Source organism: Barbus barbus, assembly GCF_936440315.1.
Source record: "Barbus barbus genome assembly, chromosome: 3".
In the NCBI taxonomy this organism is placed as follows: Eukaryota; Metazoa; Chordata; class Actinopteri; order Cypriniformes; family Cyprinidae; genus Barbus; species Barbus barbus.
Window position 1 is genome coordinate 13331358 of NC_136731.1, and position 122184 is coordinate 13453541.

Genomic DNA, 122184 nt, shown 5'->3' on the forward strand with positions numbered 1-122184 from the left:
GCTTCATTTGCATCGATGAAGAAGGAGGTTACATCCAGCACGAGGAAGAAAAATATTGGTAGCATGAAATTGATGAGATAAAGTAGAGGTCTCCTCTTGATGGTAATCTGTCATGTAAAAACAGAAACTGTCAGATTTTTTCCCCCCTAATGTCAGCACAATAATATTGCAAGTTTACAATTTAATTGGCAAGTGTCAATTCTATGTTAATCAGTGGGTGGTACTCAAGAGGAGATACTTAATTAATTCCTACACCAGGAGGATACAGAGGTTGAAAGGGAGACCATCCATATTCTGAAAATTCATTCCAAACAGATTTTGTCAAACGCTCTAAAAGTATTTAAGGTTTATTATTAAATAATTGCATACTGATAGACACAAATCTCACGTCATGTTCAATTCTTACTTTCAACCTATGTGTGCTCCCTAGTGTTGTGTCTAAGCACTACCCACTGATTGACAAAATGTACATGTTGAGTTTGAAAAATGTAATTGTAAAAAAAAAGACAGAAGGAAAAAATAAATTTTCATTGTGATGTGCATGTTATACAAACCAGAATATTTAAATTAAAGCAATGTTTTGAATAAAAAACTGTAAGTGTATTATTTGAGTCATGTGTTGAATAATGGCAATAATAATAATAATAAATCTTAAATATTTTATACTCGACCTTTAAGGTTTCCAAATTCTTTTTTTTTCTTCCTCTTCTTTTTTCTGTTAATCATTTAATCATTTGCTAATTGGTTTGATAATTTTTACCTATTTTTACTGAATATTTATTGTTTCACACTGCATAACCTGTGCTCTGTACCTGATATATCAGCTGATTCTTGACGCCCCATAGGAAAGTGGCATTATAGTTAATCATATTTATACTGAGGAGTTCCCACTCTCCCTGGGCCTGAAAGGTCTGCTTCGACTCGAGAGTTAACCATGTGGAACCATACAATGTGTTTATTGTAAGCTCCTGAACTGTGGGAACAGACATTACATTTAAAGTAAGCATGCTATTGATTATTATGTGTTTGTCTACACTGGATTATGGATTTCATATGTACCTGAATGTGCTGAAGACTGAAGCGTAAGATTGCATCTTTGGATGTCGAAGGGAAACATGTACAGATCCATCTTACAGGCTGTGGTCAGCGTTAAAACATCAGATGAGACTGTAAAGCCATAACTGATCAACTGCACATATGGAGACTCCTTTGTTCCAAACTCTGTCTTGATGCTAAATGGACAAAACATAAAGTACTGATGACTGGGGACAATCGGTATTCAAATCAGAGATGCAAGATTAAAAATTAAGATTTTTGTGTATGTAAAAATTATGATTTATTTTGTTGTAGTCATGCCCTATATAGCGCATATAGTGCTCAGGTAAGGGTATAAAAGACAGTGGTGTGAATAAACCTGGTAGTATCTCACAAATGCATGGGGAGAAGCCAAACTTCCAGGAGCACAGTCCTGCAATGAGACTCCTCTAAACAGAACCTTGAGTAGAGTCAAATCAAGTCGCTTTATTTCTATAGCAATATTATACAATACAGATTCACAGTGATAAACTGGAAAAATAGTAGGATCAATTATGGAAACTCTGCTCCTCCCAGGGTTATGTTGCACCCACCCTTGCTGATCCACCAGCCCCCCTGGCATTTCCTCCTCTCCAGCTTGTGGGTCTCTTTGGTGGATGATGTTGATGCTGATGAACGGTGATGATGTGGTATCTTGCTAGGGTTGATGACAGGACACTCCTTGGTTTTCAGCCCACATGACTTGCAGTCCTCGACGAACCTCGAGACGTCGCAGGAGATCGTGGGCCATCAGGCAACTTCCAGGATCTGCAGGAGGGTCTTTAGCCACACATGATATAATAATTTGTTACATTTATATAGCGCTTTTCTAGGCACTCAAAGCGCTTTACATAGTAAGGGGGGTATCTCCTCGTCCACCACCAGTGTGCAGCATCCACCTGGATGATGCGACGGCAGCCATAGTGCGCCAGAACGCCCACCACACACCAGCTTATTGGTGGAGAGGAGACAGTGATGAAGCCAATCAGTAGATATGGGGATGGTTAGGAGGCCATGATGGTCAGAGGCCAATGGGCAAATTTGGCCAGGATGCCGGGGTTACACCCCTACTCTTTTTCGAAGGACATCCTGGGATTTTGTTATGACCACAGAGAGTCAGGACCTCGGTTTAACGTCTCATCCGAAGGACGGTGCTTTTTACAGTATAGTGTCCCCATCACTATACTGGGGCACTAGGACCCACCCAGACCGCAGGGTGAGCACCCCCTGCTGGCCTCACTAACACCTCTTCCAGCAGCAATCTAGTTTTCCCAGGAGGTCTCCCATCCAGGTACTGACCAGGCTCAACCCTGCTTAGCTTCAGTGGGCAACCAGTCTTGGACTGCAGGGTGATATGGCTGCTGACATGATGATGTTTCTCTGCTGTCCTCTGGTGGAAGTGCTATACCGTCTGCTGGACCAGGGTCTTAGGAACGATGACCTGGACCTTGTTGTTGTTGCCCTTCTTCTGGATCCACCGATACAGCACGCACTGGTGTTCCTGCGCTTTGATCTGGTTGATCGGTGTAGGGAGAGATGGAAAGTCCCTGGAGAGTGTAGTCATCTGTCAACTGTTGCTGAGTCGCTCTCTGGAGAAGACGAGGTCAAAGTCTGTCCCAGTTGGAGTGGTGGAGCAGAATTCTCCATCGGTCCCGCTCTGCTGGTGGTCCGGGAAATGGTTGAGGCACTCTTTGATTGTTGGCTGGAGGAAAGCCAGGGGTCAACGTGAGAGGCACTGGGCTGGTCGTAGCAGTGGGAGGGGAGATGGCAGATTCTGGATGGGTCTGGATGACTTGCTTCTTATAAGGCCAAATGTTGGTAGCCCATATAGGGGGAATGTGAAAAGATTTTAAATGCTGCCTTGAGGGGAGTGTTTTAAGATGCCGACAAATCAAGTTAATGCTGCTTTTTTTAATGCATCTGCTGGTTTTAATGATAAACGGGTTATACCTCACTGTGAGTGTGTACAGCTACATGCTGAGTTGGTTGCTCTTAAAAATCCTGTTTTAAAATTGGAGAAGCATTTTAAAGGCTCTGTTGAAAGTAATCCTAACCGTGAAGTGTATTTTAGAGAGGCTGTGGATTTTAAATTTGGTAAAATGGAGGAATCTATTAAGGATATTGTGGCGACACGAGAGAGGTCGTCAAGTGTTTTAAGAGGAGAGACAAGAAGCAAACAAAACAGCTGGAGCAGTCAAAGTGTGACACTGTCACACAAGAGATGTTTTACCGCTTTATTTATTACAATTATTTTATGTATAATAGAGTTTTAATTGGTTTACATGTTTTCTTAGTCCATTTTTATTCCTCTTAACATTTTTAGTGTATGTCTTTAAGAAATGCATGGCCTGCCCCAGGAAACAGGAAAAAGTCAGTGTAAAGGAGGCAGCATGTCAAACAAGCATGGCCGTTGCTCACACTATGACCAGGTGGTCATCAGCAAACTGGATTAGTGGAGTTACCTTTGTGGCCTTACCTTTCCAGCACTTTGGATTATCACTTCTGTGGACTTTTGTATGTACACCGCTGGACACTTCTGGGACTGGCAACACACTAGGTTTCTTATGGACTGTTTAATTGTGTTGCTCGTTTTTTTCTGTTCTTGTTCATCTTTCATTCAGTGATTCTGTTTATTAACAGCAGGCGTTCATCACTAATGCTCAATCAGCACTCAATTAATCACTTAATTACTGTATCTCATTAACTTAAACATTGCTTCAGTGTTACTTCAACACTTAGCAGTGTTAACCTAATACTGTGGTATTTAGTCATGTATAAATGGCCCTAGCATTCTTCATAGTGGCAATAAAGCCCTAATATTGGATTAGATACATGGATCTAATAAACTTAGCTACAACGTGTGTAGACTGTACGATGATGACACCTATTGACTCGAAGGCTATGGTGTACATTACTATAGAAGAATAAAATGTCATCAGCTTATGCTAGTGGTAAACAAAAAGAGCACGATGAATCACAATTTAGCAGTTGTAGTTTTTTTTTTTTTTTTATGTGAGCTGAAAAAAGGGGAAGCGGTGAAAGAGAAAAGGATAAGCGCTTGAGGTAAGCAGTTTCATGTTTTCGTGCCATGTGGCATTGATTTCATGTCACATTTTTTTTATTGGCTGGTCAGTAAACATGGATCGTACCAGCAAACACACTATGCTATGATCATGCTGTATCGTAGGCTATCTTTGGTTGCAAGACCGTGACAATAGCCATCTTTGAACCTCTCTCACTGTACAACACAGGACCACCATTTAAGAGCCACAATCACAGAAATCGCCACAACTGTTTCAAAATGCCAATCCTTCATCTGGGACAGCTGAAAATCATGCAGTGTGTTTAGAGTTTAACACATAGGGGGAGACCCACTAGGTTTAAAATTCTGGGTTTAAGTATCTGTGAAAGGTTGATTGATTTTCTTTTTCATGTATCAAGACATCATGCCTATTAAAAAAGGAAGATACAAAAATAATGATATAATGTAAAATATATAAAAGTTCTGACAAATATTTTTTATACCTTTCTACTATACCAATGTCTGGAGTCCAAAACATATCTTTCGGGGCTGCTAATGTCTTCATTCCACAAAACTCCTCTACATCCCACACCTCATTCATATTTGCCCATGTCTGGAAAGTGATGAATATAAAGTTTAAAGTAATTCTGAGATGCTTGTTATTTTGTCAACTGAGTAAAAGCGAAAAAAAAAAAAAAAGGTTTTAAAACCACTTACAGTCATTATTTTGACCTGTGTCGAGAAGCTCTGTGCTTTTTCATTCTATAGATAAAAAGAAGCATTGATTGAGAAAACATCTGCTTGAAATCCCAAAATGATCCAAATGAGAATGTAAATCATGCAGGACTCATACCACTTCTATGATGGAGGTCACATACAGGTCCACATAAACATGGGTCACAGGGTCCCAGGACAAAGGCCGCATGTGGGTCATCTGAACGTCATTCTTGTCCAAGCCAAGATGTTGAAAAAGTCCCTCATAAGCCTCAGAATAATCTGTATGACTACAGTTTGCAGCAGCAGAGACCCTTACTGTGCAGATGAGACTTTTTGTTATATACCAGAATATATTCCCCAATAAGGTATAGGGTGACCGTACGTGCCATTTTTCCCTGATGCATACTTGCCAGGATTTCTATATTGCCTAAAATATCTCGGATTTGGCTTTGTTTGTGTGTGCAGACCGATCGGTGTATGACATCAGTTCCTTATGTTTTCGAAACGCTCTCGAGGTACTTTGAATCAAAGCAATATAGAAATCCTGGCCAGGACGCGTCTGGGAAAAATGGCACGTATGGTCACTCTACAATAAGGATATACTCTAAATATAATGTGCAGAACATGCAAGACAGATGTATTGACATGTATGAAGTGACTGAACAAATGAAGACATTAAACATATTTTAGGGAGGTGTTTACGTGAAACTGTTTACAACTAAAAACAGAAAACATTCTGACCATTCATTTACACAACAATCTTGGGGGCCTGAAAATGCTAACTTTTGAACACAAGTTTCAAAGTGCAAGTTTATGAAAGCGATTATCATGTCTGTGTAAACTACAAAAATGCAAATTTGAAAATGGTGACGTCATGTGCATGCGTATTACTTATTTAGTCTACAGGTGCGCAGATCTGTGTGTAGTGATTCTTTAAAAGTGGCATTGACATACTGGCTGACATCCATAATACAGCATTTTTAGTCATTTTCGTGGATCAGTGTGATCAAGGGATCGTTTCTGACAACGCTGTCGTTTGTATGCAAAACTTTTTTTTAAAAACGTGAACGAAAAAATTTACATCGTCATGTTAATGTACCCTATATCTATACACACAACCCAAATACTATGGATAATGCCTGTCATTCATGTCATTCATTAGAATGATTTAACTGGATTGCTCTGGACTGGATTTAACCCATTCAAGTGCACACACACACACAGTAGTGAACACACACCCGGAGCAGTTGGCAGCCATTTTTGCTGTGGCGCCCGGGGAGCAGTCAGGGGTTTGGTGCCTTGCTCAAGGGTCTCACCTCAGTTGTGGTATTGAGGGTGGAATGTGGTATTGGCGCTGGTTATTCACTCCCCCCACCTATAATCCCTGCCAGTACTGAGACACAAACCTGCAACCTTCGGGTTACAAGTCTGGCTTTCTATCCATTAGGCCATGACTGCAATATTTACAACACTAATTACTTGATTTTGTGATTATTAATTTCTTAATTAACTAAGGCATTTCTTAATTATTAAATTATTAGATTTTTCAAGCCTTGAAATATATTTATTTTTGAATCATGAGGAATTCCATGTTATTTTCAGGTTGTCTTTGACCGTGGGAAATTTAAACTCACAACTAATTGTCTACCCCCCTTGAAACGGGTAGGTTTAGGGGCGGGGTTAGGTGTAGGTCATTCGTACAAATTCATAAGAATTGTGCAACTCGTAAAATAAGTACAATTTAGCAAAAATGGTGTGAATTTGTATGAGTGAAGATATATAAATCCATACAAATTAGCCACCTCGTAAAATATGTACGAATTGCTGATGAGATTGGCTTTATCTTGGCAATATGCAATATATGTGCACCATCAAAACAGAGTTCATATTAATCAATTATTTTACAACTTTTATTATATAGCTTAACTTCGAAAGCAAAAATACAGAGGTCCGGACCTCGGTGACGTCAAGGGTTTTATTAAGGGAATTAAAGGAATCATGCTAATTTAGTTGTTAAGGCTTTTGATGTCATATATATATATATATATATATATATATATATTCAGTCGTGGTCAGAATTATTGACACCCTTGGTAAATATGATCAAAGAAGGCTCTTAAAATAAACCTGCATTATTAATCCTTTTGATCTTTTATTAAAGAATAAATTACAAAAATCTAACCTTTCATTGAACTAAAACAATTGGAAATGGGGGAAAATCTCATTATGAAATAAATATTTTTCTCAAATACACATTGGACACAATTATTGGTACCCCTAGGAATTCTTATGAGTAAAATATCTCTGAAGTATGTTCCCATTCATATTCACAATTTTGAGCAATCCAGGGTGATTATGAACATGAAATTATCCAGCCATGGCTTCCTGTTTCACAGAAATATAAATAGGAGGGAAAACAAAGCCCAAATTCCCTTAATCATCCATCACAATGAGAAAAACCAAAGAATATATTTCTGATGTGCAGCAAAAGATAATTGAGCTTCACAAATTAGTGAAGTGACTTTTACAAAAGAGCTAGAGCAGTGAAAATTCCCATTTCCACCATCAGGGCAATAATTAGGAATTTCTAATCAACAGAAAATATTACGAAACTGCCTGGAAGAGGACGTGTGTCTATATCGTCCTAATGCACGGTGAGGAGGAGAGTTTGAGTGGCTAAAGACTCTCCAAGGACCACCGCTGGAGAATTGCAGAGAATAGTTGATTCTCGGGGTCAGAAAACCTTTAAAAAAAGTCAAACAGTACCTACATCACCACATTTTGTTTGGGAGGGTTTCAAGAAAAAATGTCCTTGCTCATCTAAAAACAAACTCCAGCATATTCAGTTATCAGACCTGACTGGAACTTCAAATGGGACTGGCTTCTATGCTCAGATGAAACTAAAAAATTAGCTTTTTATCAGCAAACACTCAAGATGGGTTTGGTGAACACAGGGATAAAAAGTACCCCATGTGTACAATGAAATATACTGCTGTTTTTTGATGTTGTGGGCTTATTTTTCTGCTGGAGGTCCTGGACATCTTGTTTAGACACATGGCATCATGGATTCTATCAAATATCAACAGATAAAAAATCAACAAGTGACTGACTCTGTTAGAAATCTTATAATGGGCCATGTTTGGATCTTCCAACCGTACAATAATCCAAACACAAACCTCAAAAACAACACAAAAATGGGTCACTGGGCACAAAACCAAGCTGCTGCTATGGCCATTCCAGTCCTCTGACCTGAACCCTGTAGAAAATGAGTGAGGTGAACTGAAGAGAAGAATCACAGTCATGGAGCTGTGAATCTGAAGGATCTGGAGAGATTCTGGATGAAGGAATGGTCTCTGATCTCTTGTCAGGTGTTCTCTAACCTCATCAGGCATTATAGGAGAATATTTAGAGCTGTTAAACTGGCAAATGGTGGTTTCAAAAAGTATTGAATAAAAGGGTGCCGTTAATTGTGGCCAATGTGTATTAGAGAAAAACATTTATTTCATATATAGATATATATATATATATATAATTTCCCATATTTTAAGATATGTAATAGTCTAAAAGCAACATCATGAGAACTGTCCTCACAATTTTCAGAAATGTGGCCCTCAAAAGAAATTTTTTTTTTAAATAAAATGATAAATCATAAAAAATATAATAAAAACAAAACAAAATAGGAAAGCTATAATATGTTACAAATAGAACTTTACAATAACGCTTTATATGTTAACATTACTAATGCAATTGCTAATAATTTTACAGCATTTATTAATGCAGGTTCATGCTAATTTCTTCAGATACTAGTAAGACATGCTTAAGAATTCAAATTGTATTAATTAACATGATTGTATCATACAATGGAAGTCGTGGCCTAATGGTTAGAGAGTCGGACTCGTAATCGAAAGGTTGCGGGTTCGAGTCTCGGGCCGGCAGGGATTGTAGGTGGGGGGAGTAAATGTCCAGCGCTCTCTCCACCCTCAATACCACGACTGAGGTGCCCTTGAGCAAGGCACCGAACCCCCAACTGCTCCCCGGGCGCTGCAGCATGGCTGCCCACTGCTCCGGGTGTGTGTTCACGGTGTGTGTGTGTGTGTGTGTGTGCATTTGTTCACTACTCACTGCTGTGTGTGTGCACTTGGATGGGTTAAACGCAGAGCACCAATTTCGAGTATGGGTCCCATACTTGACAATACGTCACGACAAGTCGACTTCAATCAGTCAATCAATAAATAATTAATCAACATAGACCTAAATTAATTAATGTACGAAAAAGTCCTGTCATTGTTCATTTATTATTCCTAATACATTAAGATTAATACATTAAACCTCATTGTAAAGTGTTTCAAATAGCATTTTGTTTTTTAATGTACTTACAGACTAAAGGAACAGCAAACATCAGCCAGTGTCGGTACATGTTCTGTAGATTCCAAGTGCCTCAAATATTTTAGCTAAAGCATGAGGATTCAATCTTGAATAGATATCGGTCATTTAGTCATATTTAAGCACTGTAAGAAACATGCCCCACCTCCAAAATATGGCCGAAATATTTATTTATGGTAGAGAATCAATAAGGTTGACAACACCTGTTAACACACATCACAGAAAGTAATTAAAATGCCTTAAAAATAAAGTCAAATATTTGTGTAAACATAACTAAAACAATTCTCTTTGGAGCATTTCTACTTGTAATACGAGATGACACTCCTGCAGGAAGAGAAAGACCGGTGCTTACAGATGACCAGATGACCAAAGTAATTATGTGTTGTTTATTCATATTGCTACAGGGCAACAGACCTGTCAGTGTAATATAATACATGAGCTTTCAAAAGTCTGAATGTTCAAATATTGGCAAAAGATTGGCAGGTGTGCATTGTCTAATGTCCAGCAGTTCATCTCTAGTAAAGGCGAAGCTCCAAATCGATGCAGCCATCTGTGGAGCCTTTTTGAGCTTAAATTTTTTTTACTTATTTTTTTTGAACATTTTATTAGTTAACAGTTAATTATTATCACTTTTACAAAAAAACATTATGGAGCACCCGAACTGGTACACAGAGGATTGTGTGGATGAGCTGTTGAGTTTGGCATCCACACTTGACCCTTGGTTAAAACACCACTACAAAGATGCCACTGGGACAGCAGTGACAGCAGAACTCATGGCTATGGTGACAGAAGACGACAGCCCTACCCCAGGCCCCTCAACTGCTTCTGCTCAGGCTACGATACCATTGAGCCAAAAAACACAAAAAAGTATTTTGGCAGTTATTTCAAGAAACCACAGCGAGTCCCTGCACATTGCTATTGAAAAGGAGATCCAGCGCTGCTTAATGATACCTGTGGTGGACAATGACGTAAATCCACTTGACTGGTGGAGAAAAACAAGAAGTAAATTTCCACAGACTTGGAAAACTAGCAAAAGTGCATCCCTGCCTCAAGCAACCCTTCTGAGAGGGCTTTCAGCACAGGAGGAAATATTGTAACGTCACCATGCTGCTCTTAAACCAGATGCTACGGACAGGCTGGTGTTTTTATTGTACAGCTTGAAATGCATGTGAATCCAGGTGTCCTGGCCTCCGCCAATGATCAGGGAGACATCATCTCCTGGCGCCGATCCACCATTTGATCCGGACACGGACTGAGAAACAGAATAAGAAAGAAACAGACAAATATTAGCATAGATGCCATTCTTCTTATGATGTAACGAGTACATTGTGTGTTATGAGGAGTGTTCCCGGTTCCAGTTGATCTAATTAATGCAGCCTAACAATCCTTTAACGGATTTGAATAATAGAAGTGTAGTAGTGTGTTATGTTTAAGCCAGGTTAAAGAGATGGGTCTTTAATCTAGATTTAAACTGACAGAGTGTGTCTGCCTCCCAAACCGTGTTAGGTAGATTGTTCCAGAGTTTGGGCGCTAAATAAGAAAAGGATCTGCCGCCCGCAGTTGATTTTGATATTCATTATCAAATTGAAGTTTTGAGCGGATGTGGATGTTTAAAAACAATCATTTTTACGCTATTTTCAGTCGATTCCACTAAAAGTTAAGCACAGCTTACAGTAGCTTTCCATGTGAGATAACTTGTCCTCTTGTGGCCACAGCCATGTCCATAAGTGGCAGGAAAAACGCCCTTTCGAACTGCTCCTCTGGAGCTGACACAGTGATCTCTTCCTCTGTGCTGACATTTGCTGCTCTGTTCTGGCACACTTATGGCCAGCTCATGTCCACTTCAAGCTCATCTCCCTGGCATCTATTTTAGCAAACGTTAGAAGTAATTCTGATAAATCTGTAGAAATTCTCTCTTTCTCTTCTTAGTGTCTCAACTGACATCAGAGGCCCTGCAGAATCTTATTCACCATTGATATGGTCCAACACATGGTACCACACAGTGGTTCCTGAAATGAAAGGCCATGTCTGCATCTCTTAGCAGATGCGTCCAGCTGGTGAAACACCATATGCATCTTGTTTGACTGTAGTATACTCTGTTACAGCAGACAAAACTGTCACCTTCTTAAGAAGCTGCTAACACAATGCGTAACACTGTCAACCCTACACTCGCATCTAGTTGTAGACAGTGCTTTTATTCTAAAAATACACTTCCAGGCTTTTTAATAATTATTCAACTCTGAATTTGGAAAAAAAACAATAATTACTGCAAACAAACAATATCATGATGCTATAATACTCTTGATGTCACCTCTATTATATGCAATTGCAGTGAATTATATTGAATTTGTTATAATAAAACTTGTGCCTATAAACAATAAAACAATAATGCCTATTGGATACTGCATCTATAAGCAGTGTTCTCCAGTATGATACAACATTGAGCTATATTGAACAACCGGCTAAACCACCCAGGACAAGTTAGATGTTTTATGTGAAGTGTCTGAGAACCAGTGTGTGAACTGTGCAGAGGTGTGCAGTCTACTTGCTTTCACACACATTATTTGTCCTTTGAAAAACATTTAATTTTCTTTAACAAAAAGGCTGGAACTCATTGCTGATGCTTAGTGTTCCCAGTATATCTTTAGAATCAGACTATGTCTCATATGTCGCAAAAATAAAATAATGATGAATCTCAATAAAACAGTAATAAATAACATCTCAAAACAGCTGTCACTTATCCTCTCTTTGATGGATCTGTACACAGTCTGTATATGTGATCTGTGGTTCATGTGATGTGGTGGTTCAGGTTAGATTAAAAGGATCTGGCCCTGAAGCAAGACACTTAAGCCTGCTTTGCTTCAGGGAGACCACCACTGTGAAATGGCATTACGATGGCATTATATGAAACGTGCAAACAAATTCCACTTGCCCATGCATGTGGAGATAAATACATATTCTAAATAATCAAGATCATTTCTAACCAAGGACAAAAGGTCAAAAGTTCAGCAGAAATAGTATAATCAATGGGAGGAATTACAATGCATAAATTTAACTGATGGACTCTCAAATTTCAAGGTATTGTGCTGCTCTTTTTTGAACATGAACTGAAGAAACACTTGATTATGACGAGATCATCTCTGTGTTTAACCAGAAGCCCCGTCATCTCCGATTAATATTGTAGGAGGACATGTAAACGTAAGTTAATTTTCTCAATGTTTATAGTTATTATAATCAGTGGCGTAACTTTGCTTTGAAAAGTGGTGGGGACACCGCACAAAACGTTTTGCTATTTGTTTATTTAATAACCGAATTTACTTGGTGACTGATTTCAGAGTTGGAAATGCACTTAATTTCCACACATGCATCACATTCACAAATATGTCTATAAACATCCAAATAAGCAAAACGTAACATTCACAATGTGGAACAACTTGCTAAAAGGACAACTTGCTAAAAGTAGGTGTGATCAATGCACGCGCTGAACGAAGAATCAACATTACGTCAAGAGTCAAGACAAGCCCACAAAATGTTTCCTCATCCAATCAAATAATTTAACCAATACTGAACTACGCAAAACCTTGTGTAAAACATGAATGAGAGTTCATTTGTGTTTGAAATAGTTAAACTACCTTTATTAATTAAATAAATTAAATTGTTTTGACGAATCTTTTTTTTATGACGTTTTTATAAAAGCTCTATTTTTTCCTCCCCCACCCCACATGTAAAGGCTAGTTAACGGTAAATGTTGCTACCTATAGCATAAATGTTAAAACATCAACAAAATGTCCAAAAGAAAGTGTGGAAGTGATATAAGAAGCTTTTTAGTGAAGCAGCCACGCACAGTAAAGGCCATTGCACACTGAGTCCGAATTTTTCGTCCGAAATTTTCGCACGTTGAAAAATAAATACGACCTCACGTTGTCAATCACGTTTGCACACTGCCTCCGAAATTGTCGTCCGTCAAAAAAAATCGGATCGGGTTCGATTTTTTGCGTTTTTCGCATCCGTATAAAGCATTTTGAGATGCTTTGAGAAGGTGTTTTGACCATTCAGAGCCACCGTACAAGCGAAAGCCAAAATCCAAAATGGTGTCAGACAAATTAATACACTTCGTCTTGCAGCACAGAGCACTTTATGACAAACAAATTGCGGAATACAAAGATACAGAATATAAAGAACTGCTGTTGCCTATTTTTTTATGCCTGGCGCGCACCTTTCCGATGCCGCAGTTCGGGGGGTGTGTGCGTGCGTGTGTGTGTGTGTTGGTGTATCCATACCTCAGACAGTCTCTGTTCAGGATAAATTGGTTCACGGAAATTGGTGGTCTTCTTTTTAATATGTGGATTCAGTATCGCTAGCAAAGTATCAAACTGAGGCACTGACATCCTGAAATAAACTTTGAATCTCTCGGGATAATCCCGCAGCTCTTTGATATGAAGGTGGAACTCTCCTTCCTCTCTGCGCAATCTAAGGATTGGATGGACCCAATATTTCCTTTTTATTTTTATTTTTTTAAAAAGAGAGAGGCCAACAAAATCATCCTCACTGCTTGAAGACATTTTGTATAGTTTTGCGAATTCTTTCGCAACGGATTAATTAAAACGCATTGGACTCAGTGTGCAAGGTCTCTGTGCGTGACGAATTTTTAAGAATGCGAAAAAACGCATGCGAAAATTTCGGACTCAGTGTGCAGAGACCTTAAGACTAAAATACAGTATTAACATTGTAGACTACAAATAAATTTTAAAAGAGGTACAGGATCTGTAGACTAATTAATTATAGGGAAAGGAAACTACATATCCCATGACGCATATCGCGTATCTCGCGATAGTTTCACAAGGAGACTTCACGAGTTCACACTTACATATAATTTGAAGGGGTAAGTTTAATGCGTATTTGGCGTGCTGTCCGGGGGGAGGGCTCCGAGCTCGGAGTTCGGCCCGAACCCAGAGTACTCCCCCCCTATGTAAGTGCTTAGGACTAGAAGCGTGGAGAAGGGGTGGTGGAGGGGTGCTGCAAACTGTCAATGGAATGAGGTGAGACTGCTGAGTGTATATATACCTCTTACCATTGATTGCTGAGTGCTCTCCACTTGTGTTAATTATCTGAACGAGCTCCTCCCGAACTTTGTTAATAAAACATCATTTAATATTCATCTTTGAGGATGTTGAAAAGCTTCTGACCGGCGGAAAAAATTGTTAAATGAATGAATTAGATTATGAAGAGTGACGATTTGTAGATGGTGCTTTTCCTTTAATACATACCTTACGCAATCTATTTTTCAGTTACTTTTTAAAAGTGGTGGGGACAATATCGAGCCTGGTAAAAAGTGGTGGGGACATGTCCCACCCGTCCCACCCGTAAATTACGCCTATGATTATAATGCAATATATAATGCATGTTATTAATATGCAAAAGAGCGTGCTGGTACCGAGCCAGAACATCTCATTTTTTAGGAGTGGAGCTGAATTCAATCAATATGCGAGCGCGTCTGTCGGAGGAGCATTCACTAAAACTGATCAGCTCTCTCGCAGTCTTAGGTTAGGGCGCTCTCCTCCGCTGAAATGCTTTAAGAGGATGCTCGGCCAGATGGCTGCCGCCTCGACAGTGTGCAAACTAGGGCTCCTACATATGCAACTGCTTCAGCTCTGGCTAAAGGGCTGGGTGCCACAGAGCGCATGGCGCACGGACACCTTGCGCATCAAAGGGATGCACGACTGCTTGCATGCACTGACCCCATGGTGCAATATGACTCTGTATCGCCGGGGTGTTCGATCAGGAGAAAGACTGTTACGACAGATGCATCGAGCACGGGCTGGGGAGCCGTATGCGATGGCAGACAGCCTTCGGGACGCTGTCTGAAACGGAGAAGTTGTGGCATATAAACTGTCTGGAGCTCAGTGTAGCCTACACCTAGACATTATCCACCGTCACGTTCAATTTCTTGAATGCTCCTGCTAAATACACCTATTGTAGTCTACCTGAAAATAAAACACTGTTTATTTTATTTGTATATTATATGTATATTTGTAATCTTTGTTCTCACTTTTTAATGACAAAGATATAATAATGACAAAGATTTTTATCTTCACACACTTTGGCCTAAATATCCACAATACTTTTTTATATTTTGTTACCTTGAACGGCTTTGTCTTTATAATAGGGAAATGTGTTTGCCTGTAATGCTCAAACAACTTGAAAAATAGAAAAGCCAACATGAGAAAGAATCGTGACCAAATTGAGAATCATATTTAAAAAAAAACAAAATTGTGATATTTTGCCATATCGCCCACCCGTAGCCTAGGGGGATGAAAACTGTCACCCACACCCCTACCCCCACCCCCAATTTAAAGGGGTGACATAATTAATGACATTTTTTATTTTTGGGAGAACTATCCCTTTAACTGTTTAAAACCGTCTTCCTCCAGACCGATGGGTGGCGCTGATGGTCATTTCTGCGCCTCAGTCTGTTTTTAAAGAAGAAGACATGGCGTCACGACTCTTCATAAACAGCTGCAGGTGAAGATATGAAGGATTTGGGCTGCGATATCAACACAGACATGTTTTGGGTAAGATTACACTGCTGTCGCTCTCGGATGTGTGTCGTTACCGCTTCTGTTGACTCCGGCTCTATTGTCATTCACTATTCGTGTGGATTATTACTAACTGCATTAAACAGTCAACTCCTCCCTTAACCTTACGTGTTTTATTTTATTATAGCCTACAGCGTTTGAATATCTTCTAATCTTTATATTTACACTACACCGACATAATTGTATCCCTTTATGGTGTCGTAAGAATAAACCTAAATAACAGGGAAGATTTAAACTGAACTGGATTCACATTTGAATGCATTTGACAGGTTTTTTTTTTATGCATGTTTATTTATTTGATCTTTTTTAAGTTTTTTCTCTCGACATTAATGTCTAATATTATACTTGTTCTCGTTGTTATAGAGTATATTGGAAAAGTTACACGTATTTTCTATTATTTATATTAGAATGTTTAATTATTATTAAAATATGTAGAATTTGTTACAATTTATTGTCATATGTTTTCTTTTAAACGTACTATTTGTATTCGTGTTTTCCTTGAATAGTTAAAAAAAAATGGTCTAAGAGTTTTTCTATTTAACATTATGATAATGCTATTTAACATGATGAGTTAACATTAGGATAAAAAAAGAAAATAAAAACAATTTATGTATTTACAAACATTCCATTCAGTCTTTCAAATGATAGGCTATGATGTGAAAAAAAACTACATGCATGTTTTTATTACACAAATTAGACACTGCTGTTTAAAAGAGTTTTATATGACACTTTATATGAAGCTTTATGAGCTCCTCTATTGTTTTTTTCAGCCTAATTGAGTATTGAGATGGAAATTATGGCTGTGAATCTGCTGGCCACCTCTCCGTCCACCTCCACGCTCCCTCCGTCTCCCTGTGTGGAGGACCCCGGTTTCCCCTTGTCCTCTCTGGACAGTGAAGACTATGTGTTTGTAGAAGCGCGGCACCCCAACAAAGTGCTGGAAGGATTGAACAGCTTACGGCTCAATAATGCTTTCTGTGATGTGACTCTGTGCTGCGGAGGGCAGGAGTTTCCCTGTCACCGTATTGTACTGGCCTCCTTCAGCTCTTATTTTCAGGTAATAGTCATTGTTTCTGTGAAAAGGCTGCCTAGTAGGATTAGTTCTTGACCTAAATAATAGCCAGGTGCAAAACTTTATCAGATATTTACATATAATTTTGTTTTCCCAAGTAAAAGTTTAGGTCCATTCCAGAGAATTCGGGTCAGAAAAAAAGGAGCTGTGTCTGTTAAATGAAAATTAAAAGTTAAATTAAGCGAGTCTTTGTTTTAGAACTATTTGTTTAAACCCTGAAAAAAGTGCCCGAAATACCCTTTTATATCAGTGGATGTAATTGAAAATATTACCAAAAATAAATAAACAAATAAAATACATACACTACCAGTCAAAAGTTTTTGAACAGTAAGATTTGTAATATTATTTAAAGACTTTTATTTATTTATTTTATTTAATAGATTTCTATTATTATTATATTCATCAAAGAAAGCAATCAGCAAACCAGAATATTAAAATTAGTAATGATGCTAAAAATTCAGCTTTGAAATCACAGGACTAAAATACAAATTATATTTGTATAATAAATTAATATATTATTAATTTATGAATAATTATAAGTTATTAAAAAATATTATTGTATATTAATCTACAATGCAACAAAACCTAAAAAGCAAATCTGAATTTGAGGTTTCTGCTAATATAGAAGAGTAAAGTTTATATATCTTCCATTATTGTATCTCTTAAATGATTAATATACATTTAAACTGTTCTTCATGGATAAATAACTCCTTAATCAGTGCTTAACATTGTGGTGTTTTGTTGGCGCAGGCCATGTTCTCCACCGACCTGATGGAGTCTCGTCAGGAGAGGGTGGCTATCAATGGAGTGGAGCCCCAGATGATTGGCATGCTGGTGAGCTACGCCTACACGGCCGAGGTGGTGATCTCCAAGGCTAACGTGCAGGCGCTCCTGGCGGCCGCCAATCTTCTGGACGTAATGGCGGTGCGGGAGGCCTGCTGCAGGTTCATGGAGCGACAGATGGATGAGATTAACTGTGTGGGCATTCACTGCTTCGCCGAGGCGCACTCGTGCCGAGAGCTGGAGCGACGCAGCATGGAATACATCCAGCAGCACTTCAGCACCGTTTGCCAACAGGTAAACTCGACCAAAGGAGTGCCACACGTTAGATGAGCTCTTAAAGTGATGCTCAATTAACACAGCATCACTGTGTTATGCTGTGTTAACCCCCCAGCATAACCCCCCCCCCCCCCCAAAAAAGTGTCTAAAATGTTAAATGAAAAAATTAAATGTTAAATTAAATGAGCCTTTGTTCACAAACTATTTATTCAAACCCTGAGACATAAAATTGCCCAAAACACCCTTTTATATTAGTGGATGTAATTAATTTTTTTTTTTTTATAAAATGTATTTTTTGTATACCAAAAAAGTGTAATGCCACAATCGGCTCATTTTCACATATCACAACAGTCTTATACAGTTTAGTTTAATTGTGCAGGGGCATTTTTTACACCTGTATCTTGAATTTGGGGGGCTTTTTGTATATTTTGGTGCCATTATTGCCCTGAGCTGCTGTTATTGTTCTGTTTTCGGTTCCACACATTTCAGAATTTTTTTTTGTTTCTACTGCATAGACAGATACGTCTTTCCATCTTACCAGTTGTTAATTACACCTTTAATGACTAAAAGTGGTGAAAATTTTATATATATATATAAACATCAATTAAAGCACCCTTACCACTGCGTCCTACTGTAATTGTTTGTATTATCAGTGTAAGTATACAAGAACCCTCGCCTAACATTACTAGTGAACTTGAGATAAAAAAGAAATGTAGAAAACAGCATTATTTGTGGAAATTGTCTTTTCAGTTTTAAAAAGATGTGACTATATCGAACCTTGAACAAGGCTGAACCTTGACTTGTTTAATTGTAAGTGGTTGACATCATGAGGATTCTAATTGTCCTTGTTTTTTTTGTTTTTTTTTAGAGTTCATTATGCTATGAATTTATGCCTTCTTTCTCTTCTGTTTCACCTCATCAGGAGGAGTTTCTGTCTCTTTGTGCCGATAAACTGACTGAGATCGTTTCAAGTGACCATCTGAATGTGCCAAAAGAGGAGACGGTGTTTGAGGCGGCCGTTGTCTGGTTGGAGAAGAACCCCTCACGCAGACAGAGCTTTGAGAAGGTCAGTCATAAACCATATTAACATCTTTGTTCACGTCTTCACAGGGTTCCCGCGGGTCCTTAAAAAGTCTTAAATTTACTTGTATCAAATTTAAAGGTGCCATAGAATGAAAAACTGTCTTTACCCTGGCATATTTAAATAATAACAGTTCTGTACATGGAAATGACATACAGTGAGCCTCAAACACCATAGTTTCCTCCTTCATATGTAAATCTCGTGATTAAAAAAGACCACTGAAAAACAGGCGAATCAGAACATAACACCGACTGTGACGCAACAGTCAGGATCACTACGCCCCCAACATTTGCATAAACCCGGCCTTGTTCTAAGCCGGCCGAACCATCAGAAGCTCTGCAGGTATTGTAAATAAACAAGCGCGGACAACAGCGAAAATAACACAATGAATGTTATGTTCCAGGCCGTGCAGGGGGTGTGAAGTGCAGGGATGGGTTGGTGTCTGTATTCAGAAAGGCACAGAAAGCAAATAACGCGAGCCACTAAAGGGACATGGTTAGCTCCTTGCTAGCGGTAGCCTGTTACAGTACATAAGATTTCACTCTCAGTAAGGAGAGATGAGGATGATGGCGAATGACTTACAGATCCTGAGCACCACTGACAAGCATCTGATCTTGTGAAATGTGTGGTAAGTACTGTTGCTCCATAATGTAAACATAGTTTGTGTGATCGCGTCTCTTGAAAGTGAAACTATAACGCGATCGATGGATCGTTCAAAAGCAGTTTCAATGCCTCGCATATTAATAACGGCTCCCTGATGCCCGCGTTTTATATATAGTATAATTACCCGACGATATAACTGCGAGAGAAAGTATTTAAATATATATTTTCCTCCCTGTGCTTCCTTCTTGCTGATGAGCCGTACTGTGAAACAGCCAATCAGAGCAGAGCTCATTATTATTCATGACCCTGCCAAATAAGCCAATAACAGACCGTTTCATTCTAGGGAGAAATCCTAGGGTTGTAAATGGACATGTAAAATCGTTTCTGGAGATTTTGTGCCCTTACCTAAGCCACATACCTTCTGTGTAGATATCAGAGAACAATTTAAAATACTGTATCAAATGCATTCTATGGCACCTTTAAGGTCATAAAAAGTCTTAAATTGGAGGAAAGTCTTAAACCCTAAACATACCCGATTGTAACCCTCTTGAAATATTTAACCTATTTATTTCTATATATATATATATATATATATTTTTTTTTTTTCTCTATTTCTAGTTTTAAATTCAGTTTTCTTGGAAAGAAAGACTTGTGTCTGTGCGAGACTTCTCGTCTGATGTGTGACCCACTTAAAGTGCAGTACACGGTAAAACAATTGCGGTACAAAATAGTGTGATGAGTAGTACTTTTAATAAATGTATTACACAAATACTAATTTACAACATCCAGCAGCACAATGAACTGTTTTGCACAGCTAAATGGAGACTGCCGACTCCCCCTCGAACACTTAAGTTCACGCTAGCTCTTACATTAAAAATAAGATGGAAAGATAAAAAATGAATCGTTTCCATGGATCTAGTTTTTGCATATGTTTATTAGATGTTTGAATCAGGTCTCCTCTGTTGGAATAGAATTGGCTAGATGGCACTGTCCCACAAAAATAGGGTCCTAGAAATGCGGTCCTAGAACTGCAGGACTCTGTATTCTGTACTCTGTAAACCCAGTATTGCAGGAACAACATTGGGTTGTTTTTGTTCAGACCAATGCAGAAATCGATCCATGTTTTTAACCTGCAAACATGCAGAGCTGTGAATGTGAACTGATGGATCGATGAGAAGATAATTAATTATAAAAATCTAAACAGTAAAATGTTTGTTATTTAATTAATATAATTTATTGATGGTAATTGTTTAAATTAAGATAATAATCAATACTTTTACTCATTTTATAAAACTTTGTTTTTGTAAAAGCTTGGATCTGAACTGTAAATCATGCTTTTTACAGTCATTTTACAGTTTAATAGTTTACAATAGACATTGCCCTACCCCGCTCATATTGTGATCCTGCAGCAACCCTGCTTCAAGAAGAAACCCAACCAGTGCTAGTTCTAAGGATCAACTAGACTTCTACTTTTAAGTAATACTTTAACAATTATGTTGCAATCACACTAGACTTTGAGCTCACAAAATTTCTTCAGACAAAATGTTACGTCACACTTCACGGCATCTTTTTTTTAAAACAAATTTAACAGCAAATAATGAGAAATCAAAAATGTGGTAATAAGCTAAACAGGCAGTGATGTAGAAGCAGGTGTTGATCATCTTCTGCAGTACTTTGGGTTTAAGGGTTTGTTCTTGGGACACCAAGTTAGATACTGTAAAGCATGTTAAAAATGGGGCAAGTTGCTGATAAAACAAGTATTTGCATTGCAGTGGTCAGAGACATAATTTGCGTATATACATGGACCAACAAAAAATATTACCACAAGAAATGTACAAATAACAGAATGCATTGTGTAATACAGTTCTCGCATCATATTTAAAGCTTCCAGTGGCAAGTACAATTTAGCTGTTATGTAACGTAGTTGATGTGCTTTATGTATGTATTGATCAATGGTGATATGTGAATAAAGACCTAAATTAAATCTGTTCAGTGTTCATTATATAAACTGTCTCTTCCAAAAAACTTGGATTAAACTGCTCGATACATATGTAATGTAATTAAACATTTTCATTCAGTTTAATGTCTGTCATGGTTGCAGCTAGGATAAAAAGATTTGAATGGTCAAAATAACATTTCCCTTATTTTATTGTGTTACTCCTGGTTAGACACTGTGTTAGCAAGCTCCACGTATTGGTGGTTTTTTGAGTCGTGTTTCTAAGGGAGATTTGCATTATGATCTCAGTTGAGCGGGTGGGCTCCTCTCACGTGTCAGTGATAGAGCTCCAGCAGATGTCTGGGATTAGCCGACTTTATGCGTTTTGATGAACTAAGCCTGTGAAAGGTCACATGCTCTGTACAGGCTATGATTATGAAGAGAACAGTCACTTCACAGGGATGTGCGAGAAACGTAAATCTAGCCCTGATTGGATGGGGTAGGATTGCTGTGTTTACATATTGTTGCTATGCAGTTATTTAAAGACCAGATGTTAATTACATCTCTTGAGAAAAGCTCATTGCATATCTCATTGGAATGTAAATCAATTCTGAATGTACAGGACTGATTTTAAGTTGTATTTAGTAGCGTTTGCCAAGACAAGTGTCATTTTCGCTATTACACAAAATTTGGTTTGAAGGGACAGTTCACTCAAAAATGAAAATTGTTATACTCACCCTCATGTCGCTTCAAAACCATAATACTTTGAAACACTTCATAACACACATAATGTAAGCTGAGAGATTTCTGTCTCTCCATTGAAAGTTCATTCAACCAAAACTTTGATGCTTCAAAAAGTTCATGCACACCGCATGAAAGTAATCCATATGTATTAATGGGATAGGATAAGGATATAAATAGGATAAGTGCATAGTTACTTATTGGCCTGATTATCCAGGCTCTCCATAAAACAAACAAAACTACGATTTACTAAAATAACACGCATTATACTTTTATTTTATTTAATGGAAGTAGATTATTTGTTAATTGAATTTAATAGATCACACTTTTCAGATTGAAACGGTGGAAACAATTGTTTCGGCTGATTTAAGGTTTCTCTCATCACTAGGTTCTGGAGCACATCAGGCTGCCCCTCATCAGTCCGTACTACATTCACGACATCATCGAGACTCTGGATGTTGTGAAGGAATCGCTCAAGTGCCAGAAGCTCATTTCTGAAGCCAAGGACTACTTACTGCTGCAGGACCGCAGAGGAGAGCTGTACAGCCCCCGAGCACGACCTCGACGCGCAACAGGTGACCGCAGTCTCTCGCTAAACCATTCCTGCTTCAACGACTTATACATGCCTTATGGTCACTTTTACACTGTCAACTACATCTGAGCCAATTCCCTTTTAATTGTGTTTTTTTGTCATTTTTATAAGACCGATAGGATGAGCTAAATGAAGTTTGTTACCATGTTACACAAATATTTAATGTGTATATTTACTCATTATTACCTCCCACATTCAGAATAGTCAAAGAAACTTTAACGATAATACCCCTGCTCTGAAATGTAATGTCCAAAGAGATTCATAGCTCTTATATTTGCTCTTGACATTCTCTCAACCAACATGAAGTGAGGTGCATCATCTGGAGAAGGCACCGTGTCTTGATGACTGTAATCATCCAGTGGCTGCTGTGTGTTTGTCTCTGCTAGGCACAGCTGAGGTGATTGTGACCGTAGGAGGAGAGGATGATAAGGTTGTGCTGCGCAGCGTGGAGAGTTTCGATCCCCTCAACAGCCAGTGGAAGAGTCTGGCCTGCCTGCCCTTCGCTGTCAGCAAACACGGCTTAGTCGTGTCTGGTGAGTGTGTTGACATCGTGTGACACTCAACTTCCTGAGTCAGTCGCTCAGTGATGTTTTTAGTTGATAAATAGGGCAAGGCGGTGTATTGTATATTCATTATATATTCATGCATAGATGAACACAAAACAAAAGACTTGGTGATTTAAACTAGTTCAAAGCCAGATGAAACACTGAAGGCTTTTCAGTCTACTTATCGCCATCATTTAACGTGGATTTACTGCAATAATAACACTAACTGCATCATGGTATTATGGCAGGAATGTGGGATATTCATATAGAATTTTTATATTATATTATATTATGAAAGGGGTCATATGATGCGATTTCAAGTTTTCCTTTCTCTTTTGAGTGTTCATGCATAGATGAGATCCCTGAAGTTGCAAAGACTGAAGTCTCAAATCCAAAGAGATATTCTTTATGAAAGTTAAGACTCGATCATGCCCTCCTAAAACGGCTCATTTAAACACGCCCCCACATGTCTACGTCACGGTGTGGGGAGATTTGCAAAACACCGTACAAACGTATAAGGGAAACGTACCTATTAAGCTCACCAAAATCTACATTGAGACATTTTTAGTGCACAATATATTGGTTTCAGTACAAAAAGTTGTTACAAAAAATATTAATCTCACATATAAAAATATTTTATTTTAAATGACCAAAGAATTTCAATTGAGATCGTTACATCATTAAATGCAAAAAGTCCGGCTGTGCTTAGTGTTCCCATTAAGCTCACATCATGTTTTATAAAAATTTCTTTATTATTTTAAATAATGTTTTTTAAAGAATAATTGAAAAATGTTTCATTTGTAGGTACAAAGTCAATACCCCCCCCCCCCCCACACACACACACACACACTAAAATCAAGCAACAGGGCATTCAATTTGATCCGTTATATATGAACAACTATTATTAACAATATCTATGAAATTATACTTTTTCTTATTGATGTCACACTAAAGCTGTGATTTTCATAGTAGTGTACCCTTTAAGCTCACCTTAAAATAATGTGAAACCTTTAAAAATTACAGCACTGTAAAACGACAGACCAGCAATAAACTGTCAATTTATAATGTTATGGATGAAAATGTACAAGCCAGAAGTAATATGTTAGCGTAGCACACAATCTTATACAGCTAGTCAGCTAACTGTGTTCTGTAGCATCTGCGCTATGTTGCTAAAACTATCTTTTGGATCTAATGTAATTATTTCCCACATTCATGTTCCAGGTTATAATACGCAAAAGTCTAAACCTTAATCTCTTAATTTTACAATAAGTAGTGAAACTTACCCAAAATAAAGGCTTAAATATCTAAAAAGTGCATATTTAAGGGGCTCCTCTTTTGATGAAAGTTTTTAGACGCTTTCAAAATGGCCGCCAGACAGTGTGAACATATGCAATGATCTGATTGACTTGAAATTACAGGAGGTATGTTGCAACAAACACATCAATTGGTTAAGATATCAAGTAGGATAATAAATTATTTATTTTTATAATCTGAGCTCAAAAATTAAAGTGTTCTTAATGGGTACCTGAGCTTAATGGGTACGTTTACCCTACGCAATGAAAGAAGGTGGAACTATTATTCTCGCTGTAGTATTGTTGCCGCCGGAGACGCTGTTTCGTTGTGAAAGAGAAAGTACTTTGTTTGGGCTTCCAAAAGAGGACACAACTAGAAATCAGTGGTTAAAGGAACACTCCACTTTTTTTGGAACTAGGCTCATTTTACAACTCCCTAAGAGATAAACAGTTGAGTTTTACCGTTTTTGAATCCATTCAGCCGATCTCCGGGTCTGGCGGTAGCACTTTTAGCGTAGCTTAGCATAGATCATTGAATCGGATTAGACCATTAGCATCTTGCTCAAAAATGACCAAAGAGTTTTGATATTTTACCTATTTAAAGCTTGACTCTCTTGTAATTACATCATGCACTAAGACCGACGGGAAATGAAAAGCTGTGATTTTCTAGGCTGATATGGCTAGCAACTATACTCTCGTTCCAGCGTAATAATCATGGAAATTTGCTGCCGTACCATGAGTGCAGCAGGCGCAGTGATGTTACGCAGCGCCTGAAAGTAGTCCCCAGCTATATCATAACTAGTTACCTAGCTGGGGACTACTTTCAGGCGCTGTGTAATATCACTGCGCCTGCTCCATTTGCTTGATCAGAAATACAGTAAAACTCTGAAATATTACTATAATTTAAAATATCTTTTTTTTTTTATTTAAATATATTTTAAACTGTAATTTATTCCTGTAATCAAATCCAAATTTTCAGCATCATTACAGTCTTCAGTGTCACACGACCCTTCAGAAATCATTCTAATATGATGATTTGCTGCCCAAAAAACAGTTCTTATTATTACCAATGTTGAAATCAGACGTGCTGCTTAATATTTTTGTAACAGTGGTACATTTTTTTTCAGGATACTTTGAATAAAAAGTTCAAAAGAACAGCATTTATTAGAAAAACACATTTTTAGTGTTATTAAAACAAACAAAAAAATCTTATTGACCCCAAACTTTTGACCAGTTGAGTAAATGAGTTGTTTATCAAGCCTTTAAATGCCAGTGGTCAGAAATGACATGTTTTTCTTGGTCTGAATTGCATTTGTGTTTATTCAGGCTCCATGCTGTATTTGGCTGGTGGTGAGTTTCCAGATGGCTCGGCCAGTAGAGAGATGTGGCGCTATGACCCGTGTTTTGACTCCTGGTCCGAGATGGCACCCATGAACGTGGCTAGATCAGAATTAGGTAATGGCCACCAAATTTGTACAAACGTTTACAAAAGAGCACGTGTTTTATGCTGCGTTCCATTCAGCTCTAAAAGATGGGTTTCCAAAAAGTGTCAGTTATATAATGAGAACTTTTTAGTAAACGTTTCCAGCTACCTGGTAACTGATCTCCTCTGTTCAAACACCTTTTGAACAATTCTCTTCAAATTAGTTGCAAGGAAATGTTTTTTGTTTCCTGTAAAACACCTGCAGAGCTAATGGTAGCATTGCCAATTTTTTTTATTTTCACATTTTCCAAATATCAGAAAATTGAATGCTTTCATGGTCAGAAATTGGCGGAATTAAGTTGGACTATCCCACATCCAACTTGTGATGGAATGCAGCATTTCAGCGCACCCTATTGTTTCAAAAATGAAAATAAACAAGAATCTACAAGAGCGTTGTTTTTCAGGGTTGGTGATGCTGGATGGATATGTGTTTGCTGTGGGCGGCTGGGAAGGCCGCTCTCGTCTGGACTCTGTTGAGTGTTATAATCCACAGACAAACACGTGGCAGTTTATGGAATCGGTCAAGATGGCAGTCACCAGTCCGGCTGTGGTGGCGCTGGATGGATTACTCTATGTGACAGGTAGCAGGTTTACTCCAGACTCTGTTGTAGAACGTTTAATTCCAGAATATTCCAGGTTAGATACACCTGTATGGACAGCATGTGACCTGATGTTGTTTACCACAGAAAATAATGTCAATATAGACTATAAATGTCTGGAATGCGCTCTGGTTACACTGCCAGTCAATGCTAGTAGAGCAAAAATAACATGTTCTTAAATAGAATACATATCTGAATGATTGACAAGAACAACCTATATATTTTTCTTACTCATTTTGGGATGCCGATTAGAAAAATGGTGCCCGTTTTATGTCACACTTTCTTACAAAATATTAACATTTCGCAGATTTTTTTTATTTTCTATCAGCAGTCATTTGTACGGTGAAAAAGTCTTGTATTTTCCCTTTATCACCAGAAAAACTACACAAAGACAAGATTCCTATCTTCCTCTGAGCCTGGTGACAAATATTTGTTCAATTATCAGCTGATTTTCACATGTATGAATGATTGTCAAGACATTTTTATGCCTAATTCTGATTTCAAGATTAGAATAATGGCCTGTGACCGAAGAAAATATATAGCCTGCGTTTTACTGCTGCATACGTGGGTGTTTGCTTTCAATACACCACAGAAAATTACAGATTTTGAGAGTTTATTTATAGACTTGTTTGTCAAGTTCTTTGACATTAAATTATTTGAACATATCTTTCCACTCCTCTGCCAATTAAAAGTTATACACTCTAAATACTTATTTTTGTTATTCAAACGAAAACTTTTGGCATTAGATTAGTCTGTTTTTTGATAAGTGCATTAAAGCTGATACATAGTATATATAAGTTGAAAAATGTCATTCTTATTTTGTGAAAATACATGATAGAACGTTTTTACTGATATTTTTGAACTCGCCATCTCATTAGGAAATATTTGTTAATATTTTGCAGAAATAGTTTTTTTTTTTTTTTTTTAAGTGCTGTGTAATATTCCCTTTTGAAACCACAGGAGGTGCTGTTTTAGAAGATGGTGACGGCACAAACTTGGCGCAAGCGTACAACCCTAAAACATGTGTGTGGACCGAGGTGGCTCCCATGCAGATCGCCCGCTCTGGATCTGCTGCCTGCATCCTGAAGGGCAAGATATACGTCATCGGTGAATATGGAGGCTTTTATTTAATTATCAGTTTGAGCTTTATCCTGTAGAGCAGTGGATCACAGTTGTTCCTCTCTAGGCGGCTGGCATGCTTCCACAGAGAACACGGATAAGGTGGAGTGCTACGACCCCAAGACCAACAAGTGGACCATGTGTGCTCCCATGAAGGAGAGACGCTATCGACCTGGCGTGGCGGTGGTGGACGGAAAGATTTATGTTTTAGGAGGAGAGGAGGGATGGGACAGGTGAGAGACACTAGGGCCTTATTAAATCCGTTTTTTTTTCCCCCAAAATCATTTTTAATTTTAATTTTTCACTAATTCTGTTACATATTTGCATAATGCCCATCTACTGGCTGCTTTGGCCCGTCCTCAAAGAACTTTTCTAGGTTGAGCTCTTATTTTCAGACTCGGGCTCACACTGGTACAACAATACCAATGTCATAGTTTAGGGATGCACGATATTATCGGACTGATTTCGGAATCGGCCGATAATGGCTTTGAATGTAAATATCGGCATCGGTCTGATATGCAAAATTATGCCGATATGTCTTGCCGATAAGAGGAATACATTAACTCACATGTGCTCAGGGTGTGCTAGTGATTAGATCACGTCAGCAGTGTGGCTCAGACTGTGTTTCTGATTAAGTAAAGCAGTAATTGATGTCATAAAATGAGAGTATGTTTTGATTTAATGGTCAGAAGCTATAACTCAAAATGAAAAAAAAAAAATCACAAACATGACACTTGTAAATGAAATAATTTTATATATACTGATTTATTCAAGAAGTCGTGGCATAATGGGAAGTCGTGGCCTAATGGTTAGAGAGTCAGACTCGTAATCCAAAGGTTGCGGGTTCGAGTCTCGGGCCGGCAGGGATTGTAGGTGGGGGGAGTGAATGTACAGCGCTCTCTCCACCCTCAATACCACGACTGAGGTGCCCTTGAGCAAGGTACCGAACCCCCAACTGCTCCCCGGGCGCCGCAGCATAAATGGCTGCCCACTGCTCCGGGTGTGTGTTCACTGCTGTGTGTGTGTGTGTGCACGTTGGATGGGTTAAATGCAGAGCACGAATTCCGAGTATTCCTGTGTGTGTGTGTTCACTGCTGTGTGTGTGTGTTCACTGCTGTGTGTGTGTGTTCACTGCTGTGTGTGTGTGTTCACTGCTGTGTGTGTGTGTGTGTTCACTGCTGTGTGTGTGTGTGTGTTCACTGCTGTGTGTGTGTGTGTGTTCACTGCTGTGTGTGTGTGTGTGTTCACTGCTGTGTGTGTGTGTGTGTTCACTGCTGTGTGTGTGTTAACTGCTGTGTGTGTGTGTGTGTGTGTGTGTGTTCACTGCTGTGTGTGTGTGTGTGTGTGTGTTCACTGCTGTGTGTGTGTGTTCACTGCTGTGTGTGTGTGTTCACTGCTGTGTGTGTGTGTTCACTGCTGTGTGTGTGTGTTCACTGCTGTGTGTGTGTGTGTGTGTGTGTTCACTGCTGTGTGTGTGTGTGTGTGTGTGTGTTCACTGCTGTGTGTGTGTGTTCACTGCTGTGTGTGTGTGTGTGTGTGTGTGTGTGTTCACTGCTGTGTGTGTGTGTGTGTGTGTGTGTGTGTTCACTGCTGTGTGTGTGTGTGTGTGTGTTCACTGCTGTGTGTGTGTGTGTGTGTGTGTGTGTGTGTGTTCACTGCTGTGTGTGTGTGTGTTCACTGCTGTGTGTGTGTGTGTGTGTGTGTTCACTGCTGTGTGTGTGTGTGTGTGTGTTCACTGCTGTGTGTGTGTGTGTGTGTGTTCACTGCTGTGTGTGTGTGTGTGTGTGTTCACTGCTGTGTGTGTGTGTGTGTGTGTTCACTGCTGTGTGTGTGTGTGTGTTCACTGCTGTGTGTGTGTGTGTGTTCACTGCTGTGTGTGTGTGTGTGTTCACTGCTGTGTGTGTGTGTGTGTTCACTGCTGTGTGTGTGTGTGTGTTCACTGCTGTGTGTGTGTGTGTGTGTGTTCACTGCTGTGTGTGTGTGTGTGTGTGTTCACTGCTGTGTGTGTGTGTGTTCACTGCTGTGTGTGTGTGTGTGTGTGTTCACTGCTGTGTGTGTGTGTGTGTGTGTGTGTTCACTGCTGTGTGTGTGTGTTCACTGCTGTGTGTGTGTGTGTGTGTGTGTTCACTGCTGTGTGTGTGTGTGTGTGTGTTCACTGCTGTGTGTGTGTGTGTTCACTGCTGTGTGTGTGTGTTCACTGCTGTGTGTGTGTGTGTGTGTGTGTTCACTGCTGTGTGTGTGTGTGTGTGTGTTCACTGCTGTGTGTGTGTGTGTTCACTGCTGTGTGTGTGTGTGTTCACTGCTGTGTGTGTGTGTGTGTGTGTTCACTGCTGTGTGTGTGTGTGTGTGTGTGTTCACTGCTGTGTGTGTGTGTGTGTGTGTGTTCACTGCTGTGTGTGTGTGTGTGTTCACTGCTGTGTGTGTGTGTGTGTGTGTGTGTTCACTGCTGTGTGTGTGTGTGTGTTCACTGCTGTGTGTGTGTGTGTGTTCACTGCTGTGTGTGTGTGTGTGTGTGTGTGTGTTCACTGCTGTGTGTGTGTGTGTGTGTGTTCACTGCTGTGTGTGTGTGTGTGTGTGTTCACTGCTGTGTGTGTGTGTGTGTGTGTGTTCACTGCTGTGTGTGTGTGTGTGTGTTCACTGCTGTGTGTGTGTGTGTGTGTTCACTGCTGTGTGTGTGTGTGTGTGTTCACTGCTGTGTGTGTGTGTGTTCACTGCTGTGTGTGTGTGTGTTCACTGCTGTGTGTGTGTGTGTTCACTGCTGTGTGTGTGTGTGTTCACTGCTGTGTGTGTGTGTGTGTGTGTTCACTGCTGTGTGTGTGTGTGTTCACTGCTGTGTGTGTGTGTGTGTGTGTTCACTGCTGTGTGTGTGTGTGTGTGTGTGTGTGTTCACTGCTGTGTGTGTGTGTGTGTTCACTGCTGTGTGTGTGTGTGTGTGTGTGTGTGTTCACTGCTGTGTGTGTGTGTGTTCACTGCTGTGTGTGTGTGTGTGTGTGTGTGTGTTCACTGCTGTGTGTGTGTGTGTGTGTTCACTGCTGTGTGTGTGTGTGTGTGTGTGTGTGTTCACTGCTGTGTGTGTGTGTGTGTGTTCACTGCTGTGTGTGTGTGTGTGTGTGTGTGTGTGTTCACTGCTGTGTGTGTGTGTGTGTGTTCACTGCTGTGTGTGTGTGTGTTCACTGCTGTGTGTGTGTGTGTTCACTGCTGTGTGTGTGTGTGTGTGTGTGTGTGTTCACTGCTGTGTGTGTGTGTGTGTGTGTGTGTTCACTGCTGTGTGTGTGTGTGTGTGTTCACTGCTGTGTGTGTGTGTGTGTGTTCACTGCTGTGTGTGTGTGTGTTCACTGCTGTGTGTGTGTGTGTTCACTGCTGTGTGTGTGTGTGTTCACTGCTGTGTGTGTGTGTTCACTGCTGTGTGTGTGTGTGTGTGTGTTCACTGCTGTGTGTGTGTGTGTGTGTTCACTGCTGTGTGTGTGTGTGTGTTCACTGCTGTGTGTGTGTGTGTGTGTGTTCACTGCTGTGTGTGTGTGTGTTCACTGCTGTGTGTGTGTGTGTTCACTGCTGTGTGTGTGTGTGTGTGTGTGTTCACTGCTGTGTGTGTGTGTGTGTGTGTGTGTTCACTGCTGTGTGTGTGTGTGTGTGTGTGTGTGTTCACTGCTGTGTGTGTGTGTGCGTGTTCACTGCTGTGTGTGTGTGCGTGTTCACTGCTGTGTGTGTGTGTGTTCGCTGGTGTGTGTGTGTTCACTGCTGTGTGTGTGTGTGTGTGTGTGTGTTCACTGCTGTGTGTGTGTGTTCACTGCTGTGTGTGTGTGTGTGTGTGTGTGTTCACTGCTGTGTGTGTTCACTGCTGTGTGTGTGTGTGTGTGTGTGTGTTCACTGCTGTGTGTGTGTGTGTGTTCACTGCTGTGTGTGTGTGTGTGTGTGTTCACTGCTGTGTGTGTGTGTGTGTGTGTGTGTGTTCACTGCTGTGTGTGTGTGTGTGTTCACTGCTGTGTGTGTGTGTGTGTTCACTGCTGTGTGTGTGTGTGTGTTCACTGCTGTGTGTGTGTGTGTGTTCACTGCTGTGTGTGTGTGTGTGTTCACTGCTGTGTGTGTGTGTGTGTTCACTGCTCTGTGTGTGTGTTCACTGCTGTGTGTGTGCACGTTGGATGGGTTAAATGCAGAGCACGAATTCCGAGTATGGGTCACCATACTTGGCCGTATGCCACTTCACTTTCATTAATGTGTAATGTTTTATTTTTTAAACAAATCATGAGCTCTAAAAGATTTTCAGAATTTTTACAGCTGTTTTGTTTTAGACCATCTACAAATGTTAAATCCTAAAATAGAATGTTAGGGTAACACTATGTCTTTATGGGGAAAAAATGCAGCAATTGATCAAATTGATCAAAGCTTCAATGTACTGTCAAAAAAACGTTATTATTTTTTATTTAATTCTAATAAATAACTTCTCGTTAAAAACTAACCAAAATTAAAAATAATTTTCTTTTAATTTCTGCACAGGAGAGATTTGGTGTTTCCAAACAAAAGGAAATATATCGGCATCGGTATCGGCCAAAATGAGCTGAAAAATATCGGATATCGGCAAAAATCCAATATTGTGCATCCCTACCATAGTTATCATAGCTGTAATACTCTAATACTATGCTGCTCATGAAGTCTTTGCAAACATGATTATGGGAATGGCCGTTACATTTTCAATACATTTTTACATCGAAAACATTGTTTTAGAAGTAAAAGGCTATTTTCTCTTCTGTTTTTAATCCCCCTCATCAGAATGCTCTGTTTGAATAGACATGATGGATTGTAGCATAGACTGTAAAAAAGATGGACGACGCATCTCCACTTCCTTCCACTATAGAAAAGTGAAGCGAATGCATCTCAGTATGGCAGCTGCCATCTTGAGTGAATTACATCTTTTGGAGCCCAAGTCTCCGCATTAGAGATTCGTTTGGAACCAGAGTCCGCGCAGTAGTGTCGTGAGGTGGAGCCGCGGTATCAAATTCCCACCCAAACTTCCACAGACCCAATCAACCATAACGACACACCCCGTTTTTATAGCATCAAATTACAAGCTAAAATCAATCTGATCACAAAAACAAACAATGGAACATATATCAGTGTGATGATAACTACCTTAAATGACCAAAACCATATTTTGGAAAATTGTCTTGAAAGTGTAATTTATTTATTTTTTATTTTGACTGAAGTCCCATTCGTTTACATGGAGAGGGCGGGGTTTATGACCTGTATTACAGCCAGCCACCAGGGGGCGATCAAAGAGCCCGCAGCTTCACTTTTCAGGAGGAGTGAGATACACCCGAATTGTAGACTCAGAAGTAAACGCCCACTGCTGTGATTGGCTAATAGTTGCTTATGTTTGACAGTCTACATCCTTCATAGATGGACGCTGCTGTGATTTAGGTCAAAAACATATTAAAATGCCTAAATACTCAGTACATATCAAATTATCTGTTTAATAGACAATGCAATAGTGATCACATAATAAAAACTTGTTGCGACATGACCAATAGTCTTTTAGTTTCAATCTTTCTGAAAATCCCGTGTCGAATCGTGCCTTGTTTGTAAAGGAATTCACGGTAAAATGAAGTGAACAAAGAATCGAAGTTCTTACTGACGAGGTCTGGTTCGTCATTAAAAATAAAGTTCATCCACTCTTTCCTAATGTTGGGATCAGAAGGAAGGCAATACAAATAATGTTTTTTCCACAACTTGGCACTGAACAGCGTATTATTGTCTTCAGAGCATCTTTATCGTTTGGTTTCTTTGTAGACCTGCATGTTCGCCTCTCTCATAAACACTACATGTGCAAATTGGTGGGGCGGGGCTAAACGGGCAGTGATGTAGAATCGGTGGGTGGGGCTAAACAGGCAGTGATGTAGAAGCAGGTGTTGATCCTCTTCTGTGGAGGCAGTGTTTATCCACACTATAACATCATAAAGTGGCATATTCCACAAGCTGTTGTTTTGGCAGACTGCCTTCAGTATAAGCTGTTAATAGATTAAGAAGAATGTTTTAAGTTCTAAAGACCATGACCCCTTTAATAATATATTGAAAAAGTATGCCTAATTGAATTGATAAAATTGAATTGTTTTCATTTTTTAAAATATTTATATATAATATGTAATATTTAATATTTTTAATATAATTTAAGTAGTTTTAAGTAATACTGCCCTATGAAATGTTTTATTTTCTCAGAAATTCTGTTTTGGGTGCTGCACAACAGTTTAAAACATGGACACCACTCATTCACACAGAGACACGTAGAACATGCTGACTTTATAATCTTTTTGTGGTTTTATATTCCATATCGCAATTAACGATATGGAATATAAATTATATGGAATTTTTTTTTTTTTTTTTAATTCACATTTGCCAAATTTGTGACGTTCCACGTTATACTGTATTTTATATTATGACTGGATTCTGTGTTTTCCACATTGTGGAAGTCATAGGCTCTTACTATACTCAACCTGAGGCCTGCTAGCTATGTCCGCTGTCTATTAAGTGTTTCTGACCGAACTGAATTCCCCTGCAGGTATCACGACACTATAGAGCGGTACTGTGAGGAGTCGGACAGCTGGGAGATCGTCGGAGAAATGCCCACCAGCCGCAGCTGGCTGAGCTGCGTCTCTCTGCAGCTTCGGAAGGACACTCACGCGGCTAGCCACCCCGGCACTGCCTTGGAGACGGAGTTTCCCGTGGACTGAGCGCTCTGGGACTCCACCTGCATCACTGCCGGCCGGGACGGAAGGCCAGGGGCCAGCTTTCAGAGAGCCCCGCTCCACGAGAGCTTTTTAAGGAACGGAAAAGGTCCGACCCAAACACTGGAGGGTCTTCAGAAAATACTTGTCATAAGCTATGCTTTCTCCAGTCTGACCCTCTGCCACGGTGTGAGGCTGGATGGATTGATGATATCTGTGTTGATTGTGAGTCTGTGTGTGTGTGAGCCACCATCCCAGAGTCTCCACAGTATCAGTTCAATGTGATGTTCAAGTGACGTACAGGGTTCCTTCCATGCGCTGAGCACCTCATGATTGTGACTTGTACAAGTACTTTGTTTTCTAACAGTGTTGTAGTGAATTTTGTAATTTTTGTATGGTGATTTTTGTTGTTTTGTATTTATTGTAAGTTTTCTGTAGTATTGAGAGGTTTATGAAGTAACTAGTACAGATACACTGTAACATGACTTTCTTTAAAGGGACAGTTCACCCAAAAATGACAATTCTTTCATCATTTACTTACACTCATACACGACTTGAGGGTTTCTTTTGTTGAACACACAATGATGGTAACCAGTTTGTGGTCCCCATTGGCTTCCATAGTATGGAGAAAAATAAAAATATTATGGAAGACAATGAGGACCAGAAACAGTTTGGTTACCAACGTTCTTCAAATTATCTTCTTTTGTCTTTAACGTATAAATGAAATTGATACAGGTTTGGAATAACTTGAGGGGGAGTAAATGACAGAATTTTCATTCAGGGTGAACTATCCCTTTAAATCCATAATTAGTCTTTTTATATTGTGCACAGTATGTATGTATACCCAAATAACCTACATTTGCCAAAATGTTTAGCATACAACTGAGCACGGTGCGCTGGGTGCTATATCCCACAATGCAATGTGTTCAGCTTGATCGTCCACATTATGAAGAATGTACCTGAATTACAGCTGCAATTTTACCATCTTTCCATGACTCATTATTTGTTTGCTTTTCTAAAAGACTTCTTTAGCGAAGACTGAGTTAAAAAATAAAATAAATGATGAGCAGTTCATGCATATGTATACAATGTGAATCAGATAATGCTAAGTTTATGCTGCTTATAACAATCTGAAATCAGACTGTATAATATTGGTGATGTGATATCAATACTGACACATTCTTTCTACATACATCACTGTTAAGCTCAGTACAATGTTTTTTTAAAGAAAATACTTTTATTCAGCAAGGATGCATTAAATTAATTAAAAGAGACAGTAATGGTGTCACAAAAGATTTGAATTTTAAATAAATGCTGCGGTTTTGAACTTACTATTCATCAAAGAATCCTGAAAAAAATAAAAACAATTCCACAAACATGAAGCAGCGCAACTGTTTTCAACATTGCTGATATTCAGAAATGTTTCTTGAGCAGCAAATCATATTATGATTTCTGAAGGATCATGTGACACTAAAGACTGGGGTAATGATGCTGAAAATTCAGCTTTAACATGAAACCTTCAATTTATAAAATCAAAATTTTAATATTTTACAATTTTATTGTTACTGTATTTTTAATCAAATAAAATAGCCTTGGAGAGCCTAAGAGACTTCTTTCAAAAATGACTGAACAACATTAACAATAGCGTACAATCACTGGTGAAGTTCATAATTATAGTATAATTACTGTATACAAATAGTGATGCAGCACATGCGTATCCTGGAGTTTGCATTTTATTACAAATCTGTACAATGATCGCCATATATATATATATATATATATAAAACTTTATTATTTTAAATGTTCTACCATGTCAAACAAACTTAATTCCCATAATTAAAAAAAATAAATAGAAAAACAGCTATTATATTTTTCTTTCCTTAATATAAATGTACATGTGCTCATCTAATGGCAAAATGAGAAAGCATACACAAAGCTAAATATTAATAAAAAACTAAAATTTATGTGGTAATTGACAAACGAGGAAAAATCAAAACTGCAGATTTGCGGAAGAGAGTTTTCAGACCAGCAGTCTCTCGATGGCCATCTGCACCGACTGAATCTGAGGCTTGAGCTGAGAGCCTTCCTTAATGGTGACAGAGGTGGCGATGACGGGCCGGGACACCCCGCACGCGCGGCCCAAGGCCTGCTTGGAGCGCACAAACACGTACGGGACGTTCTTGTCCTCACACAGCAGAGGCAGATGAAGGATGATCTCCAGAGGCTCAGCATCGGCAGCCATCACGATGAACTCTGCAATGCCACGGTTCAGGGTTTTAGTGGCTGAAACAAATCCACAAGAAAATTAGTCAAATCCCATTCAGCCAGACTTCTGATTTGATCGTTTCTAGCATGTTTATCTACCTTCATTGGCCCCTTTTCTCAGTTGTTTGTAATTGGCCGCTTGTTGTACCAGGTCCAGGATGGTTTTGGCCAGAGTGGCATCAGCCAGAGGATAAGCTTTAGGATTCACATCTGATTCAGCCTGGAAGAGACCAGCATTTATTAAATCAAAGACAACACGCACTATAAGCATCGCCATGTGCCTCTATGCGTCCCAACAGTTCTGGTTGATACTATTAACGTTAGCTATTTGCATGAAAGCGGGAGATCTCTAAACTAACTAGACAAACATATGAGGTCCTACATTAATATCTTATAAACAAATATGGCTCAAAACAAACCAGCATGTTACAGGTGTCGCACGTGGCTTGGTTTACTGAGTTACATTCATGAAATACATTAAAATACATTTTAAACCACGACAACTACTTTTAACCACCACGAATGTTTAACTACGAGTGTAAAATCATCCGATAAAAGCCAACCATACAAAAGAAAACAGCAGCACGTGTTGAACGGATAGACACGGGCACGCGCTGCACACATTCTGTCCAAATCTAACCGCTAGATAACACTGTGATTATGAAACACGTGTTTACCATTTCTGCAAGCTGTGATTTAGATGTGTGTAGAAATGAACGCTGGTGGTCCTCTCGGCGGGTGCTTCACGGAGGATAGGAGGACCGCTGCGGACAGTGCGGAGTTTAAAGTTTAATCGGACCTCGAGTCGAACAGAGATCGTTCAGCGCGTGCTGCTGGCGCTTCGACGGACGTCATCAAAACGAGACCGCGAGATCGTCAAAAGTATCGAATTAAAATGTGCTTTTAGGTCTCGTAAAAAAAATAAAAAATTCAAAATGTATTTTACTGAATAAATAATAACAATATAGCCTACACGAACGTTCGTTCAAATACAGATAAAACAACACACAATGTATTCAAAACTAAAAAAATACTACAGAATTGTGTACAATTGGGTATAAAAATGTCAAATAAATACTTAGCTATATTCTGTACTCTTTGTACTCCTCTCAGTCAGAAGAACTAAATGTGTTTTTGTTTTGTTTTAATGTTCGTTTATGAGTGTGAAATCTGGGCAAAAAAAGTATTTTTTATCCACTTTAGAACATTCAGTTAGGGCAAAAAGTACATTTTCCCTCAAAGCAGTTTTGAACACTAAATATTTTCATTGATATATTTCTGTATCTGGATCTAGATTTGATCAAATGTATGTCTTGGCTATTTTATTGCATCTCATTAATATTAAACAGCTCGTCGACGTACCGGTGTGTCCATATATGGTGTCGCGTCGAGGCGCAGTGGATTATGGGTAGGTTGTCGGATCGGCCATAGCTGTCTTTCCCGGCGACTGAAGGAGAGAAGCGGAGTAATGGCGAGCTTCAGAGGTTTCGCTCATCTCTCCGTGAGTCCTCTTTCTCTCAGTCTGCGCTGCTTTCTCCTCTCTATTCACACGTCGTATGTTTCAAACACATATGAACCTCATAGGGTCACTAGAAGCTTCTCGTTGCGGGGGTGTAGGCTAATGTTGCTAGTGTCATTTATGAGCCGGTGTTTGACACGCAGCTGCTGTAAACTTTCCTCTGGACGCTGGAAAACCTTAAATAAAAGCCAGTCATTCACAGGGACCCCAGAGGTGTCTGTTCTGGGGAGTCCCGGTGGTGGTTGTTTGTAAATCCCCTGTGCTGGTGTGTTTCTGTGATGAAGGTCATGGCTCAGTGATACTGTACTTCCAGTGACAGACCTCACGGACACATGTGACCCTTTGAACCCGGTCTGTGTGTGATCTGAGAGGTCTCTGTGTGATCTGAGAGGTCTGTGTGTGATCTGAGAGAGGTCTGTGTGTGATCTGAGAGAGGTCTCTGTGTGATCTGAGAGAGGTCTCTGTGTGATCTGAGAGAGGTCTGTGTGTGATCTGAGAGAGGTCTGTGTGTGATCTGAGAGAGGTCTGTGTGTGATCTGAGAGAGGTCTCTGTGTGATCTGAGAGAGGTCTCTGTGTGATCTGAGAGAGGTCTGTGTGTGATCTGAGAGAGGTCTGTGTGTGATCTGAGAGAGGTCTGTGTGTGATCTGAGAGAGGTCTCTGTGTGATCTGAGAGAGGTCTGTGTGTGATCTGAGAGAGGTCTGTGTGTGATCTGAGAGAGGTCTCTGTGTGATCTGAGAGAGGTCTCTGTGTGATCTGAGAGAGGTCTGTGTGTGATCTGAGAGAGGTCTGTGTGTGATCTGAGAGAGGTCTCTGTGTGATCTGAGAGAGGTCTCTGTGTGATCTGAGAGAGGTCTGTGTGTGATCTGAGAGAGGTCTGTGTGTGATCTGAGAGAGGTCTGTGTGTGATCTGAGAGAGGTCTGTGTGTGATCTGAGAGAGGTCTCTGTGTGATCTGAGAGAGGTCTGTGTGTGATCTGAGAGAGGTCTGTGTGTGATCTGAGAGAGGTCTGTGTGTGATCTGAGAGAGGTCTGTGTGTGATCTGAGAGAGGTCTGTGTGTGATCTGAGAGAGGTCTCTGTGTGATCTGAGAGAGGTCTGTGTGTGATCTGAGAGAGGTCTGTGTGTGATCTGAGAGAGGTCTGTGTGTGATCTGAGAGAGGTCTGTGTGTGATCTGAGAGAGGTCTCTGTGTGATCTGAGAGAGGTCTGTGTGTGATCTGAGAGAGGTCTCTGTGTGATCTGAGAGAGGTCTGTGTGTGATCTGAGAGAGGTCTGTGTGTGATCTGAGAGGTCTGTGTGTGATCTGAGAGAGGTCTGTGTGTGATCTGAGAGAGGTCTCTGTGTGATCTGAGAGAGGTCTCTGTGTGATCTGAGAGAGGTCTCTGTGTGATCTGAGAGAGGTCTGTGTGTGATCTGAGAGAGGTCTGTGTGTGATCTGAGAGAGGTCTCTGTGTGATCTGAGAGAGGTCTCTGTGTGATCTGAGAGAGGTCTGTGTGTGATCTGAGAGAGGTCTCTGTGTGATCTGAGAGAGGTCTCTGTGTGATCTGAGAGAGGTCTCTGTGTGATCTGAGAGAGGTCTCTGTGTGATCTGAGAGAGGTCTGTGTGTGATCTGAAAGAGGTCTGTGTGTGATCTGAGAGAGGTCTGTGTGTGATCTGAGAGAGGTCTGTGTGTGATCTGAGAGAGGTCTCTGTGTGATCTGAGAGAGGTCTGTGTGTGATCTGAGAGAGGTCTGTGTGTGATCTGAGAGAGGTCTGTGTGTGATCTGAGAGAGGTCTGTGTGTGATCTGAGAGAGGTCTGTGTGTGATCTGAGAGAGGTCTGTGTGTGATCTGAGAGAGGTCTCTGTGTGATCTGAGAGAGGTCTCTGTGTGATCTGAGAGAGGTCTGTGTGTGATCTGAGAGAGGTCTCTGTGTGATCTGAGAGAGGTCTCTGTGTGATCTGAGAGAGGTCTCTGTGTGATCTGAGAGAGGTCTCTGTGTGATCTGAGAGAGGTCTGTGTGTGATCTGAGAGAGGTCTGTGTGTGATCTGAGAGAGGTCTCTGTGTGATCTGAGAGAGGTCTGTGTGTGATCTGAGAGAGGTCTGTGTGTGATCTGAGAGAGGTCTCTGTGTGATCTGAGAGAGGTCTGTGTGTGATCTGAGAGAGGTCTCTGTGTGATCTGAGAGAGGTCTCTGTGTGATCTGAGAGAGGTCTCTGTGTGATCTGAGAGAGGTCTGTGTGTGATCTGAGAGAGGTCTGTGTGTGATCTGAGAGAGGTCTGTGTGTGATCTGAGAGAGGTCTGTGTGTGATCTGAGAGAGGTCTCTGTGTGATCTGAGAGAGGTCTCTGTGTGATCTGAGAGCCTGGTCGTCCAGGATGAGACGCTCAGATCACACACAGCATGGTTTCCATGTCATTGAAAACCTGTGAATATCAGACAGATTTAAAGTCGTGATTTCCGGGTTTGGGGAAGTCTACATTGATAAGTAAATAAAGTAATAATTAATTGATAAAAAGTAAAAGTTTAGGTGTTTATATAGTGAGTTTAAAGAATTTCACTGGTTTTACAGTTATTCTTTTTGAGGACAGTCTCTATAAATTGATTTTCTAAATCTTTATCCAATAATCCCATTTGACTGAAAAAATTAACTGGTGGCAAATTTGTACTGCAATCCACCTTTTTCCTACGCCCCATGACACTTTTTGTGCAAATTTTGGGAATAGCTTCCGTTTACACTGAAAACAATCAGCAAAAGGTTCACTCCAGAACTGCAATTGCAAGCGGTTTCAAAAACTGGGTACTATGAGGTGACATTATTTTACTCACCCTTCAACCATCGAACATGAAGAGGGAATTTAAGAATGTAAAAGCATTAACAAATTACTTTCAACATACCATGAATAACTCCTAAAGGTCGTCTTTGTATCCTCAATATTACGGACGTGTTAAAGGGGGTCATATGATGAGATTTCACGTTTTACTTTGTCTATGGAGTGTTACAAGCTGTTTGTGTGTATATATAAGATCTGTAAAGTTGCAAAGATTATAGTCTCAAAACCAAAGAGATTTTTTATAAAAGTTAAGACTCTGCCACGCCCCCCTAAAACGTCTCATATAAACACGCCCCCACATGTCTACGTCACAATATGGGAATATTTGCAAAACACCGCTCAAATGTGCACCCAAAGAAAGAAGGTGGAACTATTATTCTCGCTGTAGTATTGTTGCTGCCGGAGACGCTGTTTCGTTGTGAAAGAGAAGGTACTTTGTTTGGGCTTCCAAAAGAAGACAACTAGAAATCAGTGGTTAAGTTGTATTTACAACACTGTTCCAGAACAGTTCAACCCAAAGTTTAGAGTGTGTGCAGCGCAATTTATGGAGGACTATTTCCTGAACCTGGAAGAGTAGCCTACAATGTGAACACTATAAAGTGGGGCAATTCCAACGTCGCAAGGACAATCTGGCGCTTCTATGTTTCGATATTTAAAGAATTTGCTACTGATGATTCAAGCACGAGTTTTAAGCTGTGTAGAGTAGTGCCTGTTTGGCATTTCTACGATCACAAATGCAGACATGGTAATGTTTACGCGTCACAGTGTAAAAAGTAAGGTTGTATTTATTTTTCAACATGCAAAAATTTCAGACTTGTTTACTCACATAGTGTTTTTCACAGAGACGATGTTACGCCGCCGCCAGGAGAAGCGAGGCATTGACTGAACCTCTGGTCACCCGAAAACCTGCAGCAGCACCAGCCCTCGCGCCCGAGGACGTCCAGGTAATGGGAATGGATGTATAATGTTATGCTTTCAGTTCAAATCACTGCTTAAACCCACTACTTTTACTTACTTAATACCATTTTCTGCAGGTGTCCAAGCTTCCCAACGGTCTTCTCATCGCCTCTCTGGAGAACTACTCTCCTGTCTCTAAAATCGGTGTGTTTGTGAAAGCCGGCAGTCGTTATGAGACTGCAGAAAACCTGGGCGTCACTCACATCCTGCGATTGGCAAGCAATCTGGTATGTTCAGGGCAGTTAGAAGTAGTTTTAATGAACATTTAATCTAACAAGTTAACTACTTATTATCTGAATTTGCTCTGTTGAAATTTGAGTTTAGTGTGAGTTGATCATACATGCAGATGATTTTTTGGTAGTTTTGTAGGTTTTATAGTAATGAATCTGTGCTGTGTTTCAGACCACTAAAGGTGCGTCAGCGTTCAGGATCTGTCGGGGTCTGGAGGCAGTGGGTGCCAGTTTGAGGTCAGTTTCATATTTCTACAAAACTTTGCTTTGAAACACATTATGTATTGCGCTCTCAATCATTTCTCTCAACATCATTTTTTTTTTAGTGTGACGTCATCAAGGGAACACATGGTCTATTCTCTGGACTGTCTAAGGGATAATTTGTGAGTATCTCTGTAGTAAATGAGCTGTAGATAAGAGACCCAGTCACTTTAGTTTGGAGAGAAATTGTCACTATTAACTATGACTTTTGTCCTAATTACTGCTTATTTATAGTTAGTAGTGGTTAAGTTTAGGTATGGGGTAAGGGATCCAAAATATGGTCTTGCAGAATAACTTACTAATAGCTTGCTGTATAAGTACTAATAAAAAGCCAATATGCTATTAATATGCATACTAATAAGCAACAAGTTAGTAGTGAGAATTGGTCTTAAACATTAAGTGTTACCTAAGACTCGATGTACATAAAACACACTACAGTTGAACAGTTTGGGGTCTGTAATTCATAATAATTCATACCTTTTTTCAGCTAGAATCCATTAAATTAATCAAAAGTAACAGCAAATGCTTTTCCATTGTTATAAAAGGTTTCTATTTCAAATAAATGCTTTTGAGTTTTCTATTGATCAAAGAATCCTAAAACATTTATCACGGTATAAGCCAAAATGTTAAGCAGTAAAAACTGTTTTCAGCATTGATAATAGTAAGAAATGTTTGTTTAAGAGCAAATTAGCATATCAGAATGATTTCTGATGGATCATGTGACACTGAAGATTACAAAATATCTTCATGGAACATGATCTTTAATTAATATCCTAATGATTTTTGGCATAAAAGAAAAATCTATAATTTTGACCCATACAATGTGTCTTTGGCTATTGCTACAAATATATCCCAGCGACTGGTTTTGTGGTCCAGCGTCACATAATCAAATTAAAAATCGCTATTTTAATTATTCAGATTTGAAAATGAAATGTGAATTGTGTGCATTATGAATGTGTTTCCTGTGCAGTGACGGCGTCGTAGAGTACCTGGCCAATGTGAGCACTGCTCCTGACTTCAGACCCTGGGAGCTGTCTGACCTCTGGCCGAGGGTCAAGATAGACAAGGCCGTGGCGGACCAGAGTCCACAGATTGGTACATTACACCCATTCATTTAAATGAATGTGAAGATGTCATCTGGTGCTGATGAGATGTTTTGTCTCTCACAGGTGTTCTGGAGAAGCTGCATGAAGCTGCATATAAGAACGCTTTATCCAACTCTCTGTACTGTCCAGACCACATGGTGGGGAAGTTTAGTGTTGATCTTGTAAGTGACTGACAACAGCTTCTGATCATTTCAAAATTCTGTCTCATAATGTTACCTTATTTAAGCTGAGCCATATGCAAACACGCTTCTCTTTCTGTTTTCACATTCTAGCTGCAACAGTTCTTTGCCAATAATTACAGCAGTGCAAGAATGGCTCTCGTTGGAGTAGGTAAGCCTTTCTTATGAATGTGCATAGAGTGCTGCAATGATCATGTAATTTTGGAGGCCAACCTGGAAGTTTGCATCGCCCTCGTTACCTCAACAAAAACTCAATAGGCTTTTAGATGATTGTAGAAAGTAAGCTCTGTGACCAGCAAAAGTTTATAATTCTTACGTTTTGTTCAACATGATAATCTTCACAAATTAACACAGCTTTTATTAAATTTTGAAGCTTCAGTAAAATTGGCAGAAATAAAAAGCTAAACGTAGGCTAAAAACAAACTACACCACGGCTGAATGACTTCAACTTCACCATCACTAAGCTTTAAAAACTCTTTCAGTCTTGAGTTAAAAAAAAAACATTTAGCTGAAAATTTGCTTTAGGATAGTTTGCAAGAGCACAACTATAGACAACAAGGCTATGAAAGCGGACTAATGAGTAGATGAGTTTGTCTGTTTGGTTATTACCGGTATGTTTTATGAAATGTAAAAAATATTTTGATCTTGTGTTCACCACAGACCTTGTTTCAGGCATTTAACCAAAGAGCCATTCAAAAAAAAAAAAAAATCTGTTGACATCTGTTCTTGCGATTCTCTATGATGTCACTGAGCTGGGCTGAGTTGGGCTGAGCAAGATATGAAAAATTTATATTTGTGAGGATTTTGTTGGCCTTATAAAATTAAACACGGTTGTGATTCTAAGGCACTTTTTCTTTGGCAAGTTAACTTTTGGGTGAATCTGATGTCCAGGTCACATTGCACTCCAAAAAGTTAGTAAATTAAATAAGTAAATCAATTAGATTTTTTATATTTATGAATATATGTACAAAATCCTGAAACGCATTTGAGTTTTATTATTTTTAACTAGATTGTCACGTTATTTTATGTCTTTCATTATGTTTATCATGTGTCTTAAATAATATACTTGGTCAAGATTTGGTTTGTTTGATTGCTCTACTTGAAATAAAAAATAGCCTTTCATATAGTTTAGTGCATCACTTTAAAGGGAACCTATTATGCCCTTTTTTACAAGATGTAAAATAAGTCTCTGATGTCCCCAGAGCGTATATGTGAAGTTTTAGCTCAGAATACCCCACAGATCATTTTTATAGCTCTGATTTTAGCATGTTGCTTTAAATGCAAATTGGCTGTTGCTTCCAGAGAAGAGGGCGGAGCTTCAAGAGCTTGAGCTCCGCATTAGCAGTGCTAACCTTTGCAAATAAACATTTTAGTACAAGCTGGTTATATAAGAATAACAATATAGCTGTTCTCATGCTATCACAAACTTTATAAGTCCCACTTCTGATTATGAGCTCGACAACTTCAAGCAATCAACTCTCATTGCTTTCATATGCAACTTTTAACTACCACATTCCTATTCACGATCATTCTGATAGCACTTGAAGGCAGCATCAGTACAAACACACAGAGACAATGATAGCTTTAGCAATGAGCCTTACAGGGTGCCAAGAAGCTCTTTCAGAAAGGCCATTTGGAAAGCAAACACATGATACTTACTTTGTCTGGAGCTGACATTCATGCACAAAGCGTTGGTATTGTTTCCTAAACATTTAGGGGACGTTACTGATTTTTTCCGGGATATTTCCTTCGAAAATTAAATTTAACCACAGTGTCCTCAGCGGCTCAGATGGGGGAGATTATGACGACTCCTATGTTCATTAGTGCATCCCAAAACACAACACTTCTTTGGCGCTGACATTGTATATATCTCCAGTAATGGTGGACCGCAGCTTCTCACTCAGGGCTGTGTTTATGCTAATAGGGCAGAGAGCGTCACAAATGGGCGGGACTTTTTCCCCTCGGTGACATGAATAGGGGGAGAATCTGAAACAGTTCTTTTGGAGAGACTGTTCATGATTTATTGGTTTCATAGAAAAAAAATGAGTTGGTGGATTTTTACCATTATAAGCTGGTTGTTTTCACACACTGCGGCCACACAACTGTGTTCAAACACCATATAAAAGTAGGTCCCCTTTAATGTAGCTGTCTTACCCAGGGCTGTCTGCGTGTGATGAGTGAATGTGTCTCCTGTTAGACATGTGACCATGTTGAATCTCTGTGTTTGTGAAGGTGTCAGTCATGCTGCTCTGAAGAAGGTTGGCGAGCAGTTCTTCAGTACACATTCAGGGACAGGTGCACCAGGGGCTAAAGCCATTTACCGTGGCGGTGAGTACACAGACACTGCATGACACGTACAGGGATGAAATGTCTGATCTGTGTCTGTAATAAAGGTAAATCTTTATGCACGTTATTAGTTTTTAGTTAAATTAAAAAGCACTCCGTTCTGTAGTCACTGATTCAGGACATCTTTTCAAACATTTTCCATATAAAATAAAGAAATATGTCATGAGGAGCCATGCATTATAATGATTGTACCATAGATGAATTGAGTATTCCAAGATACAAAGCAAAGAAGAGTGCCTAAAACCACATTACCAGTGTTATAAAAGGTTATATATAAAATGGCAGACACCAGTGTTCAATGAATAATTATTAATAATAAAACAAAACCTGTCAAGAACATGTCTGGGTCATATTTTATGGCAAAATTAATAAAAAGAAATATCGTATTTTGAATAAAGAAAATTATGCCTATTTTTTGCCGTTAAGAAAACACTTTTTTTTACCACAATAAGAAATATTGATGTTAAATTAAATAAAATGATTTTAACCATTTATACATTGTGGTTATATCTGATGTATTACTTTGAATTTATACCGATTTAAATAGAAATGTCATGTATAAGTATTTTGTACGTGCATTGTAAAAGTATTTTTACTGTAAGTAGAATCTAAAGTGTAAAATGTATCACCATTGAGAGTAATGGGAATTACCAAAAATAAAAAGTCATGAAAAAGTCCTGCTACAATAAATCCCAATGGTCCAAAAATAAAATAGGCTTTGTTTTCTTTGTAACAATTTTGTGTGTGTGTGTGTGGTCTTGGGCTTAAAAATATATACTTTTAAATTTGACCTGGCAGTACTTTGTGAGCTTGGTGATCATATTGAAATGGTGTTTGTGTGCAGGTGAGCTGCGTGTGCAGAGCGGTGGAGGTCTGGTGCATGCTCTGCTGGCGTGTGAAGGAGCCGCGGGGGGCTCTGCGGAGGCCAACGCCTTCAGCGTGCTGCAGAGGCTTCTGGGTGCTGGACCACACGTCAAGAGAGGATCCAACATCACCAGCAAACTCAGCCAGGGCATCGCCAAAGCCACCGCACAGCCGTTTGATGTGAGTACATGTCATCTGTGATCGCTTTCCTCTAAGTACTGATGTTTAGATCTCACTACAGCTTAGATGTTTCTGTTTGATCTCCCTCACAGGCCACGGCTTTCAGTGCTACTTACTCTGACTCCGGCCTCTTCGGAGTGTATGTCATCTCACAAGCAGACTCAGCCCGCGAGGTGAGTGTTCAGAGAGCAGGGATAGTTGTTTGATTAAGGACTAGCTCACTCAAAAATGTAAACTCTGATGTTGTTCTAAACCTGTGTGGCATTATTTAAGCTCTTTTTCATACAGTGACTGGTTTTTATTTGTGGGTCAACTGTTCCATTAAGGCTGACATTGGAGTGAGTGAGTGATTGACATCTGCATTGATCTCTCTCTGTGTGCAGGTGATCAATGCAGCCATGGCACAGGTGACGGCTGTAGCTGAAGGAAGACTTACTGCAGATGACCTCACCAGAGCCAAGTGAGTCTATCATCACCAGCCAGTCAGCAGAGTAAAAGAAACGCCACTGTGCCAAAGCTTTTAACGCCCATAATGCATTCCTATATAAGCAGTGCTTTTTGAACTAATAAGAATGAATTTGCTTGTATTTCAGTAAGTATTTCTATAAACCTGTAGGCTGCAGTAGACGTTCAGAAATACTGTAAGCAAGTTTGTGCTGCTTTTTATTTGGAGTAATGTGCTTTAAAGGGTTAGTTCACCCCAAAATGAAAATTCTGTCATTAATTACTCCCCCTCATGTCGTTCCAAACCCATAAGACCTTCGTTCATCTTCTGAACACAAATTAAGATATTTTTGATGAAATCGGAGAGCTATCAGACCATCCATAGACAGCAACGCAACTGAAATGTTCCCAGGTCCAGAAACGTAGTAAACACATCGGTAAAACAGTCCATGTGACATCAGTGGCTCAACTTTAGTTTTGCGATGCTACAAGAATCCTTTTTTTAGTGCAAAAAATAAGTTATTCAACAATTCTTCTCCTCCGGGTTACGTCTCCTGTCAGTTGAATGAAGGTCCTTTGTATTGTGTTTTCAGGACCCAGCTGAAGACTGATTATCTGATGTCTTTGGAGAGTTCAGAAGGTCTGCTGGAGGAGCTGGGAGTTCAGGTTTTGAGCAGCGGCGCCTACAGCTCACCACAGTCTGTGACGCAGAACATCGACTCGGTGACCTCCAGTGACGTTGTCAAAGTAAGTCATTTATGTAAATCATAATAAGTTAACTTTTCCTTAATATTTCAAGTTCATAAGCAACAAAAACCTAAGAAACAGGAAAGGCCTTAGTGAGAATATCACCATGAGCATAATTGACATTGATTTGAAAAATGCCAGTTTTTTTTTGTTTTGTTTTAAGAAAATATTCAGTCTCCATCACTGAACAGTTCTTAAGCCTTAAACCTATGAAAATTAATATGGATCTACCTCTGTCTGATTCATTTAGGTGTTTAGATTAAAGGGTTAGTTCACTCAAAAAGAGAGAGAGAGAGAGAGAGCGAGAGAGAGAGAGTGTGTTAGCTCAGTGGATGGGGATTATTATTCAAAAATGCTGAATTGCTGCTCAACAAACATTTATTATCAATAATGAAAACAGCTGTGCTGCCTTATTTTTTATTCTTTTAGGATTAAGTTAAAAAGAGAGCATCAGCAAATATTACATATTTATGAGACCCATTTATTCAAAGCAGCTTACATTGCATTCAAGTTATACGCCTTTTATTTCATGTGTTACCTCAGACTTGAACCCATGGCCTTAATGTTGCTAGTGCCATGCTCTGCTGTTTGAGCTACAGGAACACTACCTAAAAACTATGAATTAATCGTCACAGACATATTTATGAATACTCAGCGTTCCCAATAATATGGATTGTTAGCTTACCTGGTTTTAGCAGCACCACTTGCTGTTAAAGCAGTAAAAATACAGTAACTGCTGAATGACGTATGACAGCAGAATTCTCTTCTTTTTTTTTTCCCACAGGCTGCAAAGAAGTTTGTTGAGAGCAAGAAGACCATGTCATGTTGTGGACATCTGGCAAACACACCATTTGTTGATGAATTGTGAGAGAAAGTCCCACGCATTGTGCAGCTGCTTATTTGAGTGTAAAAACATTCTTAAACTTGTATGAATCCCTGATTTCTGTTGACAGTTGTTTTTTGCTCAGTGCATCATGAAGTCTGGTCCTTAGTAACGGTTTACTGGGAGCAGAGGCGTCAGTTTCACTGTATATGTGATGTACATTCATTAAAACGCATCTATCAGTGAGTGAGAAGTGCTTCTGGTCTGCTTCAGAAGAGTCTGTGGGATCATGGTTTTTGAAGTTCTTCCATTAACCTGCAGAGAGAGACAGTGAGCTGCACAATAGGTTTAATGAAAGAAAAAAGTAAACCTTTTCATTTGTGGTTCTGTTTAAGGAAAGGATATGTGTAGTTGAAAGAAATTGTTTTGTTTTGCTTTTTTGTTCAGTTCATTTTTATTTATTTTGCTGTATTATAAATATGTCTGTTTTCTTGAGTGGAATTCACATCTGCATTAATACATTTGTGGTCCTTATGTTTTAATTAAACTAAAACATATTTGGCATAAATAGTGCTAGAAAGAGGTCTCACCTATTTGATAGGTATATATAAATATTCATATACATGTTTAGTTTTATGATACATCTCTAGTCAGAGATCAGTCATAACATACTTATTATACTATATACAAAATTATAGTACTATTGTATGATTCAAACTAACGCTGCTTTTCATTTGACCATTTCCATTTTCCATAATATATAGATTATATATTAATTAGTGCTGTCAAATGATTAATCGCATCCAAACAAGTTTTTGTTTGCATAATATATGCGTGTTCTGTGTATATAATGTATATATAAATACACACACGCATACAGTATATATTTTGAAAATATTTACATGTCTATATTTATATTCATGCAACTTATATTATAAATATATTTAATATATATATATATTTCTGAAATATATACATGCATGTGAGTGTATTTATATATACATAAATATACACGGTACACACACATATAATGTAAACAAAAACTTATTTTGGATGTGATTCATCGTTTGACAGCGCTAAATATATGCAAAATATAGATTACTAATTACAATTATTGTATTTCATACATTAGAAAAACTTCTTTTTTATGTCTTTTTTTTTACATTTTCAAGTTCATGAACGTTTTTGTAAGTTATCTCAAATTGTTATGCTTATAAATAGTAATTGCATATTTTGCATTTAATTTAAAAATAATAATAATACGTATTAAAATACACGCTTTTTCATTATGATCTCAGGCTTTTGGACCCCACTGCTCATTCTTAAAATAAATATGTCATGGTCCCTTTCTCTGTATTACAGAACACATGTATCGTTCACCAATGTAGCCGATGCTTTTTAAAATCACTGCGTGCGTTAAGCGAGTAATTACAGACCCCCCTGTAACCACCCAGACCGGAGTCTCGCGAGAGCCACTGAGCGAGATCTCGCAGGCCTGTTGTGTCTGACGAGAGAGAAACGCTGCGTGGGGGTTTTCACTTGATGTCATTGGGAAAGACGTCGCGAGAGCTGCGTTTACACACCACTGTTTCTCATGCCTCTGCGGCGTCTCCCAGCCCTCTCCGTCCACACACACCCGTTTAACGACCGCTCGCGGTACACAGCGGGATTTTGACGGGTTTCCGAAGAAGATGCGGCGGCGCTCGTGCAGATGAGGAGAAAGATGGACCATAACACCGTCGATGAAAACAGCCCTCTACGGCTCTGAGTCGCTGTCTTAACTCATTCGCGGTTCAGTTCCCGCAGTCGAGAGCTTCTTGGCGATGGATATGTGGGCGGCGAGCGGCAGCAGGCCCTCCGGATGGCAAACACCCCGTGAGGATCTGTAGCCTGCTAAGTTTAGTTAGCTAGTAACAGAAGAGCCCCGCAGTCAGTCACTCTACGAGGAGGATGAGCACCAGCCCTGAGCTCGTATCAGGAGGAAGATCAGGCACACAACCTGATCTTTAAGGAGTTTGTTTAGTTCTCCAAGACTGCTGGACTCCTAGCCATATCAAATCTCGCTATATCATGCAGTCAGACTCGAGCAGGGACCGTCCTGTTTACTGAGAGCTGCTGATAGAGAGAGATTAGCTCCGTTCTTCACTCCTGTATCAGACTCCAGGTCACCTGAGATGGATAAACTCACCATTATTTCAGGATGTCTCTTTCTGGCTGCGGATATATTTGCCATAGCGAGCATTGCCAATCCGGACTGGATCAACACTGGCGAGTCAGCAGGTAGATATGAGATCAATAACTTTGTGTTATAATGTCTTCAGGTCTGGGTAACGTTACAGCAAAGATGAGCTCTGTGCATCTCTAAACAAACATTTCATGCTCAAAGACCTGCCGCATCTTTATAATCTAATGTAATCTCCGTTTTTAACAATTTTCAAAAATAGAAATACATCTAACTAACACAATAACAACATGATAGCATAGCATGAGTTTTGAAAATTAAAAAAATATATCCGTTTTTGCAATTTTATTATCTTTCTCTCTCATATATATATATATTTAACATTTTTATAATATATGAATGTATGTGTATATATAATACATGAACCACAGAGATGAAAAACATTCCTATAAAACATCTGTTATTTAATGAAGTCGATATTTAGTGTCACTCAAGTTTGATTTTCAGGACTTAATACTAAAAATACTGAATGTTTTACAATATAGTGTAGTCTATTGTAAATATTTATCATTTTTAGCACACAAATAGTTCTTGTAATGAAATATGAAACATTGTAATCTCATTTAAATATAAAGTTATTTGTATTTTGCCATAATTTAAGGTCAACTCTTAAACCTTATTAGTAAGCTCAATATCCAGGGATCAGGAGTGACCAAAAAGGTCATTTTGACACATCAGCCACTGCAGTCAAAATTGCATCATGATTCTCCTGTAATGTTTAACCACATAACACAGTCATCTGAGCACTAATATCACTATATCCAAACCTTTAAACGAATACATCTCAAGACATGCTTAGGTGAAATCGTTTTTAGCAGTTCCTCTTCAACTGCTCTGTTTTGGTTATGTAGCAGTATTATGTGGCTCTCGCAGCCACGAGGACACCTACACCGTTATTAAACATTTAAACCCATGACTGTCTTCAGATGTCCATGTGCAAGCGGGCTGTTGATAAACAGCTGCTCTTTGTTCAGCATGCATGACTGCTTAGTAAGTGGGTCAGCAGGGGTTCAAGCACAATCCACTCGATTCAGCAAGAATCGCTGGCCTTGTGTTGTTTTCTTACACGTCAAATGCTCCTGCGGTGAATCAGGTGCTAAAACAAGCAGCCATATGAACATATTTCTTTGTGTCTTTCCTCAGCCATCCAGCGCAAGGAGTTTTAGCACATGCTTCCTATCGAATTCATTTAGACCACTTGTCTGAGGCTTTCTTATTGTCTGGAGTAGGCATTGGTGTGTGTATATGCATGTGTACACACACACACACACACACGTACACATATATATATATATATGTATATATGTGTAAATTAATCAGATATTCAGATCCATTGCATTATTTAATATTATTTAAATGACAATTTAGCACACTGCACTACACCCCCCACACTAAATTCTCATTACGTAATGCGTTTTACATTTGAGTTTCACTTCTTTTTGTAGTTCTCATTATAGATTTCGAAATAAGTGTTACACAACCCTGTCATCTTGTAGTCCTTTTTATGCTGTTATGAAAGTAGATGATGGATCACTCACACTCGAAGATCTTTCAGACTCTTTAGTAAAGTCCATTGAGAAACACGAACGTTTTGACGCATACAGACTTAATATTATATACAATAAGTACGTTACTGTATGCGCTATATGATTTTTTTTTTGCGTTATATAAATGGCAGTTATTTGGAGGGCTTTATAGCCTACTTAATCCTAATCATTATTATTATTATTGGGTACATTTTCTAATGTTTTGTATGATTCACTCTGAAACATTATACCCTTGTCAAATAGTTACTTGATGAAAACAATACTGTAAAGCCCTCAGATGCATTGTTTGTCTGTTTGTTTGTGTGTCAGATTGTTGCCAAATGAAGAATTTAGAGTTCATTGTTTAGTACGTGGCTGCATGCAATTTAGTAAACTGAATGGGCTCCTTTGTGATCCATTGTCGGATTGCTTCCTTGCTGTGAATGGTAAAATCATTAAAGTGTTTGTAGAGTCCCTGCCCTCTCTTTGATGTGGTATAATTGGCTGATGAGACATTGTTTAGGCTCTTTCAGAGAAATCGTGTCTTTGATCTACTTCTGGACATTTTGACTAAATGGTTGCATTGAAGGCTTTTTTTCTGTCATTATTTGTTTATTTTTCCCTGAGTTGATGGGTACACAAAGACATTTTCTCACAGTTCAAGAAAGGTTGTTGTCCCAACTGCGATTTATTCAACTTTGGCACTTAATTTGTCCCACACTAGTTGTGCTACAGTTCGCTCAACACAATTGAAATTTTCTGGAAATTTACCCTCAGGCCATCCAAGATGCAGGTGAGTTTGTTTCTTCATGGGAACAGATTTGGTAAAGTTCAGCATTACATCACTTGCTCACCAGTGGATCCTCTGCAGTGAATGGGTGCCGTCAGAGTCCAAACTGCTTATAAAAACATCACAATAATCAACAAGCAATCCACACCACTCCAGTCCATCAATTAACATCTTGTGAAAAAGTTATATGTTTGTAAGAGACAAATCCATCAATAACACATTTTTATCTTAAAACTGTTGCTTCTGGCTAAAATATGAGCCTTCTATCCATAATATTGCTTAAGGTTTTCTCATGTGAATCAAGAGAGATATATACATAAGCTGCTATGTGAAAACAGTTCTGAACAAATATGTTGGTGGATTTTGATGTGAGAAGACAACACAAGAAGGACTTTTTCACTGGATGAAGCATTATTATGAACTTGTATTTTAGCCAGAAGCAACTGTTTTAAGTTACAAACATTGGAATGGTGGATTTGTTTCTTACAAACACGCAGCTTTTCACTTTACAAGACTTTAATTGATGGACTGGAGTGGGATTATTGTGATGTTTTATCAGCTGTTTGGACTCTCTGACGGCACCCATTCATTTAATTTCTCCACATCTGTTCTGAAGAAGAAATCATCTATATGTTGGATGGTCTGAGAGTGATTACGTTGTCATAAGATCTTCTCTTTTGTGAACTGTTCCTTTAATGATCCCTCAAATCTTGTTGCAAACGATTAGACCTAGACTTGCAACAAATTTCACCTGCTGGACAATATAAAGGGTGGTAAGAATCCCTTTCTTGCTTTGAGGGAGGGACACAAGCATACATAGAGAGGCTAAAATATCAGACATTTATAAAGAAGGCTTATTTGACGTGGCCTAGAAAGCAACCACATAGCCGCTTGTTAAAACTCTCAGAACACCATAGTAACAGCATAGCAACACCTTGCCATTGTGAAAGCAAGATTTCCACAGACAAGCACCGCTTGCATATTAGAAAGAAATGTTAAAATCTTAATTTTTATTAAAGGATTTTTTTTTTTGCATCTGGAGCCTTTTTAATGAGTCAACCTGCAGAGACTTAGAAAATGCTTGCCTTTTAAATTCCCCTGGATTTTGCGTTTACAACAACAGCAGAGTGCAGAACAGCAGTAGAGTAATTTAGATGTCCAAAATGATATATATATATATATATATATATAGATAGTGCTATATATATGGCACGTATACTTATAAGTCTGTGCTCATATATGCATGATATTATCCACTGGTGATGGCGCAGTGGATAAGACACATGCCTTTGGTGTGAGAGACCCGGGTTCGAATCCACTGTGAGACACCAATGTGTCCCTGAGCAAGACACTTAACCCCCTAGTTGCTCCAGAGGCGTGCGACCTCTGACATACATAGCAATTGTAAGTCGCTTTGGATAAAAGCGTCAGCTAAATGAATAAATGTAAATGTAAATGTATCAGCATTGGCTAGTAATTAGCCCTGACGTTTACTAAATGAAATACTAGACAAAAAATGTAGTAACATTTTATTCCTTTATGTCACTTAAAAATGTGGTCTAACATGCCTTCTCACCTTGTCAGGCCTGTCAGTAATGGCAATTAAACCTAATTTCCCTGTTGCTCTCATCTCAGACTCATTATGCTGTTTGACAGGAATGTGTGGCCATCTGGACAGACACCCAGTCTGTCCCCTCAAACCCAAGCTGAAAAAAAAAGAAATCTTTTTGATTGGCATTTACTGCTCCGATTCACATCTGCCAGTGAGACAGCTGTAAGGATGGTGTGTTTGCATTTGTTCACTTTTTCAAAAGAAAGCTACAGTTCACATGCAGGAATCATGGCAAAGACAGGAAATTATGCAGCGGAGACCTTCAAACTCAACTCGTGACTGAGAACCCAAGAGCTTGCAGGAACAAAACGAGTTGGTGGTCGTGACATTTACAAAATGAAAAAGCCCTCCGAGCTTTTTATGTGAGAGGAATGATTAATTCGGCTCACTTGTCTCCGTGTGACAGCATACAGTACTCATTTCACTCTCCAGGCAGGGAGCTGATTGTTTGGAGCTTGTTTTAGAGGTGTCGATGGCATTTTTAACAGTACTGTTTCTGTTTGCAGAGAAATAAGCGCCCGACTAGAAATGCCACTTCCTCCCACTGTTTCTGAAGCACTGCTCGTGCAGAATTCTGACACAAGAACAAAATATGAAAGTGTAGTTTAAACTGGAGGATGTTTTCAGAACTGATTTTGATTGGGAAATCTGCAGATTTCTTCTGAACTTTTTTTTTTTTCTGGTGATGTTGGCACAGTCCTTGAAGTGTTGATACCTTTTACTATTAACAAATTGGCAAAGGCAAATTTACAGTATGATGCTTTATTTTAAATTATACTATTAAGTAAAAATTCCATATAGGACTTTTGACATGCATTTTCACAAACGCTTGACATGAACCTGTTCCTCCTGCTATTTATGCAAAGGTAAGACCAAAGTACTTAATTTAAGAGTAGAGTAGGCAATTTTGGAAAGGTTAGCAATAGAAAGCTAGCATTGAAAGCATAAGATCCCACCCTCCCTGCAAATCGCTCTCCAAAGCCACGCCTCCTCCAAAACACATGAACACACACAGGCAGAGCAGAGGCTAACCATCAACACGATGAGAGATGGCGTTGGTGGAGGACTGAATGCAACTCTGTCAGATTACCTCATGTCTCATTCACTGCTGAGAAAATATTACAGTATAACATGCATGATGCATAATGCGAATACATGCGTTGACAGGCAGGTAGGAGAGCCTATCGTAGGTCTCAGAGCTAGGGATATGATTGGACGAACAGTTTATGGTCCTATGCCTTCCACAGACAATATAAATACATTTGGACCACTTAACTTAATTGCTTTCTGGATGTGAAGACACTTTCAACCAGCGTAACAGAAAGTGTTTTTGAACCAAATCACCTACCCTGCATTTACTGATCAAAACAATAAATTCACCAGAAACTCTACATGCATGCAGGGATGTGTTCTACTGAACTGACAATGTCAATACAGCACTAGAATGATTGGGCAAGAGACCGTTCTGTCATCTAAGCCCAAACTTCTCTCACTTTTTCACATTGTTATTAAGCCTTGCTCTTATTGGAAGCTGAGCACATAATCAAATTAGACCAAATATTTAATAAACAAACATGCGAAAGGGGCAGACCATTAGTAGATTTTTGTGAATGCCCGGCGTTCCGGTTCTGCGAAAACCCAAGGCGCTTTCTTAATGCTCAGATTCCATGTGGGCCTGGTTATTTTGTCCCATTCATTGTAATTAATTGAGCTACATACTGAGGAACTCTTAGGAAGAGGTTTTTATGAAAAGGACTGACGTTCTCTCAGCAATGCTTATCTGAATACATGAAAGGAATAATAAACGACTGAAAGAGACAGACCTCTTGAAAAGTGATGAGGCCGGTCTGTTTTTGCCACTGACTCATGGCTGCTTGAGAAAATAAAGCCCATCTCGCTGACTCAGTTCAACCTGCAGCCAGCATTTCTAGAGTTCTTGCTGCTCCAAGATTGACCGTATTTATTTATTTCCTTATTTAATGTCCCTGCTTTATAGTTTATAACTAGTGGTACGTTTTTGATAATACAGTTTTATTTTAAATGTAATTTAAAGCTACTGAGATGTATACCTATATTATAAAATGACTCAGCAAAAAATAAAAAACAACAAAAAAAACAAATGCTTTGCATTACCATTGAACAATATTCACTAATACTAACCAATACTTTCCTCTGTACAGTTAACCAGCGTTTTATGATCTAATATAGTTCTGCATTTTTATTCTGTTTCATGGTTAGTGTTGTTACGATACAAACACTTCAACTGCTTAACAGACTGGCTACAATCCTCAGTGCTCTTTAGAGTGCAAACACAAATACACATGGTACTGTATGAACTGCATGCCAATCAGCAGTACCAAACCGACTCAGTACTTGGTTCTACTGGTGATACATATAGTCTGATTTTGTCACATTTTTACAATTTCAGGATCCACTTGGTACCGAAGTACTGGTACTTTGGACAACACTATGCATGATATATGGAGGTTGGACAAAATAACGTGAAAACAGTTTATTAAAGTGATTAATAACATTTGTGCAGGCTACAGTGGGGGAAAAAAAATCCTGTGATTATTTTTGGTAACACTTTATTTTAGGGTCTCTTAACTAGTTGCTTATTAGCATGCATATTACTAGAATATTAGCCATTTATTAGTAGTAATTGAGCACATATTAATGCCTTATTCTACATGACCTTATTCCACATCCCTAATCCTACCCAATACCTAAACTTAACAACTACCTCACTAACTATTAATAAGCAGCAAATTAGGAATTTATTGAGGGAAAGTTGTCGTTAACAGTGAAAAAGTGTTCCCTATTCTAAAGTGTTACCTTATTTTCTTATGCTTTTGGTGTCTGTATTATCCAGTTTGTGTCTCAGTGTAGTTATCTAGTTTGTTCAACAAGCCATGGGTGACTTGTTAGACTTCTAAAAAGGGGTAAATCATGAAAGTCTGTTTAGCAAGAGCATTTGTAACCTTAACATCCCATTTGGCTTGGTGTTTCATGACTATGCCTGTGTTCACAAAGAATGGCTAGACTTCATCCATGAAGATGAACTGTGTTCAGACAATACAAAGTACTGCAGCAAAGTGACAAACAATTTCAATATTCACCTTAAATACCCTGTTTCCACCAAAAAAGCCAACATCTATGAAAGAGCTACATTTGCTCAAAGTCACAGACACCAATGTAAAAACGCAAAAAATACAGTGTCAAAATAATATAACCTGGAGCACCAAAAGAATTTCAACATCTGCCCTGTGGAGACAAGTCACTTGACTTGAATATTGAATAGAAACCAATGTGGGCAGTTTTGAAGAGGAGAGTGAGAAGCAGATTCCCTCCACCAGCATCTCTACAGCAATTGGCAGATGTTCTGACATTCAACTGGAGGCTGTTCAGATGTCGTACGAGTCAGTGGTAAGAAGGTTGGAAGCTCTATTAAAGGCAAGTGGTGGTCAAATGCCTTTATAAAGAAATATTGCCAAAGTTTCCCACGTGTTGGCATTATTTCGTCTAACAGGCATCAAGACAGTTTGTCCATATTGTCTGTAATTTGTCATCAACCGTTAAGCCCATTCATCTTTTCAAATTTTGTACTGGTAAAATCTTATGCTTCCAGCAGTGAATACATTTTGCTTGTGTTTACTGTGGGTTCATCATGGGCACAGGATGTGTATGCATCTGAGAGAATTCAGCGTGTTAAAAAAGAACAAGCCTGTAGCGCCACATACAGCCTCCGCTTTCCACCCACTAGGGTTCAGAGGCTGTTTGACTCATCTCCATAACGCTCCATATCTCCAGAGCTGCTCAGCCTGCACTAATGAGAGCACAGCAGTGCTCAGGAAGCAGATGCATTTGCTTCATTTCCTGTTGTTTTATGCACAGGCTGTGAACAGGAGAGTGGTCCAGAGTGTCTGAAAGTGTCAAGCCTCCCAAAGGTTACAAGTGTTTACCGCTTTATCTCTCAGTGAAATGCAAACAGTGCCCACTTTTTGTGAGAGAAACCCCTCACTCATAGCTTCTTCACCAGTGGCATGTAGCTGTTGAGTATTTTTCAATTAAACGTAGGGTAGATTATTTTGGAAAGGCTAGAAATAGCAAGCTAGCTTTGAAAACATAAAATCTCACCCTCCCTGCAAATCACTCTCCAAAGCCATGCCTCCTCCAAAACATATAAATGCACACAGGCAGAGCAGAGGCTTAATAGCAACCCAAGAGACGATGTTGGTGGAGGGTTGAATGCAGTGCTGTTAGATTACCTCATGTCTAAAACAATACAGTACAAAGTGCATAATATTACAATAATAATGCCTTTAAACCTCGCTCAGTCTGCTGTAGCATAACAAATGCGCTGATGACAAATAATTCCAGATAGCTTATCCAAATTGATATTCCATCATACGGTTAAAATTTGCAACAATGATGGCAACAAAAGCAAAAGATGGGATAAATATGAATGCAGATTCACTCTCTGACAGTAGGTGGTGCTTTTAGACAAGCAGAAATACAATGGTTACCATGGTTCCCCCTGTAAACAAAGTAGTGCTGCACTTATAATCACTTTTTTATTTTATTAGCCATTATATGGCATGTCAACAAAACTTTCCTGTAGAAAGTCAGTAATTAATTACAAACAAAAATGAATTTGTTTTCTGCTTCTGATATCCAAAATATTGTATTTTTAAAATGACTACATTTCAACTAGTATCTCAGTGTCGACTAGCAGCTGCATTTCCGTTTAGTTGACAAGTCTCGCATATCCCTAGTATCAACATGCATTTTGAAAAGACGAATATTTCCGCAAATCTAAAATTTGGTGTCGGCAGCTTTATGAACTATTCACATAAAGCCCATTATGGGTATTATAGATCAGTGTTTCTGCCATCTTTCAAATCAACATGCCTCTTTATGTCGTCACAGCTCTGTAACTTTTGTATCTTGTACTTGTGAATTATGAGTTTTTCCACTTGTATAACTTGGTAATTTGTGAGCTCATAATTACTATTTCTAACTCCACTTAAAGGACTCATAATGCACATATTTTTATCAAAGAGCATTTAACCACTTGTGCAGTTGGCAGAGAGCATTGAGTCAAAGAGTTTACCATAAATACAGCTTTGACGTTTCTGATATTAAGCCGGAAAGAATGTTTGTTTAGGAAAACAATATGGTGGACATTGGCACAGCTGGTTGTACTTGTATTGAAACCTGACATTTACTAAAAATATTCCCAAGCACGTTTACCAAATTTGATTTCAGATAGGTTTCTTGAGGACATATGTTCCTTGATAATCACAAACAAAAGTTTGAGTGAGTGACATGTTCTGCTGAATATATATTTGTAGTTTCCAGTGAAGGCTTCTTGGGAGTTTGGCAGAGCTCCAGTGCTTGCTTCACGTTTATTTATCCAGATGTGTTGTTCTAAATGATGCTGTTTTGTGTGTGTGCATGTGTTTTTGGGAAAGGACTCGGTGAGTTTGTGTCCTATGAATGTCTAAACTCCAGTTGCGGGTGCGATTCAGTGTTGTCTGTTTTGTTAGTGTACCATAGCGTGCCAGCTGGTTGTAATGATGGAGTTAGACGTTGAAGTTGTGAATCAGCAGGGGATTGGTGGGTGATGAGGGAAATGTTTACCGGATGCAGACACTAGTCTTTATCAAGCCCTTTAAAGGCTTTCTTCCCACCAAGACAAAATGCTTCTTTCCCATCATCAAACTCTGGCTTAAACACGAAGTTCTGTTTTACATTTGCAACCCTGTAACGGCTCATAGTGATAAAGCCGAGCATAAATCAACTTTCTTGCTTTATAAAATGTGAAAATCCTCTAGAGCTTGTAATGCAGATGAACTTATTTTGCCTGAAGCTAAATTAATACATCTGTTTATTGAACTAATTGAATTCATATTGCTGAACTGTGCACGCTAAACAATGTAAACAAAGTAGGTTTTCTCAACTGGGAAAAAATAAATAAATAAAAAAACTAATTAGATGGCTTCATCTTCAGAACACACAAAGATATTTAGAGAATATTTAATCAAATCTGAGAGATTTCTTTCTATCCATTAAAAGTCTATCCACCCAAAACTCTGTTATTTCTACTTGTTTCATTGCTTAATTAGTTTATACCGTGGTGTCCAAGTTGGTATTGGGAATTGTGACATTCCACTGGCATTGGTATCAATTCCTGATTGCTGAGTTGTTACAATTTTAACTGTATGTGGAGTAAAGGACAGGATTTCCTTAGTTCTTCCATGTCCAGGATGTTTTCTTGGTGGATTCTCCACAATCTCCTGCCTGTTTTCCAGGGCGTAATGCGAATTCTTCCTCTAAGTGAACCCTGGTTCAGTGATGCACTTGAAGTTACCTTACAGTTTCTCTAGACCTGCTCTTGGCCTTCACAGACAGCGTGGCACCAGTCTGAGTATCAGTGCCAGCAGGCGCGTTCATCACTACAGAGCTCTGGATGCTGTTGTGCTTGACAGATATCAAAATCATGCAAACGCTGTGTTTCACTCCAGAGGAGAGCTCAACAGAATATGACTGCTACCAGATGTAAGCTCAAACACTGACGAGTCCGTTTAACTGATTAAGTGCCTCCCTTGTTTCCCTGCTCGATTAAGACTAGAGGAATCCTACGCACTTCAAGACGGCCAAAATGCATGCCAGCATGGGCATAAACAAAACTCCCAGTCAGGCTGAAATGCAGTGAGACCTAAAAATGCGAGCACTTGTGTGTCAAAAACAATTCGGTTAATGTGTTTCCATTTGATGCCATCGTTTGTGTGTAGCATGGACATACAAGTACATCATCTGAAATGGATCTTCAGGAAACTTAATGAAGCTAGCCTTTCCCAGCCACAAAAAAATGCATTAATAAATGCATTAATGTGATCAAAAACAAATAATTCATTCCATTTTCAAATAAAATGGAATGAATGTTATCAGTGTGTATGTTAGTAGGTTACAGATTTGTGCAAAACTTTTGGGATATTTTTTTAAATGTTGATTAAAAAACTATTGCGAAATGACAATGTTCCCATTAACCGATGTTATGTGACTAAAACGTAATTTCTTCCTCTTGTGATTGGTCATGATGACCGATTTTGGTAGGTTTATGTATATCGCAGCCACTGCGTTAGCCATTATTTTTGATCAAAGGAGACGTAGACGTGTATCTTTAGCAAAGCAGTGTGGAGAGCCATGTCTGGGGCACTTCTGAAATGTGTCGTGGTGCGTTAACACAAGCATTGAACCGAGTGATGGCTATTCATTGAACTCTGGTGGCCATGTCGGAAGTCGTATTGTACTGCAGACGTGTGCATAGTAAATAAGGGGTTATTCAAGCATTCATGGAAAGGAAAAGCCTTTATACTTGAGAGTGACCAGTAGGGCTGCAACGATTCCTCGAGTAACTCGAGTAACTCGATTACAAAAAAATATCGAGGCAAATTCCTCTGCCTCGAAGCCTCTTTTAAATAATTTTAAAGCTCACATCACGTTCTTTCGCAATTTATTATTTTTTGTATGACACAACGCGCTTACGTCACCCAAAAAGCGGAAGGAGACGCAAGTCGTTAGTGGTGTTTTGATTTGAAAGCGCGGGCAGCAAAATGGAAGATGGGAGCGGTAACAGTGAGCAAAGAGAAGACTCAAACAAGAGAAAACGACATAATGTCCAAGGTTTGGGATCATTTCAAATTGAAAAGTAAAGAGAACGCCGTGGTGTGTGTATATTGCAAGATCGAGCTAGCATACCACAACAGCACGTCGTCCATACTACAGCATCTAAACAGAAAGCATCCACTCTACTCAAAGACCGGAGGACCGTCACCCGAGACAAGGTAATAAATTCAATGTAGCGTTAAATCAATGTGATTGCTAGTCGAGAGGAAGGCTGTTAAATAATGTACGTTAATTATGTAAGGGATAAACCACAACGGCCAGTGCAATTTAATGAAAATATACCGCACGACGTTGTGATGTGTGATGCGGTCACGACGTGCCGTGGAGGTGTGGTATATTTTCATAGAATTGCACTGGCCGTCATGGTTTATCCCTTACATAATAAACGTACATTATTTAACAGCTGTGGTATAAGGCAACTAACCAATGGAAACAATTTACTGTCAAAAAAGTTGTGAATGGCTTTTACGATGAAACATACTATATACTTTCAGGGCTAGATTACAGCATGACCCATACACAAAATAAATATATTTGAAATATGTTTTCACAATATATCTGAAATATATTTTTTGGAATATATGCAAATATTCGAAATTGGCCCAATAAATATATTTTAGTTATATTTCAGAATATATTTCAAAATGATAAATATAAGTGAACAACAATGCAAATATATTTCAGATATATTGTGAAAACATATTTCTTTTGTGTATGGGGAAACCTGTTGTGCATTTTAATAAGCTAAATTGCTTTTCCTCTTTTTCTCCCTCTCAGCACTTCACAACGGAGTATGGACAGCTTTGTTCGCCCAGCTCAGTCATGCACTGTTCAAATGTTGAAGTTTGAATAAATTTTTTGTTTTTTTGAGAAATAAAAGCCAAATGCTTGATCATTTTACAGCCACATCATTTTCGTTATGCATTATTTGTTTTGGTTGTTTAAAAACACAAAAAAAGTTTTTATCAGATTACTCGATTAATCGATCGATTAAGTGCTGGATTAATCGATTACAAAAAGAATCGATAGCTGCAGCCCTAGTGACCAGTGTTTCTTGGAGGTTAGAGTACATAAAAAAAATGATCATGTGACACGTACGTGTGCCAAGTGAGCTGTAAATGCAAAAAAACTTTCTATTGCCATTTTGCAAAATATTCCTTTTTAGAATTGCCTTAGCCACCTCATGTGAGCGTAAAATCTTTTTTGCAATATATGGGAGTTTTTGCGAAATGGCGCGTTTTCATTTAGCGTATTTTCAATTGGAAAGGTAATCGAAACACAGCTAGTGATGGTGTTATTTCTTCAGTTTCAATGAAGTTAGGTATTTAACAGTGGAGTCTTGTTGAAAATAATTACCGGCTTATCAGTATTACCAATAAACGTTGTTGTTGTTTTAGTGTAATTAGGTGTTTTTTGTATTGCGGTGATATGTTATCTGAAGTCACTTCTTTCCTGAGGCCATGGGAGTGATGAAGTCTTTCGGCTGTCTTGGCGCCTGGTTGAGTTTGCATGATGCACTTCTGATTAAGTGACTCAAGTGATACACACACTGTGAGGAGTGCATATGTTAGTTAGTGTACAGCCCTCACACACTTCCAGGTGGTGCAAAACACTTTTAAATGCATAAAGTAACACGGTAGATATGATGTTACTTTATTATTACATCAAGCAATACAATAACGCAAGCCTGAAATATGCAAATGAACTTACCTGTTCCATCAAACTCATGCTTCTCATTCACATGATTTTTTATTCTTTAACTTGTCTTCTGCCTATGTCTGAGTTGTTGCAGCCCTAAACATAGACTGTGACTTAAATGATATAGGCCTGAATTTACACTGTTAAAGCATGAATAACATACCATACGTGTTAAGACTGGCTCACTAAATCTTGTGCCTTTGTGTGTTGTTGATTGTGGATGGGGTTGTAGATGAAGCCCTGCTTGTTGTGCTGTGACGAGATGCTTTATATATGCTATTAATTGTTTTAACACTTAATATTATGTATGCATTTAATGCATGCATTCACTAATATATCTTATTTATATCCTGTTCTGTAAGTCTTGAGAGAGACTTTTTTCTGTTTGATGCTATCTTAGAAAGATAAAATATGCTGCTTAAGCGTACTTGTCTTGTGTAAAAAGGTAGGTCCTCACTACTCGGCATGTTACAAATCGCAAATCACAACCCTGCTATTTCTGCTCCACCAATGCAGTTGCATTTGCACACCTTTGTTTCTATGGAGTTGACAGTGAAGGTAACCACACTACAAACGCCAATGGAAGCTTGCTTTCTTCTTAGTCCGTAATCAGTCCGTCTGTAGTTTTTCTTCTTCGTCTACATCTTTTGGAAAGTCATGTAATTTTGGAGCAAATAATCACGTCTATAGAAGTTTAACCCATCGACGACACCTTCCACTTCTGAGAACCCCAGAAATGTAAAAAAAGAGTCCATTGAATGTTCTGCCTGTGAAAACAGATGCCAACAGGGATAACCTACTGATCCAACAAAACCCAGCCACCATTGTTTTTGGGACTTCGCCTTTAGCAGGTTACTCCCTGGTAGAACAATCTTTGGCAGCGAATTGTCACTTCTAATTATTGAAAATATTAATATTGACTATATCTAGACACACAAATTGAATTACATGCATAAATATTGAATGACATGCTTAAATATTGGTAGAAAAGAACACATAAAAAAGAAAAAATAACCATGGCAGTAATTGAGCTGCATAATCATTATTTTTAATGCAACTTCTAGTCCTAACACATTAAACCTTGTGTATGGTCTTAACTGGATTGTGTGATTTAGCCCCACAGGTTAACGTTCAGTCTCTTACAGGTTAATCTCTAGTTAATCTGTTTGTGTGGCCATATGTGAGCTCTGACTGTAAAGCTGCTATAAGGATTTAGCTGGCTGTGAAGACTGGAGTGTAAAGTAAGGCACCATAGTTAACCGGCACTACTGTGTTACCAAAATTCTAATGTTGCGGTGGTATTTTATTATTTGCTTCATATCAGTACCTGGCCCAGAAAACAATGTGCATTCAGCATTGTAAATGTCATTCTTGAAAATGCTTTTTACTTACCTGATCGTACACCGGCGCAGACACAGCCTCAGGGACTCTGCATCTGACAGGTTTTCCTGCAGAAAACAAGCTCTGAACTTTATACTCCACGGCTGTGTCGTTTTTGTTTGTCTCTGGTGTGCCATGTTATAGTTTAGCCCATAACTAAACACCCAGGACTTCATTCCTGAAAAAGAGCAGATCCTGCATAACACCCTTCAGGTTATGTGGGTTGAATGTGACTCGCACGTCATTGATGATGTTGTCGTATTTGATTCCAGGAGCTCTTACTGTGGGGCTGGTGCGTCAATGTCAGACCATTCACGGACGAGATCGAACCTGCATCCCCCCGCGACTCCCTCCGGAGTGGGTCACCACACTCTTCTTTATCATCATGGGCATCATCTCCCTCACGGTCACCTGCGGCCTACTGGTGGCCTCGCACTGGCGTCGAGAAGCCACAAAGTACGCAAGATGGATCGCCTTCACAGGAAGTGAGTGACGCATCTCATGTTTGAATCACCCCTGCTGTTTTCCCTCTTGCCTTTTTTGACCCAAGTGTGTAGTTTCAGCACACCAGCGATGTCCCTCAGAATTGCAGGAATTTGTTTAACTAACAATTCCCAAATTGCTACCTCTAGAGGTGCAGAAACTACACACTTCACCTTTAAGTCTTATACATGGAACATAAAGAAGAAGGGCAGTGCATGTCACATATAGTTAGGGTTGTGTATTGTTTGGCTTTTTTAATGATGCTGGTGCCAAACCTATACTTTTAAAACATTACTCTTGCCTTATCGGTGCCTAAACCGATACTTAAAAAAAGAGAATTGTACCCAAAATAGGATGGATTGACCATTAGCGCTATAGACACATTTAAAGCTGCAGACCATAACTTTTTTTGGGGGGGGGTTAAAAATTATCCAAATCTATTTTTGAGCAAGTACATAATCAGCCAGTGGTTAGGACTCACCTTAGCCCGAGTCCTTACCTTTACCCGATTCGCAATGGTAAGCTTATAATAATGTCTTCTAATTTGCATGGTACTGGTAGGATTTGCGGAAAATTCGAGCATGCTGCTGCATCATTACGTCACGTCTGTAAGCATAAAGAAGTTGTCCTGGCTAATAGGCGTGTATGGATGCTGCAGGTGACAGGTTTAGATTAATAGCCTCTTTATAGCCTTCTCACAGCAGCTGGAATAATAAAATGTATCATTTTGGTGGCGGATTGTAAAGTGTTTATAAAACACAAGTGACTGAAATTAGATTATATTTAGATTAGTTTTAAATGTGCATCTGATTACAGATAGCCTACGTGGGATTACACAAGTTTTACGCGATTTATTGTAATGCTTTTTTCCTCAGTTGGTCAGAACAAAAGTGGTAGACTTGTTACTTACTCGTTCAGATGACAATATCTGGTGAACATTTTTAGTTGGGCCATACTTCCAAGCCTAGAATCGGTGCGGTGACTGACAGCCACACATACTCCTCAAAACTTTAGATTCATCCACGCTAGAGCCATGCCGGCACATGACTCATGTTAAGAAAATAATTCCGCAGATAACTGCAATTGCAGGTTTCAAACAGATGGTGACAAAGAGGCAAAACTTACAGACTACACCTTTAATGTCTGTTTGATTCATACTGAAAGCCAGAGGGCGCCCTCGTGCAGAAACTCCACATATGCATCACAGAAGTAACAGAACTCATGATGCTCCAGGATAACCCTTACTATAGAAAAAGGTAACTGAATAAACAAATGATAAATGTTTTGGGTGATAAAACAAAGACAATGAACACTCGACTGCAACAGTATATAGTTGTGTTATTGAAGCCATGTCTGGTATTTTCATACTAATTAAGTATATTTATAATCATTGCTAATCTACTTTACAGTATAGAACATATTTTCTGCCTCATTCTGTGACATGGAGCCTCATCAGATCACAAAAGGAAGTTATTTGACTGTTGTGGAGTAAAAACATGTTATGTTCTCTTTTGCTAGACAACAGGTTTAGAAATGCTTCTCATTGCAGGTCATTACAAGGGAAGTTTAGCTTTTTAATTTTAATAAATTTTTTAACACTCATTTTAATTTAAGCGTGTTAAGCGTTTGCTGAGCTAGCTAATGGTACCTGCTTCCATCAGAGCAAGTGTAGTTTTGTTGCATTCACACGATCCTCGGATGGTCTCATTTCACGTACTTTTAAGTCTGAATATGAAAACAACATGGATACTCGCAGGATACAAAGATTGGATTTGCATTATTAGAGCTTTCCGAATTGCATTTTCTCAGTCGGGAAATTATTCTTCATGTGCGGTGCTGGTGATTACATTTGTTTCATTCTAGAACTAGACAAATATTTCAATCGATCACTCAGATCGATTGTAAGTGGCACCGTAATGAGGCACTGGAATCTGTATTCTGTCTGCGTATCCATACCGGATGCCATATTGACATTTTCAGTGTGTGTGTGGCTTGTTACCGTCCATTGTCGATTGCACTCATTCCTGTTGTGTGTCCTCAATCTGGCAACCTGTGTGAGCATAGAGTCTGAGGAGGAGCGGGCGGGAGAGAAAACTCTCTCCAATATTTTGAATTTGGACAGCAGGATCCATTTCAACCAGTAGCTGGGAATATTACATACTACATATTTAAATGCAGGTTCCCATCTTGTCTGTAATTGCGTGCCATATCCTAAACCCAAAGTATACAGTTTTTGTGCCTAATCCACTCTAGATGGCTAAAAAATAGACAGCCGTGTTGACTAGTGCTTGTGTAAGGTGATTACCAACATGAAATGAAGTTATTTCAAACAATGGCACAGGAGTCTCTGCAAATGTTTCTACAGGAAACAGTGAAACCGCTAAAAATGTGCAGCGACAGATTATTTCACAGACATAACTTTCTCATCTGGAGCTACACATGCACTTGACAAAACATTGGTTTTATCCTATCAAATGAGGTGTTGGTTCCCAGCTGTGGGGAATATGTAACACCGACCAATTTAAAGTCCTGCGCGCATGCAGTCAGTGAGATAGATGATCTGTGTGGTTTGGGCTTGAATGGCTCTGCTGAGGTGTTGTGTGTCTGTGCAGCATGTGTCTAGCATCTGTTGTGTTCGCTCACAGGAGACGCTATTAACTTTCTTCTCTATTCCTCAAGCTAGTTTACACATCCTTTGTGTATTCTATAAAGAAACCCTTCGGTTTAAACTTCCTCTCAGGATGCAAGCGTTTGAGGGTAAATGAGAAAGCAGCAATAGGAAACTTAATGTAATGTTATTAATGTCGACTGTCTAGTGTTGCTGAGATGTTCGAAGTTTGCTAAGATTTTCTAAAAAAATGTTAAGCACATTGCTATGTGGTTGTCGAGTAGTCAGCAGTCCAGTTGCCTATTCTTCCGTTGATCTCACCTCAAGTCTCTGTGACGATCTAGATGTGTCTCAAGTTGCTCCTTCATTACGGTCTATAAAATTTTGATCACCATATAATCGCCTGCAAAATTAACCCTTAAAGAACATTTTTGGGGCACCTGTCACGCCTGTAATTTTCTTTGTTTTTTCAGAGCTATTCTAGCTGTCAGGATCAAGTGCCATATATCATTATAAACAGGAGAACTTGAAGTCTTGCTAATGTAAAATCCTCATTTTCCTTTTGTTTTCTCTAATGATGGAATTTTCCAGAATGGTAAGAAAAACGCGAGCAATAATTGGGTGTTTTTTTTTTTACTGTGTACTTTTAAAGCGGAGTATGGACAACAAAGTAGCTAGTAGTGAAAACAATTGCGCAAATTGTCTTTAATTACAAACTGTGCAAATGATTCACAAACTACACACAAAATGATAAAGCAACAGATCAAATAGTGCAAATAATTTGTACAAACTATATAAGAACTATTTACATAATATAACAACCAAATGGATTGATCTGCGGGATGTACTATGTGTCGGAACACATAGTACATGCTAATTGGTGGTGTAAAAGACCAAAACCTATTGGTTGAATAGATGATAGTTTGAACCAATCTAGGCACGGGGGTTGGGACTAAGCATCAACAATCATTCCTGTTTGGCTCAAAGCAACAAAATGCATAGGTTTCTTTTGACAAATCAAAGCTGATCAAAATGTGATGACGTCATCACTTTACTACGGAGCCTCTGAATGTCCAAATTAGACATGTGACTCTGGACCACAAAACCAGTCTTAAGTGTCAGTTTTTCGAAACTGAGATTTATACATCATCTGAAAGCTGAATAAATTTCCATTGATGTATGGTTTGTTCGGATCGGTCAATATTTGGCCGAGATACAACTGTTTGAAAATCTGGAATCTGAGAGTGCAAAAAACTCAAAATATTGAGAAAATCGCCTTTAAAGTTGTCCAAATGAAGTTCTCAGCAAGGCATATTACGAATCAAAAATGAAGTTTTGATATATTTATGGTAAGAAATGTACAAAATATCTTCATGGAACATGATATTTACTTAATATCCTAATGATTTTTGGTACAAAATAAAAATGGATAATTTTGACCCATACAGTGTATTTTTGGCTATATCTACAAATATACCCCAGCGACTTAAGATGTTTGTGCTCCAGGGTCACAAATGTGATAACTCCTAAAAAGCAGGTTCAAAAGTTATTAAACGTTTAAAAACAAATGTTATTTTTATCCACGGGAGACTCTCTTAGTCTTTTAAAAAAGATAAAAAATCTTAAAGGAGAAAAAAAGAGAAAAATCAGAAAGCTCACACAAAGTTAGAAAAGTAACAGCATACCTCTCCTGAACAAGCCGTAGGATTGAAGTATTGTGTAGAGTCTTGAGTATATCGAATAAAAGCTATTTTTAATAAATAGCTCCTGATTATGGCTGTCGTCTCTGTTTTGTAATCATAAGCCCAAAATCTATAACCGGCACTGTAGTGTGTCACAATAGCCAAGTACAGTGCGATTATGAAAGAGTCTTTATTCCGTCGTCTAATGGGTGGCATTGGCAGCACATGCAGAGAGGTGCTGCTGAATGAAGAAATCATTTTGTCGAGAATTGCATACGTAGTGGCATGGTTGCCATGGGAACAGGAAAGAAATAGTCCCAATTGTCCAGGTGCCACTTACCGTCTTTGAACCTCGTGACTCACTTGTCTTTTTCTATCACCGTGTGTGGGCGGTAGTTATGCCGTTTAAAAGAGCAGCAGCTCCTTAACTAGAACACCTCCGCTGGCTGGGATCACAACCTCTACCCATCAGGGTTACATTATGAAGACTGACCAACAAAAAAAAAAAAAATGTTATACTGGTTGAAAAAAAATTGTTTAAAATATCAACATTTTAAACTGAGACAAACTAACTAATACCACAGATCATCGGTTCTCATCAAAAATGTAATTTCATGAATGTTAATTAACTAATTGATGGCAATTTAAATGGGAGTGAGGACAAAGTAATATTGAGGACATAGAAAATAAGAAATTCACAAGAAACCTTTTGTTTTAACATTTTGAATAGAAACATATTTCTAAATTGACAGCTTTTCTTGTTAGCTGATCCCATTGACATGGCCAAAAATTCTGCTCGACAAAGTAGTTAATTCTTGTTAGTATTTTAATAATTTGCGTAGACAAAAATCATAGAACCAAATTAACAGTAGATACAATTAGTAAAACAAAGTAGTAACATTATTTAAAATCTTTTCTTGTCTTCACATAATAGTCTTGTAGGAGTAGTAGTATACAGTATAGTAATACATATGGGGTGTAGTGGGTGGTCCAAATTTGCATTACAAAAATAACCTGCAAATATTAGAAAACCTTTATTTCTCCTATTCTACAAGCTTCTCCTCAAGCAGTGTTGGAAGTTGTGCTTCTAATCCATTTAAAGCCCATTGCATGAGCGTTTGGGCTCCAGGTGGGGTTAACACAGGTGCCTGGGCTAAAGCCGCCACTGGCCTCAAGCCACCCGAACCTGAAAGAGCAGCTTTGTGTGAGTAACACAAGCCCCCTGTGTCCCCTCACACCACGCCCAGCTTGACCAGGTTACGCTCACGGCTCCGCGTCTGCTGTCATGTCCGCAGCTGTGGCTCTGGCTCGCATCGGCTTCAGCATATGGTGCGTCAGCAGGGACAGACGTAAATATTAGCTGCTGTCTGCTCAGACTTGTGGCTCAACCAGAATGCACTGCATTGACATTAAATAAAAAGAAAGGAAAACAGAGGCAGCCTTCATAACACGGAAAATATAGCATGCTCTGAGGTTATTGATGTAGCATTGATTCATTTGGAGTTTCTTGGCTGGCATAATGTTAGAATAAGTTTTATAAGGAGAGAATTATTAGTGTGTGTGAGTAATTAGTATTAAAAATAATAATAATATACCAATAATTCCCATATCCTCATTCATGAGCATGAATTAATCCTACCCTCCACCAATAGTTGGTTATTTTTTCAGCCAATAACCTATATGATGATTGTTTTTATATTATAGATATTATACAATTCACATAATTTTGCCTTGTTATACAACTGTGTATATATATATATATATATATATATATATATATATATATATATATATACATATACATACATACATACATACATACATACATACATACATACATACATACATTTTTGTCCTCATGAGGTTGCAGATGAAAAGAACTTTAGGATTTCTAATTCCTAAAGGTTAATAATTAAAAAAAAAAACTGTTAATAATTGGTTACACAGAACTTTATTACATTAATTCTCTCCTCTCCTACTCTTTCTTCAATGCCTAACAAATCTATTTCTTTCTCTCCCTGACCTTGTCTTTCTGCTTGAGCAGCACTAGTTGAAGCCTGAAAATATTGTAAACAATAACATAACTAATTACACTGGTCGGACTAAGCTCTGTTTCAGACTGATACCTCCGGTTCAGGATGGTCCTCATCCTCAACACGTGCCTTTTTCAGTCGCGGAAAACACTTTTCAATACTCATCTGGATTGAAGCAGCAAACATTCGGTGTAAGAGTAAAGAAACGACATAATTTATAACACGTTTATTTGATTCACAGCTGCTACATATAGTGTTTTGACCTCGACAACCCAACTAGGCTAGCCTACATTTTACCGCAAACTTGCGACTAGTTAACTTTCTAAAGAAGGCGCAATCGCGTTTGCTAAGGGTCGGGACTTACAGTAACATCAACACACTGAAACTATTGTATTCAGAATACAAAATATTTTATAGCACTTTTTAATCTGTGATTGTGTGTTAAAAGTGTTCACGAGATACCAACCTTTCGCCAGCCGTCTTCTCTCCACAGATGATCCAGACAGATGTGGTGTGCACGGAGGGGAGGGACTGTGTGTGTGTGTGTGTGTGTGTGAGGGAGAGACGCGTGAGTGACAGAGAGATGAAGAGAGCGCAGGGAAAGGAAATGCAGTTGAACGAATTCGCTGCGTGTTTTAAATAGCGTACAAAAGAATAACGAAACGTAATATGTGACGGTCGGTATTGATTTTTTTTTGTTGAATCTGTGGCGGTCGGAGTTTAATCTGTGGCGCACCGCCACAGATTCATCTATGTGTGGGAAACACTGGCTATGATTAATCATTAAGCAAAGAGCCAAATTGTAGGTTTCCAAATGCATTTCTGTACCTGTCAGTCCAGAAATAGACTCTGACACGTCTGCTAGCAACATAATTGGTTCTGGTGTCAGGACCGAAGCTCTCTTCTATTTCCGCTCTATTCATTCAATTATATTTTTCATGTTGTGCTCAAAAAAGCACCCTTTTTTCATGGAACATATTCTTCTTTTTTTAACAGCATGACCAGAGCAGCAGGCTGGCATTTACCACAGCAGGAAGTGCCTTTTTTACACTGCGCCGAGGGCATGACCTTTCGTCCTGCAGCCTGGTTGCCATTCATCTCCTTAACCCTCTCCTTTGTGTGCGTCTAAGAGCGGAGACCAGGTTTATGCAATAAATTTGCAAAGGCAGAAGCTTAATGCTGACACGCAGAGCCTCAGTCAGATCAGTGCACTTCCCTCAAGGCTGCCGTGTTTAATTGCAGCGCTGCATTCTGCTGAAAGATGCTATTATCTTCCTAATGGACAGCAAGATTGAGCCTAGACTGCACTCAGGAATCTATTAGCAGTGTCTGTTTTTATCTCGCTAAAAGCCTTTCTGCCAGGCTAACATGAACCCGTGCTGAGTGTTATTACTCTGATCGGGTGGAGGTCCGTTTTAAACATAACGGGCCAGAGGTTTGAAGGCTTGATGACTCAGAATAGACATTCCAGGGGTTTGCTGTTGTCAACACGGTCCTTTGGTCTGCAATTATATTTAGAGATCGAGAAACTATATGGGAAAGAGTTTGGCTGGCGGTATATTGATGGTGACACTGTTGGTGGGGGGTTTAGTCTCTCATTCTCTAGCGCCACCAGCAGTCCAAATTTGATCTTGTAGCACTTTCATGTTTAGTGTGCAGAGAGAAACCGCTTGCTGCTGGAGGCTTGCAGCATCACACCTAATTAGTATATGGTGTTACGCCTGATTAGATTTTTGGCCCTGAGGATTTTGTTGAAAATTTCACTTGTCCTCATACATCTTTTGGCTAAAAATTGGGTTTGACAATCTTCAGATCGAACTGAACATATATCAGAGGTGCTGTATGTCATTTTTAATCATAATAAACCATAAAAATACCACTTATTTGCAGATATTTAAGAAGCATGTAAGTTCACATACTTGTTTCTCTGAAAAGCATTGCTGAAGTCAGTTATTTGACTTTGAAATGTGAGTTCCGTGTCAAATGTCTGTTTTGTTTTTTTTTTTCGTTTTCGCCCACTGCAAGTTTACCCAGTAGTATTTTGACACACCGGGTTGCTAGTTTTGCAAGCATGGAAGCTAGCAAATGAACAGAGTAAAAGTTTGCAGGTTCTACCCAACCTAAAAAGCCTTGGCATCCTTCAATACAGCGCTATGACCAGATGCATATTAAAACATGAATAATTACATGTTTATTACTGTTGCGTGTCCTCAATCTGGCAACCTGCATGAGCATAAAGTCTGAGGATGAAAGGGCGAAAGAAACGACTGTCAATATTTTGAATTTGGACTGCAGTACCTATTTCATCCGCTAGCTGTCAATATTACATCCATCCACCTTTAAATGAAGGACTACTTGCTGGGGACTACTTTCAGGTGCTGTGTAATATCATTGCGCCTGCTGCACTCATGGTACGGCAGCAAATTTCCTTGATTATTACACCGGAATGAGAGTATAGTTCCTAGACATATCGGCCTAGAAAATCACAGCTTTTCATTTTCCGTCGGTCTTAGTGCATGATGTAATTACAAGAGGGTCAAGCTTTAAATAGGAAAAATATCTAAACTCTTTGGTCATTTTTGAGTGCGATGCTAATGGTCTAATCCGATTCAATGATCTATGCTATGCTACGCTAAAAGTGCTACCGCCAGACCCAGAGATCGGCTGAATGGATTCAAAAACGGTAAAACTCAATTGTTTAACTCTAGGGGAGTTGTAAAAAGAGCCTATTTCCAAAAAAAAGTGGAGTGTTCCTTAAAACAAAGTTTTTTTTTTTTTTTTTTTTTTTTTTTTTTTTTTGTATTTTTTTTTAAGATGAAGTCAAGTGATGACAGATATATGAGGGCGAGATGCATGGTGAGTAATCCATATGTTGGGCAGGCCTAACTGTATCTTGATGCTGCTTTGGCCTATCAAAATTACTATGAGCTTGTGAACACCCCTTAAGGAATTTGGAGCCCCCTGTTGGTAAAATTTTAAATGTTGGTAGAGCCTTTACTTATTCTATGGTTCTATTCTTATAATGTGTTTAAATGAATGTTTCTGCCGTTATTAGCTTAACCCTGTAATTGTTTTGTTTTTGTTCTTGATCATCCAACCTTGTTTTTTTTCCTCATTGTTGAATGTAAATTCCTATATCACCTATTTAATAACACTTTCTTTTGTTTCCTCTTTTACAGTGATCTTGTTTTGTATGGCCGCTCTTATATTCCCAATAGGATTCTACATCAATGAAGTAGGGGGACAACCGTACAAATTACCCAACAACACAGTGGTGGGCTCCTCTTATGTACTGTTCGTGCTCTCCATCTTCTTCACAATAGTTGGGCTCCTGTTTGCGGGAAAGGTCTGCCTTCCTGGCTGAGGGGACATTCTGGGGTGTTCAAAGTGAAACGGAAAGCAGCGGCACTCGTCGAGAAGGGCCCACGACAGGGGTGGTGGTATATGCTAAAAACTCATTAAACTGCAAAACTAAACAGACGATTACTGCACACACTACATACGAGTGCTCCCCTCCGCCCAACCTGTGCTTCATTAAACCCGTGCTGTCTTTATGTTGCACCTTTGAGTTTCAACCCAAAGGATCTGGGGGGCATTGAAGCTCACACAGGCCCGCCCGGAAAGGACAGAGCGCATCCACAGTGGCTGCTTCCAGAAATACTATACTTTGAAATATAGTTCCGTTATCCTCTGCTCAGTTAAGTTTTGCAGCGCTTCACACAATTGCGTCCCCTACCTTTGTGGAGAGGAAAGACAAGAAACTGGTGGAGAATGCGGGCACTGATATAATGGACCAGGCGCACGGTTCAAGAAGAGGGGCTCCCCACATTCTCTCTAGCGGCCAGAGAACTGGCCAGGACACTGCACTGTTACAAAAGAGGGAAAAGGCAAAAGGGAACAGTATTAAGAACATTTTTGCTCACACACTACATGAAGCGAACGCTCCAGGACTGCCGGTCAGGACCCTGCAAGGCTGTGCCTCGCTGTTACACGCTCAGATATTGACAGATGCGTCTCTGAATCTGACATCATACCAAAATAAACTCCCGCCTGAGCTCAACTTGAGTTGAGTTCGGTTCAGTCACAGGCGGATGTGTTTGTGCTTTTGACTTTACACCTGCTCATCTCTTCTTGTTTTGATCTCTGGGTTTGCAGAGCCCTTTACTTGTTTGGTTTGATTTGCTAATGTGCCATAAACATGTTTTTTGTTGTATGAATGCGACAGGCATGAGTTGGGTTTTAGGGAGCACTGTGCGGTATAGTGCGGTGAAGCACTACAGATGTACAAAAATGAACTCCTTACCTCAGTATTTTGCTATTCAGAATGATTTTTCCCTCACTATGGCAAAATATGTGCCCTGTAACTTATGTTCTGCCTTGATCACAGACCTTTCATTCAAATGCTGCGATCATGGCAAATTATTTATCTGACACTGAATAAAAGGAGCTCAAGAATGCGTGTGTTGCATTAGCTCTGTTTTTAAATGGTTCCCTTTTTTTTTGGAAAGAAAATTTACTTTGTGAGTGGAACAAAACCAGAAGTGTGTGATATGAAGGTTACATTTTGCCCACAAGCTGTTTTTTTTTTTTTTTTCATAAATCTTCTCTAAGTGTGTGTTCTGTTTTATTTTGAATGTGCTTTTTTGTTCACTTCGTTTAAGAAAGGTCATGCTCACAGTCGCCTTTACATTCTTTACTAAATTAATTTCATTAATGCTTTGAGAGACTGCACTTTTACTTGGAAGCGTTCATATTCATTATAGGGATGGCGAACAGATAAAATATTTATTCAAATTTTAGATGATTCTCGTAAATATATGGGGTAACAACATACACTCTTGGATCGAAGAATTGATAAAAATGTTTATGAAATTCCCCCCTGCATTCAGGCAAGATGTGTACAATTGCTTTTGGCAAAAGATGTCTCTTCGTATCGCACTGGGACCTAAATTAATGTGAACTGTGAGAACGACGACGGCCTGCGTTGGATGACTTCTGTGCTAAAGACTGCTTCTGCTTTGGATATTTTTGGAAACCCATCATAAAATGGAAAAAAAAAGTGCATATAGGGTAATGAAAAGCTATTATGATTTCGAAAGGGAAGGAAACAAATGTATGAGGAACAGTATTATCTATCAAAGGATGTTCGCAGTCCTCGTGCACAGTTACCATTAACAGATCTGTATTACTGGCAAGACAACTGTTTTCTCTGCTACTCTTTGTTTCAGTATCTCACTGTATACAATAAAAGGCATTAAAGAAGGCGAACTGCTGGAGTTCTACTGAGCTTTACTTTATTAGGAGTACGGTTGCAACGATTGCTCTACTTTTGTATCCCAATGGTGAAAATTGACCAAACTTTGCATGCATGGAGAGTCTGTGGCTAATTGTGTTTTGAGTAATTTTTGGAAGCATGGGATGTATGGTTGCCTAGCAACTACTAGTTAAATTTGCGATATTCAAAGCATCAGGCCTGCTCCGAGCCAACATCAGAGCCTTTTTTCAGTATTTGACTTAAGTAAAACTAAAAATCCTGAAATTGCTGGTGTCATTTTGGGAGCCTTTACAAGTTTAATTCAGTGAAAGGTAATGTTAAAGGGTTCTGTAGCTTTTGCACATTCACATTTCCTTACTTTGGGTTGGCTGACAGGTCCTGGAGGCGGTGTGCTTGAAGAGGTAGAGGGATCTAATTAACTCGAGCAGAAGTTGCTGGAATCCCTTACAGTGCCTTTAAATATGGGGCATCTCTCATACCACCACTTCCTTTTAAACAATGTTTTGCGATGAGTTTGGAATAATTAAGTTTTTTTTTTTCTTCAATGTTTTTAAAATAAGTCTCAATGTTATTTGAGATCACTATTTCAAATAAAATATGTTAATTTTAATAATAATAGTAATAATTTATTTCAGCTAGTTGCCAAGCCAATATTTCTCATTTCCATTTAGTTTTCATTTATTTTTAGTTTCACTCATTTATTTTAACTTGATGTTCTAGCAGAGTAACTGATTACATGTAATCTGGATTAGATCTAATCTGATTCCAAAAATTACTGAATAAATTACATTTTAAATTCTCCGAATCAATAGCAATAAATGATTCATAATTTGATTGTCCCTAATTCCTCTTTTTCATCTATTAAATTTGACTTTCTAAAATAGCCTACTACTAATACCCATTCAGAAGGTCTTCCAGTTTTGTAGTCATTCAGACAGATCAGCCACTAGTCAGGTGGGTATTAGTTACACAGAAAACACAGCATTTGACCTCTGGATTCACAAAAATCATTTCCGTTTTAAGAAGTGTTTTCTTGGCATTTTAAATTAAATTACATCAACTGCTGATAAATGTTCATTTTTATTTGAGGGTTATTTCACTCAGAGGGTTATTTAATCAACCTTATTTACCTAATATATTTACTTGAAGTACCGCTGATATTTTAAAATATATGTTTTAATAAAGTATAACTTTTGCATGTTCACGGTTCTCTGATGTTGGTTAATAGTCACATGACATGCACGTAAACAAATAAAATATTTACTAAGTGTTTTATTTTGATTGCTGTTAATTATTTGCTTTTCATTAAACAAATCCCCCTGCACTTCCTTTATGAACCCCAATTTATGAAACCCCAATTTTATGAAACCTTAATGTAATATTTAATGCACTTTGTGTTGTCAATAACAATGAATAGAACGTACTTTCTTTTTCATTACATTTTTCTATTGATATGGTACAAAATTATCCTATTTAATGTGATACATAAGTTAGATCAAAAGAAATCAAAAAGTAGTCTGATATTATCCCCTGCTGAAAAAAACAACAACAATAGAACCCTGCCCAAAACACAATAGAAAATGTAATGGATTTAATGGTTATAATGGGAATTGTATTGGGTTTTAATGAAACTATAATGGTGTCTACTGGTATGTGATGGATTCTATTGGTGGGATGTTAAATACTATTGGGAAAATGCCCAAAACACACTACAAAAAGGAATTTTGCAATGGTTTTACTGGAAAAAGCTAATGGTTCGTAATGGTATTTTAATGGAAACCACTGGAATTTCTGTGATGGTTTCTATTGTTGTTTTTAGTAATGTAATGGATTACGTAACTAACTGCAATTTTTATCGTGCAATTTGAAATCAGTAGCCGATTACAGTTAAGTAATCTACCAGCTCTATGTTCTATCATAATTAAACTGAGACAATGAAAAAACGATAGACAGACAGATAGATAGATAGATAGATAGATAGATAGATAGATAGATAGACAGACAGACAGACAGACAGACAGACAGACAGATGATACATAGATAGATAGACAGATGATAGATAGATAGATAGATAGATAGATAGATAGATAGATAGACAGACAGACAGACAGACAGACAGATGATAGATATATAGATAGATAGATAGATAGATAGATAGATAGATAGATAGATAGATAGATAGATAGACAGACAGACAGGCAGATGATAGACAGACAGACAGACAGACAGACAGACAGACAGACAGACAGGTGATAGATAGATAGATAGATAGATAGATAGATAGATAGATAGATAGATAGATAGATAGATAGATAGATAGATAGATAGATAGATAGATAGATAGATAGACAGACAGACAGATGATAGATATATAGATAGATAGATAGATAGATAGATAGATAGATAGATAGACAGACAGACAGACAGACAGACAGACAGACAGACAGACAGGCAGGTGATAGACAGACAGACAGGTGATAGATAGATAGATAGATAGATAGATAGATAGATAGATAGATAGATAGATAGATAGATAGATAGATAGATAGATAGACAGATGATAGATAGATAGATAGATAGATAGATAGATAGATAGATAGATAGATAGATAGACAGACAGACAGACAGACAGACAGACAGACAGACAGACAGACAGACAGGCAGATGATAGACAGACAGACAGGTGATAGATAGATGATAGATATATAGATAGACATGATAGATAGATAGATAGATAGATAGATAGATAGATAGATAGATAGATAGATAGATAGATAGATAGATAGATAGACAGACAGACAGATGATAGATATATAGATAGACAGATGATAGATAGATAGATAGATAGATAGATAGATAGATAGATAGATAGATAGATAGATAGATAGATAGATAGATAGACAGACAGACAGACAGACAGACAGACAGACAGGCAGATGATAGACAGACAGACAGGTGATAGATAGATAGATAGATGATAGATAGATGATAGATAGATAGATAGATAGATAGATAGATAGATAGATAGATAGATAGATAGATAGATAGATAGATAGATAGATAGATAGACAGACAGACAGACAGACAGGCAGATGATAGACAGACAGACAGGTGATAGATAGATGATAGATATATAGATAGACATGATAGATAGATAGATAGATAGATAGATAGATAGATAGATAGATAGATAGATAGACAGACAGACAGACAGACAGACAGACAGACAGACAGATGATAGATATATAGATAGACATGATAGATAGATAGATAGATAGATAGATAGATAGATAGATAGATAGATAGATAGATAGATAGATAGATAGATAGATAGACAGACAGACAGACAGACAGACAGACAGGCAGATGATAGACAGACAGACAGACAGGTGATAGATAGATAGATAGATAGATAGATAGATAGATAGATAGATAGATAGATAGATAGATAGATAGATAGATAGATAGACAGACAGACAGACAGACAGATGATAGATATATAGATAGATAGATAGATAGATAGATAGATAGATAGATAGATAGATAGATAGATAGATAGATAGATAGACAGACAGACAGGCAGATGATAGACAGACAGACAGGTGATAGATAGATAGATAGATAGATAGATAGATAGATAGATAGATAGATAGATAGATGATAGATAGATAGATAGATAGATAGATAGATAGATAGATAGATAGATAGATAGATAGATAGACAGACAGAGAGCGAGAGAGAGAGACACAGACAGACAGATAGACAGATGATAGAGATATAGATAGACATGATAGATAGATAGATAGATAGATAGATAGATAGATAGATAGATAGATAGATAGATAGATAGATAGATAGACAGACAGACAGACAGACAGACAGATGATAGATAGATAGATAGATAGATAGATAGATAGATAGATAGATAGATAGATAGATAGATAGATAGATAGATAGATAGATAGATAGACAGACAGACAGACAGACAGGTGATAGATAGATAGATAGATAGATAGATAGATAGATAGATAGATAGATAGATAGATAGATAGATAGATAGATAGATAGATAGATAGACAGACAGACAGACAGACAGACAGGTGATAGATAGATAGATAGATAGATAGATAGATAGATAGATAGATAGATAGATAGATAGATAGATAGATAGATAGATAGATAGATAGATAGACAGACAGATGATAGATAGATAGATAGATAGATAGATAGATAGATAGATAGATAGATAGATAGATAGATAGATAGATAGATAGATAGATAGACAGACAGGCAGATGATAGACAGACAGACAGGTGATAGATAGATAGATAGATAGATAGATAGATAGATAGATAGATAGATAGATAGATAGATAGATAGATAGATAGATAGATAGATGATAGATAGATAGATAGATAGATAGATAGATAGATAGATAGATAGATAGATATATAGATGATAGATAGATAGATAGATAGATAGATAGATAGATAGATAGATAGATAGATAGATAGATAGATAGACAGACAGAGAGCGAGAGAGAGACACAGACAGACAGATAGACAGATGATAGAGATAGAAATTGTTCTTGTGAAAAAAAAAAGTTTAGAAAAAATAAGCTTGCAACTTTCAAGATGTTTCATCAAATGCATAGCACACCTGTTCTCAATGAAGTTCCTGAGCGTTTATTCAAACCCTTAAGTCTGAGCTATGATTGCACTGATACTTAGCAAGTATCGCTGATTATGGAAATGTTTTTTAACATAATGTCAACATGAGCTTGTGTTGAATGGCTGAGTCTGTTGCTATGGAGACGCCTAACACAGCGCAGCTGTCAGTCACTATTGAGTTTGAACCCAACAAGGACCTTCACTGATTCCTGCGAGAGATGATAGATGTACTGTAGGAACCAGCGCTCGGAGTCTGTGGAGGTAAACATGCATAACCTTGCAACACTTCACCATGGCAACCGTTGTTTCCTGCAAAATTCAGAATCGTTCTCTCATTCTCCTTTTCTTTCTTTCGTTACATTAAAATGTCGATACACGAGCTTGAAAACTACACAATAATTCACTAACAATAATGATATATATAACAATAATGAAATCTTTTGTAACATTACAAATGTCTTTATTGTCACTTTTAATCAATTTAATTCCATCTTGTTTTATTAATTTAATATTATATTCCTATAAAAACATTTGAATGGTAATGTATTCTACATGCAGGCAGATTGTAACAAACAAAATAAGAAAAGCGCTCTCATTAGAGGATTTTTAAGTACTGAGATACGTTCATATGATCATTTCAGGCAAACTTTTTCACTCTTGTGGAAATTACAACTGGGTTAACATAACTCTTAGAGTAACAAATGTAAGGCATAAACCTTCAGGTAATAACAGTACTCTTCACTTCTTATAAAAGAGTGATTGCAGTAAATCAATCCTCCAAGATTTAATCATTGTTCATCACAATACACTGTTATCTTATAGCACCTGGAAGATCTCCATATAGAGCAGAAGAAAGGACCTGTCAAGTGGTAAAATTATACAACAGTTTCAGTCTTATGTTTCTGAATTCATCTGTGCTAGATTATAAAGAGCCCTTTCTTTTCCGTTCATATCTTATTTTAATGGTCTGCAGGCTGGAGAACAGTCCCTATGAGTCTGGCTTTGTGAGTGATCGGTCTTCCGTGGAAATCCCACCAGTCTTCAGAGAAAATGTAATCACCTGTTCACCTAAATTGATTCACGCAGTTATATAATAATGTTATTATTACATTATTAAGGAATAGTTCATTCCTAAATGAAAACTCTTTGAAATGTACCCACCTTCAGGGCATTCAATATGCTGTTGACATAGTTTTTCCAGTAGAAAAGATTGGGAGAAACTCAGCATTACATCACTTGCTCACCAATGGATCCTCTGCAGTGAATGGGTGCCGTCAGAATGAGAGTCCAAACAGTTAACAAAAACATCACAGTAATCCACACCACGTCTTGTGAAGTGAAAAGCTGCATGTTTGTGAAACAAATCCATGATTTGGACCCTCGTTCTGACGGCACCCATTCACTTGTGAGCAAGTGTTAGATTCTCCAAATCTGTTCTGATGAAGAAACTCATCTACATCTTGGATGACTGTTCCATTGTTGCGTTGTTGTGATCAGATCACACTGCTGAGTTATTGACCCGTGAATCATCATTAATATTGAGCACGTGAAGCGGATGGATCACACTGATGTTTATGAGAGCTCAGAGTGCTTGCTGGAGTCGAGCGGTCTGGAGAGCTGTGGACTGTCTCTCTCTCACCTCCTGTTACTCTGCGCCACTGCTAATGTGTAAGTTTACAGAATAATAGACTCATTGCACACTGCACTGTTTAACTTAAAACCTGACACTCGCTCAATCTAGAATGCTCCCATTATAACTAACAAAGCTGGAGTAAAATGTGTAAATGAACTGACTACAGATTAGTTTGGCACCGATTGTATCTTTAACAACAAACTCCCCGCACAATAACTGTTCAGAATGTTCTTTCAAAGCTTGTGAATTAGTTTGAGTCTTAGAAACCAGGTGGTGGATTTATAATCACCTGCTGTTCTAAAAGAAAAAGAAAAAAAAAGTAATAAATGCAAGCTCAAAATTTTATTTTTATGAAATTATAAACCATGCTTTTAGATTTAATACACACAACTAATAGGATAGTAAACCTACCATTATTTAATAGGAAATTGTGTTTAAGGTAGTATTGTGTGGCTACCTTTACAGTAAGAAAAAGTGAAGTGAAGTGAAGTGACATACTGCCATGTATGGTGACCCATACTCGGAATTCGTGCTCTGCATTTAACCCATCCAACGTGCACACACACAGCAGTGAACACACACACACCGTGAACATACACCCGGAGCAGTGGGCAGCTATGCTGCGGCGCCCGGGGAGCAGTTGGGGGTTCGATGCCTTGCTCAAGGGCACCTCAGTCGTGGTATTGAGGGTGGAGAGAGCGCTGGACATTCACTCCCCCCACCTACAATTCCTGCCAGCCCGAGACTCGAACCCACAACCTTTGGATTACGAGTCTGACTCTCTAACCATTAGGCCACGACTTCCCAAATAGAAAAAACACAACCTTATGAAAAATAAGTGTGCTTAATTGTATTGAATGTGCACTCGGAGTGTACTTCCAATCTTAAAAGTATTTTGATTTTACTGTCGTTGGGCATAATATAATATTAATGAAATTACTTTTACTTAAAGAGAGCACACTTTAACACATTTCTTTAAAAAAAAACACTTTGTTATTTCAAAAAAGTTAAACGTTTTTTTTTAAGTACATTTTAAAACATTGTTTAAATCATCTTTTGTTATGCTTTAAAGAAATACACTTATTTTAATGTTGACTAACACTAAGTAATTAAAGCATATGTAAGGTAATTTTAACTGTAGTGTGTTATTTGATAATAACCGATAAAATACTTTATCTGAATTTCTACTGAATTTGTATGCCAACTATTGAAATATTTGGCATACAAATTCAATAGAAATTCCGATAAAGTTTTTTTTGCCACAAATTCTTGTCAATACATTAGGCAGTACTCTTTTACCATATTAAAATTATATTATATTTTACCATAAGACCAAAAGATTTCAAAGATCAAAACACCAAAAAGCACTCTAAAGCACAACTGTCATGTTTGTATGCATCTGACTGTAAGCTGTCAATTACTTAAAATATTTAGTCACGGTTTTAAAAATAAAACTACTGCTGGAACCAATGACTAATGCTTTTAATTCAGTGCATTAATGCTTTGAATGCTAATGTTATAATGCTCTCATATTTTCATGTGTAATTGTTGGGTCCAGATATTTATAGTATAATGGAATCTAAGTTAGTGAAAACAACAGCACTAATAATCTGTGGGAGAAATGTTTTTAATTGTCATAAAAAGATCAACAATGTAAAAATTACTTATGGGTCCTAAAAATAAGTTGTTTTCTTTATGCAAAACATTGCCTTTTTCTTATGCTTTTGCTGAAATATGATACTCTATGTTCTTTGTGATTTTTTCCAACTACTTCCAGACAGTAATTTCTGTTCTCTCTCTTTCTCTCTCTCTCTCTCTCTCTCTCTCTCTCTATTAAATTCAATTCAATTCAATTCAATATTGCTTTATTGGCATGACTGTAAAAAAATACAATATTGCCAAAGCTTGAAATATAATAACAATGAAAATATCAAAATAACAGGATCCCTCTCTCTCTCTCTCTCTCTCTCTCTCTCTCTCTCTCTCTCTCTCTCTCTCTCTCTCTCTCTCTCTCTCTCTGTGTGTGTGTGTGTGTTTGTCAGATCTGACAGAGGAGACAGAATGAGCAAACAGATGCACATCAGCAGTGAGTCACTGGCTGAGTTTGAGGAACAGATTTACATGTGAGCATCATCTCCACTGCACGGTCACCATGATGATGCTTTATCGTTCTCAGTGCTACTGAATGTACATGTTTTGTTTTGACAGACAGACAGACAGATGATAGATCGATAGACAGACAGATGATTGATAGATAGATAGATAGATAGATAGACAGACAGATAGACAGACAGACAGACAGACAGACAGACAGACAGATGATAGATAGACAGACAGACAGATGATAGACAGACAGACAGACAGATGATAGATAGATAGATAGACAGACAGACAGATGATAGATAGACAGACAGATGATTGATAGATAGATAGATAGACAGACAGACAGACAGACAGACAGATGATAGATAGACAGACAGACAGACAGATGATAGATAGACAGACAGACAGACAGGCAGTTGATAGATAGATAGATAGATAGATAGATAGATAGATAGATAGATAGATAGATAGATAGATAGATAGATAGATAGATAGATAGATAGATAGATAGATAGATAGATAGATAGATAGATAGATAGATAGATAGATAGACAGACAGACAGACAGATGATAGACAGACAGACAGACAGATGATAGATAGACAGACAGACAGGCAGTTGATAGATAGATAGACAGACAGACAGACAGGCAGTTGATAGATAGATAGATAGACAGACAGACAGACAGACAGACAGACAGACAGATGATAGACAGACAGACAGACAGACAGACAGACAGACAGACAGATGATAGACAGACAGACAGACAGACAGATGATAGATAGACAGACAGACAGACAGACAGACAGACAGACAGACAGATGATAGATAGATAGATAGACTGAATGTACGTTTTGTTTTGATTTTAATATAATAACAAACAATTAATTTGTAATTGTTTTTTGCAGTGCCATTGAGGCATACCATGATCAAATTAGGTGGCTCAGTCAAGGAAACAGGAAGGTAAATTGAATCTATGAGATCTTCACTCCATGAATCTGGTTTAAGCAGAACTGTCCTGTGTTGGTTTGGTTTGATCTGTCAGGTGTTTGGGGTGGTGAACGGGTCCCACGTTGGAGTGCTTGTAGACACATCTGATTTGAACTGCTCTACAGAGAGACTAGCAGATCTACAGCGAGAGCTCTTAGTAGGATCCCAAATGAGTCTTTGCTTCAACTGCACGCTTTGTTTTACTAATTTAATCAATTACACTGCTCATTTTGTGGTTTCTTTTTACTTGCACCACAAAGACTCTCATTGACGAGCAACTGCGCTTCAAAAAACAGCTACATCTTCTGTCCTTCGGCTCAGAAGTCAGCAGCCTTTGGGGCAAAACTCAAGATACCTGTCCACTAAGGTTAGTGACGTTGATTTTCCAATTTCCACAGCACAGATCACACACTTCTCATTTGCTTTCCACTATTCAATCAAACAAGCTTTTTTTGGAGATGGCTAATTGATTATTGTGCAGTGTTATTTTCATAATTCATACGGGCAGTGATCATATAAGCCCTTTGGGTTACAGAAACGGCTCTGCCGGGCCATTATTTTCATTAGGATGCTTAGCGTCTGTTTCGAGAGACTGCTTGTTTTATTTTCGGTTTGTCATGAGGGATGAGTGGGCACATGTGCGAACAGTTTGTACTTGTATTAGATGCCAAGAAATCACTAGAGAGAAGAGGAGAGGATGAAAGGACACGAGTGAAAACGGAGAGATGAGATAATGAGAGAAGAGGATAAAGGCCATGGTTCTAATGCACACTTGGCCTCCCGTCATTCAAAATGAATTATTCATCAAGAAATTTGTATTTGAAACATGCTGATGAAATGAGTCGCTCATAGGCAGCTGTCCTAACTGAAACAGAGCCTCATGTGTGACTCATTTGGAAGAGTCTGTATGGGCAGTAGCTCACACAAAGAGGGACTGACCTTACAATTGATTTCAATAGAGGTGACATTAGCATGTTGCTAAGCTAAAAGTGTAACTATAGTAGGCTATCTATACGTAGATACACTCAGAAAGGTACAAAAGTTGTCAATGGGGCGGTACCTTTTAAAAAGGTACCTTGCACCTAAAGGGTCCATTATTGGTACCTTAAAGGTACATTTACTGTAGTTCTAGGAACTCCGTTTAGGGGAACTAAATTGGCTCCTACTTCAGAGTAGGATCTAAAAGAGTTCTATAGAAATTATCAGTGATGTAAGTGTACACTGATTGGCCAAACACATACGAAACATCTACCCGGCATTTTTTAAAATGCCATGTAAAAATATTTACTCCACGAACATGGAAAACAGCGATAACAGCATTTACTTGTTTTCTGCAGCGTTCTGTTCTTTTCTCAGCCTCGATGATATATAATACTGCAAGCTTTCATAGGAGATTTAGTCAGATTTTCGTGTAAATTGTGTGTTTACATTCCATCTCTGTTATCACGAAACCCACGACTGTCCTCACAGTGTCCTCCATTCACTGTTTGTAAACGCCACAAATAAAGACATCACTATTGGACACTTAGAGTCCCTGCTGCCGGTGCGAATGCAACCAGGAAAACGGCATGAGAGGGAAATTGGTTTTCTAGGACCCACCATGCTGGGGTGCGTTTCCCAAAAGCAACTATGGTCGCAGGTTCCATCGTTACCATTAGAGTTCAATGGAACTTGCGATCATAGTTGGCTAACAGTGATTTTGGGAAAAGCTAGCCAGGGGTGCTTTTCCCAAAAAAACCCTGGCTAGTTCCTAGAACTAAGTCACTAGAACTACGCGGTGCGAAAGCCCCTATTGCGTAAGGAACCATCCCAGTGACAACTTTTTTACCTTTTTTCTCATTCATCTAGTCTAGGCAATGTGGCCACCATCTTTGGAACCATCAACAGTAGATGCAGCTCAGCACTCACGTTAACAGACCAATGGATTTTTAATGGAAAATTCCACAACAGATATTTATGTACTATCTATATCTACAGTGCACTCTTAGAAGTAAAGGTGCTTAAAAGATTATTCACAGCGCTGCCAACTATTTTTGGTTCTACAAAGATCCATTTAGTCAAAGGTTCTTAAAGAACCATCTCTTTCTTACCTTTTTATAATCTGAAGAACCTTCTTTCACCACAAAGAAAGTTTTGTGAAACAGAAAGGTGTCAGGAACGAGAACGGGATCCAATAGCCGGTGAATAAATCCAAATATTTATTTGCCAACAAAACAAAAAACAACAAAACAAAAAACAGAAAGAGCTCAGTCCAAAAGTCAGCCGGACGGCGTCCTCCGCCAGCAAACAGTCCGTTAGCACAACGTGAAGATCAATCCAGCTTCAGCCGAGGCAGCGGGGCAAAGTGACGGCGAGACTGCAACAGCCAGCCGCCGCTGAAATCCAGAGTAAGCGCCGGGCGCGAACCGGGAGGAATCGGGAGGAATTACTGTGACGAGGCGGGCATTCGGGCAGAAAACATCCAAGGCAGAGAGCCAACCAGAGTCCTAGAGATGCAGGCGAGTACACAAAGTGAAGGATGCAAAAAACAGGAGCGCCAGACCGACAGGACTAGAAAAATAAACAAAAACGATATTGGGTCAGCATACACAACCAGCAGCGAGAAAAACATTCGTTCAGAATCACGCATACGGACTGACACAGAACGACAGACACGAGGGCAAGATAAAGGGGAGATAATGAGGACAAGATAGAGTGCAGGTGAGTAGAGAGAATTAGCAAACAGGATAACAAGAGGGGCGGAGTCGACACAACGTGACAGCGGAGCACATGGCAAGCTGTCAAAACAAAGACCACGTGCTCCAGGACAACAAAACAAGGCAGCCCCACCGAGATCCTGACAGTACCCCTCCCCCCACGGGACGCCACCAGGCGACCTAAGTGGGGGGTTTACCTTGTCTCCGGAAGAGGTCCTCGATCAACGACCGATCCAGAACGTCCCGAGCCGGGACCCAACTCCTCTCCTCTGGACCGTAACCCTCCCAGTCCACCAGGTATTGAAAACCCCTGCCACGACGACGAACATCTAGTAATCTCCTAACAGAATAGACAGGAGAACCATCCACTAGACGAGGGGGAGGGGGGGCAGGGGATGAAATGTTGGCATTAAGAGCAGATCTGAAAACAGGCTTAACCCTGGATACATGAAAAACAGGGTTTACCCGACCAAGAGAAGGAGGTAACTTGAGCCGCACCGCAACCGGATTAATGACCTTGTTGATCTGGTATGGGCCAATGAACCTAGGCGCTAACTTGCGAGAGACAGCCTTGAGAGGCAGGTCCTTGGTAGACAGCCATACCTTCTGACCACAGACATAGCGGGGTGCTGGAATCCGGTGACGGTCAGCTGCTGCTTTGGTCCGTCTGGAGGCCTGGACCAAGGCCTTCCTAGCCTTTCTCCAGACACTACGACATCTTTGGACAAAGGCTAGGGCAGACGGTACCGCAGCCTCGGGTTCCTGAGAGGGAAACAAGGGAGGTTGATAGCCAACAGAACATTCAAACGGGGACATACCTGTGGAGGCTACAGGGAGAGTATTGTGGGAATACTCAACCCAAGTGAGCTGTTGACTCCAGGAGGCAGGATTGCGGGACGCCAGGCAGCGGAGAGCCCGTTCGAGATCCTGATTGGCTCGCTCACACTGACCGTTGGACTGGGGATGAAAACCTGACGACAGACTCGTAGAGGCCCCGATCTGTCTACAGAATTCCTGCCAAAAACGGGAGACAAACTGGGGACCCCTATCAGAGACAACATCAACCGGAAGACCATGGATCCGGAAGACGTGGTCAATGACCAGTTGGGACGTCTCCTTGGCAGAGGGGAGTTTGGGGAGGGGCACGAAATGAACCGCTTTAGAGAAGCGATCCACCACCGTGAGAATCACGGTGTAACCTCTCGAAGGGGGTAAGCCAGAGACAAAATCTAAGGCTATGTGTGACCAGGGACGAGAGGGGATGGGCAGGGGCTGGAGCAGACCAACGGAGGGCCGGTTAGAGACCTTGTTCTGGGCACAAACTGAGCAAGCCAATACGAACTGCCTGACGTCCTGGCCGATGGAGGGCCACCAGAATCGCTGGCGGATGGCAGCCAGCGACCTCCTGACTCCTGGATGGCAGGAAACCCTAGACTCATGACCCCACTGAAGGACCTCAGGGCGCAGCGCCTCCGGCACGAACAACCGACTCGCAGGACACTCCACTGGAACTTCCACCCCTCGTCCGGCCTCCTCCACCCTCCGCTCGACGTCCCAGGAGAGAGCCCCAACCACTACTCCTTCCGAGAGTATGGCATAGGCCGGGGCCTCCTCTCCCGGGCGCTCGAACTGGCGGGATAGAGTATCGGGCTTAACGTTTTTGGACCCAGGCCGGTACGAAAGGGTGAAGTTAAATCGGTCAAAGAAGAGTGCCCAGCGAGCCTGGCGCGGGCTCAGCCTCTTGGCCGAACGGATATACTCTAAGTTCTTATGATCCGTCCAGACCAAGAAGGGTTGCGCCGACCCCTCCAACCAGTGACGCCACTCACCCAAGGCCAACCTAACCGCCAGCAGCTCCCGGTTGCCAATGTCGTAATTACGCTCAACCGGGCTGAGACGATGGGAGAAATATGCACAGGGGTGCACCTTCCCATCACTAGGAGAACGCTGGGACAAGACTGCGCCTACCCCGACATCAGAGGCGTCCACCTCAACGATAAATTGCCGTTCGGGATCTGGAGTGGAGAGAACAGGAGCAGAGATAAACCGGGACTTTAAATTATCAAAGGCCTCCTGAGCCTGAGCACTCCAGGTGAACGGTACCTTAATGGAGGTGAGTGCCGTTAAGGGTGCAGCTACCTGGCCAAAGTTCCTGATGAATCGCCGGTAGAAGTTGGCAAACCCCAAGAACCGCTGCAGAGCCTTCCTAGTGTCGGGAACAGGCCACTTGGCGACAGCCTCGACCTTGGCCGGATCCGGCTTTATCTCCCCAGCTGATACAATAAAGCCCAGGAAAGAAACTGACTTGGCATGGAACTCGCACTTCTCCGCCTTGACAAACAGCTGGTTCTCCAGCAACCGTTGGAGGACTTGGCGCACGTGCTGAGTGTGTACCTGAAGGGAAGGGGAAAAGATGAGAATATCATCGAGGTACACAAAGACAAACCGGTTAATCATGTCTCCCAGCACGCTATTGACCATGTCCTGGAAGACAGCAGGGGCATTAGTGAGCCCGAACGGAAGGACCAGGTATTCATAGTGTCCCGTGGGGGTATTGAAGGCTGTCTTCCACTCATCGCCCTCGCGAATGCGGACAAGATGATAGGCGTTGCGGAGGTCTAACTTAGTGAAGACCTTGGCTCCCTGCAAGAGTTCAAAGGCTGACGACATTAAAGGCAAGGGGTACCTGTTCTTTACGGTAATGTCATTCAGCCCCCGGTAATCAATGCAAGGACGCAGAGAGCCGTCCTTCTTCTTGACGAAGAAGAACCCAGCGCCCGCAGGGGAAGACGAGTGGCGAATGAGTCCGGCCTTTACAGATTCCTGAATGTATTTGTCCATAGCCTCTCGTTCAGGACCCGACAGGGAAAAGAGACGACCCCGGGGCGGGGAAGTGCCAGGAAGGAGATCGATGGCACAGTCGAATGGCCGGTGGGGAGGAAGCGAGGTGGCTCGGGACCTGCTGAAAACCAGCCGCAGATCAAGGTACTCCTCCGGAACCCCGGTGAGGTCAGCCGCTTCAACCTGCAACACAGGACACACAGACACAGGAGGAGAGGCAACACCTAGACAGCAAGCATGACAAGACTGACTCCAAGACATAATCTGACTACGGGACCAATCCACCTGAGGGTTGTGCTGAACCAACCAAGGATGCCCCAGAACCAGACTAGCATTAGGGGACTCCATGAGGAACAGCACAACCGACTCGTGGTGATTGCCCGACACAACAAGACTTACACGGGGGGTGGTGTGGGTGATCGTGGCTATAGGCTGGCCAGAGAGGCCCCAGACAGTGACAGGTGAGGAAAGGGGAATGGCAGGAATGCCCCAGCTCTTAGCCGTGCTACAGTCCAGAAAGCTGGCTTCAGCGCCTGAATCAATAAGAGCCTTGCAGGAGTGGGTGGAGTTCAGATAGGTGATGGTGGCAGAGAGCTGGGTGCGAGATTGAGGGAGGATTAGAGGAGAAGCGCCCACCAGGACTCCCCGGTTAACTAGTGGGCCTTGGCTTTTAAAGGGCAAGATATAGCAAAGTGACCCGGCTTCCCGCAGTAGAGGCAAAGACCCTGAACCAGCCTTTGTTGTCTCTCTCGGGCAGACAATCGAAGACCCCCCAACTGCATGGGCTCAGGATCAGGCTGGGGTGACTGAGGTGGTGGGTGGCCCTTGAAAGGCTGGGTCTCCTCCAGCCCCCAGGACAAGCGGGGAGCCAAGCGACGCTGTCGCAGGCGCAGACGACCTTCGACCCGAATGGCCAAATTGATAAAGCCCTCTAAGTCCTGTGGTTGCTCGTGGGTGGCTATTTCATCCTGGATCTCGTAGTTAAGCCCCTCCCGAAACGTAGCTCGCAGCGCCCCCTCATTCCAATCGCAGGAAGCAGCTAGCGTTTTAAATTGGATGGCATACTCAGTAACGGAACGGCCTCCTTGACGGAGCCGTACTAGTTTGGATGCAGCCTCATCTCCTCTTACAGAACGGTCAAAAAGCCTTGTCATCTCACCGCGAAAATCCTCAAAATCATTGCAGAAAAAAGCTCCTGCGTCCCATACGGAAGTCCCCCACTCGCGAGCCCTACCCGTCAGCAGAGTAATGACGTAAGCAACTTTTAACCGTTCTGTAGCATATCGCCGGGGTTGCAGCGCAAAAACCAGTGAACATTGAGATAAAAACGCCCGACATGAATTCGGATCTCCGTCATATAAGGGCGGGTTGTTGGCGTGTGGCTCGGGCTCGCGGTGAGAAAGAGTTAAAGGGGCCGATGAAGCGGAGGACGACTGAACGTTTAGTTGGAGTTCACGGAGGCGGCCGCTTAATTCCGCCACCTGGACTGTGAGGGTTTCGACCTCCTGAGCTGTGGACGAGAGTTGGCTGGCTTGGTGGCCGAGGAGAGCTCCTTGATGAGCAATGGCTGATCGAACAAACTCCTCACCCGCTGGATCCATATTGGTCAGTCCGTACTGTCAGGAACGAGAACGGGATCCAATAGCCGGTGAATAAATCCAAATATTTATTTGCCAACAAAACAAAAAACAACAAAACAAAAAACAGAAAGAGCTCAGTCCAAAAGTCAGCCGGACGGCGTCCTCCGCCAGCAAACAGTCCGTTAGCACAACGTGAAGATCAATCCAGCTTCAGCCGAGGCAGCGGGGCAAAGTGACGGCGAGACTGCAACAGCCAGCCGCCGCTGAAATCCAGAGTAAGCGCCGGGCGCGAACCGGGAGGAATCGGGAGGAATTACTGTGACGAGGCGGGCATTCGGGCAGAAAACATCCAAGGCAGAGAGCCAACCAGAGTCCTAGAGATGCAGGCGAGTACACAAAGTGAAGGATGCAAAAAACAGGAGCGCCAGACCGACAGGACTAGAAAAATAAACAAAAACGATATTGGGTCAGCATACACAACCAGCAGCGAGAAAAACATTCGTTCAGAATCACGCATACGGACTGACACAGAACGACAGACACGAGGGCAAGATAAAGGGGAGATAATGAGGACAAGATAGAGTGCAGGTGAGTAGAGAGAATTAGCAAACAGGATAACAAGAGGGGCGGAGTCGACACAACGTGACAGCGGAGCACATGGCAAGCTGTCAAAACAAAGACCACGTGCTCCAGGACAACAAAACAAGGCAGCCCCACCGAGATCCTGACAAAAGGTTCTTCAGATATTAAAGGTTCTTTATGGAACCATATAGACAAAAAAGGTTCTTCTATGCCACCGTGAAGCACCTTTATTTTTAGGAGTGTAGGGTTCCTTGATGAGAATTTATCATATGCCGAATTTTCTAACTTTAATGAAAAACTAAATCCTGCTAAAGACTAATGCAGATGTGAATATCTATGGTTGCAAATACAAAGTCGGCTTTCTGTCAGTTGTTCACAGATGGAATTTTACCATATGGCAGATGGCTTATTGGCTCGTAAGAACAAATATCCATGTACAGATATCAGTGGGCCCAATACTAATCATAAAACTATATATTTAAAATACATTTAATTATATACACCCAAATATTTTGTAAAATAGTCAATTACACTGAAGAATTTCAATTTACTGTTCAAAAGTAGTTTTTCAGCTCACCATGGCTGCATTTGTTTGCTCAAACATACAGTAAAATGGTAATACTTTCAAATATATTACAATTTAAGATGACAGTTTTCTATTTCAATAAATGTTAAAATGTAATTTTTCCTGTGATGTTAAAGCTTCAGTGTCACATGATCATTGAAACAATTGTACTGCTTCATATTTTTGTAGAAACGTGTTCTTTATACAGTTTTAATAATTATTAATTAATTAATTGATATCATGAGCATTATTTCTCACTTCATTTTCCATAATGTTTTTTTTTTCACTGAGTTTGTACCAGAAAAAATATGAAATTGTGTTCTCCACAAAGGCTGCATGCTTCCTTATGGCCAAATTAGATTAGATTCAACTTTATTGTCATTTATGCAGAGTACAAGTACAGAGCTAATGAAATGCAGTTAGCATCTAACCAGAAGTGCAAGAATATAGTGTTTTATATACATATAAGTGCAGAGTAAGTGAAGATATGATTTACAGAATATACAGTGGAATTGCTATATACAGTATTGAGCAGAGTATATACAGAATATAAAATAGGAATGCAATGTAGGGATTGTATGTACATTATGAACAGAGCAATGTAGATTATATAGATTACAGATTATATATACACATTATGAACAGCAGAAACGTGAGAACAGTGGTAATAAATAAATACAGCTGGATGAGTGTGCAAAGTATTGATAGAACAATGTATTCTATGCAAAATAGCAGTAGTGCAATATTTTATAGAAATAGTTTACTGTGCTTGTACAGTAACAACTTTAAACAGTTTATAGTGTAATGACTTGAACGATGTGCAGTCTGTGCAAAATATGAGTAGTGCAAATGCATGTGTTTAAAGTACTGTGACCAGTGCAGTAATAAGCAGGTGCAGGTTAGATTGGTGGTGTGGCGTTCAGAAGTGTCACAGCTTCGGGGAAGAAGCTCTTCCTGAGCCTACTGGTGCGAGAGCGTAGGCACCTGTAACGCCTGCCGGATGGAAGGAGGGTGAAAAGTCCATGGTTAGGGTGAGAGGCATCCTTGATGATGTTTCTTGCCCTGCCCAGACAGCGCTTATAATAAATGTTCTCAATGGAAGTTAACTGGGTGCCGGTGATCCGTTGAGCAGTTTTCACCACCCGCTGGAGTGCTTTGCGGTCAGATGCGGAGCAATTGCTGTACCATACTGAGATGCAGTTCGTGAGTATGCTCTCAATGGTACAGCGGTAGAATTCCACAAGGATCCTGGGATTCAGGTGAACTTTCTTAAGGCTCCTTAAGAAGTAAAGGCGCTGCTGTGCCTTTTTGACCAGAGTAGAGGTGTTATGGGACCAGGTGAGGTCATCAGAGATGTGGATGCCAAGGAACTTGAAACTCGACACACGCTCCACTTCAGCTCCGTTGATGTAGATGGGTGTGTGTGCATGACTCCTAGTCCGCCTGAAGTCCACAATGATCTCCTTTGTCTTCTGGGTGTTTAGCTGTAGATTATTGGTGGCACACCATACAGCCAGGTGCTGCACCTCATCCCTGTAGGCTGATTCATCGTCATCCTTGATCAGACCTACCACCGTGGTGTCATCTGCAAATTTGATTATGGTGTTGGAGCCATAAACAGGAACACAGTCATGGGTGAAGAGGGAGTACAGGAGAGGGCTCAGTACGCAGCCCTGTGGCACGCCGGTGTTCAGGGTGATGATGGAGGAGGAGAGGTTATCTAACTTGACGGACTGAGGTCTGTTAGTCAGAAAATCTAGAATCCAATTACAGATGGGTGTGCTGATTCCAAGCTGGCTGAGCTTGGAGATCAGCTTGGAGGGGATTACTGTATTAAATGCAGAACTGAAGTCCATGAACAGCATTCTCACATGTGTGTTTTGACTGTCCAGGTGGGTGAGGGCAGAGTGAAGCGCTGTTGAGATGGCGTCCTCTGTTGACCTATTGTGGCGATAGGCAAATTGGAATGGGTCCAGTGTAGCAGGGAGACAGGATTTTAGGTGGGATGCAACCAGTTTCTCAAAACACTTGGCAATGATGGGGGTGAGTGCAACAGGACGGAAGTCGTTAGGGACCGAGGCAGTGGAATGTTTCGGTACTGGTACGATGGTGGAGGTTTTGAAGATAGTGGGGACAGTTGTTTGGGCCAGGGACAGATTGAAAATGTCCGTGACGACCTCAGCTAGCTGCTCCGCACAGGCTTTAAGCACACGACCAGGTATTCCGTCAGGGCCAGCTGCCTTCCGTGCATTCACCTTACGCAAAGTGGAGTAAACGTCTGATGTGGAGAGAGTGAGAGGCAGTTCACTGGGTTGATGCTCAGCTTTGAGTGAGATCTCCTTATTATTTTGATCAAAACGAGCATAAAAGTGGTTGAGCTCGTTTGGGAGGGAGGCAGAGCTGGAGGGGGGCACAGAGTTAGGTGGTTTGTAATCCGTGATAGATTGTATGCCTTGCCACATACGCCGGGGGTCTGAAGAATTGAAGTGTTCTTCAATCTTCTGTTTGTGTGTGAGTTTGGCCTGGCAGATACCCTTCCTCAGGTTGGCTCTGGCTGAGCTGTAAGCCTCCTGGTCTCCAGACCTGAAGGCTGCATCTCTTGCTTTGAGCAGGAGGCGAACCTCTCTGTTCATCCAGGGCTTCTGATTGGGGAAGATTTTTATTTTTTTGTGTGTAGTCACTCTGCTCACACAGCTGTTGATGTGCTCCATGACAGAGTTGGTGTAAGTGTCAATGTTAATCTGAGAGTTTGTGGTGGCCTGGGCAGCAAACTCACTCCATTCTGTGAGCTGGAATTGATGTTGAAGAGTGGAGTCAGCACCTTCCAGCCAGATTTTAACAGTCCTTGTTGTAGGTTTCACACGTTTGATGACCGGGGTATACTTGGGGAGCAGGAACAAAGAGAGGTGATCAGACTGACCCAGGTGGGGGAGGGGTGTGACTTTGTAGGCATCACTCACATTAGTATAAACGTGGTCCAATGTTTTATGTCCTCTTGTAGTGCAGGAGACATTTTGATTAAATTTAGGGAGAACAGATCTAAGAGTGCAGTGATTGAAGTCCCCAGCAACAATAAAGGCTCCATCCGGGTGCAGGGTTTGTAGTTTGCTAATAGCAGCACAGAGTTCTTTCATAGCCACGTTAGCATTAGCGTCCGGAGGTACATAAACTGCAGCAGCAACAATGCAAGTAAACTCACGTGGTAGATAGAATGGCCTGCACTTGATAATCAGGAACTCCAGCTCAGCAGAGCAGTAGGTATCAACAATGACAGAGTCTTTGCACCATGATTTATTTACATAAATGCATACTCCACCACCCTTGTTTTTACCAGAGGTTGCTGCTACTCTGTCAGCCCTGAAGAGAGCACGTCCATCCATATGCACCACGCTGTTTGGGACATCGTTGCAGAGCCATGTTTCAGTGAAGAACATAACATTACAGTCCATAAGCCATTTCTGTGTGAGGGTCCAGATCTTTAGTTCGTCCATCTTGTTCATCAGAGACCGTACATTGGCAAGGAAGATACTGGGCAGAGCTGGTCGATGTGGGTTTAGCCTTAGCTTAGCACGCAGCCCTCCACGCTTTCCCCGTCTTTGTTTACGGTCTCGACGCCGAGCACTTCCGGTCGGTACGAGTGATCCGCTTGTCCGCGGTGATCTCAGTAGCTCCGGCGGGAGTTCGCTGAAGTCGAAAGGATGATCTAAAACTATGTTGGAACACTGTTTGTTGATGTCCAAAAGTGATTGTTTACTATAGCTGTAGTTCGCATAACTGGATCGCGCGAACACGAGTGAAATAACCAGGTAAATTAACACTATTTTCCAAAATCTGGTAAGACGCTGAGCCTCGCGATGTGTTCGCGCCGCCATCTTGTCTAGGAAATCAAATAATCTTTGACAGCAGCACAGTACCTTGAAACGGTCTTCATGTCTTGAGCTTTTTTATGATGATGCCTATGAAAGCAGTTCACTGGTTTTTGGAATATAGCTACAGTTATGCTACATGTAATGAAACATGAATGAGTTTCTGAAAGTCTCATCAGGAACCTCTTTGTGAGTGAACGCATACTGTCTCAAGCTCAGGGAGTGCTGTGCGTGGGTCACGCAGCTCCGGGCGGCTGGAGGCTGTGATCTCCTGCAGGCACTACAGCGGGCACTGACCCACTCAGAGCTGGACACACTACTCATCATCCTCGGCTTTCGGTGAGAGTTTGTCGTGCAGTGATGAATCACAGTTTCTTAACTTAACTTGAGCTAGCAGACATTTCATTTCCTTCACTTTTGCGGCCGCCTTTAGACATATTTGCAGTCAATTTTCCTTAAATAGTTGAGTGCTATAATTGGTAATGTCTGAGGAGATGGTTTAAAAATGGCAGCCTAGGCCTATATCCTCTCCCAGCATAATAGAGCGCAGCAGCAAGTAAAATCCTTCTCATTTTCTCCATAGAGAAATAGATTTTACATGATAGCATGTAAAGTTTCAAGACAGATCCACCATGAACTGTGAGGTTGTTAGGTTGCTATATTTGTCTGTAAAAGACAAAAGTCAGTGCAATTTGGGGATATAAATAGCCCAACCACACACTCCCATGAAGCATTGCAAATCATATAATCTAGTCTCTTTACACTCTCTTTCAGCTGTTTTTTGCATCAAAACAAAAGTTGTAATGCAGTGGCTTAATTTGGGTCTTGACTCTGTATCATAGTAAGTTCATGGAGAAAATGAATAGGAAAAATACTTTGGAACCAAGGAAAATGTGTGGTCAACTGTTTACACTCTGTTTGTGTTACTGATGGAAAATTATAATTGGAACCTTATATACTGATTATTTGATAACTATTTTTTCAGTTTCAGCCCTGATCAGACAGTAGACATTATATGTGATTTTTTTAAATCAAAACCGAACACCTTCTGTTCATGCGGTCGCCTACAATTGCAGCAATCTGGATGCTATTGTGAGTATAATAGACAGGTGTTTATGTAATAGTGAGATGTTTTTCATTATTGTCTCTGATTGATGTGTCCTGTCATAGGAGACTGTGAAGCAAATGGCAGCAGTTTCCGGGGGGAGATATCACCTGTTTTCTGCTGCAATGGTAATCTGTAAAAAACAAAAAAAAACTAATCTTGAAATAAAACTGAAGTAACATACAGTGGTGTCAAAAGGACCACTTAAAATACATGAATTTGGCATTTGAAAGAGACATTTATTTTGTCAAACAGTTTTCAAGCAAAGCGTTATTTAAAATCATGTTCATACTTAAAGAGATTTTCTTTCAAAATTGATCTTTCGTTCATCTTCGAAACACAAATTTCGTGTTTTTATTTAGAGATTTATTTAAAATTTAGAGATTTTAGTGTCCCTTCATTGACAAGTTCAAGCTTCAGAAAGTTTATAAAAATGACTTAAAGGTGCCATAGAATGGAAAACTGTATTTACCTTGGCATAGTTGAATAATAAGTGTTCTGTACATGGAAATGACATACCGTGAGCCTCAAACACCATAGTTTCCTCCTTATGTAAATCTCCTGAATAAAAAAGACCACTGAAAAACAGGCGAATCAGAACATAACACCGACTGTAACATTTGCATATATCCACCCATGTTCTAGGCCCACTGCCAACTGTGAAGAAACAAGCGAGGACAACAGCGAAAATGGCAGATCATGGAAATGAATGTTATGTGCAGAGGATGTTGAAGTGCAGGAATGGGTTGTTGTCTGTATTCAGAAAGGCACAGAAAGCAAATAACGCGTTCTAATAAAATAATGCGAGCCACTAAAGGGGACATGGTTAGCTCGTTGCTAGCTGTAGCCTGTTACAGTTCATAAGATTTCACTTACCACATAAACAGAGTAAGGAGAGATGAGGATGATGGCAAATGATTTACAGATCCTGAGCACCATGACAAGCATCTGATCTTGTAAAATGTGTGGTAAGTACTGCTGCTCCATAGTATAAACAGAGTACATGCTATCGCGAATCTCGAAAGTGAAAGTAAAATGCGATTGTGCATTTGAAAACAGTTTCAATGCCCAGCATATTAATAGCGGCTCCCTGATGCCCGCATTTTATTACAGTATAATTACCCAACGATATAACTGCGCGAGAAAGTATTGAAATATATATTTTCACTGTTTCCTTCCTGTGAGCTGCTGAAATGAGCCGCACTGTGAAGCAGCTAATCAGAGCAGAGCTCAACATTGCCGCACTGTGAAACAGCCAATCAGAGCAGAGCTCAACATTATTATTCATGACCCTTCCACATAAGTCAATAACAGACCGTTTCATTCTGGGGAGAAATCCTAGGGTTGTAAATGGAAAACTGTTTCTGGAGAATTTTTGCCCTTACCTAAGCCACATACTATGTAGATATCAGAGAACTATTTAAAATATTGTATCAATGCATTCTATGGCACCTTTAAAAGTAATCCATAAGAATCAAGTCTTCGCACAATCAAACTTGACTTGCGAAACCAGTGAGATTTGTCTAACCACGACAAACAAATATGGCTAAACTGCCTTTTACCATGTTTGATGTGCTGTCTGTGTGGGTTTGGCACCATGACATCTTTGTTTCCCGGCGGACCGAAAATAAACGTGACTCTCGCGTCTCCCGGAAATCCGGTTTAATTCAACCAGTCAGATGATGACTTCAACATTCCTGAAGTGTTTCCAGAAAAGTGTGCCATATGTATCAGCCGTTTGGACAACGGTCCGTGGGCGTGACGTCTGAGGCTGAGACTATATAAAACCAGTGTCTATCTTCCAAAGACTTGCAATAACCCGCTCAATTAATTTGGATTAGTTTCATAGCGTCCTTATGAAGGTACTGAAGCTTGAAAGCTTGAAATTGCCTACATTAAATCAGATCAAAGTAATTTGTTACAAGTATTACAAGTATTTATAGTAATTTCTTACTCAACTGAAAAAAATTAAGTTGGACCAAATCAAATTTCTATAGTCAACTAAAAAAGTACTTTCGACCAAATATATTTTTACATAATTATATCACAAATTATCACTAAATCTATTTGGATTAGCTTACATTTTTACATATTTTTAAATCAAATATCCAGATAAATACAAATCTAAATTGTACATATTAAGCACGCTGAAAAAAGTGACCCAAAAAGTGACCCAATGATTTTATGTGGCTCTCTGACAGGATCAATTAAATATTGTACACTTTGTTTTCTTATAACTGAATCATACAACTGTACTAAGTAGCTAAAAAGTTACCTAGAAATGGTACATGTTTGCTTTTCCAGCAAAACTGTAATAACATGCTGTACCAGTCCACAGCCTAAGCAAATGCTCCACTCGTCTTCAAAATGCAATCCAGTGTCATTTAAATGGCTTTATTAATTTCAACATAATTGAAAAAAAAACACATAAAAAAATATTAATTTCATATGTTTTTACTCTCATTAAGTCCCAAGCAAAGCATGCTGGGAACAATTCTCAAACCGCACTTCGTTGATGTCAGTGGTCATATGGTTTTCACAGAACGCAAAATCGTCATTTGATTTGATGAAAATAGTTAAAATTTCACCAATAAAACTTAGTTTTGCTTCCAATTAACCAAATATTTTACTTCAGCTCAATGACAAAACAGAAAAGTACATTTTTGAAGTTGGATCAAGTATAAAAAGTATAAAGTATAAAAAAATATGACTTCATACATCCACTAAAGGCCAATTCACACTGCACATGTTATCTACACTGCCCTCCAAAAGTTTGGAAACACCCCAACCTTCCTAAACCTTCCAACAAGACAATGACCCCAAGCACACTTCCAAGCTGTGCAAATCCTATTTGGAGAGGAAACAGTCAGCTGGCATTATGTCTGTCATGGAATGGAATGGCCTCCCCAATCACCCAACCTCAACCCAATTGAGCTACTATGGGAGGAACTGGACTCTGATGTCCATAAGAAGTGTCCAACCAGTGTGAATCATCTTTGGGCAATCCTTCAGGAGGCTTGGAGTAATATACAGTATCAAGTCAATGTTTGAATGAACTGACAGCTTGGATGCCCAGATTATGCAGAGCTGTAATAGCTGCTAATGGAGGATATTTTGATGAATCGGAATTTTTTTCTATGTATAAACTGTTTATGTAATAAAATATGTTTTGGTAGTTTGTGTTGTCCCTTATCAGTGCAAAATTATCACAAATGAAAAAGGATTCATGCCAATATTGTCCAAAACCCCACTTTTCTAGGGCGTTTCCAAATTTTTGCAAGGCAGTGTATGTGGTGTAAATTGGCCTTAAAAAGCACCAAAACATTGTTGATTAAAAGTGACTGAGCAGAAATGTTGAAGACAAGTGAAGTTAGTGAAGCTCCTGCAGTTTTTGATTGTAGATGATAATTGCTTAAAAATTTTGTTCTAATGACCCTTCATAGATTTTTTGTGCTGTCAGTGTTCAAATACTTTTTGAGATCACTTTCACTTTTTTTTTCAACAGGGTGTAGTAGACAGCAGTACAGACATAGATCTGCTGTGGGCGGAGATTAAAGCAGCTCACAATGTTCTTACCCAAATTCAGAACATGCGTCAGGGTCGACTGGGAGACACAGCTGTCACTGTTGAGTCAGAGGTGATCCTACAAACAGTTACACTAAAATATTTCTGTAGACAATAACAGAAAAGTACTGTGTTAGTATTGAGGCAGAGTGATGATATGAGATTTGAATACAGTGGTGATACATACCATGAATGACCCTTAATAGTGCATTGAACTTGTAAAAACTTTGTAATAGTGTCAAATGAAACCTTTTAACTCAAATTACATTTTAAATTAGTATATTTTAATAATCAAGATTCAAGAGTGATTAGAGTCCTTGATGATTTTAACAGCTCTACTTTTGCAGCGTTTGAGGTAGATGTCCTGCAGAGAGGGGAGAGCAGACCCTGAGATGCGCTCAGCTAAGCGTACAACTCTCTGTAGTGTTTTGCAGTCCTGATTGGAGCTGTTTCCATACCACACTGAGATGCACTGAGTCAATACACTTTCTATGGTCCCTGAATAGAAAGTTTTCAGGATTGCTGGTGAGACCCTGATTTTCCTCAGCTGTCGCAGATGGTACAGTCTTTGCCTGGCTTTCTTAACCTGTGTTTGGATGTGTGTAGTCCAAGTCAGGTTCTCGGAGATGTTTACGCCGAGGTACTTGAAGCTACTCACCCTCTCCACAGGGGTCCCACTGATCATAAGAGGAGAGTAGGGCTGCTGCTGTCTCTTCCTAAAGTCCATGATCAGCTCTTTAGTTTTGATCACATTCAGAGAGAGACAGTTGTCCTGGCACCATGATGTGAGTCTCTCTACCTCATCCAAGTATGCGGTCTCATCGTTGTTGGAGATGAGGCCCAGAACCACAGTGTCATCAGCGAATTTGACAATAGATGTGGAGCTGTGAGAGGACACGCAGTCATGCGTGTAGAGAGAGTAAAGCAGGGGACTCATGACACAGCCCTGTGGGGCTCCTACGTTCAGGGTGATGGAGTTTGAGGTGAACTGGCCAACTTTCACCACTTGAGGTCTGCCGGTGAGGAAGTCTTGAATCCAGTCACAGAGTGAGGAGTTTAGGCCGAGGTCTGTGAGTTTAGATGCCAGCTTGATGGGGACTATAGTATTGAAAGCTGAGCTATAGTCAATGAATAGCAGCCTTACATAATACCCATTGTTGCTGTCCAAGTGTGTGAGGGAAGAGTGGAGAACGTGAGAAATGGCATCGTCCGTGGATCTATTTGGGCGATAGGCAAACTGAAGAGGGTCCAAAGTATCAGGGATGGAGGAGCAGATGTGGCTCTTTACAAGTCTCTCAAAAACCTTCATGACTATAGATGTGAGGGCAACTGGGCGATAGTCATTCAGGCAAGAGGGTTTATTGTTCTTCGGGACAGGGATAATAATGGATTTTTTGAATGAAGTGGGAACCACGGAGGTAGCAAGGGACTCATTAAAAATGGAAGTGAACAAACCAGCGAGCTGATCATGCTTTGTGTTTTAAAGAAGTATGCATATTTTGATGTCTTAACTGACATACATAATATATTTAAAGTAATTATTACAAAAGTGTATTACATACATAATAAAGTCTGTTTTAGTTACCATGAGTACAGTACTTATCAGACAATAGATTTATGCAATTACAAAGATGTAATTAAGTCCTATTGGGGTGGGTCAAAAGCACTATCAAGTTCATCTAATTGCATTTAATTGAAATTTAAACTATAATGCATTTTCAAGTCATTGCAATTAATATACAGTTAAGTGTCAGAAGACACTTAAGTCCACACTTAAGTATATTCGTTTAAATTATATTATTTCTCTTGAAATCATTTCCTCTTCAAGTCTATTATTGCTATTTTTAATATTATACTAAAATGCGCTTCATTTTACAGGGATGAAAGTTAATGCTGCATTCATGTACTTTACTAACAGTATAATATATAATACATGGTATTGTCAATAAAAACATGTCAGTGCTACGGCACTTTATTTTTGTGAAATTATTCTTTGTTTTCTACCAGTTTCTCCTGAGATACAGTTATGAGAGCTGGAAACTTTCACCTTTTCACATTCAGTTCTCATCTGTACCTTCACAGATCTCCACAGGTTTGGACAGTCTGACTCTTTCTGACTTCAGTCCTGTAAGTTCTGCTCTCAGTGCTCCATTGTGCATCCAACCCACAGGCCCGATACCAAGCACCTCCAGTGAATAACTGAAAACCCACGGCCTGAAGGGTATCTGCCATGCGGTGCCTTTTCAGACTCTGATAGAAGAATGTCTGTTGGGTTCACTTTTCAGTTTCAACATTTAAAACCCAATTCAGCTCTGTAATATTACAAACACATGACACATATGGCATATTTCTGAATGAAACCGAATACTCAAGAAAGGGAAAAGTAAATGTGGCAAGACTTTTTTATCCTTGGGAATTTAAGAAAATAAATATGATCAATTGCTATTTAATATTGACTGTAAACATCAAATATATTTTAAGGTGGTCTAAATTTTCTAGAATATTACCAAAAAGCACAATCTGTAAATCTTACAAACATATTTGCATGTGTAAGTTTATTTGCCAGTGTATATGCTGGGCAAGTCTCCTTGATCAGAGTGGTTAGTCTTGGCTAACAGTTGTCTTCATGCAGCTCAGAAGCTGGATCTGTATCAGCCTGTATAATGCCTATTCTCCACAAGAGACGTTTGTGCCAATCTTGGGAAAGACAGTTTCCTCTACAGTTCATGAGGTGATGAACATGTCCTGTTGCATTTACAAATCCAGTTTGAGGCCCATTTGTTCACCTGTACAGCAGACTTACTGAACCAACTCACTGTGTTTGTCTGCAGCGGGTCATGGTACGGTTTGAGTGGCATGATGGGACAGTGAAGAATTTGCATGTTGATCTTCCATCAGTGCAAAAGTACCAGGTACATTTTATAAACCAAAAATCCCATATACCATACAAAGACCAACTAGAAACCATGTAAAACCAGCTGCAATCCTACAAGAATTGTAAATAATAATGTTAGCCGTTTTGCTAACCTTCACATTCAAGTGCACCAGGTTACCTCCTACTTCTGAGCAAACTGTGAATCATTAGCTGATACGTTTTGTGTATAACACATATTACTAAAATATGGAGCCTGACACATGACATGCAGGGAAAAAAAATCCTCGTTTGTTCCACATTGAACTAATCCGTTACCCTGTTTTAGTTCAATTGTGGCTACAGTTTAATTAAACTGAAATAAAGGAGCAAATTAGTAGTATAACTTGGCCACATTTTAGCTAAAATTATGAAACAAATTAGTAAGTGGCCACAAAAATAATAAGTCATGTTAGTGAATTCTTAGTTGTGTCGACAATATCTATATTTTATTTTCTTCAGCATGTCACGTGTGGCCTTTATACTGATATACAGAATACAATATTCATTTCATTCTATTAGAGAGTTGCTTTCCACCATATTTGATGCGGACACGTCGCTTCCAATGTTAGCACTAAAAGAAGCACATTTTCACTTGGTCATTCATGCCTTTCATCACTACTTGAAGACTGCATTAGCCACTAGGCAGCTCTCAAAAATTCCTTCAAATGCATGCCTTTAAACCTGAACACTCACCATTACTGAATGTTGTATTATTCACCTAAATGTAAGCTGTCACGTCTCCCATTTCCATCATATCTGTTAGAGTAAGGACATGTGTGCTATTCAATACAAACTAGTTTTTCTTCATCAGTCTAGAATCTGTGACATTTTTCACTTTATTTTGTCTTTCATGTGTGGCATTCAGAAGCGACTCATGGATGCTGTGCATCTGTTTGAAAGGAGAGTTCAGTGGCTGAACAGGACGGGCAGCCAGCAGATATGGGGAACCGTGTGTGAGCAGAAGTGTGAACCTTTAGATTGTAAAGATATGTTTCCATTATTTCAACAGCACCCTGCAAAGGGGACGTCACAATAGTAAGGAGTATTTATGTTCTGAAAGGCAAAGTAGATGGCACAGAGAACAATATACATTATCCCTTGTAAAAAAGAAGTACACTTTAGCATAGCAATTTTGTCAACAGACACTTAGGGAGCAGTGAACACTGCATTTGGTTCCTATGAACTGGAACTCCACTTGTAGTTCTTGGCTGACTTTATTTAATAACTTGAATACTAAAATTCACTATACAAAAGTAAACAGGGGTCATGATCTGCCTTTTTTTATTATTTTGTACTGTTCTCTGATGTCCACTTATAATGTTATCAAGATTTTTACATCAAAAAATGTCATCATTTAGAAGTAATAAAATATTTTCTGTTTTTAACCCCCCTCATTAGAACGCTCTGCTTGAATCGGCATGATGGATTGTAGACTCGGAAGTAAACGCCCCCTGCTATGATTGGCTAATAGTTGTGTATGATTGACAGCGTGCATCCTTCACAGATGAACGCTGCTGTGATTTAGGTTAAAACGCATAAATACTCATATCAAATGATCTGTTTAACAGACAAAGCAATAGTGATCACGTAATAATAACAGTTACTCACACTTATGTGCTGCAATATCACTGTCGCATCTAATATAATCGACACAGCATCATCTTTTAGTTTTAATCTTTCTGAAAATCTCGCATCGAACTGTGCCTTGTTTGTAAACGAATCCACAGTAAAATGAAGTGAACAAAGGACCAAGTTCTTACTGACACAGTCTGGATCTTCATTCAAATGAAAGTTCATCCACTCTTTACGAATGTTGAAATCAGAAGGAAGGCAATGCAAACACTGTTTTTCCACAGCTTGGCACTACAGCGTCTTGTTGTCTTTGCAGCATCTTTATCTTTTGATTTCTGTGTAGACCTGCGATTGCGGCTCTTGTCATTTACCTACTACGTGCACAAATCAGTGGGCGGGGCTAAACAGGCAGTGATGTAGAAGCAGGTGTTGATCTTCTTCTGCAGAGGCGGTGTTTAGCCACACTATTCTGTCATAAAGTAGAACATTCCAAAAGCTGTCATTTTGGCAGATTGGCTTTAATATAAGCTTCTTTTAGACAAATGAGAAAGTCTTGGTTACACTTTAATTTAAGGTGTCCTTGTCACGGTGTAATTATATATAATTTATATATAACTTCATGTGCTTACTATATGGTTAGGTTTAGGATTAGGGTTTGGTTTAGGGTTATTTGCATATAATTATGCATAATTAAGTGTTATTATAATAGTAAGTACATGTTACATGTGTAACAAGGACGCCTTAAAATAAAGTGTTACCAAAGTCTTGAGTTCTGAAACTTACATAATGTTTTTATACCGATAATGACCTCTTATACAGTATGTCAAAAGATCTGGGGAATTTTGATTTCTCAGTTTATGACCCCTTTAATAATCCCACGAACTTCATAAACCCTACAATATACAAAACAACAACAACAGAAGTGTCCATTGCTGTCTCAATAGTTTGAATGCTTTTTTTAAATGCTCTCAGCAGCCAGTAATTGAAAAACACACCACACAGAATGCATTGTGGTCAGCACAAACCATGTTTATTCTTGTAAGACAAATAATGATCTTTGTTTTCCAGCCTATAACTTGGGTGGAAATCAATTAAAGCTGATGTTTTTGCTGGGCCAGGAGGATGCAGGGATGTGGAGTGTGTTTGTGTGCCTCAGTTGCTCTTTCTCTGTCTTTCTCCACGCAGGGTGCAGGTTCTTCTGGACATGTCTGGGATGAACGCCCACTCCCAGCTCCATCTCCAGCACGCCCTGCGAATACTACTGCAGGAGCAGCTGGCTAACAAACACCGCTTCAATGTCATCGTGTAGATCAAACACACCGTCTGGGTGTTTTCACTCATTTATAGTTTGACATGATTTGCTTTGTCATTTAGTCCCAAAGTCTCCTGTTTCTTTCGCTCTTGAAGTCAAAGTCAAAAATTTGGACACACTTACCTGAAAACATTTCAATCTAATGATTTTTGCTTAATTAAAGTTGTGCAATTCTCTATATAAATATAAAACAAAACAAAAACATACAGTTATCTGTAGGATTAGTTCACCCAAAAGTGAATATTCTGTTGTTCTATTCAGACGTCATAAAAGTAATCCATATTAGTTTTTTTCATAAAGTTTTCATGATGGTATTAATCATATAATATGAACAACAGCAAAACTAAAGAATTAGTAGGTGTGTCCAGACATTTGAATGAGCTAACATTTGCATATATACATTAAAATGGCACGATATGTTCGTATTATTTTAAATCAAGTGCAAAACAGCTCTTACAAATGCAAATTGTACACTTTTCAGTTAGAAAAATGGATGTGAGTAACACTGCACTAGAGCAAAAAAAAAAAATTTCAGGTGCATGTACAAGCAGGAATGACCGAGACTTTTCTCGGTGGACTGGTCGACTTGTGGCCCAGCTGTCGATCCCACATTTAGATACCAAGTAAATAAACAAAGATTTTATTAGGAGAAAAAATTCTGGTATCATCTGACCGGCCTATTTATGCTGCGGTGGTGGATCCTGGCAAACATAGTTAACAGTTTAGGAAAATGAATAGGCCTATATATATGAACTAGATAATACAGCAGGCAATAGTTTTTTATTAGGTTGGTACAAATGTCAGGCTGTATTGAAGTCCTAGTCCATTTTTGTCTCTGATATATATCAAAGTACTATGGCATTACCACCCCTCTTAATAACAATAGCTCTTTATTGGAATCTATTCCTTTTCACAGTAGTGGTTCTTCAGATTTATAAATTCTTCAAACTAAGAAAACTTGGTTCTGTTTGGAGCTGTTTAAGATTCTTTGGGGAACCAAGAAAAGTGTAAATTTGCAAGGTACATTAAATTGGTTTCCACAGCACATGTGCCTGTACAAACACATTACATTCATAAATTGCTTTTCATAAATCAGTGCCGCTGTCCTTTATTAATAGCAGAATCATATTTGCATCATCACACACAGTTACAGAGGAAATGAAGGCAGTAATGGCCCAGTCGAAAGCCTCTGTACCATTTATCGTCAGTCTTCGGCAGTTGTCTGCTCCTGTTTTAGCATAGTCATGAGCGATCTACTTTAGTCTGGCATAAATAGAAGTCTTAATAGATTTTGCCTGAGAGCTCAGCGCACATACCTGCTCTTAATACTGCAGAGCAGCTGCACGGCTTCACTCCAGAGCATTTCATCATGTCACATGGCTCAGCCGGTTACCTGCTATTTAATTAACCTCAATTTGTACGGCAGAGCCACATTTACATACACACATCGTGTGTTATTAAAAGTGTCATTAATGTTCTTTGACCTCGTTGAACTTTGTTGCATGTGTTGTAATTTAAGCATTTTCAACAGTTAGCTTGTATAAGAGCATTGACTTGAGATGTACTACATAGTAGGAATGAATTACATGTCATCTGTGTCGAGCTCATTTCCTGTTTCCTGCCACATTCACTATACTGTATGTGATCTTGTCAATGTTCCTCACAGTTTTGGATCAGATGTCAAGTCATGGCAGGAGAAGATGGTTCCCTCCACCCATGAAAACCTTCAAGCTGTTTGGCAGTAAGAGGACAGGATGTGGTTTTGACTTCACAGTTTGTTGTTCTCTTTCTCATTTTCTCTTCCTTCTCCTGTTTTTAAATGCCTTTCATTATTAGTGTTTGCTAAACTGAAATCACATCTATCAGGTCTCCAAAAAACTTAGTAGTCACTCCATTTTTAGGCATTTCATTCTGTGTTCACTATTTCACTTGAGTATTTCATTATAGTATTTGTTTTTGTTTCTAAGTTCAGCTGAAGTTCATCGCAAAACAGTAAATCTGTGCAGCTTGTGTGCATTTCCTAATATAGCTTGTTCTGCTTTTCTGGGTTTAGAGTTTAATTGAAGCCTAGAAACAAAATGTGTTTTTGGTGATAAATCATGTGTGTGTGTCTTCAGGTGGATTCAGGCAGTGGAGTGTGTCGGGGGTCGTAACACTCTGGCTGCTCTACGGCGTGCTCTAGAGGAGGAAGCGCAGGAAGAATCGTCCTGGACTGGTGGTGTGTACCTCCTCACCACCGGCATGCCAGATCAACATATGGTTAGTTGGACACTCACAGTTCATTTTAATCACTTGCGAGCCAACATCCTGTCACACGTAGAGCACAATATGTGGATTTGTTGTCTAGTGGCCATCACGTGTCTTGTAGCATTCACTTATTTTGTGGAGTTTACCGGAGCATTTTTTTATTTGTTTATTGGGTGCCACTCTTAGGAGTTAGGAGATTTAGAACTATTGAATAAAGCCCAATGGAAGACTTTTCATCATAGGTCATCCACGATGTAGATGAATTTCCTCCTTCATTGAAACAGATTTGGAGAAATTTAGCATTACATTACTTGCTCACCAATGGATTCCCTGCAGTGAATGGGTGCCGTCAGAATGAGAGTTCAAAAACAGCTGATAAAAACATCGCAATAATCCACACCACTCCAGTCCATGAGTTAATTCCTTGTGGTGTTTATAATGAACAAATCCATCATTAATCTGTTTTTAATCTTTAAATTATTGCTTCCGAGTAAAAGAGAGTGACGGTTTCAAGTTAAAATGCATTAATGATGGATTTGGGGTTTTTTAACAAACACACAGCTTTTCACTTCACAAAATGTTAACTGATGGACTGGAGTGGTGTGGATTATTGTGATGTTTTTATCAGATGTTTGAACTCTCATTCTGACGGCACCCATTCACTGCAGAGCATCCATTGGTGAGCAAGTGATGCAATACTACATTTCTCCAAATCTGTTGTAATGAAGAAACAAACTACATCTTGGATGTTCTGATGGTGAGTAAATCTTCAGCAAATTTTTCTCCCATTTTACAAGTGCCCACTTGAGACCACTTTGTTTCTCATAGGACTCAGTTAACAGCATTGGCTGTACAATGGCGTGGGCTATTATATGTGGTAACTTTCTATGTGTCATTGTCACATGGAGGATTTTGGAGACATTTAAGACAGCCCTAAAGTTTTGTTTTGTTTGTTTTGGTATGAATGTTGTTCAAACTTAAACATGGAAATAAATAAATCTTTTAATTGGACATTAATTGACATTATAAAAACTCATATTTAAACTTTTTTTATATCAATTTAAAAACTTTTTTTTTTTATTTATGTTTGAATTATTATATTGATCACTTATTCCTGAACTTTAAAAAAAAAAGTTGAGCCAACTTAAAATTTTAAAGCAACCGGCTTCAGCAGATTTTTGAGTTTTCTCAAATTGTTGTTTTAAGTTTATACAACAAAAAGTTGAGAATCTCCTACAAAAATAAGTTGAGAGACCTCAAAAATCAGCAAAAAGCTGGTTGCCTTAAAATTTTAAGTTGGCTCAACTTTTTTTTTTTTTTTTTAAAGTGTAGTCCTCCATATATAATCATGTTAAACCCTTCAAATATGACAATGCCCGCCACTGCTTCCCTCTGCTGTTCAGATATAAAAGGTGCAGTTTCTGTATTTTGACACAGATGTATCCTCACATTTTTCTTCTTCAAGCTAATATGAAAAAGCAGTCACAGTGTTTTTAATCCTCTCACTCTCAGGTTTCGGTCACCTGAATCTCTACGTGTGCCAGTTCACTGGAGAGGACACTTGCCCGCTGCCCTCCGCCCCGTTACGCCACCCGGACCGAAACCGCCCGGGCTTTGAGCGGCCTGGCATACGCAGGAAACGGATACTTCCTTTGGATGGCTAAGACTCGTGAGAAGACACCTGACTGACTTTTTAGGAAAGAGGAGTTTGAAATAGAAGGTAGGACAGAATTACAGGAACTACTGTAAAAGAAGTGTTAGTTTAAAGAAGTTTTATTTTGATGTTCAGCTTTTGAGACAGTTCTGAGGTCATGCGTAAAAGTCCCTAAAACGGCTATTTACTTGAGCTCTGCTTTTGTCTCTGTCATATGTACAACACATGGTCCCTGAACCAAGTACAGCTTACAATGGGAAGTCTTGTGTTTGTGTGTGTGTTTGAATTTGTGTGTGCAGTGGAAAATATGAGTCTCTGCCTCGTCTTTCCCTGCAGGCATCGTGGAGAGTGATGACATCAGTGCCTTAATTGGAGAAATGGAGATGGCTGTTAATTATTTTCAGAAGGTGAGTTCAGAGCACTGCGTTCGGGGCGATTTTCTCACATGACCTGTACGTGACCTGTGTCCATGATGTCTAAATAATTCATGGGAACCCGAGGAAAAGCTTGAAGTACACCTGCAAGAAATGATCAGTTGTTGAAGTTTAGAAAGGTTCATCCAGAACTTTGTGTTCATTCAAAACCAGCTGGATTTGCTGAAGATATTTCATTACTCATCCGAGCTGCATCGTCCTCATCTATTCAATCAAGTCCAGTTGCTGTTAAAGTCACAGTGAAATCTGTAAATCAATGAATGACTCCGGTTATACGCAACTGTTTAATATTTTGGGTTCAGGAAGATTCAAAAAATGAATAATTTTATTTAGCGAGGATGCATTAAATTAATTAAAAGTGACAGTGAAGACATTCATAATGTGACAAAAGATAAGTAAATGCTGTTTTTTGAACTTTCTGTTCATTAAAGATGAATAAAAACTGTTTTCAAGATTGATAATAATAATAAATGTTTCTTGAACATCAAATCAATTATGATTTCTGAAGTATCATGTGACACTGAAGACTGGAGTAATGATGCTGAAAATTCAGCTTTGCGTCACAGGAATAAATTACATTTTAAATATATATTCAAATAGAAAACCATTATTTTAAATTAGAATAATATTTCACATTTTTACTGACTCTTTACAGCATCAAAAAAAATCAGCTTTGGTCAGCAGACTTCTTTCAAAAATGCTTATTGTGCACAATTTGGAAACTTTTTTTCAAAGACGAAATCCCTTTGTAATTTTCTTCTATATGTATTTATTTGCTCCACCTTAATACAAAAGTTATCAGGTTATTACAAAATGTCTTTTCCAATTTCCCACCCCCTGTTTTTCACAATTTTTCCATCAGATTAATGAAGTTCCAAACGTAGGTTCGGGAGGAGCTTAATCATCCAGTCCTGTCAATCATCCTTTCGAACCTATGTAAGCTGCTCTCATTGCGCCGTCCTAGCATCAATTCTTCCAGGATCCCTCCACCTCCCCATCTCCTCCTCTATTCTTGTTATTCTCCCTCTAGTTAGTAACTCAGTGCCTCAGGTTCGAGCCTCCATTGAGGACAGCAAGCCAAGTTTGTTTATCATTAACCATCAGGACTGGATGGGCAGGCGAACTCGTGAACCAAAATAAAATGCGTTGCAAACATGTTGTTTTCATTTTACCTGTAGTTGTTTCTGATATAGCATACACGTAATGCTTCATATATTGGAATTTCATGTTTTTTTAGGCAGTGCATTGAAAATTAGTGGACTATCTGATCCAGAAGGTTTCTGATAAAGGTTCAGGAGAAACGAGTACCCCATCCATCAAACCCCAGACCTGGACTCGCAGAGCAAAGCTGCCAACTCCTTGACCCACAACACTCAGCCATGCTAGACTGGTCAGATCACTCTCTTCATCCCACCATCAGTATAAAATGCTATCATTTTTGGTCATCAGTATGTGTTGTGTTTGGGATGCTGGTGCGCTGGTGCTCTCATCATGCTTCATTACTACTATAATCAGTAATGCCTTCATCTTTTAGAATTTACCAGTGATTAGTTTCACATAGCCAGACTTTTCAACAAGTCCTGTTCAGCTGATTCAAGCTAAGAACCGGAACTTAAACAAGAAGAGACCATCTGTCTGCAAAGTGACCAGTCGGATTGTTTGGTTGATATTTGCTGTTTAAGTGCAGCTTTATATGAAGTTGTTAAAAATGACAGACTATGTAAACCATCTTAGAGATTCATGCCGGTCTAAACTGGTCTTTTCAGTAGGACACTTAAAGGGATAGTAATTTTGTCAGCATTTAATAACTCTCATGCTATTCCAAACCTGTATCATTTTCTTCTCCTGAACACAAAAGAAGATATTTTGAGGAATGTAGATAACCAAATAGTTTTGGTGACCATTAACTTCCACTGTATTGGCCAAAAAACACTGAGTTATAAACAGTGTTGGGGGCAAGGCATTACAAGTAGCGCAAGTTACGTAATCAGATTACTAGTTTTCAAGTAACTAGTAAAGTAGTGCTTTACTTTTAAATTTTTAGTTTTTTAATAAGTAATGCCAGTTACTTTATTTTCCTATTTATTGACTGGCTCAACTCTCCTGTCCCCATACTGAGAAATCAGGAGTAAGTGCAGAGCCCGAGGCATTTCCTTCATCCTGAGGTTTATTCATTTCACTTTTGGTGTGAAAAGGCCTTTACAGTTGCCAAAAATATAATATTTGGGATTTTTGTTATTAAAACAAATAAGCAAGCCCAGCTCAGTAACATGATGCACTACTTTCCATAAAAAGTAACTAAGTAATGCAATTAGTTACGTTTTATGGAGTAACGCAATATTGTAATGCATTACTTTTAAAAGTAACTTTCCCCAACACTGGTTAAACTTGAATGGCATTTTTAGGTGAGTTATCCCTTTAAAGATTTATTAGAAAGATGTTTTCATAATGAATGCTTTTTCATCATGATGTCTGACGTGAACAGGAAAGCAGGAAGAAGAGCAGATTGGCACAGAACGGCTGGGCTTGGAGGCCGAACAGCTCTAAAGCAGATATCCCACCAGGTGTGATGTCTTATCAACATCCTTACTGTAATTATTAGAGATCTTATACCAAATGCTCTCTATTTGCGATCCAAACTGTTTGCTTTAATTTATACTGTAAATAAATGTACTTTTGCTTTATATTGCTCCAAGTAATCCGTTCTGTCCACGTCAGATTCTGAAAGCATATCAGTGTCTATATTTGTCTCAGTCTAAAACATCCTCAAATTGCCTCTTAGACTAAATCCCGGACTATTTATGTCACATCATGATGCATTCATATTTAATTGGTATTTTTAATAGTCCAATCAGCTGATATCAGCATACCGGCAAGGCTGTCAAGGTCTGCAGATCAGAGGAAAACCAACGTGTCACAGTCTGTCTTCATGGAAGACGGCAACTTGGGTTAGTGGAAATGGATTTATCATGTTTATCTTGCCATAGCCAGAAATATGAACACATGAGATCCACACATATTGGTTCCTGGTTCATATTGTGACATATAGTGTTGATTGTCCTATCTAGGCGTTGTCTTCAAGAAATATCCAAAACCAAAGAGTGTGCGTAAGTCTATCACCGCTATTAAACTACCAAAACATGAAGACATCTGTTCAACTAAACAGGTACTATACTTTATTTCCAGTACCATTGGTCTGTTTTTTATACAAAATCGCTCTTTCTTTTGTTCTAGCTGATAACCTTAGCCCATAGGATCCTCCTATCCTGTGACTATTACACACAGGAGTCAACAATAGAGCAAAGGATTGTTTTAAGTCAGTGTTTCTGTTTTTATATTCTTTAAGTGGCGGAAAAGGTTTGGTATCAAGAATCTAAAGTTGAACCTTCACAAGCTGATATCTGGACCTGAATGCTGCCATCTCAACAAACTGGTGCCGTCTGTCCTGAAGAGAGTGTCTGCTAAATACTGCGCCATATTCCCTAGTGTCCAGATCAATGTAAGCACAGTGCAGTCTGGCATGATACTGAATATAAGCATGTACCATGTTTAGTATGCTGCATGTCTTAATATTCATATAGGGGACTGTGAAACACTTGCATCTGACTCCTGGTGAGTTAAAGCAGTACCTCAATCAGACTGAGAAACTGATGCAGCGCTACAGCCAAAGACTGGAGTGGTTACTGACAGTTACAATACATGCATGCATCGCAAAGAACCTTAAAAGATGACTGACCCTTAAAAATGTGTATGGCTCTGTTCCAAAACATAGTGATCTGCCTGCACAGGCATCATTTAAGGGTTGATAGGATTCTTGCGGCATGAAGGCAGTTCCGGAAGGCAGGCAGCGTGATGAGGATTTTAGTCAGCAGAAAACAGACAGCATGGACGCTCACTAGGTTTTGGAAAAGATCCTATTTCATCTTGTTCTTCTGCCATGTGAATCTTTCCATTTGTGAGCAGGCAGCAGGCGTATGTTTGGATCGATGCCGGAGAATATGGTCTGTGTTCTGCTGGATGTGTCTGGATCTATGGCTCCCTGCCTCCCTGAGCTCCAGAAGGAGTTGACTTTACTGATCTGGGATCAGCTGCATGCCAACAGCGTGGGGTACATTCTTTTTGTACTGTAGATCGTGATATGAAAAATCGTTTAAATAGTTACCTATCTTCCATTGGTTGGCCAAACAGGTCTCAAATACAGTTTCTGGAGGGCCACAGCTCTGCAGAGTTTAGCTCCAACCTCACACATGCTTGGAAGTTTATAGTAATCCTGAAGAGCTTGATTATCTGGATCAGGTGTGTTTGATTGGGGTAAACTGTGCAGAGCTCTGGTCCTCCAGGAATTGAGTTTGAGACGTAGGATGAAGAAATGAGGCTGTATTTCCAGAATAATACACCCGAAAATGTTCCTATCATTGGCTGTTGCTTTTGCTCGGTAGCATGGTTTGTGACGTGCTGAATTTGACAGGTTCCCAGTGACTGATCTGTGTGTGTGTCAGGTTTAATATTCTGGCATTCTCTGGAGAGGTGCGGATATGGCAGCCGGCGTTGGTTCAGTCCACAGAGGAGCTGTGTGTGGAGGCCGTGCGGTGGTTGAATCAGCTCAGCACTCATGGAGCTTCCTCCACACTACAAGCACTGCAGGTACTTGCAACAACACTTGAAATATAGACTTTATTATGTATCATTATTACATGACGTATTGGAAAACCTGATAATGATTGGTCAGTTGCAGCATTTTGTGGCCTGATTTTTATGTAATTTCTCACATCACTGCGCCTTCTCACATATTTTAGGCTCATTTACTTTTATTTTTTTCAGTATACTGTTATTTAACTGAACTGAACTGAATCAACATTGAAGAGCTGCTAAATCGTCAACATTGAAGACACTTTTGTAGAGCTGATAATAGTTGAATTTCATAATTGGTGCACTCTACACAGTTATTAATCAACTGAACTAAATCAACACTGAATTTATACTGGAGATTTCATCTCATATTTGATTAAATCTGCATCATTGGTTCTTGTTATTTTCCTGTTTGTCACTGTTGAAGCCGCTTTTGTTTCAAAAGCAACCTAGTGTAGCCCTCTTCTCTGCACAAGTGTCAGGCTGTGGCTTTGGAGATGCTATGGGTTTGTATCTGATCACTGATGGGAGATGTGACTCCAGCCACAGTCTGATAATGACAGAGATCGAGAAACTGAGACAAGAGAAGGACTTCACCGTCCACACCATTGCAGTCAACTGCCATGACAGGTCAACTCTGATTGCATGAATGTAGCCATTTGTATTGATCCTTGGTCAAGATTTGTATGTATTTATTCTGGTGATTTTATTGTCTGGACCCAATCCCAGAAAATGTATTTATATGTTTAATGAATAAATATATTTATATTCACAACATTCTAGCAATTTCAACAAGTCCTCATCTATTAGCCAGCTCATAATGTTATCTTAAAGGGATAGTTCACCCAAAAATGAAAATCTGTCATTAATTACTCACCCTCGTGTCGTTCCAAACCTGTAAGTCCTTCCTTCATCTTCAGAACACAAATTAAGATATTTTTTATTAAATCTGAGATCTTTCTGACCCTCCATAGACATCTTAACACGATCAAGTCTCAGAAACGTAGCAAGGACATTGTTAAAATAATCCATGTGACATCAGCGGTTCAACCGTAATTTTACGAAGCTACGAGAATATTTTTTGTGCGCAAAGAAAAAAAAAGACTTTATTCAATAATTTGTCTCCTCCGTGTGCAACATTTGTACGCGGATATGCTGTTCACGTTCAGATCAAAGTGTAAATGACGTAAACATTCATAAAAAGTATACATACGTTGCATACACATATGTGATACTGTCCAAAACGCCGCTATAGGGTGACGTGGAGGAGACGAATTGTTGAATAAAGTCGTTATTTTTTTAGTTTTAGTTATTTTTTAGTTTTCTTGGAGCACAAAAAGTGTTCTCGTAGCTTCGTAAATTTACGGTTGAACCACTGATGTCACATGGATTATTTTAACGATGTCCTTGTTACATTTCTAAGCCTTGATCATATAAGGATCCTAGCTGTCCATGGGAGGGTCAGAGATATCAAAAATATCTTAATTTGTGTTCTGAAGATGAACGCAGGTCTTATGGGTTTGGAATGACACGGGGGCGAGTAATTAATGCGAATTTTCATTTTTGGGTGAACTATCCCTTCAAGATAATCTGCTCAGAATGCATTTTAAAAAATCCACTTTTAGATGGGTTTCAGAACACAGATTTTATGCAGCTTGCTGTTCTATACACTACAGGCAACTAAACAGATGTTATATGAACAACGCTCACTTTATATCAAAAACACTTGTTGCAATGAAAGTACGTGTTAAAGTATGTGCAATAGAGTGATTTTAAAATCTATCTTTTCAATAATTTATAAACAGAGCATTCATTGAGTTTCTGAAGAGTTTGGCCCATAAAACAAGAGGACGATTCCATCAGGCTCCTGAAAACACAGATACAGCTTTTATCAGAAAACTCCTGTTGATTTTAAAGAGAAGTGCTCAACATTTCTTAAACATAATTACAGTGCATTAGGATTATGTTGAATCGGTTTATAGTTTTCAACATGTTCAAATGCATTTCTGCAGATTGATTCTAATGAAATGATGTACTGATTCTTCTATGTCCTGAATCAAAGGACCCAGTGTTTCCAAAATTTGAGGGGGACGATTTTAGGAAACTACCAGAAGAGATTGAGAAGCTGAGAATGTTCCAGAAACAAGCTAAAGCTTTCAGGTTTGTGACTTCCTGTGTGTTCATTCAGCATTTATGCTGTGATACACAGGCCTAGTGTAATGATTGGTGTTATTGTAGACTTTTTAATATGGTGATTTGTGTTTTGTTTTCATAGGGAAACTATTTTGGAGTCGAGGAACCAGGAGGGAATGTAGACGTTGATCTCCACGCTTGTTCTAATCATGACAGCTTTATTTTATTAAATAAACCTATTCTGGCTAAGGCCCACATAAGGCCTAATGTAAAAGGATTTGTTAATAAATTATATTTTGTGCTGAGATAAGAAATACTGCTGCTGCACATATAACACAATAACCCCATATAGCACACATGATCAGCTCGTAGCAGATCTATACAGGTGGAGCTGGGGAAGGTGGAGGGTTTCTGAAGCATGTTGCAAACTGCTACAGCAAGCACTAGTCATATATTTGAATGTTTAGCAGTGAGCTGATTGGCTACTGATACAGGACAAAACCAGTCAGCTGAGCCATGTGATAATGATGTCATTAGGTCAGATTGTGTTAGACCTATAGGACTGCGTCATCAAGAGGTTCATGACTGAACTCTGTATATAGCCTAGTTATACAGAAATCAGTCATTCTTGAGTAGTGGGACAAAACAGGGTGCAAAATTGAAAAAAATAAAACTTTGTACTCAGACAAATGAAACTACATTTATGTA

General features: G+C 39.4%; 5 protein-coding genes and 1 pseudogene across 6 annotated transcripts; 4 read left to right on the forward strand and 2 right to left on the reverse strand.

Annotated features, from left to right (window-relative positions):
* Positions 1 to 785: 785 nt before the first annotated feature.
* LOC306858261 (5-hydroxytryptamine receptor 3A-like) lies at positions 786 to 5021 on the reverse strand (the record flags this gene model as incomplete). The annotated part of the gene is made up of 5 exons (XM_079398700.1): positions 786 to 973; positions 1060 to 1232; positions 4600 to 4709; positions 4814 to 4858; positions 4950 to 5021. 5 exons carry the CDS (start codon positions 5019 to 5021, stop codon positions 786 to 788), a joined length of 588 nt encoding a protein of 195 aa, XP_079254826.1.
* Positions 5022 to 15663: 10642 nt separating this feature from the next.
* LOC306846087 (kelch-like protein 24) lies at positions 15664 to 36228 on the forward strand. The gene is made up of 11 exons (XM_079379194.1): positions 15664 to 15768; positions 16563 to 16849; positions 17615 to 17941; positions 18846 to 18989; positions 22673 to 22859; positions 23263 to 23409; positions 26040 to 26168; positions 26601 to 26777; positions 27756 to 27902; positions 27982 to 28147; positions 34465 to 36228. The coding sequence occupies exons 2-11, from the start codon at positions 16580 to 16582 to the stop codon at positions 34634 to 34636; spliced, it is 1866 nt and encodes a 621-aa protein (XP_079235320.1). The 5' UTR covers positions 15664 to 15768; positions 16563 to 16579; the 3' UTR covers positions 34637 to 36228.
* Positions 36229 to 36504: 276 nt separating this feature from the next.
* snu13a (SNU13 homolog, small nuclear ribonucleoprotein a (U4/U6.U5)) lies at positions 36505 to 37718 on the reverse strand. The gene is made up of 3 exons (XM_079379492.1): positions 37573 to 37718; positions 36995 to 37115; positions 36505 to 36913 (listed from the first exon to the last, which is right to left on the reverse strand). Exons 1-3 carry the CDS (start codon positions 37573 to 37575, stop codon positions 36651 to 36653), a joined length of 387 nt encoding a protein of 128 aa, XP_079235618.1. The 5' UTR covers positions 37576 to 37718; the 3' UTR covers positions 36505 to 36650.
* A 577-nt stretch (positions 37719 to 38295) lies between these two features.
* Positions 38296 to 49938, forward strand: LOC306846148 (cytochrome b-c1 complex subunit 2, mitochondrial-like). The gene is made up of 14 exons (XM_079379282.1): positions 38296 to 38396; positions 42072 to 42173; positions 42264 to 42413; positions 42589 to 42653; positions 42743 to 42799; positions 43648 to 43772; positions 43847 to 43944; positions 44056 to 44113; positions 46195 to 46290; positions 47153 to 47352; positions 47445 to 47525; positions 47736 to 47812; positions 48390 to 48543; positions 49328 to 49938. The coding sequence occupies exons 1-14, from the start codon at positions 38364 to 38366 to the stop codon at positions 49409 to 49411; spliced, it is 1380 nt and encodes a 459-aa protein (XP_079235408.1). The 5' UTR covers positions 38296 to 38363; the 3' UTR covers positions 49412 to 49938.
* Positions 49939 to 50840: 902 nt separating this feature from the next.
* Positions 50841 to 78393, forward strand: LOC306846246 (modulator of smoothened protein). The gene is made up of 3 exons (XM_079379477.1): positions 50841 to 51646; positions 66579 to 66791; positions 76292 to 78393. Exons 1-3 carry the CDS (start codon positions 51541 to 51543, stop codon positions 76474 to 76476), a joined length of 504 nt encoding a protein of 167 aa, XP_079235603.1. The 5' UTR covers positions 50841 to 51540; the 3' UTR covers positions 76477 to 78393.
* A 16886-nt stretch (positions 78394 to 95279) lies between these two features.
* Positions 95280 to 121658, forward strand: LOC306858276 (von Willebrand factor A domain-containing protein 3A-like; annotated as a pseudogene). The gene is made up of 23 exons: positions 95280 to 95285; positions 101083 to 101145; positions 104523 to 104654; positions 106664 to 106772; positions 107214 to 107312; positions 107413 to 107493; positions 108361 to 108458; positions 110253 to 110372; positions 112046 to 112120; positions 112497 to 112638; positions 113455 to 113476; positions 114139 to 114252; positions 114617 to 114687; positions 117200 to 117278; positions 117561 to 117662; positions 117783 to 117880; positions 118061 to 118213; positions 118296 to 118404; positions 118678 to 118822; positions 119214 to 119370; positions 119771 to 119956; positions 121406 to 121503; positions 121619 to 121658. The product of its transcript is annotated as a von Willebrand factor A domain-containing protein 3A-like (transcript).
* Positions 121659 to 122184: the final 526 nt, after the last annotated feature.

Coding starts and splice junctions, on each gene's coding strand:
- LOC306846148 (XM_079379282.1), top strand. CDS start 38,364: ATGGCGAGCTTCAGAGGTTTCGCTCATCTCTCC. Junction 38,397..42,071: donor GAGGTTTCGCTCATCTCTCC/GTGAGTCCTCTT, acceptor TGTTTTTCACAG/AGACGATGTTACGCCGCCGC. Junction 42,174..42,263: donor TCGCGCCCGAGGACGTCCAG/GTAATGGGAATG, acceptor CATTTTCTGCAG/GTGTCCAAGCTTCCCAACGG.
- snu13a (XM_079379492.1), bottom strand. Junction 36,914..36,994: donor GAGAAAAGGGGCCAATGAAG/GTAGATAAACAT, acceptor GATTTGTTTCAG/CCACTAAAACCCTGAACCGT.
- LOC306846087 (XM_079379194.1), top strand. CDS start 16,580: ATGGAAATTATGGCTGTGAATCTGCTGGCCACCTCTCCGTCCACCTCC. Junction 17,942..18,845: donor TCAGCACCGTTTGCCAACAG/GTAAACTCGACC, acceptor TCACCTCATCAG/GAGGAGTTTCTGTCTCTTTG. Junction 26,169..26,600: donor CGTGGCTAGATCAGAATTAG/GTAATGGCCACC, acceptor GTTGTTTTTCAG/GGTTGGTGATGCTGGATGGA.
- LOC306846246 (XM_079379477.1), top strand. CDS start 51,541: ATGGATAAACTCACCATTATTTCAGGATGTCTCTTTCTGGCTGCGGAT. Junction 51,647..66,578: donor CAACACTGGCGAGTCAGCAG/GTAGATATGAGA, acceptor ATTTGATTCCAG/GAGCTCTTACTGTGGGGCTG. Junction 66,792..76,291: donor ATGGATCGCCTTCACAGGAA/GTGAGTGACGCA, acceptor CCTCTTTTACAG/TGATCTTGTTTTGTATGGCC.